This window comes from Tachyglossus aculeatus, chromosome X1 (genome assembly GCF_015852505.1).
Source record: "Tachyglossus aculeatus isolate mTacAcu1 chromosome X1, mTacAcu1.pri, whole genome shotgun sequence".
In the NCBI taxonomy this organism is placed as follows: Eukaryota; Metazoa; Chordata; class Mammalia; order Monotremata; family Tachyglossidae; genus Tachyglossus; species Tachyglossus aculeatus.
This window is the reverse complement of record NC_052101.1, coordinates 117,641,046-117,748,022: the sequence shown is the minus strand read 5'-3', so window position 1 is coordinate 117,748,022 and position 106,977 is coordinate 117,641,046. Positions and strand designations below refer to the sequence as shown.

Genomic DNA, 106,977 nt, shown 5'->3' with positions numbered 1-106,977 from the left:
GCATTTATTAAGCGCTTACTATGTGCAAAGCACTGTTCTAAGCACTGAGGAGGTTACAAGGTGATGAGGTTGTCCCACAGGGGGCTCACGGTCTTCATCTCTATTTTACAGATGAGGGAACTGAGGCCCAGAGAAGTTAACTAACTTGCCTAAAGTCATACAGCTGACAAGTGGTGGAGCCAGAATTTGAACCCATGACTTCTGACTCCAAAGCCCGGGCTCTTTCCACTGAGCCATGCTGAAAAAGAGATGGGGGTTGAGGGGGCAGAACGGGGGAAAGCCAAAAAATGGAGAGGGACAGAGGGGGTGAAAGAGAGAGATGGGGGGAAGAGAAGAATGGGGAGAAGAGAGGGGAAGAAAACGGAAAGGATTCTCATGCTTCACTGTGGCAGTACAAATTAGGGTAGGGGACTTAAGATGAGACTACTGCCCTCCACCTCTGCCTCCAGGGTTGAAGCATTAGACAAAAAAAGGGGGGGGGGAGGCAATTTGTTAAGCTCTCACTGTGTGCTAAGCCCTGTGATAGGTACAGATAACCAAGTCAGCCACAATTCCCAACTCATATGGGGCTCACAGTTTAAGTAGGAGGAAGAAGAGGTATTGAATCCCCATTTTCCAGATGAGGAAACTGAGGCACAGGCAGTTGAATGACTTGCCCAAGGTTATACAGCAAGCAAGTGGCAGAGCTGGGATTAGAACTCAGGTCCTCTGAGCCCTGGGGACAGGGTCCTTCTACTAGGCCACAGCAAAAATGGCCTCAGGACCAGCCGGAGTATGCCACATGGGTAAACTTTAGGGTGGAGGTTTGTGAGGACATGATGTCCAGGGACATGAAGGATAGCTATTCAACCAGTTTTCATCTGGTCTATACCCCATCCAATTCATTTCTTCAATTGTATTTACTGAGCACTTACTGTGTGCAGAACATTGCACTAAGCACTTAGTATGAATATGACACCGTATGCCTTTTTATCTGATATTCTTATTGACAACCCCCACCCTTCCTGTTTCAGCTCCAGGTGCCGAGTACTCAGCCTAGGAGTGGTGCCCATGTTTAGTGGGAACTGGGAGAGGAACACAAAGACTCTGGAGCAGAGAGGGGAATCGGGGTGTCCCCCTCAGTGACACATTCTAGATTAACATGAACTTGCTGTCCTTGGGCAAAATGGCACTAATGATGTCAATCAATCAATCAATCAATCATATTTATTGAGCGCTTACTATGTGCAGAGCACTGTACTAAGCACTTGGGAAGTACAAATTGGCAACACATAGAGACAGTTCCTACCCAACAGTGGGCTCACAGTCTAAAAGGGGGAGACAGAGAACAGAACCAAACATACCAACAAAATAAAATAAATAGGATAGAAATGTACAAGTAAAATAAATAGAGTAATAAATATGTACAACCATATATACATATATACAGGTGCTGTGGGGAAGGGAAGGAGGTAAGATGGGGGGATGGAGAGGGGGACGAGGGGGAGAGGAAGGAAGGGGCTCAGTCTGGGAAGGCCTCCTGGAGGAGGTGAGCTCTCAGCAGGGCCTTGAAGGGAGGAAGAGAGCTAGCTTGGCGGATGGGCAGAGGGAGGGCATTCCAGGCCCGGGGGATGACGTGGGCCGGGGGTCGATGGCGGGACAGGCGAGAACGAGGTACGGTGAGGAGATTAGTGGTGGAGGAGCGGAGGTTGCGGGCTGGGCAGTAGAAGGAGAGAAGGGAGGTGAGGTAGGAGGGGGGCGAGGTGATGGAGAGCCTTGAAGCCCAGGGTGAGGAGTTTCTGCCTGATGCGCAGATTGATTGGTAGCCATTGGAGGTTTTTGAGGAGGGGAGTAATATGCCCAGAGCGTTTCTGGACAAAGATAATCCGGGCAGCAGCATTACGTTGCCCTGCATGCCTGCATGTCATTACGTTGCCCTGCATGCCTGCCATAACACGCTTAACATCATGTGCATCTGAGTGTCCGGTATCCGCTTGCTCTGTTACTGGCCATCCTAGGGCATGGATCCTGGGGGATGGAACTTCCCTGGGCAAAAGCCCCTGCTCCTGGCCTCCAGTGGGGGCCCAAAAATGTCCCAGACAACGCCATTCCCAGTTAGGGTGCAAAGAGTCTCCACCTGGGCCCTAGAGCCCACCAGAAGCAAGAAGCCTCCCCCCTACGCTGTCCAGAACAGCCTAAAATGGGTTTTACCTTAGCAAATTTGGGGACCCCAAATTTTGTGACTGCCCCACTCCTTTCAGAATATCTGGTCCCTTTATTCCTCTCAGCTTGCCTCAGCCTAATTCAGTCCCTTGGCAGAAGGCCCTTGGGCATCTAAGCCCTCCCCCCTCTACGTTGCTAAAGTCAGGTTTGACAGCTAGAATCAGGATTCTCAGGGTTCCAGGCAGGCCACACTCCCAGACTGGGGACCCTTTGGTCAGCAGGTTGGATGAGACTCAGGGTGTCAGCCAGCCCCACAGAGGCACATTGACAAACTTGTCTCTGCTCCCTACCAGCCCCTTTCCTGTTCATGCCCATCTGTCAATCCCTCAGAATATGTGTCATCTGTGGGGCCAGACATCCACTACCTGCTCCCATCGAGTTGCCTCTCCTCACCACGGCAGGGAAATGTGATGAAGAGAGTGGGAATTATGACTCTTCCAGCTCCCCCTCTAATCCTCCTCACCCCCTACAGTCACCAAGGCTCCCAATAAAGAATGCCTTAAAAGACAAGGCTGAAGATCAGTACTTATTTTATTAATTTATTTGTATTATTTGTATTTGTTAAGCATTTACTATGTGTCAAGCACTGTTCTAAGTGCTGGAGTAGATACAAGTTAATTGGGTGGGACACAGTCCCTGTCCCACATGGGGCTCGCAATTTAAAAAGGAGGGAGACCAGATATTGAATCCCCATTAACGCATTATAGCATTATTGCTCCATCTCTTTCCTACCATTCCTTTCCAAATTTCTTGAGTGAGTTGTCTACACCCGCTGTCTCCAGGTCCTCTCCTCCAATTCTCTCCTTGCTCCCCTCCAATCTGGCTTCCATACCCTTCACTCCACAAAAACCGCCCTCTCAAAGGTCACAAATGATCTCCTTCTTGCCAAAACCAACGGCCTCTACTCTATCCTAATCCTCCTTAATCTCTCAGCTGCCTTCAACACTGTCAACCAGCCGCTTCCCCTGGAAACATTATCCAACCTCTGCTTCACTGACATTGTCCTCTCCTGGTTCTCTTCCTATCTCTTTTTTTGCTCATTCTCAGTCTCTTTCATAGGCTCCTCCTCTGCCTTCCATCCTCTAACTGTGGGAGTCCCTCAAGGCTCAGTTCTGGGTCCCCTTCTATTCTCCATCTATAACCATTCCCTTGGAGAACTCATTCACTCCTATGGCTTCAACTACCACCTCTATGCAGATGATTCTGAAATCTACATTTTCAGCCCTGCTCTCTCTCCCTCTCTGCAGTCTTACATTTCCTCCTGCCTTCAGGACGTATCTACTTGGATGTCCTACAGACACCTCAAACTTAACAAGTCCAAAACAGAACACCTTATCTTCCCATGCAAACCCTGTCCTCCCCATGATATCCCCATCACTGTAGACAGCACCACAATCCTTCCTGTCTCAAAAGCCCGTAACCTTGGTGTTATCCTTGACTCGTCTCTCTCATTCAACTCACATATTCAATCTATCACTAAGTCCTGTCAGTTCAACCTTCACAGCATTGCTAAAATTTGCCCTTTCCTCTCCATCCAAACTGCTACCACGCTAATCCAAGCACTTAGCCTATCCCACCCTGATTAGCCTCCTTGCTGACCTCCCCACCTCCTGTCTCCCCACTCCAGTCCATACTTCACTCTGCTGCCTGGCTCATTTTTCTACGAAAATGTTCAGTCTCTGTTTCCCCACTCCTCAAGAACATCCAGTGGCTGCCCATCCACCTCTGCATCAAACATAAACTCCTTACCATCAGCTTTAAAGCACTCAATCATCTTGATCCCTTCTACCTCACCTCACTGCACTCCTATTACAACCAGCCTGCACACTTAGCTTCTTGAACGTCAACCTACTCACTGTACCTTGATCTTGTCTACCTCGCCATCGACCTCTCACCCACGTCCTGCCTCTGGCCTGGAACGCCCTCCCTCTTCATATCCGAGAGACAATTACTCTCTCCACCTTTAAAGCCTTATTGAAGACACATCTCCTCCAAGAGGCCTTCCCTGTCTAAGCCCTTATTTCCTCTTTTCCCACTCTCTTCTGCGTCACCCTGATTTGCTCCCTTTATTCACCCCTCCCTCAGCACCACACTTCAAGTGAATATCCATAATTTATTTATATTAATGTCTGTCTCCCCCTATAGACTGTAAGCTCATTACAACTCTCATATTGTACTCTCCCAAGTGCTTAGTACAGTGCTCTATTCAGGGTAAGTGCTCAATAAATATATTTGATTGATACGGAATCCATGGTGGAATGGTCTTCCTTAGTCATAGCCCACTTTTGTCCCCACACCCAATCAATCATTCTTTCATTCAGTGGTATTTACTGAGTGCCTACGATGTGCAGAGTGCTGAACTAGTCGCTGGGAGAGCACAACCCTTATCCTCAAGGACAGGCCAGTACTTGCCACACATTGTTTCAAAATGCTTTCAATGGGGGTTTAGACTCCTACTCCTACTCCCAGCAAGTAACCACCTCTTGGTTTCTCTAGCCTTTGGCAACGATCGCACTTGCCACACCCGCCACACAGCTCGATAGAGAGTCCCCAGCGTCCGGCTGCCATTATGATACAGCTATATGAAGCGCTGCAGTATGGCTTTCCGGGACCCCCTTGAAAGTCTCTCATGACCCCTGGCAGGGATCCCAACCCAACCCAGTTGGAAATTGAATCCATAAGAACACCCCAAGAGGCCTCTACTTACAGAATGCCGAAGAAGCCAATGACATAGGAGCTGGTACTCGGGCCCCTTCAGGAGGAGGAACTAGGAGACGGGAAGGAGGCAGGGCTATTTTAATGCTTGGGTGGAAGAGGCCACTATGTGTGGCTCTCTGCCTGCAGGGAGGCCCTCACCTGCTCTTCAGAGAGCCTGCTCTTCCCTCTATGGCAGGCAGCACTCTGGGCTAAAAATAGCCCTGGCAGCAGCACAGAGGTGGGAAATACGCACCCGTGAGATAGGAGCTGCTTTGGTGCCAGGTAAAATCTGGTCCTGATGGGACGGGGAATTATATAAACCCACCCTGAACCTAAGTTTGGCCAATCCAGTTTCTGACCCCCCAGCCTGCCCTCACACACACACTCTTTAGTTAGGACCATCCCCATGTCACCTCAGCCCTCCTTCTGAACCGTCTGGGGAAGGCTGCTGGCTGTCTGTCTGCCCCTTGCTGAAACAGACAATGACGGCAGGAATGACGGGCTCCTTTGTTTGGGGCCTCTCCAGCAGGCTCTCACTACTGATGTTGTCATTGCCACTGTGGCTCCACAACATTTCCAGAATCTGCCTCTTCCTCTCCAGCCAAATGACCAACATGCCGGTCCGGGCACTTGTCATATCCTGGCTTGACTATTGGATCAGCCTCCTCCCTGGTCTCCCTGCCTCCAGTTTCTCCCCATTCCAGTCCTGGCTTCACTCTGCTGAACAGATGATTTTTCTGCATACATCTCCCCACTCCTCCAAAGCCTCCAAAGGTTACTCATTCCTCTTCGTATCAAACAGAAACTCCCGACCATTGGTTTTAAGGCCCTCAATTAGCCTTCTCATTCCTAATTAAATAATTAAGGTATTTGTTAAGCATTAACTATGTGTCAAGCACCATTCTAAGCACTGTGGTAGATACAAGCTAATTAGGTCGGACCCAGCCCCTATCCCACAGGGGGCTTCAAGTCTAAGTAGGAGGGAGAACAGGTATCGAATCCCCATTTAACAGATGAGGAAACTGAAGCACAGTGACTTGCCCAAGGTTGAACAGCAGACAAGTTGCAGAGCTGGGATTAGAACCTAGGTCTTCTGAATCCTAGACCTGCGCTCCGTCCACGAGGCCACACCGCTCCTACTTATCTACTCTCCTCTCCCACTGTAACCCAGCTCGTATTCTTTGATCCTCTCAAGCTAATCTACTCCCTGTGCCTTGTTCTCATCTTTCTGCCACTGACCACTTGCTCACACCCTTCCCCCTGCCTGGAACTCCCTTCCCCCTCATCTCCAGCAGATCACTACTCTCCCCATCTTCAAAGCCCTTCTGAAATCACATCTTCTCCAGAAGGCCTTCCCTGAATGATCCCTCATCTCCCCACCTTACATCCTCCCAACTGCCACTTCAGCTAAGCTCTTAAGTACCTACAACCCCTCCAAAGCACATGTGCCTTCTCTCCAACACACCCCTTCTCCCGAATCTGTCCTGGTCCCCCACAGAGACCTCCGATCTTTTGACCCCATCCAATTTTCTAAAGTCATCATGCCCCGTTGAGTCCCCATACCCAAACTACCTTCACTTGATGCACAAACTGTCACCCTCAACACCACCCTCTCCACATGTCCAAAACAGAACTCTTCATCTTCCCTCCCAGACCCTGTCCCATCCACCTCCACATTAAACAGAAACTCCTTACCATCGACTTTAAAGCATTCTATCACCTTGCCCCTTCCTATGTTACCTCACTAATTTCCTACTACATCCCAGCATACTGACTTTGCTCCTCTAATGCCAACCTACTCACTGTACCTCGATCTCGTCTATCTCTCCACTGACCTCTCACCTACGCCCTACCTCTGGCCTGGAACAACCTACCCCTTTCTTAATAATAATCACTGTGGTATTTATTAAGCACCTACTGTGTGCCAGGCACTGTGCTAAGCCCTGGGGTGGATACAAGAAAATCAGGTTGGACAGAGTCCCTGTCCCACGTGGGGCTCCCAGTCTCAATCCCCATTTGACAGATGAGGTAACTGAGGCACAGAGAAGCAAAGTGACTTGCCCAAGGTCACAGCAGACAAGTGGCCCAACTGGGATTAGAACCCATGACATTTGGACTCCCAGGCCCTGCTCTATCCACTATGCCAGGCTGCTTCTTATCTGACAGACCACTCTCCCCACCTTCAAAGCCCTATTAAAATCACATTTCCTCCAAAAGGCCTTCCCCAGCTAAGCCCTCATTTCCCTTACTCCCTCTCCCTTCTGTCTTGCCCTTGCACTTGGATTTGTATACTTTATTCACCCCACGGTTACTACTACTAATAATAATAATATGTACCAAGTACTGTTCTGAGCGCTGGGATAGCTACAAGGTAATCACGTTGTCCCACTCAGGGCTCGCAGTCTTAAACCCCATTTTACAGATGAGGTAACTGAGGCATAGAGAAGTTAAGTGAGATCACACAAGATCACACAGCAGACAAGTGACGGAGCTGGGATTAGAACCCATGTCCTCTGACTCCCACGCCTGTGCTCTTGCCACTAGGCCACTTGGATTTGTATACTTTTTTCGCTCCCATGGTTACTACTACTAATAATAATGATAATATGTGCCAAGTACTGTTCTAAGCACTGGGGTAGATACAAGGTAATCAGGTTGTCCCACTCAGGGCTCACAGTCTTAATCCCCATTTTACAGATGAGGTAACTGAGGCTGTGAGCCCACTATTGGGTAGGGACTGTCTCTATATGTTGCCAACTTGTACTTCCCAAGCGCTTAGTACAGTGCTCTGCAATCAATCAATCAATCAATCAATCAATCGTATTTATTGAGCGCTTACTATGTGCAGAGCACTGTACTAAGCGCTTGGGAAGTACACACAGTAAGCGCTCAATAAATACGATTGATGATGATGATGATGAGGCATACAGAAGTTAAGTGAGATCACACAAGATCACACAGCAGACGAGTGGCGGAGCTGGGATTAGAACCCATGTCCTCTGACTCTCACGCCCGTGCTCCTGCCACTAGGCCATACTGCTTCTCTTAGCCCCATAACACTTATGTACATATCCACAATTTATTTTAATGTCTGTCTCCTGCTCTAGACCATAAGCTCCTTATGGTTAGGGAACATGTCTACCAATTCTGCTGTATTGTACTCTCTCAAGCACTTAGTATGGTGTTCTGCACACAGAAAGGAGTTCAATAAATGACTGATTGACTGACTGATTGATCATCATCATCATCATCATCATCAATCATATTTATTGAGCGCTTACTATGTGCAGAGCACTGTACTAAGTGCTTGGGAAGTACAAATTGGCAACATATAGAGACAGTCCCTACCCAACAGTGGGCTCACAGTCTAAAAGGGGGAGACAGAGAACAAAACCAAACATACTAACAAAATAAAATAAATAGAATAGATATGTACAAGTAAGATAAATAAATAAATAAATAAATAGAGTAATACATATGTACAAACATATATACATATATACAGGTGCTGTGGGGAAGGGAAGGAGGTAAGATGGGGGGGTGGAGAGGGGGACGAGGGGGAGAGGAAGGTAGGGGCTCAGTCTGGGAAGGCCTCCTGGAGGAGGTGAGCTCTCAGTAGGGCCTTGAAGGGAGGAAGAGAGCTAGCTTGGCGGATGGGCAGAGGGAGGGCATTCCAGGCCCGGGAGGATGACGTGGACCGGGGGTCGACGGCGGGACAGGCGAGAACGAGGTACGGTGAGGAGATTAGCGGCGGAGGAGCGGAGGGTGCGGGCTGGGCTGTAGAAGGAGAGAAGGGAGGTGAGGTAGGAGGGGGCGAGGTGATGGAGATCCTTGAAGCCCAGGGTGAGGAGTTTCTGCCTGATGCACAGATTGATTGGTAGCCACTGGAGATTTTTGAGGAGGGGAGTAATATGCCCAGAGCGTTTCTGGACAAAGATAATCTGGGCAGCAGCATGAAGTATGGATTGAAGTGGAGAGAGACACAAGGATGAGAGATCAGAGAGGAGGCTGACACAGTGGTCCAGAAGGGATAGGATGAGAGCTTGAATGAGCAGGGTAGTGGTATGGATGGGGAGGAAAGGGCGGATCTTGGCAATGTTGCGGAGCTGAGACCGGCAGGTTTTGGTGACGGCTTGGATGTGAGGGGTGAACGAGAGAGCGGAGTCAAGGACGACACCAAGGTTGCGGGCTTGTGAGAAGGGAAGGATGGTAGTGCTGTCAACAGAGATGGGAAAGTCAGGGAGAGGGCAAGGTTTGGGAGGGAAGACAAGGAGTTCAGTCTTCGACGTGTTGAGTTTTAGGTGGCGGGCAGACATCCAGATGGAGATGTCTTGAAGGCAGGAGGAGATGCGAGCCTGGAGGGAGGGGGAGAGAGCAGGGGCAGAGATGTAGATCTGATTTCTATCACATTTACATAATTACTGTTCTGTAATTTACTTCAGTGTGTCTCTCTTCTACTAGCTCTTAAGCTCCTTGAGGGCAGGGGTCATATTATTATGATGAGATACACTAATCCTATTGTACTCTCTCAAGAGCTTAATATAGTGCTTTGCGTTCAGCAGACAGTTCATAAATATTACAGATTGACTGATGAGGCAGTGTGGTCTAGTAGAAAGAGCATGGGAATGGGAGTCAGGAAAACAGGGCTCCACCACTTAGCTGCTGTGTGACCTGGTCACTTAATTTCTCTGGGCCTCAGTTTCCTCATCTTCCCTCTTAGAATGTGAGCCCCATGTGGGACAGGGACTGCATCTGATCTGATTATTTATATCTTCCCCTGTGCTTAGCACATAGTAACTGCTTAACAACTACCATTCGTATTGACTGATGAGATGCTTCCGCTGGCATCAGTGCCATGCCCACCCTCCAGGGAACAGAAAATCATATATTTCTGGTCACTTTATGTGAGATGGGAATGGGGCCTCAAAAAGTGGGTCAGAATGAGGGCACGGAGAGAGAGGGAGAGAAGGAAAGACAGAAAGAGAGGGAAAAGGGAAAGAGAATCATTCAATCATATTTGTTGAGTGCTTACTGTGTGCAGAGCACTGTACTAAGCACTTGGGAGAGTATGATATAACAATAAACAGTCACATTCCCTGCCCATATTGAGCTCAGTCTAGAGGGGGAGACAGACAGTAATGTAAATAAATTACAGATAGGGACTTAAGTGTCGTGGGGCTGGGAGGGGGAATGAATAAAGGGAGGAAATCAAGGCAACACAGAAGGGAGTGGGAGAAGAGGAAAGGGGGGGCTTAGGGAAGACTTCTTGGAGGAGATTTGCTTTCAGTAAGGCTTTGAAGGCGGGAAGAGTAATCGGGATCTACTTAGATGGCCCACTGACACCTCAAGCTTAATAAATCCTCATCTTCCCACCCAAAACCTTTCCTCCTCCTGACTTTCCTATCACTGTAGACAGCACTACCATTCTCCCTGTCTCACAAGCCCGTAAACCCTGGCATTATCCTCAACTCATCTCTCTCATTCAACCCACACATTCAATCTGTCACAAAATTCTGTCGGTTCTACATTCACATCTCTTGAATCCACCCTTTCCTCTCCACTCAGACTGCTTCCACCCTGATCCAAGCATTCATCATTTCCCACCTTGACTACTGCATCAGCCACCTCACTGACCTCCCTGCCTCCTGTCTCTCCCCTCTCCAGTCCATACTTCACTCTGCTGTCTGGATCATTTTTCTGAAAAAAAGTTCAGTCCATATCTCCCCACTCCTCAAAAACCCCCAACAGTCACCCATCCACCTCCGCATTCAACAGAAACTCCTCACCGTCAGCTTTAAGGCACTCAATCAGCTCTCTCCCTCCTACCTTACCTCGCTGATCTCCCACTACAGCTCAGCCCATACACTGCGCTCGTCTAACGCCAACCTACTCTCGGCACCTCAATCTCATCTATCCCACCATCTTCCCCTTGCCCAGAACTCCCTCCCTTTTCAGATTCAATGGTACACCACTCTCTCTACTTTCAAAATCCCCCTAAAATCCCCTTTTCCAAGATGCCCTCGTTTCCTCTATCCACCCTCCCCTCTGCATCCCATGTATCCCGCAAGCACTTTGATTCTCACCCCACCCCCACAGTTCTTATGTAAATATTTTTATACTTTACTCTTTTCCCTATGTTAATCTTCCCCTTCTCTAGGCTATAAGCTCAGTGTGGGCAGGGAATGTGTCTCTTTATTGTTATATTGTATTCTCCCAAGTTCATTCATTCATTCAATCGTATTTATTGAGCACTTACTGTGTGCAGAGCACTGTACTAAGCACTTGGGAAGTACAAGTTGGCAACATATAGAGATGGCCCCTACCCAACAACGGGCTCACAGTCTAGAAACAGACTCACAGTCTAGAAGTGCTCAGTACAGTGCTCTGCACACATTAAGTGCCCAACACAATGGACTATTGATTAATCTATTTTAATGTCTGTCTCCCCCTGTAGACTGTAAGCTCCTTTTGGGCAGAGATCTTATGTACCAACTATATTATATTGTACTCTCCCATTGTACTCTCTCATTACAGAACTCTACACTCGATAAGTACTCAATAAATACCATTGACTGATTGAATGCTAGACTTCCTGGGCTCATTTTACAAAGACTCCAGCTTGCCTTCATTTCTGTTTTCCTCCTTATTTCCTTAGCCTTGCTTTAGTCCCACTCCCGCCGGCTGCCCGTTTTGTCCCTCTATGTCCTTTTCCCTACAAACCCGCCTACTCCTCCCGACCACCAAGCTGTCCCTTTCTCCCCTCACCAGACCTATTCCAAAGTAATTGCCCAGAGCTGAGTCCGAAACCATGCCAAGAGTGTGGCAGAGTTGGTCATTATAAGAGCTAAAGGGACAGGGGGGGAGTAAATCCTGCCCCACTGTGTGTGTTGGGGGGGAAGGGGGGGAAGAATAGGAGAATGGGAAGGATGGAAGATTTCCACCCACGTGAAAGTAGCTGATGTCCTCAAACCCCCTACCAGAACTAAGTGCTAGCCAGGTGGGATTAGTTTGATGATTTTTTTTGTCCGTTTCATTGGTGGGGGAGTGAGGAAAAAAAGGAGAGATGGGAAAAATAATCTAACCCTGCTGGGGGCCCAGGCCTGGTCCCATCAAAGACACCGTGAAGCCCCTAGGCACCCTGGACTTTATACAAATCCTTCCTTCATGCTGGCCTTCCGTAAGTCCCTCATCCCATGCCATTGAGACCTCCCATAGGTACCTGCTCCAGACTAGGAAAGGCAGAGAGACACCAGAGGCAGCATAAGGCCTTCTTAACTTTCGAGAGAAGGTTGCGATTCTTGTGACTGCTGTGCCAATTGGACTCTGAGCTGTGAGGAGCCGGCCGCTCTGCGGGTCTAGGCACAGTACCTTATTGCTCTTTCTGTGTTTTTGTAATTGTCCTTTCCTTTCATGTTGTTTCGGTCATTTTATTGTTATCTTTCTTTACGTGTCTGTCGCTAACCCCCCTCCCCCCATAAGGTTTTGAGCCTCTTGGCCCCTCTGGGGGGTTGCACCTAGAGAGTTTCCAGTATTCTACCAGTCTCGGCTATGGGAGGGAGAGTCGAGCAGAGGCCTGCCCATTCCATTCCTAGCTTGGGTAGTGGCTAACGAGCGGAAAGCAATCTGCTACAAGTCAAAACTCACCGGTGCTGGGCAGCAGCAGCATGGGAAGAGACCCGAGGGTGGAGACTCAAGTTTACTGCGAGGAAGAAGGCAATGGTAAACCACCTTCGTATTTTTACCAGGAAAACTCTATGGATACACTACCGCAGCGATTGCAGGTGGAGGTGGGGCGCTCTGGGAGCGACGTGTCCGCGGAGTCGCTGTGGGTCGGAAAGGACTCGACGGCATAAGACAAGACGAGAGCCTCTTGGAGGCCAGGGATCACATCTAATTCTTAGAACAGTGCTAGGCACACAGGTGTTTAATGCATACTTTTACTACTACTAACCCAGGAATAAATATGATCCTATCCCAACCATAATTAAAAAGTCCTGGAGAAATACCAAATAACTTTCACAATCCCAGAGCTACAACCAGAAATATGAACCCACTTTAGCTATCGGGTACAGAAGATTAATTCTTTTACAACTGAAGAGGTTTTGCTCTTGGTTCTTCTTGATTAGGAGGCAGTGGAGTAAATTAAGTTCTTTAGCTTTCCCATTTGTAAGAGGGAGGACCTGCATAAGAATGGGGGGGTAGCGAGGAAGAAACCAGAGGGGCAGCGGTCTTCTACTGAAGTCACTAGGGAGTAGTCTGAGAGTGTTGCTGGTGGTGAAGAACTTGGCAGGGTGGGGTGTTGTTATGAGAAGCAGCAGAAATGCTCAACTAACGGGATTGTGGTAGTGTTGCTACCTCAATATTTTGACGCCCTTCTGCCCGGGTCGACGATCTTGTTGTAGTGAATAAACTAGTATTTCCTCTAAAATTCCAAGCATCTTTCAGGTGTATCTAGCTGGGTAGCCTGGATTAGTTTCCCGATAACATTGGACTTCTTCCCAAATTGCCTTAGGGGATGAAGATCTTAGAGGAGGAGAGTGAGGCCCCAGAGGGTGGGGAGGAGAACGGTTCGACAACCCCATGGGAGAGAAGGGAGAAGAAAGGCAAGGTTGGGGGAGCTCCAAGAGCTCCCTTCCAGCCCTTTGAAGAAGGGGAGGGGAGCCGCCCCACCAATCAATCAATCAATCGTATTTATTGAGCACTTACTGTGTGCAGAGCACTGTACTAAGCAGCGTGGCTCAGTGGAAAGAGCCTGGGCTTTGGAGTCAGAGGTCATGGGTTTGAATCCCGGCTCCACCACAAGTCTGCTGTGTGACCTTGGGCAAGTCACTTAACTTCTCTGAGCCTCAGTTACCTCATCTGTAAAAATGGGGATTAAGACTGTGAGCCCCACGTGGGACAACTTGATCACACTGTATCCCCCCCTCAGTGCTTAGAACAGTGCTTTGCACATAGTAAGCGCTTAACAAATGCCATAATTATTATTATTATTACTACTAAGTGCTTGGGAAGTACAAGTTGGCAACATATAGAGACAGTCCCTACCCAACAGTGGGCTCACAGTCTAAAAGGGGGAGACGGAGAACAAAACCAAACATACTAACAAAATAAAATAAATAGAATAGACATGTACAAGTAAAATAAATAAATAGCTCAGAGTAGTAAAGAAGCAGGTGCTTCATACGTCCTGAGGACCCAGGCCCGATGGGAAATAATAATAATAATAATAACAAGGATGGCATTTGTTAAGCGCTTACTGTGTGCCAAGCACTGTTCTAAGAGCTGGGGAGGGTCCAGGGTGATCAGGTTGTCCCACGTGGGGCTCACAGTCTTCATCCCCATTTTCCAGATGAGGGAATGGCCACCAATGGCTACCAATCAATCTGCGCATCAGGCAGAAACTCCTCACCCTGGGCTTCAAGGCTGTCCATCACCTCGCCCCCTCCTACCTCACCTCCCTTCTCTCCTTCTACAGCCCAGCCCGCACCCTCCGCTCCTCCGCCGCTAATCTCCTCACCGTACCTCGTTCTCGCCTGTCCCGCCATCGACCCCCGGCCCACGTCATCCCCCGGGCCTGAAATGCCCTCCCTCTGCCCATCCGCCAAGCTAGCTCTCTTCCTCCCTTCAAGGCCCTGCTGAGAGCTCACCTCCTCCAGGAGGCCTTCCCAGACTGAGCCCCTTCCTTCCTGTCCCCCTCGTCCCCCTCTCCATCCCCCCATCTTACCTCCTTCCCTTCCCCACAGCACCTGTATATATGTTTGTACATATTTATTACTCTATTTATTTATTTTACTTGTACATATCTATTCTATTTATTTTATTTTGTTAGTATGTTTGGTCCTGTTCTCTGTCTCCCCCGTTTTAGACTGTGAGCCCACTGTTGGGTAGGGACCGTCTCTATATGTTGCCAACTTGTACTTCCCAGGCGCTTAGTACAGTGCTCTGCACACAGTAAGCGCTCAATAAATACGATTGATTGATTGATTGGACCCGAGGCCTGGAGTAGTGAAGTGACTTGCCCAAAGTCACCCAGCTGACAGGCGGCGGGGTCGGGATTTGAACCTGTGACCTCTGCCTCCCAAGCCCGCACTCGGGCCACTAAGCCACGGCAAGGGTGGGCGGCTGGCCGGCGGGGCCGCTCCTGGCCGCCCCCTAGAGGCGGGGGAGGGAAATCCCCGGACCTGCCCAACATGGCTGCGCGGCGGGGCTGTCGCGCTGAGGTCACCGTGGCGCGCCGGGGGGCGGGGCGGCCGGGCCGCGGGGGGGGCCGGGGGGGGGCCGGGGGAGAGATTTAAAGGGACAATGTCCCCGGCGCGGCGGCGGCGGCGGCTGCGGAGGCCGCGGGACCGGGACAGGCGGCGACGGCGGCGACGCTGAGCGGAGCTCCGCGCTCAGCCGCCCGGCCGGCGGCACCGCCCCGCGGTGAGTGCGGGGCCCGGGACCCCGCCCGACCCGGGGGAGCCCCCGGCGCTGCGGGCGGGGCGGAGCCGGCGGGGGGAGGAGGAGGAGGCCCGGGCCGGGCTGGGACCCGGCTGGGACCCCCCCCCCCCCCGGAGGGGGGGGGGAGGGGGTTGGGGCGCGGGCTCCGGGGGGGGCGGGGTCTGGGGCGAGGGGCGGGGAGGGGGCGTGGCCCGGGGCAGGTGGGACCGGGTGGGGGGGGGAGGCTTCAGGGGGCAGAAAGGGCGCCGGGCTGGGTGTGAGGGTGGAGGCTGAGATGATGGGCTGGGGGAAGCTGGGCAGGTGCCCCTAGGTCGGGGGAGGCTCTCGTGGCAAGCAGGCTTGCCCTAGGGTGGGTCTGGCTGGGGGTGGCCCCGGGCTCTGGGTGGGGGAGGGCCGGGCCGGGGGGTGCTGGGACCATCCTCCGTTGGAGCGATGCTGACCTCAGGGGCAGGAAGTAACGGAGATGCTGGCAACTGCCATGGGATGGGGGGGGCGGTGGCCGGGGAGGGGCCAACGTGCAGCCAGCTGAAGAGTCGCTTGGGTCGAGTCAGGGCATCGGGTCTATCGAGGCCACCGACGGGAGGGGGATTTGCCGAAGAGGGGGCCGTGGCTGATGTTGGCACTGCTTGAGGGAGGGGAGGCAGGTGCCAGGCTGGCAGTGCCCCTGGCGCAGGCATGATGCTGGCATGGCCTGAGTTGCCTACTGCACCTGGCCAAGGCGGGCAGGGTTTGGCGAGGACCACGGAGGTTGGACGGTGGAGGCTGCCAAGCCCCCTCCCCAGTAGTTGCGAGGCCTGTCCCAGCAGAGTCCCCGCCGGAGCCGCCTCTCGGCTTTCAGTTAGGACCTCAGCAAAGGAGCCGAGGTCTCCTAAGGTCCTGGCTTTCCCCCTTCCCCGGTGTTTGTCCCGAGTCTAATGACCACTGGGCCAGATGATGTTAACTGGGGGTTTGGGGGAGAGAGAGGAAAAGTCACCTGGGTTAGGGGGCATGTGCCCTTCTGTCCAATTCAATTACCGCTCCCAGGATGGAAAACCTGGACTGCTGCTTTGTCTCAGCCGGAAGGATGGTCCCAACTCCCTGGGGTCTTTTGCTCCTCACCTGCTCACGACGGTCCAGGGAACATATCTGTTCATCGTTGTATCATACTCTCCGAAGTGCTCGGTACAGTGCTCTGCACACCGTAAGCGCTCAATGAATACGAATGGCTGACTGACCTGGCACCCTCTTGGACTCTCTCCTCCTCTGTCCACCACCCCATCCCCCTAGGCCCAAGGCTGAGAGGACAAGCTCTCCGCCTGTGGGAAGCTGGGTCTGAGATCTTCCTAAGGTTCAGTCAGAACTCTGGGGGCAGGAATTCTCCAACCAGGGCAAGCCTCCTATTTTTTTATCATATTATTATTGCTACTACAAAAATGTATGAAGCACGTACAGTGTGCAAAGCACAGTGCTTAAGGGGATAAAAATCAATTAAGACGATTAAAAAGATCAATGTAAAAATTTTTCTTGGAGGGGGTTGTCTAGGTTGTCTCGCTGTTCTGGGCAAGCAGGGCTGGGTGAGAAACAGCTACAAGTTTTCTAACGTTTCAAGTGTTGTGCAGTGGCTTTTGCCCTCTCTGTGCTCCTGGAAGGAGTTGAGCTCATCCGCTATCGTGTCGGGGGAAGGGAGGGAGAAATACTTCAGCCCCCTGCAGACCCCAGTTGTTGGAGGGCCCGTGGCCCTTCTACCTCTTCCACTCCAATTAGACCTGGAGAGAGGAACCTGCTACAGTCGGCCCACTGTTGGCTTCTAGAATTAAGTCAATCAATCAGTCCATCAGTCCATTGTATTTATTGAGTGTCTACTGTGTGCGGAACCCTATCCTAAATGCTTAGGAGAGTACATTAGAGTTGGTAGGCGTGCTCCCTGCCCTCTAGGAGCTTACAGTCTCGGGCAGGGTGCGTTCTATAAAATGTTCCCTGGGTCTGAGTCTCGAACTGGCCCTGGGTCAGAGAAGATGGGGTCCCGGTCTCTCCCGCTGCTGCCAGATGACGATCTGAATCTTTTTTTGGATGGTCCCCAAGTGCAGGGTTTTCACTAAATACTCCTGGTCCTGACCGGGCAATGCCGTTGTGCCCAGACACACTGCCAGGGCATGGCTTGTCTGCTGTTTTTCACACCAGCTGGCTTTAGTTGTGGATCAGGCAGGTATTTGGGAAGAATGGGAGTTGGCACCTTCCACATCCTTGGCTGGGATCTGAGGTGTGGTGGGCCCCGAGCACGTGTGGCTTAGCTGGAAGGAATTGGGCCTGGGTAAGCCGACAGAGCTGGGCAGCCAAACCAGCCGAACCGAACCGTGGCTGGGCCTGTCGCTCCCTGTGCAGTGCACAGGGAGGACCAGAGAGGTTGCAGGGATCGTCCGCCGGCACTGCTCCCTCGAGACTGTAAGCTCGTCGTGAGTAGGGAATGTGTCCGTTTATTGTTGTATCGTACTCTCCCAAGCGCTTAGTACAGTGCTCTGCACACAGTAAGCGCTCAATAAATACAATTGAATGAATGAACGAGTGAATGGCGGTCCCAGTACTGGTCCATCCTGGGCCTCCCCACATCCTTCCATCCCAGCCCTCTGACACCGCCTGTCCCTGGTACCCTAGCTGGGCAGCTGTCACCTCTCTTTCACTTTTAACCTTTGTTCCCCCCAATCCCCCTCCCCCCCAATCCCGTTCTGAGGGTCCTGGCCATTCCGTCCCCTGTTCCTGGAGTTGTGAGCTGAGTTGGTGGCCATCTCTTTCCCTCACCAAGTGCCATGCTCCTAGTTCTGTCTCCTGAGAAGGCGCCTCATTCCCGTCCTTCAGTTCTGCCGTTACCTTGAAGGTATTTTTAGGCAGCAAGTATGTCCTCCTCCCTCCCCCCGGGGATCTCCTGGTTTCTGGACCATCCATGCCTCCTATTCCCTGTGCCTGTCTTGGGAGCCTTGCTGACACCGTGAGAATCCGAGGCCTTTTTAGGCACGACCTCATTTGTCCTCACATCTGGGTCAGGTGGAGGGAAACTGAGGCCGGGAGGGAAAGGGGAGAACAGTCCCTGTTTGTCCTGTACTGAGTATGGGACCCAAGTGTCCTCTTAATAATGCTCTGTGCCAAGCACTGTACTAAGTGCTGGGGTAGGCAAGAAAATCAGGTCAGATCCAGCGCTTAGTGCTTGGCACTTAGTAAGAGCCTAACAAATGCCACCATTATTATTATAGAGTCCCTGCGCCATCTGGGACGCTTAGTCTAAGGGGAGGGGGAACAGGTGTTTAAACCTCATTTTTACAAATGAGGAAACTGAGTCCCAGAGCAGTGAAGTAACTTGCCCCAGGTCACACAACAGACAAGTGGAAGAGCCAACATTAAAAGCCAGGTCCTCTGACGCCGAGGCCCCTGCTCTGTCCGCTAGGCCAAGTTGCTCCCCTTGGGCCACCCACTGGCCCCTGCCGTCTTCCTGGGTGTGGAGAGAGAGAGAGAGAAGTTATCCCTGAGACCTCAGAAAGGTGACGTTGGAAGAGGGGGCAGGACTTGAACATGCAAGAGAAGCAGTGATATCTAGTGGATAGAGCATGGGCCTGGAAATCAGAAGGACCTGTGTTCCAACCCTGGCTCCATCACTTGTCTGCTGTGTCCTTGGGCAAGCCACTTAGCTTCTCGTGCCTCAGTTACCTCAGCTGTAAAATGGGGATTAAGACTGTGAGCTCCATGTGGAACATGGACTGTGACCAACTTGATTAGCTTGGATCTATAGTGCCTGGTACATAGTAAGTGCTTAACAAATACCATTTAAAAGAAAAAACAAGGCCAGCGGTTTACTGCCTGAGGGTAGGAATTCCACATGGGTGGGGTGTTGGGTTTCTTTAGTGCTCCCTTGTTGGAAGTGGTGCAGGAGACAGAGAAGACCCTTTCAACCCCAGGGCTCAGGCACGGAGCCCTCAACACTCTCCAGAGGCTTGATGCTGCCCGGCTTCTGGACCCACTTGGAGACCCCTCCTGTCCCCCACCCTCGACACCCACTTTTTCATCTCAGTTTTCTTCTTTCCTCTTTCTCCCCCCAACCCCACTCCTCCTCCAGATATCTGGTGAGCGGTGTCTAGGCCACGATGAATCGCTGAGAGCCCACTGGCGAGCCAAAGGATGGAGAAGTGTGGCCGGTCTCCTGCCTCCGAGTGGCCCAGGGAGCGTCAGGGAGAAGGGACACCGGGGCCTGCCCCCCTTGAATGTTCCCGGGGCCTCGAAAGAATCTCCAGTTTGGCCCAAGCCACTGGGACCCTGGTGGAGAGCGAGGATGGGACAGAAGCCGGGGAAGGAGAGGGAGACAGCCGGCACGGAGCTGCCTTCTACCCAGCCGGAAGCCCAGGCGCCCTGAGCATGGAGGAGCCCCTGGAAACAGGAGAACCCTGTATTGGAAGCAGTTTCTCGTTGGATTCCAGCTTGGATGCGGGTAAAGGCGGGCATTTGTGGTTGGGGGAGGGGGGCGGGTGGGATGCACCTCTTCCAGGCCTGAGACCGAGGGCGGCTGGCAGTTCAGGGATGGAGTGGAGAGGGGGGTGTCAAAGGTCAGAGGCCAGCGCTCTTGTTCGGCTCAACTTGTAGGAGCCAGAAGTGGGGCGAGGAACCAAGCATTCTGGCTCTAAGCTTCCTGGGCCCCTGCTATGCTGGCTTTCGGTCCTTTGCCCCGGCATCATTAGTTCCTGGATCTTGGTTGGTGGCGACATGGGGCGCTGAGTCGGGGGGAAGGGAGGGTGAAGAAGAGGTGAGCGGTCTTTCCATGGCTTAGTGGCTAGAGCACGGGCGTAGGAGTCAGGCAGGGGACTCCTCAAGGCAGCTAGCTTTGTGTCTTTGGGCAGCCCCATCCAGAGAAAGTGGTGGCCAGGTCAGCATGCTCTGGAGGTTGTCTCCCCCCTCCCTGAAGATCTCCCTGAAGGACTTTGAAGTAATGGGAGGAAGAGGGGCTGGGGACATCCTCCCTCAGTTACAGCGAGGGGAAAACCGAGACTCCCAGGGCCACAAAGGGGTAAGCCAGGTGACTTTCTGGTTGCCGGCTGTGTGTTCTGCCTCCTCTCCCTGGAAGGAAGCCTTAGGTCTGTCGCCTACCTCTTCACCTCCCACAGAAAGTCATCCCTTGGGCTCAACCCTGGCAGACAGAAGGAGAACCCAGGGAGTCGGAGGCTGGAGGAGCATGCCCAGCTTGGACGCCTGCCCCCTCAGCCTCAGTCTTCCGCTTGGTCAGAGAGGCAGCAACTCCCTTCGGGCTTCCCCTAGTGCAAAGTTCAGCCCCTCTGGAAGCTGCATTTGCTCTCGGACTTCTGTGGTCTAAGGATGCCGAAGTTGAATGGACTCAGTTAATCTCCTGTGGCCAAGAAGTTATCGCAGCTTCCAAACTGGCCGCGTGAATGCTGAGGGAAGAGCTGAGGTCTAGGAGGTTTCGGGGAGGTTCTTGGAGCGACAGCATAGCCTAGTGGAAAGAGCCTGGGAGTCAAAGGATCTGGATTCTAATCTCAGTTCTGCCACTTGTCTGCTGTGTGAACTTGGACAAGTCTTAGTCAAGCACTTAGTACAGTGCCGAGCACTTAGTACAGTGCTGTGCACACAGTAAGCACTCAATAAATATGAATGAATGAAGTCACTTCACTTCTCTAGGTCTCAGTTTCCACATTGCAAAATAGGGATTCGATACCTGTTCTCCCTCCTACTTAGACTGAGAGCCTCATGTGGAATCTGATCAATCAATCAATCATATTTATTGAGCACCTACCATGTGCGGAGCACTGTACTAGGCGCTTGGAGGAGTGCAATACAACAGTAAAACAGATCCATTCCCTGCCCACAATGATCTTACAGCCTGTTGTATCTAACACAGTGCTTGATGCATAGTAAGGACTTAACAAATATCTCAATTATAATTTTATTATTATATTATATACTAATATTATTATTATCAAGTATTGGAGCTGGTGGGCTGATTTCTTTATTGACTTGGAAAGACCCTGGATTGGAACAGCTCAGAGACTTTACAAAGGCTTTTTCATCTGCCCTCACAGGAGCCTTGTGAAGGACAGACAGCTTCTGCCGGTGGAACCTCTTTTTTCTAGGTGATGAGTGGCATTTAGCGAAGGCAGAGGCACTGTACTAGGCGTTCAAGCACATACTGCAGAAGTTCAATCTGGTCCCAGCCCTTGAGGATTTTTACCTCCTAATGGGAGACCAACCTTTCTAGATGAGAAGCAGCATGGCTTAGTGGATAGAGCATGGGCCTAGGACTCAGAAAGTCATGGGTTCTAATTCCGGCTCCACCACTTGTCTGCTGAGTGACCTTGGGCAAGTCACTTCACTTTTCTGGGCCTCAGTTACCTCATCTGTAAAATGGGGATTAAGCCTGCGAGCCCCACAGGGTAGAGGGACTGTGTCCAACCTGATTTGCTTGTATCCACCCAGTACTTAGTACCATGTCTGGCACAGAGTAAGCGCTTAACAAATATAATAATTATTTTTATATTAATTATAATTATATATATTATTATAATAGTCTTATTATTATTGTTGTGTGGTGCCAGTGGGATGTCCGTGGAGGAGCCAGAACTGCAATCCAGTTTCCCTAACCCTAGAGGCCATGACATTCTCCTCTAGATCCCAGAGACTGTCTGCTTGGCATTGCCAGCCTTGTAGAGTGTGGTGCCTTGATCCGCCCTGCTCTCTTCCTTGGGGATGGGTCCCTGTTCATCTTCCAACCTATCTCTTCCTCTTTGCTTTGGATGGGAGTTGCTACAGTTCCCCCTCAGGACCTGAAGACGGGGAACCTGAGGCCCAGCTAGGGCAGAAGTGAGCCCGGAATCCAGCCATTCTGGCATTCCAGTCCAGTCAGCTCCCTGCTTTTGGAGCCTTTTGGAGGGAGAGGGTGACACCAGCCCCCTTTGTTCTCTGGGCCTCCACTTGCCCTGAGCTGGAGCATTTACTCAGTTTGCCACCCAGGCCGGGGGAAGGGAGAGATGCTGAACAAGCCTCTAGCTGTCTCCCAGGTTGCTCCAAAATGTCACGTGTCTTTGGGGCTGGAGTGCTCCCGTCCATTTTTTTATTCATAATAATAGGAACAATAATGATAACAGTAATAATAATTGGGGTATTTAAGGGCTTAGTATGTACCAAGTCCTGGGGTAGATACAAAGATCAGAGGGTCCCACCTGGGGCTCACAGTCTAAGTGGGACGGAGAACAGGTTTGAATCCCCATTTTGCAGATGAGGGAACTGAGGCCCAGAGAAGTGAAGTAACTTGCCCAAGGTCACACAACAGGTAAGTAGCGGAGCTGGGTGTAGAACCTAGGCCCAAGCATTTTCCACTTGGCCACGCTGCTTCTCCTAATTCAAGGAACCTGGGAGAGGGGTTCTGGAAGCCAGTGAAATTCCTGAACCTCCTCCGCAACCCCCGCCAGCCTCTCTTCTGCCATCCATGCCCCTAGTTTCCGCCTGTTTCTCCCCACCTTGGCCCCTGCCACCTGGGAGTCCCATCCACTTCTTGACACTAACACCCAGAGCTGGCAGCGTTGTGGGATGGTCTGAGATTCATTCATTCAATCATATTTATTGAGCGCTTACTGTGTGCAGAGCACTGTACTAAGCGCTTGGGAAGTACAAGTTGGCAACATATAGAGATGGTCCCTACCCAACAGCGGGCTCACAGTCTAGAAGGGGGGAGACAGACAACAAAACAAAACATATTAACAAAATAAAATAAATAGAATAAATATGTACAAGTAAAATAAATAGAGTAATAAATATGTACAAACATATATAGATATATACAGGTGCTGTGGGGAGGGGAAGGAGGTAAGGCAGGGTGGATGGGGAGGGGGAGATGGACTTGTTGGACCTAATTCTGGCCCCACTCTTAGAGGGAGGAGTCCAGACCACCCCCTTTCCCCATCTGGGTCTCTGTTTATCCACCAGAGAAAAGGAGGAAACCCTTAATTGTCACTGCTCCCCACTCCCCGTAGGCCCACTGCCTGTCACTCCCTAGAATTGAAGACCTCCTGCTTATAACAATAATTAATAATGATGGTATTTGTTAAGCGCTTACTATGTGCCAAGCACTGTTCTAAGTGCTGGGGTAGATACAGGGTAATCAGGTTGTCCCACATGGGGCTCACACTTTTAGTCCCCATTTTACAGATGAGGTAATTGAGGCACAGGAGAAATTAAGTAACTTGCCCAAGATCACACAGCAGACAAGTGGTAGAGGCGGGATGGGAGATTGCCCTCCAAACAAGACAGGGAACATGCACCCAAGTGAAGGGGAGGATGGGGGCTGGAGGGGTCCTGTTCATTTACCCTGCTTTGCCCTACTTAAAGATTAGGAATCTTTCTCTTCCCACCCAGGTCTGTTCCAAGAACAAACCTGATCCCAGCTAGCATGCTCTCTCTCTCTCTCTCTCTCTCTCTCTCTCTCTCTCTCTCTCTCTCTCTCTCTCTCTCTCTCTCTCTCTCTCTCTCTCTCTCTCTCTCTCTCTCTCTCTCTCTCTCTCTCTCTCTCTCTCTCTCTCTCTCTCTCTCTCTCTCTCTCCTCTCTCTCTCTCTCTCTCTCTCTCTCTCTCTCTCTCTCTCTCTCTCTCTCTCTCTCTCTCTCTCTCTCTCTCTCTCTCTCTCTCTCTCTCTCTCTCTCTCTCTCTCTCTCTCTCTCTCTCTCTCTCTCTCTCTCTCTCTCTCTTCCCCCCCCCCCCCCCCCCCCCCCCCCCCCCCAGGGGAGTAGTAGATCCTTGTGACCTTTGACCTGAGCTGAGGTGAAGGCTTCTTGGCTCAGCTGTCTACCAAGGAGCCTTCTCTGAAGATCTCAAAGCATTTTCACAGTGTTCATTTCCAGCATTCTTCCCTTTTTAAAGGGCGGGGAAGGTCAAAGGACTTGATCTGCCCCCAGTTTTACTTTTTATAGGAGGTAAAACTGAGGCTGAGGTGAGGGAAAGGTCATTCAGTGAATTTGCCTGGGCAGTTGGGGAGGAAAGAAGACAGGAATTGAGGGGGAAAGACACAGAAATCCAAACCCCCAGTCCAGCCTCTGATTCAGGCACTGACAGTTTCTAGATTACAGGGTCAGATAATAATGATTGCAGTGTTCGTTAAATGCTTACTGTGTGCCAAGCACTGTGCTAAGTGCAGGGGTAGATACAAGAGAATCAGGTTGGACCCAATCCCTGTCCCACATGATGGCTTACAGTCTAAGTGGGAGAGAGAATGGATATTGAATCCCCATTTTACAGATGAGAAAACGGAGGTACAGGGAAGTTGTGAGTTGCCCAAGGTCACACAGTGGCAAGCAGCGGAGCCGGGTTTGGAATCCAGGTCTCCATACTCTGTCCTGTGCCCTTTCCACTAGGCCATACCGCTCTGATCAAATCTCCAGCTGCCTTCCCCCACTTTGTCTTCCACTTCTCAGGCTCTTCTTGCCACCATCTTGGAGCTGGCTAGACTAAGCCTCCAGGGGAAGACACTGGGTAAGGTGGCCACGGGTGATTCTCATGCATTCTGGCCAAGGAGACACAGGAGCAGTCACACGCGTTACGCGGGACTTGCAGTGTAACGGGCTGGCATCGCAGGGGTCATTTTGCAGAAGTCAGTGCGATTTGGCCCATCCTAGAGGGTTTCTTTGATAGGACCGTGATCCGCGGCCCCTCTCTCCACTCACCCCAGAGCCCCTCCTGAGTCCCCGGGAACGTGAGCACCAATTCTGAGCCCCAGAGCTCGGCGGCAGGAGCCACAGCAGAGGGAGGCTCGGGTGATTAATATGATAACTACCAGACGTGAGAACATCAGGTTCCATATTGGTACCTGACGGGACAGACCAGCCCAAAATGGGACAAATGATCCCTCTGGCTCTGGGGCTGGGGAAACTGAGGTAGCGAGCGGTTGAGGGCTGAAACCCCAGGTAGGGAGCCCTGAGGGTAGTCAAGCCAGAAACAGAAAGCACACATCCTGCCTTTGTGGAAGGCCGCCCCCATGTCACCAACGAGTGGCGGGCTGGGGGAAGTCGGGGGACAGTCGGCGGTGGAGGGGCTTTATTTGGGGAGCTTGCTCCCTCTGGTGGCTGTCGGGAAAGAATGCAGGGCACGTCATGTGGCCAGGAAGTGGATTTGAATGCTGTCACTCTTCACTCTGCCACCTGCCTCCTCTTCTGTGCCCGCTGCCCAAGCCCCTGGGAGTTCCCCATCAACTCACTGCCTGGCACTGAGAAACATAGCATGAGAGCACTAGTACTCCTCGGTTCTTTTAATGTTGCTGTGTGGCCTTGGGAAAATTGCTGAACCTCTCTGTGCCTCAAAATGGGTTTATTCCCGCCCCCCCCCCCCCCACCTGTTTCATTGAACAGGGGCTGGTGATATGGCAAGAATTTTCTCCTGAGGCCCTCAGCACACCCTGAACACATTCCAGTCACACACACTCCCTAGGAAAGTTTGGATCGGAGGCTTCACTCTCCAGGTTACAGAGGCGGCTGTTCAGGGTCAGGGAGCCAAGACTTGGGAACAAAATCCAGCTTTGCTAGATTTGAGGTGATGCTGCATAGCGGTGGGGTACTTCATAATGCCCCATCCCCACTTCCAGATAGCGTTGCTGAACTCTCGGGGTGCTGCCCATTCACCACCTCAGTTTCTCCAAGTGTAGGTACAGTCTCGTGACCAGCACGAGTTGTGGGGTCAGGACTTTTGAGGTTTCATGCTGCCACCTGAAAGGTCTAGGGCGGGGCCCATTAGGGTCTGGCTCTCGATGGATGAGGGGTGTTATGTTTGCCCCCCACCAAGCACATACTAAGAGCTGGGATAGAGACAAGAGAATCAGGTCAGACACCATCCCTGTCCCACACGAGGCCCCCAGTCTAAGTAGGAGGGAGAACAGTTATTGAATCCCCGTTTTACAGATGAGGAAACTGAGGCCCAGAGAAGTGAAGTGACTTTCAAGGGCACCCAGCAGGCAAGTGGTGGAGCCGGGATTAGAACTCAGGTCCTTGCCCTTTCCACTGTGCCACATTGCTTGATGCTATCATTCAGTTGTATTTATTGAGCACCTACTGAGTGTAGAGCACTATACTAAGCGCTTGGGAGAGTACATTACAGCCGTGAACAGCTGCTTCTCGAAACGTCCACTCTCTGCTCTTTCCAATGTGGCCATTCCATCTGGACTCCAGTCCTCTAGACTGTAAGCTCGTTGTGGGCAGGGAATGTGTCAGTTTGTTGTTGTACTCTCCCAAGTTCTTAGTACAGTGCTCTACACACAGTAAGTGCTCAATAAATACTTATTAACTGACTGAGTGGTGGCAACCTTGGTAGCAGACAACCCAGTTCAGCCAGGAATGGTTGCTGCCACCCAGATGCAAGTGGCAGGGGTAGCCTTAGCTAAACTGGTTAATATTCATTCATTCATTCATTCATTCAGTCGTATTTATTGAGCACTTACTGTGTGCAGAGCACTGTACTAAGGGCTTGGGAAGTGCAAGTCAGCAACATATAGAGACGGTCCCTACCCAACAATGGGTTCACAGTCTAGAAGGGGGAGACAGGCAACAAAACAAGTAGACCAGTGTCAATAATAATAATAATTATTATTATAATGATGGTATTTGTTAAGCACTTACTATGTGCAAAGCACTGTTCTAAGCACTGGGTACTATTAGAATAAACAGAATTATAGCTATATACACATCATTAATAAAATAAATATGTACAAGTAAAATAAATAGAGTAATAAATATGTAGAAATATATACAAGTGCTGTGAAGAGGGAAAGGGGGTAGGGCGGGGGGGTGATGGGGAGGGGAGGAAAAAGTGGGGGCTCAGTCTGGGAAGGCCTTCTGGAGGAGGTGAGCTCTCAGTAGGGCTTTGAAGGGAGGGAGAGAGCTAGTTTGGCAGATGTGCAGTGGGAGGGCATTCCAGGCCAGAGGGAGGGCATTCCAGGCCAGAGGAAGGATGTGGACCAGGGTTTGACAGCGGAACAGGTGAGAATGAGGCACAGTGAGGAGGTTAGCGGCAGAGGAGTGGAGTGTGCGGGCTGGGCTGTAGAATGAGAGAAGGGAGGTGAGGTAGGAGGGGGCGAGGTGATGCAGAATTATAATCATAATTGTGGTATCTGTTAAGTACTTACTGTGTGCCAAGCACTGTACTAAGCACTGGGGTAGATACAAGGTAATCAAATCCCACACTGGGCTCCCAGTCTAGGAGGGAGAACAGGTATTGCAGATGAGGGAACTGAGGCAGAGAAGTGAAGTGACTTGCCCAAGTTCACACAGCAGGGAAGTGATAGAGCTGGGATTCAAATTCAGGTCCTCCAATTCCCGGGTCCATGCTCTTTTCACTGGGCCACACTGCTTCCCGACATGTCCATAATGGTTGGCCACTGATTGCCCCAGGTTGGGACACCGGGGCCACTGCAACTTCTTTCTGGGTGGTGTCGACAAGTCTCCCCTTTCTCTCCTTTCTCCTCTTCCCTTCTCTGGTCCCCACTCTGCCTAGGTGACCAAAAATAGAAGTGTATGCAGTGAGCAAGACCACTGTTCCTTCTCGGACTTCTTTTGACCTTCTTTCAATTTCACGATCCCATTCCTCCTCAATCCCTGGACTGCTTGCGGGGGGTTATTAATAACAGTAATAAGAATTCCATTCTCAGGCAAGGGTGAGCAACAGGTTAGCCCAGGGTATTAAACCTCAAATAATGATAACATAACTGTGGGGGTTTGGTTAAAGCGCTTACTATGTGCCGAGGTCTGTATTAAGCACTGGAGTAGATAGCTATGAGATAGAGAGGACACTGCCCCTGTTCCGCATGGGTCTCACAGTCTAACCAGGAGAGAGAAGGCATATTGAATCCCCGTTTTACAGATGGGGAAACTGAGGCAGAGAGCAGTGAAGTGACCTGCCCAATGTCAGGCTGCAGGCAAGTGGCGGAGCTGGGATTAGAACTCAGCTCCCTGACTCCCAGGGCCATGCTCTTTCCACCAGGCCGTGCTGCTTCTCCAAGTGTCTGCAATGGTGGAAAGAACCTCAAGGCCTGAAGAGAGGGGGAGGCCTTGCCCCCCGAGCCCAGCCTGGAAGTGGAACAAAGACCTTCCAATCCCTCCGCTGTCACTCATTCATTCATCCCATCGTATTTATTAAGCGCTTACTGCTTCTCTCCCTTGTCTTAGGCCAGCCTCTGAAAACGGTGGTCCTCTGCCCCAGTTTAGAACCTTCACTTCCACCTAGAGAGACCAGTCGTTTAGTTGGGTACCAGACTATCCAGTTTTCAGCTGGCCCGTTCCCGTTCCAGTATGAATCCAGCACCAGATGCCTTTATTGTAGTTAGTATGTTTATTTTTAAATGCCCAGGCTCCCCCCTCTTTGGCTTCTGCAACCGAGTTCCACAGCAATGCCTGTGTTCAGAGCGACCTGGCAGGGGAACACAGCGGCCCTGGAGCAACTGGGAGTGGACTGAGGAGAGGGGGGCAGGACAGCCGGAGAAACGCTCTAGGTTCGGGCACGATCGGGTGGATTCCGGCACATGTGGAGTCCACGTGATGTCGTCCGGTTCCGCTGCACGCAGGCCTAGTGCTTGTGATGTCACATGTTCGTTCAGTCATATTTATCGAGTACTTACTGTGTGCAGAGCACTGTACTAAGCGCGTGGAAAGTACAATTTGGCAACATATAGAGACAGTCCCTACCTAACGATGGGCTCACAGTCTGGAAGGGGGAGACAGACAGCAAAACAAAACAAATAGACAGGTGTCAATGCCATCAAAATAAATAGAATTATAGATATATACCCGTCATTAATAAAATTAATAGAGTAATAGATATGTACAAATATATACAAATGCTGTGGGGAGGGGAAGGGGATAGGGCAGAGGGAGGGAGTGGGGGTGATGGGGAAGTGAGGAGGAGCAGAGGATAAGGGAGGGCTCAGTCTGGGAATGCCTCCTGGAAGAGGTGAGCTCTAAGTAGGGCTTTGGCTTGGTTTGTTTTCTGGGTGCCTTGACTGGTCACCCATTTTCTACCTTGGACTTCAAAGCATGAAGTGGTGGAGATGGTGTGGCTGGGAGAGTCTATGAGGAGAGAAGAGAGGACTCTCAGCCGGGTTCTTATGCGGAGAAGCAGCATGGCCTAGTGGAAAGAACATGGGCTTGGGAGTTCGAGGACCTGGGTTAATAATAATAATTGTGGTATTTGTTAAGCGCTTAAGTGTTCTAAGCACTGGGGGAGTGGGTATCAGCAAATCGGGTTGGTTACAGTCCCCGTCCCACATAGGGCTCACCGTCTTAATCCTCATTTTACAGTTGAGGTAACTGAGGCCCAGAGAAGTGAAGGGACTTGCCCAAGGTCACGTGGCAGAGTGACAGATCTGGGATTAGAACTCAGGTCCTTCTGACTCCCAAGCCCATGCTCTCTCCACTAGGCCACGCTGCTTCTCTACTGTGAGCCCATTGTTGGGTAGGGGCCGTCTCTATATGGTGCCAACTTGTACTTCCCAAGCGCTTAGTACGGTGCTCTGCACACAGTAAGCGCTCCATAAATATGATTGATTGAATGAATGAATAATCCTGGGTCTAATCGTGGCTCTGCCAAATGCTTGCTGTGTGACCTTGGGTAAGTACTTCACTTCTCTATACCTCAGTTCTTTTGTTGTCCCTCCTACTCAGACTGCGTGCCCCATGCGGGCGGGGGTCTGTGTCCAACCTAACTATCTACCCCAGCACTTAGAAGAGCATTTGACACATGGTAAGCATTTAACAAATGCCATTTTTTAAAAAAAAGAAGTCTTCCCAGCAGGCCGGATGTATTCTGCTGGGAACTTGTCGGGGTCGTGTATGAATGAGGACACTGGAGGTAGAACAGGGTTAGGGCTTGGCAGCTGGGCAGCCCTGCACCCTCTCCCAGTAATAATAAGAAGAATCATGGGGTGCTATCTGTTAAGCACTCATAGGCCACATTCAGTGCTAAGCCCTGGAGTAGATGGTCTTGTCTTGTCTTACGCTGTCAAGTCGCCTCCGACGCATAACGAAGCCATGGACGCATCTCTCCCAGAATGCCCCACCTCCATCTTCAATCGTTCTGGTAGTGTATCCAGAGAGTTTTCTTGGTAAAAATATGGAAGTGGTTTACCATTGCCTCCTTCCGTGCTGTAAACTTGAGTCTCCACCCTCAACTCTCTCCCATGCCACTGCTGCCCAGCACGGGTGAGTTTTGACTTGTAGCAGATTGTCTTCCACTTGCTAGCTGCTGCCCAAGCTAGGAATGGAATGGATATGCCTCTGCTTGACTCTCCCTCCTGTAGTTGAGACTGATAGAAGTACAGGTGTGACCCTGAGGTTGGGGGGTAGATGGTAGGTACAAGATAACCAAGTCGGACCCAGTCCCTAATACGGATAATAACGATTGTGGTATTCAGCGCTTACTATGTGCTAAACACTGTAATCATAATAATAATTGTGGTATTTTTTAAGCACTTTACTATATGCCAGACAGTGTACTAATCTCTGGGGTAGATGCAAACAAATTGGGTTGGACACAGTCCCTATCCCACATGGGGCTCACAGTCTTAATCCCTATTTTACAGATGAGGTATCTGAGGTACAGAGAAGTGAAGTGACTTGCCCAAGGCCACATGGCAGACAAGTGGCAGAGCCAGGATCAGAACCCAGATCCTTCTGATGCCCAGGCTGTATCCACTAGGCCATGTTGTTTTTCACTGTACTGAGCACAGGGGTAGTTACAGAGAATTAAGGAGGATAAGCACTCAGTAAATGCAACTGAATGAATATAGTCCCCGCCCCATATGGGCTCACAGTCTAAGTAGGAGGGAGAACAGGCGTTGAAACCCCATTTTACAGATGAGCAAAGCGAGGCACAGAAAGGTAAGGTGACTTTTCATTCATTCAATCGTATTTATTGAGCGCTTACTGTGTACAGAGCACTGTACTAAGCGCTTGGGAAGTACAAGTTGGCAACATATAGAGATGGTCCCTACCCAACAGTGGGCTCACAGTCTAGAAGGGGGAGACAGACAACAAAACAAAACATATTAACAAAATAAAATAAATAGAATAAATATGTACAAGTAACATAAATAAATAGAGTAATAAGTATGCACAAACATATATATATATATACATATATATATATATATATATATATATATATATATATATATACAGGTGCTGTGGGGAGGGAAAGGAGGTAAGGAGGAGGGGGAGAGGAAGGAGGGGGCTCAGTCTGGGAAGGCTTCTTGGAGGAGGTGAGCTCTCAGTAGGGCTTTGAAGGGAGGAAGAGAGCTAGCTTGGCAGATGTGCGGACTTGCCCAAAGTCACCCAGCAGGCAAGTGACTCTCAGTCTAAGGGGGAAGGGAGAACAGATGAGGCACAGAGAGGTTACAGCAGGACAGTGGCGGAGCCGGGATGAGAACCCAGGCCTTCTGACTCCCAGGTCTGGGTTCTTTTCACCCGAGTTAACCGGAGAAACATTCAGTACCTCAGAAATGCCCATGTGCCCTCAGCGGGGTAGCCCCCCAGACTTCAGGTAGAAGAAATTGCTCTCTGTCTTGTCTTGAACCAGTCACCTAGATTCCCACACAGGCAGCCACAGTGGCAACTAAAGAGGACATGGGTTGGGTAGAATCTCCAAGGATCTCAGATGAGGTGAAGGGAGAAGAGACAGGGCCGAGACTTCATTTGGTCTGAAGAGTCGGTCATCAGTCAATCATATTTATTAAGCGCTTACTCTGTGCAGAGCACTGTACTAAGCGCTTGGGAAAGTGCAACACAACATTATGACACATTCCCTTCCCACAACGAGAAGATAAGCGTCGGGATCCAGTGGAAGCGGTGACAGCAAAGCCCTTGGCCCTGGCCTTGCTCCCATTGCGGTAACCCTCCCCAAATGCCCACTGCAGTCCTCTGCGAGTGCACGCACTAGGCCTTGATGATGGGGGCTCGGGAGGCAGAAAGCTGAAACGTCTGCCCTCGGGGGATCTGGCATAAAGATTATGCGGTGACAATCTCCCACCTGCTCCTAGTCGGTCAAACATACAGTCTTCAGTTCCCAGTAAGGCCAGCACATTGGACAGACCAGAGTGCATGCATGGGGTACATAGCTGGACCTGTGCCCGAGGGGGATCAAGAAGCAGGAGACTTGGCATGAGAGTGATGGTGAATTCCCCTTCCCGGCTTGAGCTGCCTCTCCTCCTGGGGGCTGGCTGAGGCCTGCAGCCCACCCCCCCCATCCCCAGGCCCATAGGGGGCTTCACCTTCTCCCCCAGCACCTCTGAGCCAAACCCAGACTGAAGCCCCTTGGCACCAGAATGCTCTGCTGGGCGTTTTAAGTGGCAGGCTCCCCACACGGGGCAGGGGTCTGAGCCTGGGCCCCGTTCTTGAACTGGAAGTTCTTGATGTAGGTCTCCACGACCCAACTTCCTGACTTGGTGCTCTTCTTCTGGCGGGCAGTGACTAACCAGGCGCCCTCCTGCCCCCTTACAGGTCCTCCCTCTTTCCTCTTGGTTCTCTATTTCCTGTCTCAGAAAGCTGAGGCCTGCCACATGGTCTTGGATTTCTTCTGCCTTATCCAGGTCCAGGGGGAGCCCATCAGCTCTGACTCCCCCCTGAGGGAGCTAGGCCTCTGGGAGAGAGTTTTCTCTTCCCAGGATGGAGAAGGGTGGGTTTGGGATCAGCTCCCTCCTTCCCTCAGACCAGAACAAAGTTTCTGAGCCTGGTGGCAACTCCCCTTCTTGCTTCACCTAGCTCAAGGCTCATTCCCTGGTCTCACTGACCACTCCAGCAAGTCCTTTTTGAGTGAGCTTCCCTCCTTCTGGAGGAAACTGGGGATTTGGGCCTCTCCAGGGATACCCAGGGCCTCTCGGAGAGCAGGGAGCAGCATAGCAGTGTTTACCTTTCTTGGCTGGTGCTGAGTAGTGATTGAGTCAAATGCGCGATCGGCATCTGCTCAGTGTCAGAGAGCTGGAAAAGCGAGGTGTCCTGTCTTGGAGGTAAGAGAGGATGCCCCCAGTTGCTGCACCCCCCAACTCCTGGGTTCCTGTCAGGTGCCTCTCCCCATCACTTGCTTCCTCTGTGCTGATTTCCTCAATTGTGGCCTGTTTCCAACTCCCCATCACCCCAGGTCTCCCCCTAGGAGCGTTGGCTCCTAAGTTGGCCCAGGCCGGGCCCAAGTCTCTGCCTGTGCCCAGGGGAAGCATTGACGCTCATTGCTACCGGGGAAGGGGTAAGTGAGTGGGTAAAAACAATTTTTTTTAAACCATTGTGGGGTTTTGGTCCCAAGCAGGCAGTATGTGTTCTGTCCCCTGCCCCTTTGCCCTGCACCCCCAGCCTTCCTCAGGAGGAGCAGTGTGGCCTCATAGAATGAGCACGGGCCTAGGAGTCAGAAAATGTGGGTTCTAATCCCGCTCTGCCATGTGCCTGCTGTGCGACCTTGGGCAAGTCACTTAACTTCTCTAGGCCTCAGTTACCTCATCCGTAAAATGGGGATTAAGAATGTGAGCCCCATGTAGCACAGGTACTGTGTCCAACCTGATTAACTTGGATCTACCTCAGTGCTTAGAACAGTGCTTGGCACATAGTAAGCACTTAACAAGTACCATGATTGTTATTATATTATTATTACTTCTCTGTGCCTCAGTTGCCTCATCTGTAAACTGGGGATTCAATACCAGTTCACCCTCCTACTTAGATTGTGAGCCCTGTGTGGATCAAGGACTGTGTCTGACCTAATTATCTTAGACCTTAAAACAGTGCTTGACACATAATGATCACTTAACAGATACCATTATTATTATTATTGTTGTTATTATTGTTAATACTATTATTCCTAGGTGTGGGAGGGGAAATCTGCGGCCTGGAAAGGGACTTGTTCTGGTCCCACAAGTCCCATAGTAAGGTGGTAGTAGAGCCAGGAATGAGATCTTTTAGACTGTGAGCCCACTGTTGGGTAGGGACTGTCTCTATATGTTGCCAACTTGTACTTCCCAAGTGGTTAGTACAGTGCTCTGCACACAGTAAGCGCTCAATAAATATGATTGATTGATTGATTGATTGATTTGGTGGTGGGGCGTGACCTCCCAGCATGGTGTGCTGGGCCCGGTGAAAAACTGTGATGATTTGGTTTCCACTTCCAAACAGCTAAATGTCTCACCACCACTTCAATAGGTGGGAAAGTTAGTTTTACATGTTCAGAGAAAGGTATGTAGGGATGGTGGAGACAAGTGATGGAGCCTGGAAAGAAAGACAGTTGTAGGATGAGGTATCATCAAAAGGAATAAATAAATATATATATATGGAACTAAAATGGCTACCACCTTCCTGCTGGCAGCCATGTCGGGTGTGTCATGGGTCCCTCCGTACCTTCGAAGCAGCCATTTCTCTATTCACCAATCTTTTTTTTTCAAATGATTTACTATTATTCTTGCCGTCATTACATTTGTTAAATGTTTACTTTGGGCCAAGCAGTATACTTTGTCTTGGGGAAAGGTACAAGAGAAGCAGCAGCACCTAGTGGAAAGAGCATAGGGCTGGAAGTTATGAGACTTCGGTTCTGATCCCAGCTCAGCCACTTGCCTCCTGTGTGACTTTGGGCCAGTTACTTGACCTCTCTGTGCCTCCATTTCCTCATCTGTAAAATGGAGATAAAATATCTGTTCTCCCTCCCTATTCGGCTGAGAGCCCCATGTGGAGCGGGACTAGTGTCCGCCCTGTTGATCATGTATTTACCACAGTGCTTGGCACATAGTAATTGCTTAATTATTATTATTATTATTATTCAGACACAGACTTGGCATTCCACCCTTTCCATTCTTCTTCTTTCCTGACCAGACTGGATGGTTACAATACTCTGAACATTCCCATACCAATCAGTGACTCGGTGATCTATTGATCACTTATTTGAATGCTGCACCTTCTAGCTTATCTCAAAGCCCTTTCAAAACCATACCACCTAATTCCTGCTTCGATTGATTCTCCCTAGGAAGGCGACTCAAGAGTAGGATTTCATGCACTCTTTTAGACTGTTTTAGACTCTTTTAGACTCTTTTAGTCTTTTAGACTGTGAGCCCACTGTTGGGTAGGGACTGTATATGTTGCCAACTTGTACTTCCCAAGCACTTAGTACAGTGCTCTGCACACAGTAAGCCTCAATAAATATGATTGATGATGATGATGATGCACTCATTTTACAGATAGGGTGAACAGAGTCACAGAAGAAAAGGCACCTGCCAGCAATAACCATTGACTTGACACCTGTGCACATGTTTTGTTTTGTTGTTTGTCTCCCCCCTTTAGACTGTGAGCCCGTTGTTGGGTAGGGACCGTCTCTATATGTTGCCAACTTGTACTTCCCAAGCGCTTAGTACAGTGCTCTGCACACAGTAAGCGCTCAATAAATATGATTGAATGAATGAATGAACCACCAAACTGAGAGCAGAAGTGGGAATAAACTCCTTGTGTGAGAGCAGCCATTGGTCTTCCTAGTTGGTGTCTTTCTCTGAAATGCCCCAAACACCTTCAAGATGTTGATCTTCACCTCCCCGCATTTGCCAGGGATGGGATTTGTGGTGATGATGATAATAACAATAATCGTGGTATTTAAGCACTTATGGTCTGCTAAGCCCCATGCTAAACGCTGGGGTTGATCCAATCCAGTCACCTCGGACATTGCCTCTGCCCCACATGGGGCTCACAGCCTAAATTGGGGGAGAATGGGTATTTCATCCCCATTTTACAGAGGGGGAAACAAGGCCCAGAGAGATTAAGCGACTTGCCCGAGGTCATACAGCAGGCACGTGGTGGAGCCGGGATTAGAAGCCAGGTTGCTGGACTGCCGGTCCAGTGCTCCTTCCACTGGGCTGTGCTGCTTCTCCCCAAGGAAGAGAGCTCCAGAGTGGGGACGTGGCCTACTTGGGATTTCCCCACGAGGCTGTGATGGAGAACCCAGGAGTCTGGCTCCTGGCCCATTTGGTCTCCCTGCCAGGCCCTGCTGCCTCGAGTGTGATTGACACCCACTGGGAGGGCACTGTTGGACCCTGCCGGTCACTGTGGCAGCCCAGCCCGTCTCCCAGGGTGACCGAAGGCTGAGGGGTGTTTGTTTTGGATCGGGGTTGAGGCGGAAGGCCGGGGCCCTGCGAGTTGGGATGAAACGCGCTCAGGGAGCCTCGCCACTGTGTGTCTCTGGCAGAGCAATTTGGAACAGCTCCGGCGTGAGGGCCCCGTGTCAAAAGCCGGGCCTGGAAAGGGTGGAGCATCTTTCCATAGCCGCTTCCCAAAGGTTTCTCCTTTCCTGTTGATTTTCCACGTCTCTGTCCGGGCGGGGAGAGGACAGCCAGGCCCTGGCTCCTCTCGGTGATTGTCTTCGCTCAGTAAACACCTGCCCTGCCAGTCTTGTGATCACTATAAATAGGCCCGGGGCGCCCTGCAGAAAGTCAGCCTGGCTGTTCCCCCCGCAACCCCCCACCCCATCATTTAGTGCTGCCAGCCTCACTTTCTAAATAAGCCCTGGGAGAAGGTCCAGGCCAGAGGACTCCTGTTCCCTCAGCGGGACACGAGCCAACCCACGACTGGACAGGGAATCCGGCCTACCGGGGCAGAGCTCGGTGGGGCCCAGCAGGGAGCACCCTGCAGAGCTGCATTCTGGGAAGACACCCCTTTCCCCCATGGACCACCTCCATCCAAGGAGGCCTTTCCACTTGCCCCTTGAGCAGAAGCACCCTTTCCTCCTTTTCAACTTCACTGATGCTTTCTCTATCCACTCCCCCTCCACCCTCAATCAATCAGTGGCATTGTTGAGTGCTTACTGTATGCAGAGTGCCATACTAAGTGCTTGGGAAAGTACACTCCAACTAAGATGGTAGACCCGCTCCCTACCCACAGTGAGCTGACAGTTGAAAGAAGCTAAAGCGGCTTCTCGGATAGGCTCCCCTCCCTCACCCCCACAAAACAAACATCCTTTTGCAATCTGCAGCAGGAATTACTGAACAGCACTAAATAGGGAACCACTCCCGAGTATCCTGGGGTTCTTAGGAAAGGTTCAGCAGCTGTGGGAACTCGAGATGCTTCAATCAATCAACTGCCCCAGGAAACGAGATTTGGAAAGTGGGTGGTGCAGAGGTCTCCCCTCTCCCACCCACACCTCCCTTCTCACTGTGTAATCTCACTGTGGGCAGGGAATGTGTCTACCAACGCTGTTATATTGTACTCTCCCAAGCACTTAGCACACAGTGAGCACTCAACAAATATGATTGATTGATTGATTGGCCATTCTCCCACCGCTGTTTTTAATAAACTGGCATAGTGGTGGTTTTCATTTCCTCTTGGGAAGGGGTCTAGGGAGCCCAGTGCAAGGCCATGTATGGTGGTCTTGGACTGGCAGCTCCGTTTCCTGCCTGGTTCCCTGGTCTGAGGCCTTGCCCTGTGTGTGAGAGATGGCAAGAGCTTATGGTGTGTTTGAGGGGTGACTGTTTTCAGGTGGCCCCCTGGCATGGCAAGTGGGTCAGTTGGCCCCCACCCCCGGGTATCACCAGCACACATAGATTGAGCCATTCCTGTGGGTGTGGCTCCCCCCTAGGTCCTAGAGGGCAGCCTGTTGGCCAGCCCTCAGTCAGTCAGTCATATTTACTGAGTGCCTACTGTGTGCAGAACACTGTACTAAGTGTTTGGGAGAGTACAATAAAACAAACTCATTCTCTGCCCTCCAAAATCTTCTCATTACTTTGAGGCTTCCAACTGGGTATTGCCAGCTTGGGCCCGGCCTCTAGATTTGGGGCTGGTGAAAAGAACTCGGCTCTGCTAGCATTGAGGACACTTTAAAAAAAATAGTATTTGTTAAATGCTATGTGCCGGGCACTGTACTAAGCGCTGGAGTAGATGCAAGCTAATCAGTTTGGACACGGGCCCTGTCCCACATGGGGCTTTGACAGTGCTGGCTGCAGTGCTCTTAGCAGTCAGAAAGCAGGTGCATCTCTGACCAAAGGGAGGAAAAGAAGACCTGCCTGATAAAAGCTCCTTCTCTCCCCGATCGAATGCAGTCTAACCACCTGGCCGCTGGGAACAGTTTTAACCCTCTGTCCTCTACCCATCTCCCGTCTTTTTTATCTTCCCTGCCTTCCCCTGTTTGACCTGGGGCTTTGACAATGCTGGCTGCAGTGCTCTTAGAAGTCAGGAAGCAGGAATTAACCGTTGGACCCTTTGAAGAGCATTGGTTCCACTGCTTACCTGCTGTGTGACCTAGGGCAAGTCACTTCACTTCTCTGTGCCTCAGTTCCCTCATCTGCAGAATGGGGATTCAATACCTATTTTCCCTCCTACTTAGACTGGGAGCCTCATGGGGGCCCTGATGATCTTATGTCTACCCCAGTGCCTACTACAGTGCTTGAGTTCGTTCTCTAGACTGTAAGCTCGTTGTGGGCAGGGAATAAGTCTGCTTATTGTTATATTGTACTCTCCCAAGCACTTACTTAGTACAGTGTTCTGCACACAGTAAGCACTCAATCAATACAATTGAATGAATGAATAACATGTAGTAAGCACTTAACAAATATCACAGTTATTACTGATGGGAAATGAGCAGAGCAGCTGGAGTTGGAATCAACCATGGTTTGGTTTGGTTTTTTTGAATAACCTTTAATCGAAGCCCTCCTCAATATCCCCTCTTCCCTGGAGCTGCCCCCTCCACTCAATCAATCAATTACTTTGTCTTATGCTGTTGAGTCATCTCCAACCCATAGTCAATCAGTGGTATTTATTGAGCGCTCACTGTTCTGAATTAGTACAAATGGCCTACTTTGGGTTGAAATTGGGTGTTAGATTGGGGAGGGGAGGGCAGGTGGGTGAGCAGGTGGCAAAGGGTTCCATGGTTTCTGGGGAGTGGTGGGTACCCGGTTTTTCATGTCCACCTGAATGGCTAGTAGCGGCATTGACCACAACAATACCAAACCCCCTCCCTCCCCTTTCTTTTTCAAATGGTATTTAAGGGCTTACTTTGTGCCAGGCAGTGTACTAAGCACTGGGGTAAATGCAAGATAATCAGGTTGGACACAGTCCATGTCCCACATGGGGCTCCCTGTCTTAATCCCCATTTTACAGCTGAGGGAACTGAGGCTCAGAGAAGCAAAGTGACATGTCCAAGTTCACATAGCAGACAAGTGGCGGAGCCAGGATTAGAACCAAGGTCCTTCTGACACCCAGGCTCATGCTCTATCCATTAAGCCACATTGCTTCCCTCCTGGAAGTCCAGGCCTATGTCCATCCCTGAATCCCTGGGATGATGTCTCCCTCTTTGTAATATGCTCTGAAACCCTCTGAGAAAGGATTGCCGGAGGAAGGTGTTTTTCTCCTCATCAGGATGATCTGGAGGTAAAGCGTATCCTTCCCCCTTCATATCCGATATCCAGCATCTGTCTCCCCATCTTCAAATCCCTGCTAAAATCACAGTTCCTCCAAGAGGCCTTCCCCAACTAAGCCCTCATTTCCCCTATTCCCTCTCCCTATGCCCTTGATACTCACCCCACCTCCAGCCCCACAGCACCTAGAGCTGTAATCCTCATACTCTACCGTTGCCCCTGTCTAGAATTTATTTTAAAGCCCGTCCCCATCACTAGAGTGTAAGCTCCTTGAGGGCAGGGATCTGGTCTTCGAACTTCCCAAACGCTTAGCACAGCACCCTGCACACAGTAGGGGTTCAACAAATACCATTGATTGAGTGATATCCAGCACACAGATTAGGGACTTCATATTTAGGATAGAAAGTCTGGAGAAACTGTCCAGCAGCAATCACTGCCCCCTTTGTCCTTCGGAAGCCAGCCGAGTGAGAAGATTTTTGTCTACTGGGGTTTCTGACGGAGGAGAGAGCAAGGACTTGGGGCTGGCTTGGTGGGGAGGCAGAGGCAGTGTGTCCGTCCCGTTTCCCCCACCACCACCACCACCACAGCCCCTCCCCCCGGGGGTCGTCTCTCCCCACAACTCTCCCTTGGGATCGTCTCTGGATTGCAGAGTATTCAAGCACGTTTCCTGCCACTGACCCTGGCTCCTGCCCATCACAGTCTCCCCCTCCCCAGACTCAACCCGCTCTCTGGGGAAAAGGATTGGGCTTGGGCAGGTCTCCATCCTTCAACTGCCCTCTCAAGCGGGCTCCCCCTGCCCGCCGTTGCCCGTCCCTGTTGCCGCCCCGGGGGCGTTGGCCAAGGGCCCGCGTCTGCAACGTGCCTCTTAAATCAGCCTTTTGTTTCACCTGCCAACATACACAGCCCAGTCTAGGGAGCTTGTAGCCAGCCAGCCAGGGATCCAGCCTCCAGCTTCAATTGGAGGTGGGGGCCCAGGAGGAGGGAGAGGCAGGCCATTTTGGCTCCCAGCCATGTGTTACTGGAGAGAAGTTCTGGACAGGTGGAAAGGGTGGCGGGGGAGTCTAGAGCATAATCTGGCTTAGCCAGAATTTGGGACAGAGAGTCCCTGCACTGGGGCCCTCTGCTTAAAAACTCCTCCCTCCGGCTCTATCTGAGTACTTGCCCAGAATGGACAGCTCATCATCATCATCATCATCTTCATCCTCATCATCCAATGCGTTTCTATTTCTGTGTCACCTTTCTTTCCAAAGCACGGTCACAGATATTAGTTAATTTTATTCTGAAGGTTTTTGGGTTTTTTTTTTTCTTAGAAAAATGTTTCTGGGACAGCATCCGAATGCGTGTGCACATGCAATTCTTCAGAACACTTAAGCTACGTACAAATTCCATTGCACTCTTCCTGCATTACTCATCTGTGCACATTTCCATTTCAATCATTTATTGCCCCTCCTCTCTCCTAAACCTCGACTTTCCAACCTGCCATGACCAGGATGATCTGTGAACCTCGGTTTTCTTAGGCCTTTTCCGCTTCTTATGTTTTTCCGGCTCATGATTGGCTTCCTTGTCCCCTGGAGATGGGTTGATCTTTTCTCTCCTCTCCCCCCACCCACCCTTCCTAGTACAGATTCCATGTTTTTCCTCTATTGGCAATTTTTTTTATGCCAGTTTTGCACCTAATGTATTTCCTGCCATGAGAGGCACCTGGTCCTCAAGTCTCACCCAAAACCCCTCCTGTTCAGTCCTGCCCGATTCTGTTTCCTTATTTTCAGAGTCCCGTGTTCTCTCCAAAACCCCTTGTCATTGATGATCCTACAACTGGGGCTTCTTGTATTTCGTCTTCCTTCTCCAGAGTCTTTTTTTATTCCCCCGAGACTTCCTCCCTCCCCCTCCCCCTGCCAAACCAGGAGTTTCCCTGGCGCTCTTGGATTCTTAAAATCTCTCAGCATCTTTCACTTCCTTTTCCTGTAGTCTTCAAGCTCGCCTTGGTTCGTACACTTTCCCTCCAGGATATCTGCATAGAGCCTTTTATAGGCTGGGGCCCTCAACTCCCCCTCTCGCTTTCCTCTGTAATCTCTTTTTCATATCCTGTCCCTTTCCAAGTTCTCTTCTTGAAGGGGAATGTGCTTCCCTGCAGGAGTCCAAATAGGGAGGATGAAATTTCAACTGTTTCCCGTCACTCTCCTTCTCTTCTCCTCCTCCCCCCTCCCCACTTTTTATTACAACAGTCACATCAAAACGCTGCTCGGATGGGCGAGCTCTCCTTTCCGGGGAGGTCAAACGTTAGCTGCCTTTTAATCCTATTGGCCCCAACAGATACCACAGAGCCAACTGGCAGTATTGCTAGAGATAACTCATGTAGAAAAAGAGCAGAGTTCAAAAACTGTTGGAAGAGGCAAACTCTGTCCTCCAGGGCTAATCACCCTCCCTATTTATTGAGCTCCTACTGTGTGCAGAGCACTGTAGTAGGTGCTTGGAAATCCCCAGTTGAAGTGAAAGGCCCGATCCCTTCCCTCAAGGATCTTGCCATCTAATGATGGGCACAAGCTGTAAGCATTCATTCAATCGTATTTTTTGAGCACTTACTGTGTCCAGAGCACTGTACTAAGCACTTGACTATGATAGGTTAAGGGGAAGAGTCTAGATACAAGTGATAAAACCAAAAGGAGGCAATTAAATGAGCAAATAGATGTGCATATTAGTGTTATGCAAATAGGCAAATGTGCATAGAGAAGCAATGTGGTCTAGTGGGAAGAACACGGGCCTGGGAGTCAGGGAACCTGGATTTTAATCCAAGCTCTCCCACTTACCTGCTGTGTGACCTTGGTCAAGTCACTTCACTTCTCTGTGCCTCAGTTACCTCATCTGTAAAATTGGGATTAAGACTGTGAGCCTTATGAGGGACAGGGACTGTGTCCAACTCAATTATCTTGTAATAATAATTATGGTATTTGTTAAGTGCTTACTACGTGCCAGGCACGGTACAAAGCACTGGGATGGATACAGGCAAATTGTGCTCTTTCCACTAGGTCATCATCATCATCATCAACCGTATTTACTGAGCGCTTACTGTGTGCAGAGCACTGTACTAAGCGCTTGGGAAGTACAAGATGGCAACATATAGAGACAGTCCCTACCCAACAGTGGGCTCACAGTCTAAAAGGGGGAGACAGAGAACAAAACCAAACATACTAACAAAATAAAATAAATAGAATAGATATGTACAAGTAAAATAAATAAATAAATAGAGTAATAAATATGTACAAACATATATACTTATATACAGGTGCTGTGGGGAAGGGAAGGTCACATTGCTTCTCAAAAATTCAGTGGCCCTACGGAGATTGAACCCATGACCTTGGCATTATTAGCACCATGCTCTAACCAATGAACTAACTGGCCCTCAATAAGCCTCCCTGACCACCATCTTTAACTGTTCACGCTCCAGTGGCTTCTTCACCGCTGCACTTTCAAACATGCTCATGTCTCCCTGATCTTAAAAAAACCCTTCCCTTTATCCCATGGATCCCATGGCTCCCTCCAGTTATCACCCCATCTCCCTCCTACCATTCCTCTCCAAACTCCTTGAGTGAGTCGTCTATACCTACCGTCTCAAGTTTCTCTCCTCTGGTTCTCTCCTTTGACATCTTCTAATCTGGCTTCCATCCCCTTCCCTCCACAGAAACCACCCTCTCCAAGGTCACAAATGATCTCCTTCTTGCCAGACCCAGTGGCCTCTATTCCATCCTAATCCTTCTCGCCTCTCAGACACCTTTGTCACAGTTGACCACCCCCTTTGTCAGGGTCGACCACCAGAAGACTGACACTGTCCTCTTCTGGTTCTCCTCCTATCTTGCTGACCACACATTCCCAGTCTCGTTCATGGGCTTCTCCTCTGCCTCCCATTCCTTAACTGGAAGTTCCTCAAATCACAGTTCTGGGTCCCCTTTTATTTTCCATCTACACCCACTCCCTTGGAGAACTCATTCGCTCCCATGGCTTCAACTACCATCTCTGTGTGGATGATTCCCAAATCTACATTTCCAGCCCTGATCTCTCATTCTCTGAAGCCTCATATTTCCTCCTGCCTTCAAGACATCTCTACGTGGATGTCCCTCTGACACCACAAATGTAACATGTCCAAAACAGAACTCCTCATCTTTCCATCCAAACTCTATCCTCCCCGTGACTTTCCTGTCACTGTAGACAGCACCACCATCCTCCCTGTCTCACAAGCCCATAACCTTGGCATTATCCTTGACTCATCTCTCATTCAAGTCAGATTTTCAACCTGTCACCAAATTCTGTCAGTTTGACCTTTACAACATTGCTAAAATCCACTCTTTCCTCTTCATCCAAACTGGCACCATGTTGATCCAGGCATTTATCCAATCCCTCCTTGATTACTGCATGAGCCTCCTTGCTGACCTCCCAGCCTCCTGTCTCTCCCCACTCTAGTCCATACTTCACTTTATTACCTGGATCATTTTTCTACAAAAACTTTCAGTCCATATTTCCTCATTCCTCAACAATGACCAGTGGTTGCCTATCCATCTCCACGTCAAACAGAAGCTCCTTACCATTGGCTTTAAAGCACTCCATGACCTTGCCCACTCCTATTTTTACCTTGCTGATTTCCTAGTACAACCCAGCCCACACACTTTGCTCCTCGAATGCCAACCTATTCACTGTACCTCATCTTGGCTAAATCACTGCCGACCTCTCAACCACATCCTGCCTCTGGCCTGTAACATCCTCCCTCTTCATATCCAACAGACAATCACTCTCCCCACATTCAAAGCCTTATTAAAAGCACATCTCCTCCTTGAGGTCCTTCCTGATTAAGCCCTTATTTCCTCTTCTCCCACTCCCTTCTGCATTGTTCTTGCACTTGGATTTGCACCCTTTATTCACCCCTCCCTCAGCCCAACAGCACTTATTTACATATCCATAATATATTTATATTAATACCTGTCTCCCCCTCTAGACTGTAAGCTTTTAGTGAGTGTATCTACCCACTCTGTTATATGCAGTCTTCCAAGCACTTAGTGCAGTGCTCTGCTCACAGTAAGAGCTCAATAAAAAAGATTGATTGGTAGGAGATCAGTGAGATAAGGTGGCTGTGGGAGCTGATTGAGGGCTTTAAAGCTGATGGCAAGGAATTTCTGTTTGACGTGGAGGTAGATGGAAGCTCGTTGTGGGCAGGGAATGAGTCTATTTTTTTAAAGGCATTTATTAAGCACCTACGATGTGCAAAGCACTGTTCTAAGCGCTGGGGAGGTTACAAGGTGATCAGGTTGTCCCACGGGAGGCTCACAGTCTTAATCCCCATTTTACAGATGAGGTAACTGAGGCACAGAGAAGTTAAGTGACTTGCCCAAAGTCACACAGCTGACAATTGGCGGAGCTGGGATTTGAGCCCATGACCTCTGACTCCAAAGCCCATGCTCTTTCCACTGAGCCACACTGCTTTCTCACACTGCTGTTATTCTATTGTACTCTCCCAAGTGCTTAGTAGATTTCTTGGCACACAGTAAGCGCTCAATAAATATGATTGAATTAATGAATTAGAGGGGTTTGAGGAGTGGAGAGATATGGGTTGAACTTTTTTTAGAAAAATGATCTGGGCAGTAGAGTGAAGTGTGGGCCAGAGAGAGGAGAAACAGGAGGCAGGGAAGTCAGCAAGGAGGCTGATGCAGTAGTTAAGGTGGACTATAATAAGTGCTTGGATCAGGGTGGTAACAGTTTGGATGAAGAGGAAAGAGCAGCATCTAGAGATGCTGTAAAGGTAGAACCAACAGGACTTCATGAATTGAATGTGTGGGTTGAATGAGAGAGCTGAGTCGAAGATAACACCAAAGTTAAGGGTTTATGAGTCAGGGAGAAAGATAATGCTGCTTACAGTGATAGGAAAAGTCAAGGGGAGGACAGGGTTTAGTTGGGAAGATGAAGAGTCTGTTTTGGACATGTTAAGTTTTAGGTGTGAGTGAGTCATCCGAGTAGAGATATCCTGGGGGCAGGAGGAAATACCAGACTGCAGGGGAGGAGAGAGGTCAGGGCTGGAGATGTAGATTTGGGAATCATCCGCATAGAGGTGGTAGTTGAAGCTATGGAAGTCAATGAGTTCTTCAAAGGAGAGGTTGTAGAAGGAGACTAGAAGGGGACCCAGAACTGAGCCCTGAGGGACTCCCACAGTTAGAGGTCCTATCTTGTCTTATGCTGTCGAGTCATCTCCGACCCATAGCGACACCATGGACACATCTCTCCCATAACGCCCCACCTCCAGTTGCAAAATTGTTCTGGTAGTGTATCCTTAAATAGGATTGAATGAATGAAGAGAGTTTTCTTGGTAAAAATATGGAAGTGGTTTACCATTGTCTCCTTCCGCACAGTAAACTCGAATCTCTGCCCCTGACTCTCTCCCATGCCGCTGCTGCCCAGCACAGGTGAGTTTTGACTTGTAACAGATTGCCTTCCACTCGCCAGCCCTTGGCCAAGCTAGGAATGGAATGGATATGCTTCTGCTTGACTCTCCCTCTCGTAGTCGAGACTGGTAGAGTACTGGAAACTCTCCAGGTGCAAACCTGAGAGGGTACAGTTTAGAGGGCAGAAAATTTAATCAGTGATGGCCTCCTGGAAGAGATATGATTTCAGAAGGATCTCGAGGATGGGCAGAGCAGCGTTCTGCTGGACGTAAAGGGGAAGGGAGTTCCAGGCAGAAGAGAGAGGATGTGAGCAAGAGGTTGGTGTTGGGAGAAATAAGAACAATGCCCGGTGAGTAGATTGGCTTGACGGGAGCAAAACTTGTGAGCCAGGATGAACCAAGAGATTGCCGATTGAGCTCCTTAAAACCTTAAAATCAGTGGTCAGGAGTTTCCGCTCGATCAGAGAGGAATGGTTAGTCTTTGGGCAGCACCTATCATTCCACACATCCACCAGTGATTACAAGCAGTCAATCGATAGTATTGTGTGCCCATTGGGTGCAGAGCATGGAATGTGTGTTGGGGCGATACTTTGGTAGATAAGATCTCTGCCCATCATGAGCTTACAATCTAGCTGGGGAGATGGACGTAAAAAATTTACAAATAGACGGAAGAAATGCTCAAATACCAGAGGATGTATAGCAGCGTGTACAAAAGTGCAACGAGAAGTAGTGAGAGTATAAATGCTGAGGTGATACTGAGGAGGAGGCGACCTGGAGAGAAAATAATTTTGGTGGGGAAGTGGGATTTCGGAAGAGTATTGAAGATGGGAATAGTTGTGTTCTGGGGAATTTGAAGGGGGAGGGAGTTCCAGGCAGGAGGAAGGGAATGAGCCAAGTATCGCAGGCAGGAGAGTTGAAAACAAGGCACAGTGAAAAGGTGAGTTTGGGAGGAGCTGAGAGTGCGAACTGGGATGCAGGAGGAGAAGAGGGTGTGTAGGTAAAAAGGAGAAAGCCGATGGAATGCCTTAAAGCCAATGGTCAGGAGTTTCTTTGTGATGTGAAGATGAATAGGTGACCTTGGGAGTTTTTTGAGGAGTGGAGAGATGTGGGCAGGATGATGTTTCCCAAACATGATCTGAGCAGCAGAGTGAAGTATGGACTGGAGAGGGAAGAGGCTGATACAGCAGTCTAGCTGGGGTATGACGACGGCCTGGAAGGGTGGTGGCCGTTCGGATGGAGAGGAAAGGGTGGATCCGGGAAGTGCTGTGGAGGAAAACCGACAGGATTTAGCAACAGACTGGATGTGAGAGTTGAAAAAGAGCGATGAATCAAGGATAATACCAAGGTTGCAGTAACGGTGCCAACTTTTCGTTTTGTGTGTGGGAACGAAATGGGGGCAGGGATCTTCCTGAAGGGGGTGAGATTTGGGAGGGGACAATCTTCAAAAAACTAATCAGTGAGCCACAATTTGGGGTCAGTCAGTCAGTCATATTTATCGAGTGTGTACCGGGTGCTGAGCACCGGGGAGAATACAATGTACTTTTCAGCCCTGATTGGAAACTCTGAGGTCTTTGTCAGAGACCTGTGGTGAGCAACTCTGGGAATTCAGTTCAGAAACTCTTGGGGGTCATCACCCCCCATTCCCACTTTGGAGAAGGCACCTAGGGGTTATAGGCATAGGCAACAAAGGAGGATGGTGTTGATGCCAAATGTAATGGGAAAGCAAGATGGAGCAGAGGGCTCAGGAGGGAAGATGAAGAGTTCAGTTCTTGACGTATTGAGCATGAGCAGGAGGTCCATATGGAGATGTTTTGCAGGGAAGATGAAGTGCAAGATTGCAGGCATGGGGAGAGGCTGGACTTAGCAAGATTCAGCAGCGTGGCCTAGTGGAAAGAGCCCAGGCTGGGAGTCAGAGGGACCTGGGTTCTAATCCCAGCCCTGCCACTTGTCTGCTGCGTGACCTTGGGCAAGTCACTTCACTTCTCTGGGCCTCAGTTCCCTCATCTGTAAAATGGGGATTGAAACTGTGGACCCGATGTGGGATATGGCCTGTGTCCAACCTGATTAGCTTGGATCTATCAAAGCAATTAGTACAGGACCTGACACAGAGTAAGCATAAAAAAAAAAAACGGGGAGTCATCCACATAAAGGTGGTAACGGAAACGGAGGTAATAGGTTTGAAGTGAGAAGAGTAAGGGACCTGGAACAGAACGTTGAGGGACACCCACAGTTCAGGAAGGGAGTGAGAAGTGGAAAAGGCACCCATGAAAAAGAGTGAGGAAAAAATAGCCAGAGAGGAAAACCAGGAGAGAAGTATGTCCACGAAGCCAAGATTAGACAGCATTACCAGGAGGAAATGTTTCTAGACCCTATCAATCAATCGATTATATTTATTGAGCACTTACTGTGTGCAGAGCAATGTACTAAGTGCTTGAGAGAGCTCAATATAACAGACTTGGTAGACATGTTCCCTGCCCATGACAAGCTTACAGTCTAGAGGGGGAGATGGACATTAATATAAATAAATAAATTGCAGATATGTACATAAGCACTGTGGGCCTGGGAGGGTGGGGATGGAAGTGAATAAAGGGAGCAGATCAGGGCGACACAAAAGGGAGTGGGAGAAGAGGAAATAGGGGCTTAGTCGAGGAAGACCTCTAGGAGGAGATGTGCCTTCAATAAGGCTTTGAAGGCAGGGAGAGTAATTGCTCGGGGCGGGGAGAGCGGGGTTGCGTAACAGTTCTCTGCACCCAATAAGTGCTCAATAAATACTAACAATTGATTGATTTCACCCATGCCATAGGTGGTGGAGAGGTCAAGGAGGTTTAGAATAGAGCAGAGTCTGTTAGACTCTGGCCAGGAGGAGGTCATTGATGACCCTGGAGAGCGTGATCTCAGTGGAGTGAAAGAGGCAGAAACTGAGTTGTAGCGGGTCAAGATGGGAATGGGAAGAGAGGGAGTAGAGGTAGAGGGTGAAGTCGACCCAAGCCAGAAGTTTGGAAAGCAGTCATCCGTTTCCTCCTCTATCACCGCTGTTGTTGTAGCACGAGTTCTAGCTTTGGGCTGTATGTTCACATTTCCCTTGCCTTATTTGCCTGTACCCTGGACTGATTGGCCTTCATTCTGCTACAAAACTGCCCGTCGGGGTTTATAATAGTAATAATTGCATTTGTTAAGTGCTTACTAGGTGCCAAGCACTTTACTGAACACTAGAGTAGATGCAAGACAATCAAGTAGGACATAGTTCCTGACCCATATGGAGCTCACGGAGTAAAGGGGAGGGAGAACAGGTATTGAATCCCCATTTGACAAATGAGGAAACTGAAGTACAGTTACAAAACAGGCAAGTGGCAGAGCCGGAATGAGAACTCGGGTCCACCTGACACCCAGGCTCAGACTGCTTCCATTGGCCATGCTGCTTATGGCCCAGACCCATGGCAGAAGCCTGAATATTTGTTCATTTATTCATTCAATCGTATTTATTGAGCGCTTAGTAAGTGCAGAGCACTGTACTTAGCACTTGGGAGAGTACAATATAAGAATAAACAGACACATTCCCTGCCCACAGTGAGCTTACATCTAGAGACCTCCTCTTTTCCACCTCTTTTGGTGATCTTTATGTAATTTCCGATCCACCCATTCACCTATGGAATGCCCGTCACATTGGTTCACAAGTATCTCCCAAATGTTATTATTATTAATAACAATAATAATAATGGTATTTGTTAAGCTCTTATTATGTGTCAAGCACTGTACTAAGCACTGTGGTAGATACAAGTTAATCAGGTCCCACATGGAGCTCCCAGTCTAAATAGGAAGGAGAACAGGTGTGGAATCCCCATTTTGCAGTTGAGGGAACTGAGGCACAAAAAAGAGAAGTGACTTGCCCAAGGTCACCCAGCAGACAAGTGGCGGAGCCAGTATTAGAGCGCAAGTCCTTCTGACTCCTGGGCCCTTGCTCTTTCCACTAGGCCAAACTGCTTCTCTTGTCTGGCAACCCCAACCCCTGCATTCTTTTCCGTTCAAAATGCTGCCTGGTCCTGTCAAATGGCTTCTCCCTCAGTAATCCAGCTCTTTCTCTTCAGGTGACTCAGCAGTCTGAGAGTTTCCTCTTGTGGTATGGGGCCCCGGGCATCATTCTGCCAGCTCTCTCCCTGGTCTTGGCAATAAAATTTCCACAGATACTTTAATAGCGTGGAGGGCCTCCTGCTTCCACTGCATCTCTCCTTTCCCAAAGAAGCCAGTAGCCTGTGGGTCAGGAACTTTTCTCCAAAAGTATTCATTCAATTCGGTTCATTCAGTCGGATTTATTGAGTGCTCACTGTGAGCAGAACACAATACGAAGCGCTTGGGAGAGTACAACCTAACAATAAACAGACACATTCCCTGCCCACAGTGAGCTTACAGTCTAGAGGGGGAGACAGACATTAATATAAATAATATAATATAAAGAATTGCTCGGGCCCCTCCCACTTTCGCCACCAAAGGCAGTTGAAGTGATTTTTCTGGGACCACTCCTTTACCTCTCAGGTGTCATTCTGCTTTCTACCTCTTGGATGGTGACTTTGGCCTCTCAATCAATCAATCAATTGTATTTATTGAGTGTTTACTATATGCAGAGCACTGTACTAAGCCCATGGGGGAGTACGACACAACAGTACAACAGACACATTCTCACAATATTCATTTTCTCCTCATGTGACTAGAATTTAAGGAGGAACCCCAAATTCTTCCCATTTTATTCTCTAATAATATTAATAATAATTGTGGTATTTGTTAAGAGTTTACTATGTGCCAAGGACTGTTCTAAGCTCTGGGGTAGATACAAGATAATCAGGTCCCATATGGGGCTCACAGACTAAGTAGGAGGGAGAAGAGGTATTGAATCCCCATTTTATAGATGAGGAAACTGTGGCACAGAGAAGTTAAGTCAATCAATCAATCATATTTATTGAGCGCTTACTGTGTGCAGAGCACTCTACTAAGCACTTGGGAAGTACAAGTTGGCAACATATAGTGACAGTCCCTACCCAACAGTGGGCTCACAGTCTAGAAGGGGGAGAAAGAGAACAAAACCAAACATATTAACAAAATAAAATAAATAGAATAGATATGTACAAGTAAAATAAATAAATAAATAGAGTAATAAATATGTACAAACATATATACATATATACAGGTGACTTGCCCAAGGTCATACCATAGACAAGCCATGGAGCTGGGATTCGAACCCAGATCCTCTGACTCCCGGGCCCATTCTCTTTCCACTAGGCCATACTGCTTCTCTGCTACTTTAAGGTAAGGCGCAAACAGGGCTTTGCACAAAGCGTACAGTGCCTGGCACATAGTAATAATAATAATAATAATGATGGCATTTATTAAGCGCTTACTATGTGCAAAGCACGGTTCTAAGCGCTGGGGAGGTTACAAGGTGATCGGGTTGTCCCACGGGGGGTTCACAGTCTTAATCCCCATTTTACAGATGAGGTAACTGAGGCCCAGAGAAGTGAAGTGACTTGCCCAAAGTCACCCAGCTGACAAGTGGTGGAGTCGGGATTTGAACCCATGACCTCTGACTCCAAAGCCCAGGCTCTTTCCACTGAGCCACGCTGCTTCTCGTGCTAGTATACTATTAAGCATAGTAAATGCTTAATACCGTAAAAAAATTAAAATAAAACTTCCCTATCACTGCTGACAACACCGTTATTCTCCCTGTCCCAGAAGCTTGAAAAGAAACCCAAACACTTAAGCAGCATGGCCTAGTGGAAAGAGCATGGGCCTGAGAGTCAGAGGACCTGGGTTCTAATCCCTGCTCTGCCAATAATTTGCTGTGAGACCTTGACCAAATCGGTTAACTTCTTTGTGCCTCAGTTTCCTCAACTGTAAAAAATGAGGATTCAATACCTGTTCTCCCTTCTATATAGACTGCAAGCCCCCTGTGGGACAGGGACTGTGTCTGACTTGATTGATTTGTATCTACTCCAGCACTTAGAACAGCGCTTGTCACATAGTAAGCCCTTAACAGATATCATTAAAAAAATAAGACTCACAGGCATTCTGTCATGATTTCTAACTGTTTTTTTAGGTTGGGTTTTGTCTTCTAGCACCATGATGACTGACTTCCTTTGCTCTATCTCTAGGTGGGTTCCAATATCTTATCATTATTATTATTATTATCATCATGGTATTTGTTAAGTGCTTACTATTTGCCAAGCTCTATTCTAAACTCTGGGGTAGATAGAAATGAGGTTGGACAGTCCCTATCCCACATGGGGCTCTCAATCTAATACCGTGACCAAGCACTTAGCACAGTGCTCTATACACAGCAGACATTCAGTAAATACAGTGATTGTGCAGAGCACTTTCGTTACTCCAAAGCACTGGCACATCAATTATTTCATTTTATCTTCACAACATCTCTGTGAGGTTGTGAGAGGCAGGTGTTGTTTTCCCCATTTTACAGATGAGGATAATGAGGCACAGCAAGGTTAAGTGACTTGCCCAAGGTCACACAACAGGCCAGTAGCAAATGTGGAACTAGGACTCAGATGTCTCAAGAAAGTTGAGGTAGAATGGCCTAGGGAAAGAGCAGGATACTTGGAGTTAGGAGACCCGGCTGTGGGGAAGGTTTTATTTTGGGTCTGCTTTTATTATGGTATTTGTTAAGCACTGGAGTAGATGGCAGTTAATCAGATTGGATGCAGTCCCTATCCCACATGGGGCTCACAACTCATTGTGGGCAGAGAGTGTGTCTGTTTAGTGTTACATTGTACTCTGCTAAGCACTTAATACAGTGCTCTGCATACAGTAAGTGCTCAGTAAATACTATGGACTAAGGAGGGAGAACAGGCATTGAATCCCCATTTTACAGATGAGGAAACTGAGGCTCAGAGAAATGAAGTGACTTGCCCCGGGTCACACAACAGGCAGTGGGCAGAACTGGGATTAGAACTCGGGTCCCCTGGCTCTCAGGCCCGTGCTTTTTCCTTATGGCCACGCTGTTCTTTCTCTCTTCGTATCACCTCGGCTTTCTGTTAATAAGCTTCTCCTCCTGTTCTTTAATCTCCATTACTTGTGTAACCTTTCCTCCCCTCCCACCTCCTTTTTTCCATCGATTAATTTCCTGGAGGTGTGTCTCTTCAGTTTCGTGTGCTGATCCTGTTCCCTAAATTGCCTTGCAGTGATTCCTACTCCTCATTTTCTCCTTTTGTTCAGCATCTCCCACCCATCCCAGATATCCAGAAAGGGAGCAATGTGCCTCATACCTTCTACTCCCTTGTCTCAATCTCTCCAACTCTCTATTATCCCTTTCTGTCTCAATTATCTCTCGCTATCATCTCCTCTGTGGACCTGTGGCCTTTGTCTCTTCCTGTTCTAAGCCAGATTTACTCAAGCTCTTTCCCTCCTTCCCATTTCCCTGCCTTCCAAAGTGAATTGCCATTTTTAATATCCCATAATCCAAAGTGCACACCTCCCTTACTTTCATTCCACCATCCCCAAGGGTCCTTTGTGTCTAGATTGGTAATCTATTCAGCCAGTTCTCTCTGGGAACTCAATAGCATTAGCGGGTGCTGGGAGGTAGGAATGCTTCAACCCTCCTATCTTACCTTGAATTTTTTTGACCTTTTCCTGCCCCCATCAGCTTTCTGTGAAGAGTTATTAAAATCTCTGAACCCTCGGAAAGGACTGGTCTCTATCAACTACTTTACGTTTCTGCTTTCTATTATAATGCCTAGATGTTAACTAACGTTGTCTTCTCTGCCCTCCCCATTTACTGTCTAGTCTTCTTCTTGCCCATCTAAGATCTAGCCACCTCTGGGGTCTGTGGCTGAATGGCCACGCCTGAATGACTCCTTTCTCTAGGGAACCCGAAAGAGGCCTCCCCCTCCCCCAGTTCATCAGGTTCGATCCTTCTAGCACTTTTTTTTTATGGTATTTGTTAAGCACTCACTGTGTGCCAGGCACCATTCTAAGCACTGCGCTAGATACAAGCTAATCAGGTTGGACACAGTCCACATCCCACGTGGGGCTCACCATCTTAATCCCCACTTCACAAATGAGGTAACCCAACAGACAAGTGGCGAAGCCAGGATTAGAACCTAGGTCCCTCTAACGCCCAGGCCATGCTCTACTCACCATTCATTTGTTCATTCATTCATTCATTCAATCAATCCAGACCATGCTGCCTCTCTAGAATTCAGTGATCTAATTGGGGGAGGGAAGCAAACAGGGGACAGCTGACCTGGGCCCAGTGAGAACCTGTGAAGAAGAAGTGGGCACCTATCGGAGGGTTTTGGGGGGAGTACCTGAACCATTAGGGGGCCCAGATCTTACAGTCGTCCTCATCCCCCTGCCCTGCCCTCCAAATTGTTACTGCCTCTCACCTGTGAGGTGGATGGGACCACAGGTGTCCCATTTGGACAAAGCTGGGACAGACATGGTTTCTGAAATTTGCCCAGATTTCCAAGGTATTCAGTTACATCTCTACTGAAATTGAATTCTTCTCTCTGTGTCCCTCCAGAGAGAGATAGCCAGCCTTTCTTCATTCCAAACCCCAATAGCTCTGGTGCTAGCATCTGGCTCTTCATTACATTACTGTAAAGCACTCAATCATCTTGCCCACTCCTACGTCACCTTGCTACTCTCCTACTACATCCCAGCCTGCACACTTCGCTCCTCTAATGCTAACCTTCTCACTGTACCTCTATCTCATCTATCTTGCCACCGACCTCTTGTCCAAATCCAGCCTCTGGCGTTGGAATGCCCTCCCTTCTCATATCTGACATACTATTACTCTCCCCCACTTCAAAGCCTTATTTAAGGCACATTTTGTCCAAGAGGCCTTCCCAGACTAAACTCTCCTTTCCTCTTCACTCATTCCCTTCTGCGTCGCCCTGACTTGTTCCCTTTATCATCCCCCATCCCAGCCCCAAAGCACTTATATCAGTAATTTATTTATGTTAATGTCTGTCTTCCCCTTTAGACTGTAAGCTCATTGTGGTCAGGGAATGTTTCTGCTTATTGTTACATTGTACTCTCCCAAGCACTTAGTACAGTGCTTTGCACATATTAAGCACTCAATAAATACAAATGAATGAATGAATTACTTTTGATCATCTCTTCCTTTAATGATGCTCTGCCATTGTTGCCCTGTGCTCTAGTCCATGCCCAGCAATGGTGTTGATAATTGTGGTGCTTGTTAAGCACTTTACTATGTCCTAAGCACTGTACTAAGCACTGGAGTAGATACAGGATAATCAGGCTGGACACAGTCCTTCTCCCACACAGGGCTCTCTCAGTCTAAGGAGTAGGAAGAACTGGTCTCTTCTTATCTGAGGAAACTGAGGCACAGAGAAGTTAAATGACTTGTCCAAGGTCACACAGCAGGCCAGCGGCAGAGTCAAGATTAGAACCTCTGACTCCCAGGCCTGAAATGGATGATGCCACTTTCCATCTTCTTCCAACTCTGTTATTTCCCTTGTTCTGTTAAGGCTCAAAGACCTTCTTTTTGAGTGTCACATCAATCCCATCAATCATATGTATTGAGTGATTACTGTGGGCTATCAAGTGCATGGGAAAGGACAATATAACAGAGTTAGTAGACATGTTCCCTGCCCACAAGGAGCTTACAGGTCTAGAGGGGGAAGCAGACAATATAAATAAATTACAGGTATGTACAGAAATGCTGTGGAACTGAGGGTGGGGTGAATAAAGGGTACAAATCCAAGTGCAAGGACACAGAAGGGAGAGGGGGTAGAGAAATGAGGGTTTAGTCAGGGAAGGCCTCTTGGGGGAGATGGCTTTTAATAAGGCTTTGAAGGTGGGGAGAGTGATGGTCTGTAGGATGCGAAGACGGAGAGAGTTCCAGGCCAGAGGCAGGGTATGGGTGAGGGGTCGGTGGTGAGATAGATGAGATCGAGTTACAGTGGATAATAGGTTGACAGAGGAGAGAAGTGGGTGTGCTGGATTGTAATAGGAAATCAACAAAGTAAGATAGGAAGGGGCAAGTCAATTGAGTGATTTAAAGTCAGAGGTAAGGAGTTTCTGTTTGATGCAATCAGTCAATCATATTTATTGAGTGCTTACTGTGTGCAGAGCACTTTACTAAGCACGGGGCAGAGTACAATATAAGAGAAGTACAATCACTATTAATAATTCATTCATTCATTCAATCGTATTTATTGAGCACTCACTGTGTGCAGAGCACTGTACTAAGTGCTTGGGAAGTACAAGTTGGCAACATATAGAGAAGGTCCCTACCCAACAGTGGGCTCACAGTCTAGAAGGGGGAGACAGAGAACAAAACAAAACATATTAACAAAATAGAATAAATAGAATAAATATATACAAATAAAATAAATACATAAATAGAGTAATAAATACATACAAACATATATACATATATGCAGGTGCTGTGGGGAGGGGAAGGAGGTAAGGTGTAGGGGAGGATGGAGAGGGGAAGGAGGGGGAGAGGAAGGAGGGGGCTCAGTCTGGGGGAGAGGAAAGAGGGGGCTCAGTCTGGGAAGGCCTCCTGGAGGAGGTGAGCTCTCAGTAGGGCCTTGAAGGGAGGAAGAGAGCTAGCTTGGCGGATGTGCGGAGGGAGGGCATTCCAGGCCAGGGGGATGATGTGGGCCGGGAGTCGTCGGTGGGACAGGCGAGAACGAGGCACGGTGAGGAGATTAGCGGCAGAGGAGCGGAGGGTGCGGGCTGGGCTGTAGAAGGAGAGAAGGGAGGTGAGGTAGGAGGGGGCGAGGTGATGGAGAGCCTTGAAGCTGAGGGTGAGGAGTTTCTGCCTGATATAATAATAATAATATGTAATATGTAATAATAATATTACAATTTTTATTAGGCAGCAGGGATAACTCTAATGGACTCAATCCAGAGTCTTGCAGAGGGCATAGAGGCTAAGGGGTCAGAATCAAGGAGGAAAGGGTTCGTAAACTAAAGTCAGAGAGAGCAGGGGGTGGAAATGGAGGATGGGGGAGGGGGTAAATTTAAACCTGGATAGGGCCAAAAGGAGAAAGATGGGAGGGAGAGAGACATAGTGGCCAGAGATGAAGTAGAAGGAGAAGTATTGAAGTACTGAAATACTTTCATTCATTCATTCATTCATTCGTATTTATTGAGTGCTTACTGTGTGCAGAGCACTGTACTAAGCGCTTCGGAAGTCCAAGTTGGCAACATATAGAGACAGTCCCTACCCAACAGTGGGCTCACAGTCTAGAAGGGGGAGACAGAGAACAAAACCAAACATATTAACAAAATAAAATAAATAGAATAAATATGTACAAATAAAATAAATAAATAAATAAATAAATAAATAAATAGAGTAATAAATACATACAAACATACATACATATATACAGGTGCTGTGGGGAGGGGAAGGAGGTAAGGCGGGGAGATGGAGAGGGGGAGGAGGGGGAGAGGAAGTAGGGGGCTCAGTCTGGGCTCAGTTGTACTTCAGTATTGAAGTACAATATAAGAGAAGCAGCTTGGCTTAGTGGAAAGAGCCTGGGCTTGGGAGTCAGAGGTCATGGGTTCTAATCCCGGCTCCACCACTTGTCAGCTGTGTGACTTTGGGCCAGCCACTTCACTTCTCTGTGCCTCGGTTACCTCATCTGTAAAATGGGGATTAAGACTGTGAGCCCTATGTGGGACAATCTGATTGCCTTGTATATATCCCAGCACTTAGAACAGTGCTTGGCACATAGTAAGCGCTTAACAACAAATACCATACAATATAGCAATATTGTACAATATTGCATAAGACAGAGAATGAGTGGCCAGAGAGATAGGACCAGTTAATCAGTGGTATTTATTGAGCACTTACTGTGTGCAGAGCAATGTCTTAAGTGCTTGGGAGAGTCCAGTGTAACAGAGTTGGTAGATCCATTCCCCACCCACAGGATCTTACAGTCTAGAGGGGGAGACAGACATTGATATAAATGAATGAATTAAGGATATGTACATAAATGCTGTGGGACTAAGGGAGGGGTGAATAAAGAGTGCAAATCCAAGTGCAAGAGGGGCACATGAGGGAATAGGAGAAGAGGAAATGAGGATCAAGTTGGGAAAGGCCTCTTAGAGGAGATGTGCCTTCAATAAGGCTTTGAAGGTGGAAGAGTGATCATCTGTTGAAGAGGGAGAGTGTTCCAGGCCAGAGGCAGGACATGGGTGAGGGGTCAGCAGTGAGGTAGACCAGATCGAGGTACAATGAGTAGATTGGCATTTGAGGAGCAAGGTTTGTGGGCTGAGTCATTGTAGGAAATCAGTGAGGTAAGGGGAGAGGGGGCAAGGTGCTTCAGAGCCACTGGTGAGGGGTTTCTGTTTGAGGAGATAGATGGGCAACCACTGGAGGTCCTTGAAGAGTGAGGAAACATGGATTGAACATTTTTGTAGGAAAAATGATCCAGGCAGCAGAGTGAAGTATGGGCTGGAGTGGAGAGAGACAGGCGTCAGGGAGGAGGCTGATTCAGCAATCAAAGCGGGATAGGATAAATGCTTGGATTAACTTGGTAGCAGTTTGGATGGAGAGGGAAGTGTGGTTTTAAGGGATGTTGCGAAGAGTTGAACCAACAGGATTTGGTGATAAGTTGAATATGTGGGTTGAATGAGAGAGATGAGTCAAGGATAATGCCAAAGTTACAGGCTTGTGAAACAGGGAGGATGGTGGTGCCATCTACCGTGATGGGAAGGATAGGGTTTACGTGGGAATATGAGGAGTTACGTTTTGGACATGTTATTTTTGAGGTGATGGTGGGCTATCCCAGAAGAGATATCCTAGGAGAATCAGGAGAAGACGGTGTCAGTGAAGCCAAGGTTGGATAAAGTTTCCAGGAGAAGGGGATGATCGACAATGTCAAAGACAGCTGAGAGGTCGAGGAGGATTAGCAAAGAGTAGAGGATGTTGGATTTGGCAAGAAGGAGATCATTGGTGACTTTAGAGAGTGCAGTTCCAGTGGAGTGAAAGGTGTGGAAGCCAAATTGGAGGGGGTCGTGGAGAGGAAGTTGAGACAGCGTGCGTGTACAACTCACTCAAGGAGTTTGGAGAGGAATGGAAGGAGGGAGGTGGAGTGATAACTGCAGGGAGCTATGGGGTCAAGGGAGTGTCTTGCTTTTCCCTTTTCTCCAGACCTGTGGTGGAGAGGGAATTTGAGCCAAGTCCCTTCGTACCTGAAGGGATTCCCCACCCACCCCCCAGCCTCCACCACAGCCCCATCTCCAAGACTCACAGTACCTCATCTTGAACCTTCCTTGGGTGGAGGGTGAGATGTGCTGATTTTAATTTGTGTTCTTTCCTTCTACTTCCTCTCCTGCCACTATGTCTCTCTCCCTCCCATCTTTCTCCTTTTGGCCCTATCCAGGTTTAAATTTACCCCTTCCCCCATCCTCCATTTCCACCCCCTGCTCTCTCCGACTTTAGTTTACAAACTCTTTCCTCCTTGAATCTGACCCCTTAGCCTCTATGCCCTCCTCAAGACCCTAGGTTGAGTCCATTAGAGTTATCCCCGCTGCCTAATAAAAATTGTAATATTATTATTAATAGTAATTGTGATGTTGGATAAATGGTTATTATATACTAAGTGCCAGGGTGGGTACAATCAATCAATCAATCAATCTTATTTATTGAGCGCTTACTGTGTGCAGAGCACTGTACTAAGCACTTGGGAAGTACAAGTTGGCAACATATAGAGACAGTCACTACCCAACAGTGGGCTCATAGTCTAAAAGGGGGAGACAGAGAACAAAACCAAACATACTAACAAAATAAAATAAATAGAATAGATATGTAAAAGTAAAATAAATAAATAGAGTAATAAATATGTGCAAACATATATACATATATACAGGTGCTGTGGGGAAGGGAAGGAGGTAAGATGAGGGGGGTGGAGAGGGGGACGAGGGAGAGAGGAAGGAAGGGGCTCAGTCTGGGAAGGCCTCCTGGAGGAGGTGAGCTCTCAGTAGGGCCTTGAAGGCAGGAAGAGAGCTAGCTTGGCGGATGAGCAGAGGGAGGGCATTCCAGGCCCGGGGGATGACGTGGGCCGGGGGTCGATGGCGGGACGGGCGAGAACGAGGCACGGTGAGGAGATTAGCGGCAGAGGAGCGGAGGGTGTGGACTGGGCTGGCCATCAGCCGACCAGGCCAGAGAAGTGCACTGGGGTGGCTCTGCCTTGCTGCTGGTGCTGATCACTTCCTGCTTCAGCTCATCCATGATGATCTTGCCCTCCAGGTCCCAGATCTTGATGCTGGGCCCGGTGGCGGCGCACAGCCAGTAGCGGTTGGGACTGAAGCAGAGGGCATTGATGATGTCCCCGCCATCCAGGGTGTACAGCTGCTTGCCCTCGTTCAGGTCCCACAGCATGGCCTGCCCATACTTGCCCCCAAAGGCACAAAGGGAGCCATCGGGGGAGATGGTCACGGTGTTCAGGTAGCCTGTGTGGCCAATGTGGTTGGTCTTCAGCTTGCAGTTGGCCAGGTTCCAGACCTTGACCAACTTGTCCCAGCCACGGGACACGATGATGGGGTTGCTGCTGTTAGGTGAGAAGCGCACACAGGACACCCATTCTGAGTGGCTCTCGTCCTGCACGGTGTACTTGCAGACACCGAGGGTGTTCCACAGCTTGATGGTCTTGTCCCGGGAGCCAGAGATGATCTGCTGGTTGTCGGAAGAGAAGGCCACGCTCAGCACATCCTTCATGTGGCCCACAAAGCGCCGCGTGGTGGTGCCGGTTGTGAGATCCCAGAGGCTCAGAGTCCCGTCCCAGGAGCCGGACAGGGCGAACTGTCCATCCGAGGAGATGACCACGTCGCTGATGAAGTGGGAGTGGCCTAGCAGGGCCCGCTGGGGGATGCCGTGATTGGTCTCGTCCCAGGTCAGCTTCCACATGATGATGGTCTTGTCTCGCGAGGTGGACAGGATCATGTCCGGGAATTGAGGGGTGGTGGCGATCTGGGTCACCCAGCCATTGTGGCCCTTAAGGGTGCCACGGAGGGTCATCTGCTCGGTCATGGTTGCGGAGGTTCTGCGGGCCACTCCTGGGGGGTGGATGGAGCCGGATTGGAGGAGCGCTCAGGAGAGACCCGAAGCTACGACTGCTTGGCGCTGAGGCTCAGCAAGGAAAGATAATCAAGTTGAACATAGACTTCATCCCCCATGGGGCTCACCGTCTAAGTGGGAGGAAGAACTACAATAAGCGCTAAATAAATATAATCAAATGAATGAATGAACTGGTATTGAATCCCCACTTGACAGCTAGGGAAACTGAGGCACAGAGAGGTTAAATAGCTGGCCAAAAGTCACATGGCAGGCAAGTGGTGGGACCGGGACTAGAACCCAGGTCTCCTGACTCCCAGCCCCTTGCCCTTTCCACTAGGTCATACTGCTTCTCCTCCTTCTCCCATTGGGTTCTGATTCTAGTCTTCCTTGCTACTTAGTTATTTCCTCGGTATCGTGTCCCTATTCTCCAGCCTTTAAGTGTTTAAGCGTGAGACATCCCACACTTAAGGTCTCCTTTGGTCCACATGTATCTTATTTATTTCCCTTGTGCCTTCACCGTCCCACTTTGAACCAGAGCAACTGAGGTCCACAAAGGTTCAGCGGCTTGGCCAGCAAATGCATCGCATCAAACAGAAACTCCTTATCCTCGGCTCTAAAGCACTCGATCACCCTGCCCCCTCCTACCTTACCTCTCTGATTTCCTGCTACAGCCCAGCCCACGCACTGCTCTCCTCTAATCCCAACCTCCTCGCTACCTTGATCTCGTCTTTCCCACCCCTGACCTCTTGCTTGCGTCCTGCCTCTGGCATGCAATGCCCTCCCTCTTCATATCTGATAGACGATCACTCTCCCTACCTTCAAAGCCTTACTGAAGGCACATTCATTCATTCAATCGTATTTATTGAGCACTTACTGTATGCAGAGCACTGTACTAAGCACTTGGGAAGTACAAGTTGGCAACATATAGAGACGGTCCCTACCCAACAGTGGGCTCACAGTCTAGAAGGGGGAGACAGAGAACAAAACAAAACATATTAACAAAATAAAATAGATTATGTACAAATAAAATAAATAGAGTAATAAATACGTACAAACATATATACATATATACAGGCATGGGAAAGAGTCAAAGGCAGATGATCAAGGGATCAAAATATTGATCCAAGACAATGGCAGAGACTCAAGCTTTTACTGTGCAGAAGAAGGCAATGGTAAGCCATTTCCATATCTTTACCAAGAAAACTCTGTGGATACACATACCAGAGCGACTTCATAATAGAAGATGGGTCATTCTGAAGAGAGTGTGTCCATGGAGCCGCTGTGGGTCAGAAACAACTTGAAGGCATTTTCAGAAGACTGGGCCAAGCACCGTACTAAGCTCTGGGGTAGACACACGTCAATCAGGTCCCACATGGAGCTCACATTCTAAGTAGGAGGGAGCGCAGATACTGAATTCCCATTTTGCAGATGAGGGAACTGAAGCACAGAGAAGTAAAGTGACTTGCCCAAGGCCACACAGCAGGCAAGCGGCAGAGCCAGGACTAGAACCCAAGTCCTCTAACTCCAGGGCCAATGCTCCCTCCACTAGACCAACTGACTCTCTACGACGTCCTACGGCAACAGCGTCTGCAACGTTGGCAGACATTTTCCCCTTCCATCTACCCCGTGGATCCTGCAGGTGGGCTTTAAATGTCCTCCAAGAGGGCTTCCCCAACTAAACCCTGATTTCTTCTTCTCCCACTCCCTTCTGCCTTGCCCTCGTGCTTGGATTTGCACCCTTTATTCACCACTCCTTCTGCCTCACAGGACTTAGGTACATACCCATAATTTCTTTATATTAAAGTCTGTCTGCCCCTCTAGACTGTAAGCTTATTGTGGGCAGGGAATGTCTTTACCAACTCTGTTTTATTGTATTCTCCCAGTCGCGTAGTAAAGTGCTCTGCACACAGTAAGGGCTCAATAAATATGATTGATTGATTGATTGATTGTGTCACATGGGCAAGCGAGAAGTAGAACCCCGGGCCCTTGCCAACAGACCATGCTGCGAAAGGCTAAAGGATCTGGGAGTTCAAGGGCCCGTTTTGTCTCTGGGTCTCATTCCAACAGGGGCCTTCAAGATTCGGGGCAGAACCCAAACTCAAACCCCATTCCCAAACTCCATTCACGAGAAGCAGCATGACTCAATGGAAAGAGCACAGGCTTGGGAGGCAGAGGTCATGGGTTCAAATCCCGGCTCCGCCAACTGTCAGCTGTGTGACCTTGGGCAAGTCACTTAGCTTCTCTGTGCCTCTGTTACCTCATCTGTAAAATGGGGATGAAGACTGTGAGCCCCACACGGGACAACCTGATCACCTTGTATCCTCCCCAGTGCTTAGAACAGTGCTTTGCACATAGTAAGTGCTTAACAAATGCCATCATTATTATTATTATTATTCCCTCTTCACAGCAAAAACCAAGGACTGAGGTCAGAGCTCTTCTATGCCCCATCACGCAATCATATTTAGTGAATGCTTATTGTGTGCAGACCACTGTACTAAGCACCTGGGAGAGTGTAGTATAACATTGGTAGGTACGTCCCCTGCCCACTGTGAACTTACAGTCTAGAGGGGGAGACAGACATTGATATAAATAAATTATGGATACGTATGTAAGGGCTGTGGGGCTGAGGAAGGGGTGATTAAAGGGTACAAATCCAAGTGCAAGGGTGACACAGACGGGAGTGGGAGGAAAAATAAGGGCTTAGTCGAGTAAGGCCTCTAGGAGGAGATGTGCTTTTAATAAGGCTTTGAGATAGGGAGAGTGATTGTTGGATATGAAAGGGGAGTTCCAGGCCAGAGGCGAGACGTGAGTGAGGGGTCTGTGGCTAGATAGTCAAGATCGAGGTACAGTGAGTGGGTTGGCATTAGAAGGGCAAAGTCAGGGTGCTGGGTTATAGTAGGAGTTCGGCAAGGTGATGGAGTGCTTTAAAGCCTGAGGAGAGGAGTTTCTGTTTGTGGAGATGGATGGGCAACAATTGGAAGCTCTTGAGGAGTGGGGAAATGTAGACTGAACAGTTTTGTAGAAAAATAATCTCTGGCTTGCCCTGACTGGGCTCAGTAATTATAGTAGTGGTTGGAATAACATTTATTAAGCACCGACTGGGTGCAAAGCACTGTAATAAGTGCTGTGAGAGAATACACAGGAGGGAATTAAAGCCGGTCCCTATCCCTCAGGGGGTTCCTAATCTAGGAGTTCAGAATGGAGGAGTTGGCTCAGAGAATACTTGGATACCCTGGGAGCCAGTGACCCGGCCCAGGTCCATTGTCTTCTCTGAGAGAGTCTCATGGGCCCTGAGCACTCACTCACCCGGAACCGAGGACTGCAGACCACCGGCAAGTGCCCTCTGCCTGGTGCCCTCCCTTGGTCTTTGTGCTGAGACCTCCTGTCCCCCAATTCCCCTGCAAGGGGGGGGCAGGGAGGGGGTGTAGAATTGGCAAAAGCATCTGGACTGAGGGGTGCTCAGTGAGGCAAGGACTCCTGCAGCTGCTGGCTGCTTCCAGCTCGCTTTGCAGAGAGGATAAAGGATAATCGTCTGCCTGGATGCAAATCCTGCACAGATTAGTGGGGACGGGGGAGGTGGCAGCTGGGATTCTCCAGTGCTACAAGCCATCGAGCAGGGTCAGGGCTCGTTAGTCATTCAGAGACAGAAGGCCCCAATCTTCCACCTTCTCTGAAAGATATTCACTCCGGAACCCTTTTACGTTAGGCTGGTACCCTAGAGGGAGTCAAGAATAATAATAATAATAATTTGTGGTATTTGTTAAGTGCTCACATCTCTCCCAATAGGCCTTCCAATCAAGTGATCGATCTTATTTACTGAGCGCTTACTATGTGTAGAGCACTTTACTAAGCATTTGGAAGAATATAATACTACAGAATTGGCAGACATGTTCCCTGCACGTAACGAGCTTACAGCCTAGGAGGGGGAGACAGACATTAATATGACTTAATAGGTAATTTATATAGGTAATTTAAAGATATATACGCAAGTGCTTTGGGTCCCCAGCTAGGCCCTTATTTCCTCTTCTCCCACTCCCTTCTGCATCACCCTTGTACTTGGGTCTGCACCCTTTATTCACCTCTCCCTGAGCCCCACAGCACTTATGTACTTATTTATATTAACTTATATATTAGTATTTATTATTATATTAACTTATGTTGCCAACTTGTACTTCCCAAGCGCTTAGTACAGTGCTCTGCACACAGTAAGTGCTCAATAAATACGATTGAATGAAGTTATTTATATTAATTTATTTATATTAACGGCTGTCTCCCCCTCTAGACTGTAAGTTTGTTGTGGGCAGGGAACGTGTCTACCAACTTTGTTAGATTATACCATCTCAAGTGCTTAGTACAGTGCTCTGCTCACAGTAAGTGCTCAATAAATATAATTGATTGATTACTACGTGCCAAGCACCGTAGTAAGTGGTGGGGTAGATACAAGATCATCAGGTCCCAAGTGGGACTCACAGTTAAAGTAGGAGGGAGAACGTGCAGTGAATGTGCCTGTTATATTGTTCTGTTGTACTCCCCCAGGACAGTACTCTGCACACAGTGAGCCCTCAAGAAATATGATTGACTGATAAATGGGTTTTGAATCCATATCTTGCAGTTGAGGGAACTGAGGCCCAGAGAAGTGAAGTGAATTGCCCAAGGTCACACAGCAGCTACATGGTAGATCCGGGATTAGAACCCAGGTCTTCTGACACCCAGGCCCTTACTCTTTCCCCTAGGACATACTGCTTTTCATAAGACGAGGGTTGGTGGGAAGAAAATGGAGATACAGCAGATGAACACAGCCCAATCCCTTCAGAGAGCTTGGACAAAAATGGCACGTAGAGCTAGAGGGTGGGGTGGGGTCGATGGATGATGGTTGCAGCTCCATGGTTGATGCAGGGCTCCCCTAAGGTTATTTTAGGGGGCTGTTGGCACTTAAGCAGTGGTATTTGTCTTATAATTGTGCCACGCACCATGCTGAGCGTTGGGGTGCATACAAGACAATCAGCTCAAACACTGGCCGTGTCCATCCCTGGCTCACAGTCAGAGGGGTGTTGGGGGAAACAGGGATTTAATCCTCATTTACTGCTGAGACCCAAAGAAGGCAAGTGGCAGGGAATGTATCTGCTGATTCTGTTAAATTGTACTTTCTCAAGTGCTTAGCGCAGTACTCTGTACATAGTAAGCGCTCAATAAATATGATTGATTGATTGACTGGTCTAACATCACACAGTGGGCAAGTGGCAGAGCTGGGATTGGAACCCAGGGCTTGTGACTCCATGCCCTGTGCTCTTTTCTCTAGGCTTCTTGTCTTCTTGGAGTAGTGTCTTCCCAGACATGAGGTAGGGACTCATACTCCCAACAGGCCAGATTTGCTCTTTCACTGTAGTCTCAGAGCTTGGCTCAGGTTGGGTTATATTTATTGAGTGCCTACTGACTGTGAAGCATTGTACTAAGCTCCTGGGAGGAGGAGAAGTGGTAGTAGTGGAGAAGCAGCGTGGCTCAGTGGAAAGAGCCTGGGCTTTGGAGTCAGAGGTCATGGGTTCAAATCTTGGCTCTGCCAATTGTCAGCTGTGTGACTTTGGGCAAGTCGCTTAACTTCTCTGTGCCTCAGTTACCTCATCTGTAGAATGGGGGATTAAGACTGTGAGCCCCCCGTGGGGCAACTTGATCACCTTGTAACATCCCCAGCGCTTAGAACAGTGCTTTGCACATAGTAAGTGCTTAATAAATGCCATTATTATTAGTAGTAGTAGTACTAGTGGTAATGGTATTTGAGTGTCCCCTGGGAAGATTCAGCAGAAGCAAGAAGCACATTCCCTGCCTATAGTGAGTTTTTACACAATGAAACAGACCTGAAAGTATTTACAAAGAATCATGAGAATGAATAATTGGACTATACAGTTGATTTTACCTCTCTGCAAGTTCATGGGAAGGAACAAAAGTAAATACTAAGTGCTAGATGTGGCTGATAGGGTTTATACAAGTTGGGGTGCTGGAAGGCATCGGGGAGGGCCTGTTGGAGGAGGTGAGACTTAAGGAGGCTTTGAATGCAGGGAGAGTTGAGGTCTGTTGGATTTGGGGAGGGAGGATGTTCCAAGCTGGGGAAACAGCATGGGCATGGTGGAGGGACATGGTTTCTTCCTCTGTGTCTTCAAGCACTTGTGTAGTCCTTTAATTTTGGTAATGTGGGAGTCAGAGGTGGAATTGGGGGGAGGGAAAGGGAGTGGATTTTTCCCCCCAGGAACTGGCTGAGTTTATTCTCAGCCAGCTCCTGGGACCTTCCTAAGCCTCTTCCTGACACCTTCAATATGCCAGGAAACGGCAGAGCTTTCCCAGCTGGCATATTCCCTGTGGGTTAATGATTAAGGTGGACAGGGAACGGTTCACTCCAAGCAGTCAATAGAAGCCAGCGGATTACTCTTCAAGAGGGCAGTGGGGACACCCTGGGGAGTCCCCGTCTGGGTTTGAGGCCTGCAAGGGCTATTAGGCCCGGGTGGCCTTCGTGATTGGGTTCTGGTGCTGAATGCTGCTCTAAAGGGGCCCAGTTGGTTCCCCTGGGGCAAAGCGGGGACTCTCTGCTCCCCTGGGGCCCTGCCCACTGTGGTCCCAGTGATCCCTGCTGGGGATCTGGGCAGTGAGAGAACACAGTCCCTGGGCTCCTGGCAAACCCGCCTCTGGGGATTTCCAGCAGGGGAAAAGTGAGTTGTGCAGCACTGTTGTCTCTCGCCAATTGTTTCCAAGGAGCAGAGCCTTTCCAGGGAGCGCGATTCCATGCTCATCGGGAGCAAGATAAATCACTGCCTGTTTCCTTGGAAGGAGACAGCATCTAAAAATAGGAGCAACGCTGGAACTACCCAGAACAAAGGAACGCCTGGGAGCCACCTCAGTCATTGTCCTTCTCCTCTCTGAGCCCAGCTCCCTGCCACTCCCTCCCTCCCTCCCTGCCACCGCTGGCCTGGCCAACACACTGCTCCACACACCCCATCTTCTGTTCCTGAGGCCATTTGAATTGGGGTTTCAGCAGCAGGGGCCTGAGCGAACGAACAAACTCAGCCTCCCGCATCTCTCCTCTCCCCCCCGCCTCCCCCCACCACAACCCCCCAGTGCGCGCCATGCCGACGTGGTGTCAGACATGACTGCTGTTAGACTGAGTGCCCTTGAGCTCTGCTTGTTCCTCTCGTGGCTGGGGCGTCAGGACGGTTTTTCTCTTTTAACTGCAGCTTGAAATGTCAAAGTCAGACGGGCCCTTCTCCAGAGAGGACAGGGCTGGCTGAGGGGGTGAAGCAGCAGCTTGGGAGCTGGGACTCCAGGGTTCTGTGCCAAGGGTGTGCCCTTTATTCCCTGCCTGGCGGCTACCTGGAAGGAATAGTGATTGCCTCTGCCTTCCCCGGAGATGCCGAGAAAATGAGGGAGATCTGGTTTGAGAAGCCCCAGCCACTGCTTGGTTTAAGAAGAACGACAGACATTCATGATGCTCTCCTGTATGCTCGGTTTATTTATTTCGACCACTCTAGTTATAAATATGATTTTTGTCTCCCCTGTTATAGAGGAAGCTCCTTGCGGGCAGGGAATCTGTCAGTTCTTTGTTCTGTACTTCAGTAGTTCAGTACATCACATCATGTGGGTATTCAATAGATGCCACTGCTACCCTCTGGCTTGGCCCACCCACTTCTGCTGAGAGGACAGTCACCCTGTGACACCCTGAAGTTGCCCTTAGTGGGGAGGAATTAGACAGCCACCTCGATGGCTGTATATTGTTGGAAAAGATCAACCCATCAAGAAATGCTTGGGAAGCAGCGAAGCCTAGTGGAAAGAGCCCGGGCCGGGGAGTCAGAGGACCTGGGTTCTAATCCTGGGCTCTGCCCCTCACCTGCTGTGTGACCACAGGCAAATCACTATGCTTCTCTGTGCGTCATTTCCCTCATCTGCAAAATGGGGATTCAGTACCTGTTCGGAAAGAGCATGGGCTTTGGAGTCAGAGGTCATGGGTTCAAATCCCAGCTCCCCACTTTCATTCATCCATTCAGTCGTACTCATTGAGCACTTACTGTGTGCAGAGCACTGTACTAAGCGTTTTATCAGCTGTGTGACTTTGGGCAAGTCACTTAACTTCTCTGGGCCTCAATTCCCTCATCTGTACAATGGGGATTAAGACTGTGAGCCCCCCGTGGGACAACCTGATCACTTTGTAACCTCCCCAGCGCTTAGAACAGTGCTTTGCATGTAGTAAGCGCTCAATAAATGCCATTATTATCATTATTTTCTGGCCATTATGTGAATGGCAGAGGAGAGTCTCAGAAACTGTCCCTCCTTCCCCCGCCCCACCCCCACCCCCCCCAACCCCACCCCTGCAACTTTTTGGAGTGAACAGTAGCTCAGAGGCCTGGTGGTGCTGGAAGGAGAGGAGGGAAACAAGAGCTACACAGGGTCAAGGTAGCTCACATCCTGAGAAAGAAAGAAAGCACAGACAAGGACAGTTAGGAAGAATCTTCCTGAGTGAAGATTCACCTCAGGAAGGGACCCTGGACTTTGGGTCAGGACGGGAGAAGGACAAAAGAGCAGACGGGAGAAGCAACCAACATAGGAGGGGCAAGACTGGGGCCGAAACGGTCCGTGGCAGTTGAATGTGGCTGTTGAATGTGACAGTTGGAAAGATGAAGTGAGGGCCCCAAAGATTTCAGGGCACTTGGACTAGCAATCTGAAGAGAAAATGACCCAGCTCTGCAGATGTTGTCTGTTTTGGGAGACTTTCTGCCTGGGTATGGAGCCAGGGCACATAGAAGACTGTGATTTTTTGATGGACATCAATCAATGGCATTTGAGTGCAAAGTAGGAAAGGAGACACAGTCTCTGCTCTCTAGTTGTCATATCTATTGGGGGAGACAGGCACAAATTAGTAACTAATAGTAACTTCTAGACTGTGAGCCCACTGTTGGGTAGGGACCGTCTCTATATGTTGCCAACTTGTACTTCCCAAGCGCTTAGTACAGTGCTCTGCACACAGTAAGCACTCAATAAATACGATTGATTGATTGATAGTGGGAGAAAGAGGAAGAAAAGGGATATTATAGTACTAATAATACCTTATGTTTTGTATATTGCTTTTATTGTTTCCCCTAACATTTTCACATTAATGGTCTCACTTTAGCCTTACAACATTCCTGTGAGGTAGGTATTATTATTCCCATTTTAAGAAGGAGCAAACTGAGTCCCAGAGAGGCTGTGACATGTCCAAGGTCACGCAGCAGGTCAGGGACAGAACTGAGACTAGAACCTGGGTTTCCTGACTCCCATGCTCATTGTTCTAGGCCACAGATAGTTATGAATATAGCCGTATAGCTAAATAATTGAGTGTACAATAAAGTAGACGCAGATGCCGAAGTGTTAAGGATAAATGTAAGTACAAAGTGCTAAGCGTAGCAGTGGGGTTGGAGGGAATTAATTGGGGCAAGGTTCCTGGAAGAGGAGGGATTTTAGGAGGGATTTGAAGTTCGAGAGAGTGGGGGCCTGTTGTGTTTGAAGGAGGAGGTTGTTCTAGGTAGGGGGAGCCATGGGAGAGAAGGGTTGGAGGTGAGAGAGAGTGGAGAGCGAGTGAGGTTGGGAGAGCAAAGAGTGAGAGCTGAGGAGGAATAGTAGGTTAAGAGACTAGACTGTAAGTTCCTTGTGGGCAGAGATCGCATCTGCCATCTCTCTTGTATTGTCCTCTCCCGAGTGTTGTCTACAGTGCTCTTCACACAGTAAGTGCTTAATCAATACCGTTGATTGAAGAGAGCCGATATGTAAGATGGACAAAGCTGATGATGACTAGTCTTTTGAGGAGTGCAGATCTGTGTGCAAAATGGCATTTGAGAAAGATGCTCTGGGCAGTGGAGAGAAGTCTGAACTGTGGAGGACGGCGAGAAGACCAATCTGATAGAGAATTCAAACTCAGGCCATGGCAAAAGTTTGAAGTGCGTGGTGGGTTGAATCTGACAGATGTTGTGGAGAAACGCAGGCAGGTTTTGGCAGTTGATTGTGAGCTGACAGCGAGGCGTCGAGGAGGACACCCGGGTTGTTGACTTCTGGCACCAAATGACCAAGAGAAGGAGCAGGAAGTCGGCGGGAGAAGTTTAAAAAAGAAGCCCAGCAGCCACTGAAGGACCAGGTTTTGCAATTGAAAAAGCAGCCTGGGTAGTGCTCGGGGTGGCCCGCCCTCGTCCAGCTTGGGGAATGCCAGTTCAATATTTGACTTGACTCTGAAACCCAAAGAACTTGTATCTACTGGCTTGGGTCCAGTTGAGAACATTCTCCGTTCAGGAATCTCAGGGGTGGAAATGAGAAAGGTGATGATGCCAAGATGGGGGTGGAGGTTGGGCGGGGGGGAGTCAGGGAAACAAATGTGGCGAGCACCAAGGAAACCCATGCCTGCAAAAGGTTGCCCATGCCTTGGCTCCCAAAAAGGAGCCATTGACCACACGATGTAGGAAACAGAATGCGGTTGGGGATCAGGAGACCTGGGTTCTAGCTCCAGCTCTGCTACTGATCTTCTGGGTGACCTCGGACAAGTCATTAACCTCTCTGTGCCTAAGCTTCCTCATCGGTAAAATAGGGGTGGTAATACCTGTCCCTTCCTGTCTCACAGGGATGTTCTGAGGACAAATGATATCATTGAATTGAAAGTGCTTTGGAAAATGAAAGTGCTCTACAAATTCAAGGTATTATTAAGGAGAGGATGGCTCAGGAGGTTGGTTGGGAGCCATGAGGCCAGATCCAGGTGAAAAAAGAGGGAAATCACATTGTGGTTGAGGGGAGATGGTTTAGACTTTCCACTGCTGTGGTCCATCAATCAACCAATCTATGGTATTTATAGAATGCTTACTATGTGCAGAGCACTGTACTAAGCCCTTGGGAGAGTACGATAAACCAGACATGATTCTCAACCTTCTTCCCAAGTCCCCATTCCCCCTCACACCCATTCCCCTCGGCTGCTCGTAGGAAGGAGAGAATGCTGGTGGTGGTGGTGGGGCATCCAGAGTCAGCAGGAACGAGTGCACCGGGGAGGAACTAGAAGTTGCTTTTGATCGAGGGAGCACTAAGGAAGAGGAGAGCCATGTGATGAGGACTGATGCCTCAAGATTTCCATCTCTCTGTTGCAGAGGGGCCACCCCATCCTGTCCCGGGAGGCGCACTCCCCGTCACCACTCACCGGAACAGCAACTGGTAAGTGCCAAAGCTGCTGGGTTCACCCTGTCTGGCTCCACAGCCCATCCCCATGAGTCTTTGAGGGAGGTGGTGTCACCCCACAGGGTGGAGCTGGAGGGATTTCCCAGAATTAATTGCCATTTCTAGCACCTCAAGACTAGGACACACTTCTGGGACCAGTCAGAGAGGCTCCTTTTAGGGACTACCAGAGGATCCTGATCCCTGTGCACTGGGTCACCGGAGCCGGCCGATCCCTGGGTCCTTGTCCTCCAGACATCTCTCAGTGCTCCATTTGGGATCCCTCCCCACTACCAATTTGCGGCAGCCCTTCCCCAACCTCACAAGCTTGACTCTGAAATCCTACTTTGGACTTTGTGGGATACCTTATAATAATAATGGCATTTATTAAGTGCTTACTATGTGCAAAGCACTGTTCTAAGCTCTGGGAAGGATACAAGGTGATCAGGTTGTCCCACAGGGGGCTCACAGTCTTAATCCCCATTTTACAGTTGAGGAAACTGAGGCCCAGAGGAGTGAAGTGACTTGCCCAAAGTCACACAGCTGGCAAATGGTGGAGCCGGGATTTGAACCCATGACCTCTGACTCCAAAGCCCGGGCTCTTTCCACTGAGCCACGCTGCTTCTCTAAGTTGCTTCTCCTGCTACTTCCATAGTGGCACTTCAGATAAACTCTTCTCGTTGGTCAGACTCTTGGGAGCCAGGCCCCACCTCAAGATTCCTTTCTCCTAGTCTCTTCCAGGAGTGTTCTGGCCTCCAGTGTATTTTCCTCGGGCCAGAGTTGGCCTGTATAGATGTTGGACATGCGTGTGCTTAGCATTCCTAGATGGGTCCGTTTCTCTCTCCCAGTTAGGGGATTCCTCAGAGCCCCAAGAGTCAGTTCCATCCCAACCCAAAGGAAGCAAGATAGGTGCCTCCTCCCTACCCTTCCACAGGGAAATCGCTACTGGCCTCCAGAGGCACAAGAATCTAGTCCCAGACCGGGCCTAGAGAAAAGCCAGGAGTTGGAAACCCTATGTATCGGCTCCATCTAGAGTCGGAAGACATGGATGGCCATGTCCCCCTTCTTGAATTGTACCACCTCCAGCTGGCATCCGAAAAGGACAGAGCTGGGACTCGTACCAACTCCCAGGGCATGCTGACCTGCTCTTCAGCCTCGGGGACTGTCTCAGTCCCTGCAGAAAGCCAGGTAGCTGGTGCTTCTTCAGGGTCTTTCTAGTTGTTGCCAACCCCACCCCCTGCCTAGCCACATTTCCAGTGAGGCCCTCTGCTCCAGCAGCTTACACAGAGCAGCCTTGTTGCCTTTATCTCCCTGGTCCAGTGAAGATGAAGGAGGGTCCTTGGGGCGGATAGTATCAGATTTCGAGCTTCGCAGGGAGAAGACAGTGTCTCTATTCTATCTTTCCTTGGCAGGGGTGAGGAGGGTGGGGAAGCCTGGAACCTGGGGACTGCATAGCTGCCACTCCAAAAAGGAAACTAGAGCAATGGAAGGAAAAAAGTCCTGAAAAGCTGAGGTCTAAGGGAGGATATTGTAACTGAGGTCCGACTGCAAACTGGGCTGAGACGATAACTTGCCGGAAGCCTGAATGTCAATTTCTTCTGACCCTCGTGTTGAGCACAGACCTTTAGTCTGAAGAGGCTATAGCTCTCAGGACACAGTGGGGTCAAGCCAGATGCAACATTGCATGATGGAAGCTGCAGTGCAGGGGCCACATAGTCCCCATCCTTAGAAAAGTTGTGCAGAAGGCCAGAGCTCACATTTGGGGCCCTTTGGCTGCTCGTCTGAGGCTTGGGGTGCCAGTCAGGGAGTAAGAGCCACCTGCTTCCTTAGCAGTTCCTTGGACCACCCGAGATTAGGTAACAGTTGGCAAAAATCTCCCACGGAAATGCCATGCTCGGTACTAATGGCTGCTCAGCAACAAAGCTTTATTCAAACAAATAACTCTGCCCTGGGTTCTTCAACTCTGCGAAAGACTCTCAACTCTTCCCACGTGTGCGCGCCCCCTCCCCCCAACTCCTCTGAGCCACAGATCCCGCCACGTGGTTCAGTGCAAAACCCTGAGGGCGCCTTGGGCAACAGACAGGGAAAAGGTCTTCCAGGAACCAGTGCTGCCGGACAGGGAGCTGTGGAGAGGCGGACTATGTGGAAGAGGAGGTCAAGGGCGGGGCCAGAGACACGGTGGAGAGGCCGATTCGAAGTGGGAGAGCGGAGAGTGTTTAAGCCATCGAGTCAAGTAGACTTTCAGGCGCTAACCCTAAGAGCTAGGGAAATCCAGGCTGAGCGGTGGGGGTGGGGGAAGACCTTTTTTTTTTTTCCTCTTTCTTCCAAATGTCAAGAACCCAGGTTCCCCTCTACCCCATCCCCCCCCGCCTCTCCCCCACTGCCCCACCACCAGACCCAGTAGTCCTGCCCAGGCTCAGGCTTCCCCCTCCCACACTGTGGCCTCCAAAAGTTCTTTCCCATGTTCCCGTCAGATTTTAATTGCAAAGGGAAAGCAAGGCCTATTGGATTGTCCTTGTATTTTTGCCTCTGGCTTTGGAACTAAACTATTGGCCCTTCTTTGCAGCTCCCAGGAAGGAGGCAGTGCGGAATTCCAGAAAGGCTCACTGCTGCTGCAAAGCCGGTTCCCGGGCTTGGCAGATGGGAGGAGTAGCCGGGTCTCCAGCGGCAGCCTGTCATGGGAGTGCTCCCTGCGTGATATGAGAGGGGACACCACCAGGGAAGAAAGCACTTTAGAGAGACTGCCTGGTTCCAGGGAGCCCTTGAGCTTGAAGGAAGCACAGCTGGGGGCTCCCTTCTGTTCTAAGGAGGCCTCCTTCATGGGGGAATCCCCGACTGTGAATACTGTGAAAATGAACCCCGAGCTGGAGGGTGAATCAGAATTGTTGGGCCCTCGGGAGGCTCCAGCAGAGACTTGTAGTGTCTTGGGAAGCCGGGAGGATAGACATGCCCACACTGAACCAAAGCAACATGACGCCTTCCACAAAGAGCACTTAGAGAAGAGCAAGAAGGGTATCCAGAGGTTCGACTGGATTTCAGATCCAGGCGAGGGGCCCCACTACAAGGAGAAGAGCAAAGCTGTGGAGGCTGGGGGGGGAGAATCGATCCGAGCCCAGGCCCTGATAGAAATGCCCCCGCAGTTAGCACTCCCGGTTTTCAGGAAAACAGTAACCCCTAGCGGGAGCAAGACCCAAACAATGGAGGTCGTGCCGGCTCCTCAAAGGAAAGGGCCGTCGGTGGTGGACTCGGAGCTGACCGAGTTAGGCCCGCTCGGAGCCCCCGAGTGGACCCTGCAGAAGGCGGGCCTGCAGCCTGGGGCTGAGCTGGCCATAGGCAAGCAGTCTTGGATGGTCAATGCTGAGGATTCGGTGGAGCGGGTCCAGCCTGGGTCTCTGGAGGCCACGTCCTGCGGTGCCTACGACTTGGAGCTGAGGCCCTACGTGTGCGATGTCTTGCTGGAGGACCCGGCAAAGGAAGACCTGGCCCAAGAGGAAGATCCCACCGTGTACACCTGTATCGAGTGCAGCATCTACTTTAAGAAGAAGGAGCACCTCTTGGAACACATGATGCAGCATTCCCGGGGGCCTGGGCAGGATCCTGAGGGCGAGTCCCTAGTGGGGCAGTGTCCATTTTCTTGCAGCGAGTGCGGCTGGGCGTTCGGGGACCCCGGCTCCCTGGAGCAGCACCGGCGGCTCCACCAGGAATCTCGGGAGAAGATCATCGAGGAAATCCAGAAGCTGAACGAATTTCCCGACGAGGGGCGGGAGGCCCGGCTGCAATGCCCCAAGTGCGTGTTTGGCACCAATTCCTCCAAGATCTTCGTCCAGCATGCCAAGATGCATGTCAAGGAGAGGAAAGATCAAGGAGCCAAGCCCCTGAGCCTGTTTGGCTCGGCTAGTGAGGTGCGGGAGAGCCCCGGATCGCCGGTGTACAGGCACTTCAAGCCCAGCGAACTCGGGCCTGCTCTGGTGCAGCCTCCTGGCAGCGGTCGAGGCCTCGGCGCCTGCATCCTCTGTGGGTTCCCCGCTCCCAGTGAGAGCATTTTGAAGGAACACATGAAGTATGCTCACTCTCACCCCTCCTGGGATGCCGAAGCATTCGAGGAGGACCCTGATCGGCCCGGGACGAGCCGGGACGCCTACAGCTCTGCCCGACTGGTCAGGTTTCCGGAAGCGGACTATTTCGGCAAGGCGGACCGGCTCTTTGCTCCGGCTCGCCGAGATACCAGCTCGGCCCCTTATGATCCTGCCCGTGGCTTCGGTCCGGGCCACCAGAGACAGGAGAAAAGCAGCGGAGGGAAGAAGGACTACCCGGCAGCAGGGTTCCAAGCCAAGAAGATGGCACCGTTCAGCTCCGCCCACCGGAACTCGGGAATGTCGGCCTGTTCCTCAGCCAAAATGTACACCCGCTACTCCTTGCCTCAGGGTAAAAAAACCAGCACGGTTCTCCTGAAAGAGGTGGAGGGCGACGGCTTCCGGACCCCCGCAGGTGGGTTGGAGGAGTTAAGATCGCCTTGGGCTACCACCCATGACTTTGGGAACATGGAAGAGGAAATTTCCTTAACCACGGAGATTGACTTAACGGAGAACCGAAGCTTTAAGCCCTTCGTCATCCCCCAGTCAGCACTGGACCTCAAGAGGACTTTCCGTGACATCTTGAAGGCCACGGAGTCCTCCGAAGCATTGGGAGCACAGAAGCAGCAGCTCCGGAAGATGCTGCCCATTGTCCTCCTGGAGGAGATTAACTTGCGGCCCAAGAAGTCGAAACCTAGGCCCAAGAGCCAGATCTTCAAGAAGAGAGGAGCTTTGCCAACCAAGGAGTTTGTGGTGGACGAAGCCCTCCCCTTGGACATTCTCCTGCTCGAACCCCCGCTGGAGGGCCCTCTGGGCATCGACGACCTCTTTGACGTGGATTCCCCCATGCTGAAGAATGAAGAGAGGAAGTGCCCTTATTGCCCGGACAGGTTTCACAATGGGATTGGTCTTGCCAATCACGTACGGGGTCACCTGAACAGGGTTGGGGTGAGCTACAATGTGCGGCATTTCATCTCCGCCGAAGAAGTGAAAGCTATTGAGCAAAAATTTTCCTTCCAAAAGAAGAAGAAAAAAGGTAGTATGTAATCAATTTAAGAGTTTTCTACTTTTTGTCTTAACGGTTTAAGTTGCATCTTCCCTTCCCTGACAATGGGTATGTATCCCTGCCTACTGGGAATGTAGACACCTGGGTCTCTTCAAGGGACATCCTGGGGTTGGGGTGGAGGAGAGAATCGGGAGTGGGGACAGCTTTGGCTCTGGATGAAATGCCACATTTGGGGAAGGCCACCCATCTCTTACCTTGTTTCACCCAGGGTGGGTGTTCAAAAATGGGGGTCTCATGAAACACTTACCATGTCCATCAGTTTACTAGGTGCTTTACCTAACACTGGTACAGATCTGAGCCCTGCCCAGGAGGCAACTCATCTAAAATGATAGGGCATTATCGGAGGGCGGGGGGCTGTCGGGGTGGGGGGGGAGGGCAGGACAGTGAGGCACTCAAGGGAGAGGTAAGGAAACTTCAGGTAGGGGAAAGAAGCCAGTGAAGATCTTAGTCTGCTTAGTTACCTCTGAGGCTGCAGCGCTGTTTCAGACAGAAATCATGGTCAGAGAGAGATTCGAAATTTACAAGGGAAGCCGACTGTTGATGGACCAGTGGAAAATGATTCCAGAGTCCTAGGACAGGAGATCTGAAGCAGCCAGGGTCGAGCAGATGGAGGAAAGAGGAGATGAGGGTGGTCGGGGGGTGAGGGTTGGGCACCTTGTTTTAGTCCCCCCCCTCCCCTCCCCCCATCGCCCCCCCCCCCCCCCGCAACCCCGACCCATTCCCTCTGGGCAATGGGCCCTGGACCTCCTGATGTGACCGTCTTGTCCTTCTCTCCACAGTTGCCAACTTTGACCCTAGCACATTCAGCCTGATGAGGTGTGAATTCTGTGGGGCTGGCTTTGACACTCGGGCTGGCCTCTCCAGCCACGCCCGGGCCCACCTACGGGACTTCGGCATCACCAACTGGGAGCTCACCATCTCACCCATCAACATCCTTAAGGAACTCCTGGCCAACTCAGCCGAGCGCCCAGCCCTGCCGCCCGTGGCCGAGGGGGAGCCCGCATCTCCCAGCCAGGAGCGGGAGGCCCTTGGCTTTGACCCCAAGAGCCTGACGCCCATGTCCGAGGGCAGTATGCCCCGTTCGCCGCTGTCCCCGTACCCGCCGGCCTGGGGCGATGAGTCGGTGCAGTCCTACCGAGACGGTAAGGGATACTGAAAGCCACGGCTGCTGGGACACTGAGCTCTTTGCGGGTAGGAGGAGAACAGGGGAGGAGAGCTAGTCCCAGCAGGTGGGGAGCTTGGGCCAGAAACTGTTGCTCTCTTTAAGAGGTTCTAGTCTAGTAAATCTTCTCCTTTCTCGTATCACAAGAGAAGGTACTTGGTCAACTGTAGTAGTCACGGTATTTACTGAGTGCCAAGCGCTTGGGAAAGTACGACAGACATGAAAGGGAAGTTCCTACCTACAAGGAGCATACAGTCTCATGGGGAAGAAATCAAAATAGACACACAAAATGGGATCTGTTGACAAGCAGCATGGTGTAGTGGGTAGAACACGGGCCTGGGAGTCAGAAAGTCATGGGTTCTAATCCCGGCTCCGCCACTTGTCTGCTGCGTGACCTTGAGCAAGTCACTTGAATTCTCTGTGCCTCAGTTACTTCATCTGTAAAATGGGGATCAAGACTGTGAGCCCCATGTGGGACAGGGACTGTGTCCAACCCGATTTGCTCATATCCATCCCACTGCTTAGTACAGTGCCTGGCACATAGTAAGTGCTTAAATAATACCGTCATTATTACTACTCTGCCAAGCCCTTCTCTTCATTTGAAGTCCAGATCATCTACCTCTTCCCAGTCATTACAATTACGAGTTGCTGTCAACTACCACACCCTGGCCCCACCTCTAACTTTCTGAATGATTTTTGACACCTTCCTCATCTTCCCTTTCTCCTTTTCCTCCTCTTCCTTTTCTTCCTCTTCCTCTTCTACCCTGATCCTCACGGATGTCACCATCCATCTAAATATTCCTGATGGCCACCTGCTTCCTTCCACTCCCTGTTTCTACCAACCCCCTGCCCCTCTCCACCTCCGCTACTCCCCAACTTGGACGCATGGTGGATTTTTTTCTTTTATGGTATTTGTTAAATGCTCCCTATGTTCCAGCCACTGTACCACGCACTGGGGTAGATACAAGCTAATCATGTTGGGCACGGCCCCGTGTCCCACATGGGGCTCACAGTCGTAATCCCCATTTTACAGATGCGATAACTGCGGCACAAAGAAGTTAAGTGACTTGCCCAAGGTCATACAGCAGACAAGTGGTGGAGTCAGGATTAGAACCCCGGTCTTTCCGACTCCCAGGCCCGTGCTCACTCCCCTAGGCCACACTGCTTCTCATCATCACCAGTCATTGTACCATATCTGACCACACCACCTTTGAATCCTATTCTTCAACCACAACCTCCTCACCCACTTCTCACCCATCGTACCCCATTCGTATTCCCTACCCAGCCTCCTCTCTCAAAGCACAAATCCACACCCTCAACTCCGCCTTCTTCTTCAAATTTAACCCGCCTTCCCTGCACCCAAATCTCTTTGTCCCCTCTTACCCCACCAGTCTTCAACCTTGGATCACTTCCACAGTTCGCTTCCTCCCCTCCTCTGCTCCTGCCGCGAAGTACTCTTAGCAGAAATCAAGGCACCGGTCAGATTTTGGCCACTTCAAACTCATCCTTACCTGATACAGATATAACTCTGTCCTCTCTTCATTGACTCTCATGCCCATTACCCCTTCCCCCACAACAACTGTTCCAGACCTTTAAATCCCTCCTGAGACATCCCTCCCCCCAACCAATGTCCCCACCTCCTCCATCTCTTGCCCCTGTTGGCCTTGCCAACTATTTTGTTGGCATAATAACCTTCAGGAATGAGCTCCCCAAAATTTCCTCACCTCCCTCCCACCCCCAACATCCACTTTCTCATCCTTCTCATTCATCTCTTGAGAAGGTCTTCCCACCTGTTTCAAATTCTATCCCTTCCACCTGTGCCTTTGACCCCATCACATTTTCTAAAAATATTTGCACCCACTCTTCTTCCCTCCCTGACTGCCATCTTCAACCGCTCACTCTCTGATGGCTTCTTTCCCTCCTCCTTCAAACATGTCCACATTTCCCCTCTCTCTAGATGCCACTGCACCATCCAGCTGCTGCCCCATTTCCTTCTTCCCATTCCTGTCCAAACTCTTCAAATGGGGTGTGTACACCCGCAATCTTCACATCCTGTCCTCCAATTCCCTCCATGACCCTCTATGGTCAGGTTTTCAACCCCTTCACACAAAGATTGCCCCCTTGCCAAATCAGATCAATCAGTGGTACTTGAGTGCCTACTGTGTGCAGAGCACTGTACTGAGTGCTTGGGAGAGTACGATATAACCAAGTTGGTAGGCACGTTCCCTGCACACAACAAGCTGAACTCGATCTATTCATCCTAACCTTCCTTGTCCTCTTAGAGGCCTTTGACGCTTTATCCCCCCGAGTCCTTTTCCTGGAAACCCTATCTAACCTTGGTTTTTCTGATACAGTGCTATCCTGGTTCTCCTTGTGCCTCTCTGATGGGCCCTTCCCCATCTCTTTGGCCAGCTCTACATCTGCCTCCCATTACCTCTGTGAGTGTCAATCAATCATTGATATTTATTGAGTGCTTACTGTGTGCAGAGTACTGTACTAAGCACTTGGGAGAGCACAAAACAACAGAGTTGGTAGACTTTAATTAGTACATAGACTGTGAGCCCCATGTGGGACAGGGACTTTGCCTGACCTGATTATATTTTATCTACCCCAGTGCTTAGTACAGTCTTGGCTTATAGTATGCACTTAGCAAATACCATCATTAGTATTAGACATGATCCCTGCCCACAAAAGTCTTTGTCTTTAAAAGTCTTTAAAGCCTAGAGGGGGAAACAGAACAGAGTAACAAGGTTCTCTTCTGGGTTCCCTTCTCTTTTAAATTTGCCCTTACTTCCTTGGGGAGCTCATCTGCTCCCACAACTTCAACTACCATCTCTATGCAGAAATAGATTTGAATCACAAATCTACCTTGCTAGCCTTGACCTTTTCTCCTTCTCTACAGTCTCACATTTCCTCCTGCCTCGAGGACATCGTAACATGGATGTCCTGCCGCCAACTCAATATGTGCCAAACTGAACTTGTCATCTTCCATCTCTTCCCTTAACTTTCCCAGTACTGTTGACACCATCACCATCTTCCTTGTCTCCTAGGCCGGCAACCTTGGCATTATTCTGGAATCTCCTCTGGCTTTCACCATATGTTCAGTCTGTCATGACTATTGGCTCTGTTCTCCTCCACCAAAGCGGTTCTTCCTCCACCACATTGCCAGAATCTGCCCCTTCCTCGGAGAAGCAGCGTGGCTTAGTGGAAAGAGCCCGGGCTTGGGAGTCAGAGGTCATGGGTTCTAATCCTGGCTCCACCACTTGTCAGCTGTGTAACTTTGGGCAAGTCACTTCACTTCTCTGAGCCTCAGTTACCTCATCTGTAAAATAGGGATGAAGCCTGTGAACCCTAGATGGGACACCCTGATTACCTTGTATCTACCCCAGCGCTTAGAACAGGGCTTTGCACATAGTAAGCGCTTAACAAATGCCATTATTATTATTATCTAAATGGCCTCCACATTTGTCCAAGGACTTGTCATAGCTTGGCCTGACTACCCGTTCAACTTCCCCGCTGATGTCCCTGCCTCTAGCCTTTACCCTCTGTAGACCATGCTTCGCTCTCCTGTCCGGATTATTTTTCTAAAATGGTGTTCTGTACCTGTCTCTCCACACCTCAGAGACCTCTAATGATTCCCCATTCCACTTCACATCAAGCAGAGCCTCCTAAACATTAGCTTTGAAACACTCCATAAGCTCTTCCTTCATACCTATGCACTCTTTCCTCCCACTGAGCCTCAGTTCATATACTTCACCCTTCTCAAGTCTTACGCCAACACACACTGTGCCTCATTCTTGCCATTGATCTCTGGCTCACACCCTCCCTCCCCTTTCACATCTGTCAGACAACCACTCTCCCCATAGTCAAGACCTTTCTGAAAGGCTATCTGCCCCAGGTGACCTTCCCTGATTAATTTCTAATCTGCTCCCCACCCCCTCCAACTACCACTTTGGCACATCCGCACTAACTGAACCCTTACACACTCACAACCTCTGTAGCACTTTTTTAATATATGGCATTCGTTAATCACTTACTGTCTACTGGGCACTGTGCTAAGTGCTGGGGTAGATACAAGCTAATCGGGTTGGACACAGTCCACGTCCCACGTGGGGCTGATAGTCTTGATCCCCATTTTACAGATGAGGTAACTGAAGCACAGAGAAGTGAAGTGACTTGCCCAAGGTCACCCAGCAGACAAGTGGTGGAGCTGAGATTAGAACCCAGGTCCTCCTAATGCCCAGGCCTGTGCTTCTCCTATGTTCATATGTTTATACTCTCGTTCTTCCTCTTGTCTATAATTTACTTGTGCTGGATTGTAAGCACCTTGAGTGCAGGGATAACACATATTGAACTCTCACAAGCATTCTTTTAGACTGTGAGCCCACTGTTGGGTAGGGACTGTCTCTATATGTTGCCAACTTGTACTTCCCAAGCGCTTAGTACAGTGCTCTGCACACAGTAAGCGCTCAATAAATACGATTGATGATTTAGGACAGGGCCCTGCACACAGTAGGTGCTGAATAAACACTAAGACTCAGAAGAGGTGCCTGGATAAAATGTCAGAAAAAATAATGGGCTGTACTGTTGAAAACACATGCATCGGTCCTCAGGGAGGCTATAAATATATGTGCTATTGGTGGCTGCAGGTTGATCTGACTCGAGGTGTTGGAGAATTAATCAGCGAAGGCTTCCTGGGAAAGGTGGTTTTCTTTTTGTTGTTGTTGTTGTTTAATGAGGGCTTTGATGGTGGGGAGAACTAAGGGCTGGCAGATTTCATTCATTCATTCAATCGTATTTATTGAGTGCTTACTGTATGCAAAGCACTGTACTAAGTGTTTGGGAGAGTACAATGTAACAACAAACAGAGGCGTTCCTGCCCACAACGAGCTCACAGTCTTGGGAGGGGAGAGGAGAGGAGTTCCAGGCCAGGGGAATGGGGTAAACAGGTGCTCGGAGGCAGGTGAAACAAGAGCAGGGTATGGCTAGAAGTGAGCTTGGGTTGGAGCAAAGAGGGCGAGCTGGGGAGTTGCGGGTGAAGAGAGCCGTAGGTCAAATGGAACAAACAAGTGGAAAGCCTTGAGGCCAATGGTAAAGGTTTTCTTTGAAGAGAAGGGAGATGAGCGCTTAGTACAGTGCTCTGCACACAGTAAGCGCTCAATAAATACGATTGATGATGAGCGGCAGCTAGTGGAGAGATGTGTGCTGGGCGATGTTGGTTTCATGAAAATGTTTCAGGCAGCGGTGTGGAATGTGGATCCAAGTTGGGAGGGGCTGGACGCAACTTGGAGGAACAACATGGCCTAGTGGAAAGAGCATGAGACTGGAAGTCAGAGGCCCTCGGTTCTAACGCCAGTTCTGCCAATTACCTGCTGTGTGAACTTGGGCAGGTCACTTCACTGCTCTGGGTCTCAGTTTCCTCATTTGTAAAAGTGAGATTTACATACTTCAATCAATCAATCGTATTTATTGAGCGCTTACTATGTGCAGAGCACTGTACTAAGCGCTTGGGAAGTACAAATTGGCAACACATAGAGACAGTCCCTACCCAACAGTGGGCTCACAGCCTAAAAGGGGGAGACAGAGAACAGAACCAAACATACCAACAAAATAAAATAAATAGGATAGAAATGTACAAGTAAAATAAATAAATAAATAAATAAACAGGGTAATAAATATGTACAACCATATATACATATATACAGGTGCTGTGGGGAAGGGAAGGAGGTAAGATGGGGGGATGGAGAGGGGGACGAGGGGGAGAGGAGGGAAGGGGCTCAGTCTGGGAAGGCCTCCTGGAGGAGGTGAGCTCTCAGCAGGGCCTTGAAGGGAGGAAGAGAGCTAGCTTGGCGGATGGGCAGAGGGAGGGCATTCCAGGCCCGGGGGATGACGTGGGCCGGGGGTCGACGGCGGGACAGGCGAGAACGAGGTACAGTGAGGAGATTAGCGGTGGAGGAGCGGAGGGTGCGGGCTGGGCAGTAGATGGAGAGAAGGGAGGTGAGGTAGGAGGGGGCGAGGTGATGGAGAGCCTTGAAGCCGAGGGTGAGGAGTTTCTGCCTGATGCGTAGGTTGATCGGTAGCCACTGGAGATTTTTGAGGAGGGGAGTAATATGCCCAGAGCGTTTCTGGACAAAGATAATCCGGGCAGCAGCATGAAGTATGGATTGAAGTGGAGAGAGACACGAGGATGGGAGATCAGAGAGAAGGCTGGTGCAGTAGTCCAGACGGGATAGGATGAGAGCTTGAATTAGCAGGGTAGCGGTTTGGATGGAGAGGAAAGGGCGGATCTTGGCAATGTTGCGGAGCTGAGACCGGCAGGTTTTGGTGACGGCTTGGATGTGAGGGGTGAATGAGAGAGCGGAGTCGAGGATGACACCAAGGTTGCGGGCTTGTGAGACGGGAAGGATGGTAGTGCCGTCAACAGAGATGGGAAAGTCAGGGGGAGAACATACTTGTTCTCCCTCCTACTTAGACTGTGAGCCCCCTGTGGAACAGGGACTTGTATCTACCCCAGTGCTTAGGGCTTGACACATAGGAAGTGCTTAACAAATAGAACACTGCTCAGCACTTAGAACAGTGCTTGGCACATAGTAGCGCTTAACAAATACCATCATTATTATTAAATAACATTTTTTTAAAAGGGCAGTGAGGAGGCTGATAGCACAACCCAGTTTGCTTGCATATACCCCAATGCTTAGTACTTAGTAAGCACATAACAAATACCATAATTATTATCCATTATTATAATCTAATCATTATTTGATAAGAGCTTGGACTAGGGTGGTGGCTTGCGGGAGGGGAAAGGGCAGTTCTGAGGTGTTTTGGAGAAAGAATTGGGAGGTTTCAGCAGTTGATTGAATGTGAAAGCTGAAAGACAGGAGATGAGGGGGCTATGGTTGCGGGCTTGTGAGCCCACTGTTGGGTAGGGACCGTCTCTATATGTTGCCAACTTGTACTTCCCAAGCACTTAGTACAGTGCTCTGCACACAGTAAGTGCTCAATAAATATGATCGATTGATTGATTGAGAGACAGGGACAATGGTGGTGCTTTTGACTAAGCTGGAAAAGTTAGGAAGAGGGGAGTACCCAGGCAGGAAGATGAGAAGGGAAGCAGCATGGTGTAGTGGATAGGGCACAGGCCTGAGAGTCAGAAAGTCATGGGTTGTAATCCCGGTTCCACCGCATGTCTGCTGTGTGACCTTGGGCAAGTCATTTAACTTCTCTGTGCCTTAGTTACCTCGTCTGTAAAATGGGGATTGAGAATGTGAGCCCCACATGGGACAGGGACTGTGTCCAACTGTGCTTAGTACTGTGCCTGGCACATAGCGCTTAGCAAATTCCACAATTATTAATTATTATTATTAAGTTCAGTTTGGGGCATGTTGCATTTGAAGTGCCAGCGAGACAGCCAAGTGGAGATGCCTTCTAGGCAAGAGGAAATGCAAGATGGGATAATGGGGGAAAAGTTGGTAAAGAGAGGTAGATTTGGGAGTTTCTCTGCATTTCAGCCATAGCAATAATAGTATTTATTGGGTAGTTACCGAGTGCGGTACACCGTACAAACGCTTGGGAGATGCAGCAGAAGTACAAGACGTTCCTTGCCCATAAGGATCTTACAGTCCTGGGGAGAGAGAGACCTAGAAATAACAATAATAATAGTAATAAGAGTAATAATTATTGTTATTTCTTGTTATTGTTGATCATTATTGTTATAATAAGCATTATAAAGTATATAATTATATACTTTATAATGATTGTTATTATAATAATAATGGTACTATTATTGTTATTTCTTGTTATAATAATTATTATAAATTATATAATTATATAATAATAATTATTATTATAACAATAATAATGGTAACAATAGTAATAATTATTGTTATTTCTAGGTCTCTCTCCCCAGGACTGTAAGATCCTTATGGGCAAGGAACATGCCTTGTACTTCTGCTGCATCTCCCAAGTGTTTGTACAGTGTACCGCAATGTGACCTAGTGGATAGAGCCTGGGCTTGGGAGTCAGAAGGAGCTGCGTTCTAATCCCAGCCCCGCTACTTGTCTGCTGTGTCACTTCACTTCAATTCTCCGTGCCTCAGTTCCCTCATCAGTAAAATGGGGATTAAGACTGTGAATCCCAAGTGGGTCATGGACTGTGTTTGTTGAGCAAGTCACTTCACTTCTCTGTGCCTCCGTTACGTCATCTGTAAAATGGGGATTAAGACTGTGAGCCCCATGTGGGACAACCTGATCACCTTGCATCCCCCCCAGTGCTTAGAACAGTGCTTGGCACATAGTAAGGGCTTAACAAATGCCATCATTATTATTATTATGTGGAGGAGCCAGGAGCTGGGATTAGAACCTCGGTCTTTCTGACTCCAGGGCCCGTGTTCTATCCACTAAGACATGCTGTTTCTATTGAACGTGTGTGAGTGCGCACGCACACACACACACACACGCACACACACCCTTTTTCTCTCTCTCTGGGAATGCACCAAGTGTATAGGTTGGTTGAGAAGCAGCGTGGCTCAGTGGGAAGAGCACAGGCTTTGGAGTCAGAGGTCATGGGTTCAAATCCCAGCTCTGCCAATTGTCAGCTGTGTGACTTTGGGCAAGTCACTTAACTTCTCTGTGCCTCAGTTCCCTCATCTGTAAAAAAAATGGGGATTAAGACTGTGAGCCCCCCGTGGGACAGCCTGATCACCTCGTAACCTCCCCAGCGCTTAGAACAGTGCTTTGCATATAGTAAGCGCTTAATAAGTGCCATCATTATTATTATTATAGGTTGATAAGAACTGGTGTTCTGATTAGTTAAGGAAGGCCTGTTGGAGGAGGAGAAGGAGGTGGGATTTTAGGAGGGCTTTGAAGATAGGGAGAACTGAGATCTGGTGGGGAGGGAGTTCCAGGCCCTGGGACAACATGAGTAAGGGGTCAGAGGTGAGCAAGAGGAGAGTGCGGTACAGCCTGAAGGTGGGTTCGGGAAGAGTGAAGTGTACGAGTAGGAGAGCAGTGGGTTAAGAGAGTCAATGGTAAAGAAGTGGTAAACCGCTAAAATCCACCCTTTCCTCTCCATCCAAACTGCTACCATGTTAAACCAAGCACTTATCCTATCCCGCTTTGATTACTGTTATCAGCCTCCTTGGCTCATCTCTCCCCACTCCAGTCCAAACTTCACTCTGCTGCCCCGATCATTTTTCTACAAAACCGTTCATGTTTCCCCACACCTCAAAAACCTCCAGTAGTTGCCCATCCACCTCCTTATCAAACAGAAACTCCTTACCATCGACTTTAAAACACTCGATCACCTGGCCCCCTCCTACCTCACCTCGCTACTCTCCTACTACAACCCAGTCCACACACTTTGCTCCTCTAATTGCTAACCTACTCACTGTACCTCTATCTCATCCATCTCGCTGCCAATCTCTCACTTATGTTCTGCCCTGGCCTGGGACACCCTCCTTCTTCTTTCCGACAGACAATTACTCTCTCCGCTTTAAAAAGCTTTATTGAAGGTACATCTCCTCCAAGAGGCCTTACCTAACTAAAGCCCACATTGCCTCTTCTCCCACTCCCTTCTGCATCACCTTGATTTTCTCCCTTTATTTATCTCTCCCTCAGCCCCACAGCACTAATGTACATATCTGTAATTTATTTCTTTATATTAATGTCTGTCTCCCCCTCTAGACTGAGTTTGTTGTGGGCAGGGAATATGTCTACCAACTCCATTATATTATACTCTCCCAAGTGCCTAGTACTGTCCTCTGTATACAGTAAGCGCTCAATAAATATGGTTGATTGATTGATGGGTAGCTGATGCAGAGGAGTTCCCCAAGAGAGTGTGTAGGATGAAAAGAGTAAGGGACCCAGAACAGAGACTTGTGGGCCACCCACAATAAGGGATGAAACATGGAAGAGGAGCCAGCAAATGAAATAGAGAAGGAGCAGTTGGAGAGGTAGGAAGAGAACCAGTAGTAATAGTGGTAGTATTTATTAGGAGTCTTCTATGTGCGAAGCACTGTTCATTCATTCAATCATATTTATTAAGCACTTACTGTGTGCAGAGCACTGTACTAAGCACTTGGGAAAGTATAGTACAACAATACAGTGACATTCCCTGCCCACAACGAGCTCATAGTCTAGAGGTGGGGAGACAGACATCAATACGAATAAATAAAATCACAGATATATACATAAGCCCCGTGGGGCTGGTGGGGATGGGACGGGCCCGGGGCGGGGGGGGAGCAAAAGGAGCAAGTCAGGGATATGCAGAAGGGAGTGGGAGATGAGGAAAAGTGGGGCTTAGTCTGGGAAGGCCTCTTGGAGGAGATGTGCCTTCAATAAGACTTTAAAGAGGGGGAGAGTAAAGAGGTGGATTTAAGGAGTGGGGGGGGGGGGGTGTTCCAGTCCAGAGGATGTGGGCCAGGGGTCGGCGGCAGACAGGTGAAATCGAGGCACAGCGAAGAAGGTTAGCACTAGAGGAGCGAAGTGTGCGGGCTGGGTTGTAGAAGGAGAGAAGTGAGGTGTGGTAGGAGGGGACAAGGTGATGGAGTGCTTTAAAGCCAATGGTGAGGAGTTTTTGTTTGAAACGGAGGTGCACAGGCAACCACTGGAGATTTTTTGAGGAGGGGGGTGACATGTCCTCAACGTTTCTGTAGAAAGATGATCCAGGCATCGGAATGAAGTATAGACTGGAATGGGGAGAGACAGGAGGTTGGGAGGTCAGCAAGGAGGCTGATGCAGTAATCTAGGCAGGATAGGATGAGTGATTATATTAACATGGTAGGAGTTTGGGTGTTCTATGCACTGGACACAGTCCCTGGCCCTCCAGGGCCTGGCAGTCTAAGAATAAAGTGGGGAGGGTTTGACCTGTTGGATTTGCTAGAAGGAAGTCATTGGTGACCTTGGAGAGTGCAGTCTTAGTCTTGCTTTGATACCCCAGCCCTACAGCACTTTTATGTTTATATCCTTATACTCTACTATTTCCTGTATCAATAATTTATTTTATTGTATTATTTTACTGTCTGTTTCCCCCTGTAAACCGTAAGCTTTTTGTGAGCGTTCATTCATTCATTCAGTCATATTTATTGAGTGCTTACTGTGTGCAGAGCACTGTACTAAGCACTTGGAAAGTACAATTCAGCAACAGAGACAATCCCTACCCAACAGTCCAGAAGCGGAGCGACAGACAACAAAACAAAACAAGTAGACAGGCATCAATAGCATCAAAAGAGATAAATAGAATTATAGATATATACGCATCATTAACAAAATAAAGAGAATAATAAACATGTACAAATATACACAAGTGCATCATTCATTCACTCAATTGTATTTGTTGAGCACTTTGTGCAGAACACTGTACTAAGCACTTGGGAAGTACAATTCTGCAACTAATAGAGTCAATCCCTGTCCACAACGGGCAGGGATCATGTCTACCAACTCTATTGTATTGTACTTTCACCCACACATAGTACAGTGCTCTGCAGTCAATCAATCGGTCGTATTTATTGAGTGCTTACTGTGTACAGAGCACTGTACTAAGCGTGTATAACAGAGTTGGAAGACACATTCCCTGCCCACAACGAGCTTACAGTCTACAGGGGGGCTGTCCAAACCTGAACCCATCTGCCCTCACAAGAGAAATAGTAAGTGCTCTAAGTAAGTGCTCAATGAATACCATTGACTGATTGGAGTGAAGGGGGTGAAAACCTATTTAATGGATCAAGAAGATGATTAGGCAAGAGTACGTCATTCATTCAGTCGAATTTATTGAGCACTTACTGTGTGCAGAGCACTGTACTAAGCGCTTGGGAGAATACAGCAATATACAGACACATTCCCTGCCCAAAACGAGCTTACAGTCTAAAGGGACGAGCTTACAATCTTGAAGGCAGTGGTGTGTATGCAACCTATTCTAGGAGTTCGAACAGGAATTGGAACAGTGAGTTGGGGCGTTAGCTGGAGGGGGCCATGGGATCAAGAGAAGGCTTTTATAGAATGGCGGGGGGTGAGAGGCTGGGGGGCAGGTCAAGCATGTGTGAAGATGGAAGAGAAGGAGCCCAGAGAGTGGGAGATTGACGGTGGCAAAGGAGGAGAGGGAACTGGAAGCGACTGTCTTTAAGAGAGAAGCAGTTTGGTGAGAGCTCACCTCCTCCAGGAGGCCTTCCCAGACTGAGCCCTCTTTTTCCTCTCCTCCTCCCCATCCCCCCCACCCTACCTCCTTGCCCTCCCCACAGCACTTGTATATATTTGTACAGATTTATTACTCTATTTTACTTGTACATATTTACTATTCTATTTATTTTGTTAATGATGTGCATATAGCTATAATTCTATTTGTTCTGATGATTTTGACACCTGTCTACATGTTTTGTTTTGTTGTCTTGTCTCCCCCTTCTAGACTGTGAGCCCATTGTTGGGTAGGGACCGTCTCTATATGTTGCCGACTTGTACTTCCCAAGCGCTTAGTACAGTGCTCTGCACACAGTAAGTGCTCAATAAATACGATTGAATGAATGAATGAATGAATGAATGTAGTGGAAAGATCCCAGACATGGGAGCCAGAGGGCCTGGGTTCCAATCCCAGCTTCACCGCAGAGTCTGCTGGGTGATCTTGGGCGAGTTACTTTACTTCTCTGTGCTTCGGTTATGTCAACTCTAAAATGGGGATTAAGACTATGAGCCCCATGTGGGACCTGGACTGTGTCCAACCTGATTATCTTCTATCTACCCCAGCGCTTAGTACTGGCACATAGTAAGCACCTAACAAATATCATTTAAAAAAAAAATCAGAGGGGATGGGGACAGAGATGTGGGTAGATGCAGAGAGCTGGTAGGAGAGCTCCTGAGAGACCACTGGGAAGGAGGAGGCATAGTAGAGTGGTAAGAATGTAAAGGTGGGACTTGGGAAAGTTCACACCTGAAGTATAATTAATTATACAGCTGAGAAGAGAACGCAGGAGTCCTAATTTCAATTCAGTGTGCCATCCCACTAAACCATACAAGCAATCAGTGGAATGTATTGAACATTTACTGGTATTTAAGTGCTTACTATGTGCCAGGCACTGTACTAAGCACTGGGGTAGTTACACAATAATCAGGTTGGACATAGTCCGTGTCCCACATGGGGCTCACAGTCTTAATCCCCATTTTACAGATGAAGTAATTGAGTCAGCTCAGAGAACTTAAGTGACTTGCCCAAGGTCACTCAGCAGCCAAGTGACGGAGCTACAATGAGAACCCCTGTCCTTCTGACTCCCAGGCTGGTACTCTATCCACTAGGCCACACTGCTTATCTTATTGTGTGCAGAGCACTGTACTAAATGCTTGGGAGAGTATAATGCAACAGAGTTGGTAGGTACATTCCCAGCCCACAACGATCTTATGGTCTAGAGGATCTCCCTTTTCCAGATTGTGCCCACTCATGGATTGGCACAATCCATTTGCCCACTAAGACCCACACTGGAGAAGGAGACTTGCCTAAAGTCATCCAAGTGGTGGAGTTGGCAAGTGAATCTTAGGGTTCTTGGTTCTTCTTTTCATTCATTCAGTCTTATTTATTAAGTGCTTACTGTGTGCAGAGCACTGTACTAAGCACTTGGGAACAATAAACAGTGACATTCCCTGCCCATAATGAGCTCACAGTCTTGGGGGGGGCGGGTGGTAGTCCATAGCCCATCTAGTAATAATGATGATATTTGTTAAGTGCTTACTATTCACTCATTCATTCATGCAATCAATCATATTTATTGAGTGCTTACTGTATGCAAAGCACTGTACTAAGCACTTGGGAGACTACAGTACAACAACAGACACATTCCTGCTCACAACGAGCTCACAGTCTAGAGGGGGAGACAGACATTAATATAAATAAATAAATTACAGATATATACAGATGTGCTATGACAGGATGACAAAGGTCATAGGAGAAGCAGCACGGCTTAGCGGAAAGAGTGTGGGCCTGAGAATCAGAGGACCTGGATTCCAATCCTGTCTCCATCATGCACCTGATGTGTACATGGAGACTTCTCTGTGCCTCAGTTCCCTCATCTGCAAAATGGGGATTCCATACCTGTACTCCCTCCTACTTAGACTGTGAGCCCCATGTGGGACCTGATGATCTTGAATCTATCCTAGTGCTTAGCACAGTGCCTGGCACAAAGTAAGTGCCTAACCAATGTCATTATCATTATAGATGGGGAAGTGGGTGGGGGTCTGAAGCTTTGGTATTGTGGTCCTGGAATGCCTGTCCCTCAGGACTGCAGCCTGAGTAATAAATCCCTAGTAATAAATGCAGTCTGAGGGGGACCTTCTAGACTGTAAGTTTGTTATGGACAGGGAATGTGTCTGTTATTTTGTTCTACTGTACTCTCCCAAGTGCTTAGTATAGTGCTGTGCAAACAGTAAGCGCTCAATAAATACGATCGACTGACCCCGTGGGGCAGTAAAACCCTGCTCACCCAAATCCTGGCTCCCTTGACGGTTTCAGGAGAGGGTTTGTTGGGGGATTTGGCCTAATGTGAAAGCCCGGTGTGGAGGGCCACTGAGGAGGTAGTAGGGGGCAATGAGAAGCAAACTCCAGGAGTCCATGAAGAGAAGGCCTGCCAGATGAAGGCCCTGAGACCCCAATGTATAAAGCACCTTTCTTAGCGCTGGGGTAGACATAATAATAATAATAATGATGATGGTATTTGTCAAGAGCTTACTTTGTGCCAAACACTGTTCTAAGTGCTGGGGTAGATACAAGATAATCGAATTGTCCCACGAAGGGCTCACAGTCTTAATCCCCATTTTGCAGATGAGGTAATTGAGGCCCAGAGAAGTGAAGTGACTTGCCCAAGGTCACACAGCAGACAAGTGGCAGAGCCGAGATTAGAACCCACGTGCTCTTACACCCAAGCCCATGCTCTTGCCACTAAGCCACACTACAGGACACTAGAGGGGGGTGGCCCAACCCTGAACTCATCTATCCTCCCAATAGAAATAGTAAGTGCTATAAGTGCTCAGTAAATACTATTGCAAGATTGATGGGATTGAAGGGGGTTAATAATAACAGTGATGGTATTTGTTAAGTGCTTACTGTGGGCCAGGCACTGTTCTAAACGCTGGGGTAGATACAAGATAGTTGGGTGGGACATAGTCCCTGTCCCACATAGGGTTCACAGCCTTAATCCCCATTTTACAGATGAGGGAGCTAAGAAGTTAAGTGACTTGCCCAAGGTCACACAACAGACAAGAGGCGGAGGTGGGATTAGAACCCATGACCCTCTGACTCCCAGCTCATTGTGGACAGGGAATGCGTCTGTTTATTGTTATGTTGTACCCTCCCAAGTGCTTAATACAGTGCTGTGCACATAGTAAGCACTCAGTAAATATGATTGAATGAATCCCAGGCCCGTGCTCTATCCACTAGGCCACAACACGGGATCTCTCTGCCTTCACATGCCCTATCGTCCATCCAGTCCCCTTCCCAGCAGAATTCAGATTTGAGGGGCTGGTAATGACTCCTGTTGAGCCATCCCCTCTTTGTCCTCCTTGAACCCCAGAGGTCCGTAAATGGACGACTGGGTGAAGACCCTTGGGGCACATTTCTCCCCGGGGAACTTGGCCAGGCCTTGTTGAGAGAGCCCCTCCTGGGAAGCTGTCCCCCGTACCCCAAACCAAAAGCAAATATCAGTAAATCCAGTTTATATCAAAAAGGCCCAAGCTTGCTGCTCTTCTTATCAGTAGCTGTAGGTCCTTTCCCAACCCTCAGATTACAGAGGGAGCTGATGTCAGCAAGGTAAAGTGGCTGGTTTTAGGTTCAGGGGGCTATTTGGCCTAAAGAAGAGAAGCTTAAATGGCCACTAATGACTGTCCTGAAATACAGGGAGAGTCTCTATGAGGAGGTGTGATTAAACACTAGGATGGGCTACTGAGGGAGGTTGTGGAGTGCCTTAAGAAGACAGTAAACATCAGAGCTAGAAGATTTAGCCATTCATCTGCCTAGGGGCAGAGGGCCAGACCAGATGACCTGGGATTCTTTGGTTTTTCGGTAGGAAATTAGAATGGTATTTTATCAAGCGCTATGTGGCGAGCTAATCAGAACAGACGCTGCCTTACCCGTTCGCACGCAGGACTGGGAATCTAACTAGGGGAGAGCTGAACAATGAGAATAATGAGTAACAATTACTAGCTGCAATAAATTACAAGGGAAACAGACCGAGAGAACAGTGTTACAATGGGTGGCAAAGAAGTCATTGAAGAAGAGTGTAATCAGTTTGGAGGCAACAGTTTCAAATTTTTGCAGCCTCAGCAATCTTCTTAAATGTATCTGGTTTTTAGGAGAAGCTGGGGGGCTACCCCTGGCACCAGACAGAATCAAAAATGAGCACTTATTCATTCATTCATTCAATCATATTTATTGAGCACTTACTATGTGCAGAGCTCTGTACTAAATGCTTGGGAGAATACAATATAACAATAAACAGACACATTCCCTGCCCACAGTAGGCTTTCAGTCTAGAGGGGGAGACAGACATTAATATCAATAAATAAATTACAGCTATGTACATAGGTGCTGTGGGGCTGGGAGGAGGGATGAATAAAGGGAACAAGTCAGGGCAACACAACAGGGAGTGGGAGAAGAAGAAAAAGAAGAAGAAAAGGGGGCTTAGCTAGGGAAGGCCTCTTGAAGGAGATGCGCCTTCAGTAAGGCTTTGAAGTAGGGGGAGAGTAATTGTCTGTGGGATTTGAGGAGGTAGGGTGTTCCAGGCCAGAGGGAGGATGTGGGTGAGGGGTTGGCGGCGAGATAGACGAGATCGAGGTAGTGAGAAGGTTAGCATTAGAGCAGCGAAGTGAGCAGCGGCGAGATAGACGAGATCGAGGTAGTGAGAAGGTTAGCATTAGAGCAGCAAAGTGAGCCGGCTGGGTTGTAGTAGGAGAGTAACGAGGTGAGGTAGGAGGGGGCAAGGTGATGGAGTGCTTTAAAGCCAATGGTGAGGAGTTTTTCATTCATTCATTCAATCGTATTGATTGAGCACTTACTGTGTACAGAGCACTGTACTAAGCACTTGGAAAGTACAATTTGGCACCAGATAGAGACAATCCCTACTCAGCAGTGAGCTCACAGTCTAGAAGCGGGGAGACAGATAAGAAAATAAAGCCAAACAAGCAGACAGGCATCGATAGCATCAATATAAATAAATAGAATTATAGATATTCATTCATTCAATCGTATTTATTGAGCGCTTATTGTGTGCAGAGCATTAATAATAATAATAATGGTATTTGTTAAGCGCTTACTACGTGCAAAGCACTGTTCTAAGCGCTGGGGAGGTTACAAGGTGATCAGGGTGTCCCACAGGGGGCTCACAGTTTTAATCCCCATTTTACAGATGAGGTAACTGAGGCACAGAGAAGTTAAGTGACTTGCCCAAAGTCACACAGCTGACAGTTGCCAGAGCCGGGATTTGAACCCATGACCTCTGACTCCAAAGCCTGTGCTCTTTCCACTGAGCCACGGAGCATTGTGCTAAGCATTTGGGAAGTACAAGTCGGCAACATATAGAGACAGTCCCTACCCAACAACGGGCTCACAGTCTAGAAGGGGGAGACAGGCAACAAAACAAAACATGTAGACAGATGTCAAAACCGTCAGAATAAATAGAATTATAGCTATATGCACATCATTAACAAAATAAATAGAGTAGTAAATATGTACACGTAAGATAAATAGAGTCATAAATCTATACAAATATATACAAGTGCTGTGGGGAGGGGAAGGAGGTAGGGCAGGGTCGGGGGATAGGGAGGAGGAGAGGAAAAAGGGGGCTCAGTCTGGGAAGGCCTCCTGGAGGCTTTCCGCCCTCCCCCCCCCCCCCCCCCCCCCCCCCCCCCCCCCCCCGCCAGTGCCACCACCTCCCGCGGAGCAGGGAGAGAGGGGTGGATATACACATCATTAATAAAATGAATAGAATAATAAATATGTATATATATACACAAGTGCTGTGGGGCGGGGAAGAGGGTAGAGCAGAGGGAGGGCGTCAGAGCGATGGAGAGGGGAGAAGGAGCCGAGGAAAAGGGGAGCTCAGTCTGGGAAGGCCTCCGGGAGGAGGTGAGCTTTCAGGAGGGCTTTAAAGGGGGGAAGTGTGCTAGTTTGGCAGATGTGAAGTTTTTGCTTGAAGTGGAGGTGGATGGGCTACCACTAGAGTTTCTTGAGGAGTGGGGAAACATGTCGTGAATGTTTCTGTAGAAAAATGGTCCGAGCAGCAGAGTGAAGTATTGCCTGGAGTGGAGAGAGACAGGAGGCTGTGAGGTTAGCAAGGAGGCTGATACAGTAATCGAGGCGGGATAGAATAAGTGCTTGTATTAACGTGGTAGCAGTTTAGATGGGGAGGAAAGGGCGGATTTTAGCGATGTTGTGAAGGTTGAACCAACAAGATTTAGTGATGGATTGAATATGTGGGCTGAATGAGAGAGAGGATATAGCATTGGCCTGGGAATCAGAAGGACCTGGGTTCTAATCCTGTCTCTGCCACATGTCTGCTGTGTAACCTTGAGCAAGTCACTTAACTTCTCTGGGCCTCAGTTACCTCATCTGTAAAATGGGGATTAAGAGTGTGAGCCCCAAGTGGGACAGGGACTTGGTCCAACCTGATTAACTTGTATCTACCCCAGTGCTTGGCACATAGTAATCACTTCACAAGCACCATAATTAGTATTATTATTAAGGATTTCATTCGGTTGTATTTATTGAGTGCTTACTGTGTGCAGAGTACTAAAGATAACACCAAGGTTACGGGCTGGTGAGACAGGAAGGATGGTGGTGCCATACAGTGATGGGGAAGTCAGGGGAAGGATAAGGTTTGGGTGGGAAGATAAGGAGTTCTGTTTTAGTCATGTAAAGTTTGAGGCAATGGCGGGACATCCAAGTAGAGATGTCTTGAAGGCAGGAGGAAATGCGAGACTGCAGAGTGGGAGAGAGATCAGAGCTGGAGATGTAGATTTGGGTATCATCCTCATAGAGGTGGTAGTTGAAGCCGTGGGAGTGAATGAGTTCTCCTATGGAGTGGGTGTACATGGGGAATAGAAGGGGACTCAGAACTGAACCTTGAGGGACACCCACACTTAGGGCATGGGAGACAGAAGAGGAGCCAGCAAAAGAGACTGGAGAATGAGTGACCAGAGAAATAGGAGAACCAGGAGAGGACGGTGTCAGTGAAGCCGAAGTTGGATAACGTTGCCAGGAGAAGGGGATGGTCAACAGTGTCGAAGGCAGCTGAGAGGTCGAGGAGGATTAGGATGGAATAGAGGCTGTTGAATTTGGCAAGAAGGAATTCATTTGTGACCTTTGAGAGGGTGGTTTCCGTGGAGTGAAAGGGACGGAAGCAGATTTGAGGGGGTCAAAGAGAGGAACTTGAGACAGCGGGTCTAGACAACTCGCTCAAGAAGTTTGGGGAGGAATGGTAGGAGGGAGATGGGGTGATGACTGGAGGGAGCCGTGGGGTCAAGGGAGGGTTTTTTTAGGATAGAGGAAACATGGACATGTTTGAAACAGTGGGGAAGAATCCTTTGGGGAGCGAACAGTTGAGGATGGTGATTAGGGAGGGAAGAAGGTAGGGACCAAATGTTTTGATAAGGTGTGAAGAGATGGGGTCAGATGCAAAGGTGAGGGGGTGAATTTTGAGAGATGGCAGATCTCCTCTTAAATGCTGCTGGGAAAGATGGGAGAGTTGAAGAAGGGGCAGGGGAGATTTTAGCGAGATCATGCCTGATAGTTTCAATTTTCTCGATAAAGTAAGTGGCCAGATCATTAAGGGCAAGGGTTGGGGGATGGGGGAGATGGCGGGACAGGGGGTTTGAGGAGGGAGTTAAACGTCTGGAACAGCTGATGAGGGCAATGGGTGTGAGTGTCAATAAAGATGGAGAAATAATTTTTCTGAGCAGAGGAGAAGGCAGACTTAAAGCACACAAGGATAAACTTGAAGTGGCCAAGATCGGCCTGATATCTAGATTTCCACCAGCAGTGCTCTGCGGCTCATGCACAAGAGCGAAGGAGGTGGACTATGCAGGTGATCCAGGGCTGTGGGTTAGTGGTATGAGATCGACGAAGGGATAGGGGAGCAAGTGAGTTGAGTTTAGTAGAGAGGGTGGTGTTGAGGGCGTCAGTTTGGTCATCAAGGGAAAGTAGTTTGAGTTTGGAGGCTAAATGGAGCCTGATGAGTTGAGAAAATTGGATGGGGTCAAAAGATTGGCAGTCTCTGTGTGGAAACAGCACAGATTTGTGGGGAGGAGATGTGTGGGAGAGAAGGGAAGTGAGGAAGTTGTGGTCATATAGAGGGATTTCAGAGTTAGTGAGGGTAGCCATTGTGCAGTGGCTAGAGATGATGAGATGGAGTGTGTGTCCAAGTTGGTGAGCGGGCGAGCTGGGTTGGAGCAGGAAGTCAGTAGAGTTGAGGAGTGATAGGAAGCAGGCAGTGGAAGGGTCATGAGGTGGATATTGAAGTCACTAAGGTAGGGATGGAGAAAGAGAAGGAGTGTGAGAAAGGGATCAAAAAGTATAAAGAAGTTGGTGGTGGGGCCTGGGGGCCAGTTAGATGACTATTACTAGAATTTGGAGTGGGTGGTAAAGGCGGGTGATATGGGCTTCAGAGAAAGGGAAAGAAAGGGATGGGAGAGGTGGAATGGCCTAAAAGCGACACTGGGGCACGAGAAGGAAGCCTACACCTCCCCCTTTCCCATTGAGTCTGGGAGAGCAAGTGAAGATGAGACGCCCCCCCCGGTAGAGAGAGCAGAAGGGGAATCCATAATAATAATAATAATAATGAGGGCATTTATTAAGCACTTACTATGTACCAAGTGTTCTAAGTGCTGGAGAGGTTACAAGGTGCTCAGGTTGTCCCACAGGGGGCTCACATTAAGCCCCATTTTACAGATGAGGGAACTGAGGCCCAGAGAAGTTAAGTGACTTGCCCAAAGTCACACAGCTGGCAATTGGCGGAGCCGGGATTTGAACCCATGACCTCTGACTCCAAAGCCCGGGCTCTTTCCACTGAGCCACGCTGCTTCTCTATGTCATCTGGGGAGAGCCAGGTTGCAGTGATGGCGAGGAGGACCAGTGATTGGGTCAGGAACAGGTCCAGGATGAAGGGAAGCTTCCCCATGATGGAGCAGGGGTTCCACAGGCTGCACTTGGCAGAGGCTGTGGAGGGGGGTTCTGGGGGAGGGGACGGCACGAGGGGCGGGGATGGGATGGGAGTGAGCTCACAGGGGCCAGTGCAGAGGGAGGGGGATGAGGGGCTGAGGAAGTGGCCACATTGGGATATGACAAGTGGTTGGACCAGTGTGGTAGCAGTTTGGGTGGAGAGGAAGAGGCTAGCGATGTTGTGAAGATAGAACCAACAGGATTTGGTGATTGGCTGAATATGCAGATTGAAGAAGAAAGATGAGTCAATCAAGCAACCATATTTATTTAGCGCTTACTGTGTGTAGAGCACTGTGCAAAGCACTTGAGAGAGTGCAATATAACAGAATCGATGGACATGTTCCCTGCCCTCAGTGAGCTCACAGTGTAGAGGGGGAGGCAGATATTAATATAAATAAATAAATTACAGAAATGTGCATAAGTGCTGAGGGTTTGAGGGAGGGGTGTACAAATCCAAGTGCAAGGGCATCACAGAAAGAAGTGGGAGAAGAGGAAATGGGGATTTACTCCGGGAAGGCCTCTTGGAGGAGATATGCTTTTAATAAGGCTTTGAAGGTGGGGAGAGTGGTTGTCAGATACGAAGAGGGAGGGCATTCCAGGCCAGAGGCAGGACTTGACCAACAGGTTGGTGGCAAGATAGATGAGATTGAGGTGCAGTGAGTAGGTTAGTATTAGAGAATTGAAGTGTGTGGGCTGGGTTGTAGCAGGAAAAAAAGCGAGGTAAGGTAGAAGGGAGCAAGGTGATTGAGTGCTTAAAGGCCAATGGTAAGGAGTTTCTGTTTGATGTGGAGGTGGATGGGCAACCACTCGAGGTTCTTGAGGAGTGGGAAAACATGGACTGAATGTTTTTTGTAGAAAAATGATCTGTGCAGCAGAGTGAAGTATTGCCTGGAGCGGGGAGAGACAAGAACCAGGGAGGTCAGCAAGGAGGCTGATACAGTAATCAAGGCGGGATACCGTTGTTGAGTAGGGACCGTCTCTATATGTTGCCGACTTGTAATAATAATGATAGTATTTGTTAAACGCTTACTATGTGCCAAGCACTGTTCTAAGTGCTGAGGGAGATACAAGGTTATCAGGTTGTCCCACGTGGGGCTCACAGTCTTAATCCCCATTTTACAGATGAGGTAACTGAGGCACAAAGAAGTTAAGTGACTTGCCCAAAGTCATACAGCTGACAAGTGGCAGAGCCAGGATTAGAACCCATGACTCCCAAGCCCGTGCTCTTTCCACTGAGCCACGCTGCTTCTCTTACTTCCCAAGTGCTTAGTACAGTGCTCTGCACACAGTAAGTGCTCAATAAATACAAGTGAATGAATGAATGAATGAGTGCTTGGATTAACCGAGGTAGCAGTCTGGATAGAGGAAAGAGTAGATTTTAGCAATGTTGTGAAGATTAAACTGCCAGGATTTGGTGACGGATTGAATACGTGTGTTGAATGTGAGAGATGAGTCGAGGATAACGCCAAGGTTATGGACTTGTGAGTCAGGGAGGATGGTGGTGCTGTCTACAGTGGTGGGAAAGTCAAGGAGAGGACAGGGTTTGGGTGGGAAGAAAAGGGGTTCTGTTTTGATACCAAATCTGTTATAATGTACTTTCCCAAGCTCTTAGTACAGCACTCGATACATATGAGTGATGGATTGACATGTTTAGTTTGAGGTGTTGGCAGGACATCCAAGTAGAGATGTCCTGAAGGCAGGAGGAAATTTGAGACTGCAGAGGAGAGAGATCAGGGCTGGAGATGCAGATTTGGGAATCATCTGCATAGAGATGGTTGTTGAAGCCATGGGAGGAAATGAATTCTCCAAGGAAGGGAGTGTAAGTGGAGAATAGAATGGGACCCAGAACTGAGCCCAAATTTAAGGGGTGGGAGGCAGAGGAGGAACCCATGAAAGAGACTCAGAATGATGGCCAGAGAGGAGGAGAACCAGGAGAGGACAGTGCTAGTGAACCAAGGTTGTATAATGTTTCCAGGAGAAGGGGGTGGTCAGCAGTGTCTAAGGCAGCTGAGAGGTCAAGGACGATTAGCATGGAGAGAGGCCATTGAATTTGGCAAGGAGGAGTTATTAGTAATCTTTGAGAAAGCAGTTTCTGTAAAGGGAGCGTAGCCAGATTCGAACAGAAACTCCTTTCTGTTAGTTTTAAAGCACTCAATCACCTTGCCCCCTCCTACCTTACCTCCCTCATTTCCTAGTACAACCCAGCCCTCACACGTAGCTCCTCTAATGCCAACCTACTCACTGTACCTTTATCTCGTCTATTTTGCTGCCAACCTCTTGCCCACGTCCCACTTCTTGCCTGGAACTCTGTCCCTCTTCATATCCGACAGATAATCACTCTCCCCACCTTCAAAACCATGTCTAAGGTACATCTCCTCCAAGAAGCCTTCTCTGACTAGGCCCTCATTTCCTCATCTACTCCCTTCTGTGTCACCCTTGTGCTTGGATTTGCACCCTTTATTCGTCCCTCCCTCAGCCCCACAGCACTTAAGTACATTTCTGTAATTTATTTATATTAACATCTGTCTCCCCCTGTAGATTGTAAGCTTGTTGTGGGCAGGGAACATGTCTGTCAAATCTGTCATATTGTACTCTCCCAAGTGCTTAGTGCAGTGTTCTGCACAGAATAAGTGCTTAATAAATCTGATTGATTGGAGGAGGTCAAGAAGAGAATTGGAAGAGAAGAAGTGGAGACAGCAGGTGTAGGCAACTCCCTCAAGGAGTTTGGAGAGAACTGGTAGGAGGGAGTTGGGATGATAACTGGAGGGAGCCGTGGGGTCAAGGGACTTTTTTTTAGGATGGGAAGACATGAGGATGTTTGAAAGCAGTGAGGAAGAAGCCATCAGAGAGCGAACAATTGAAGATGACCTTTGGGAGGGAAGAAAGGAGGGGGCAAGTGTTTTGATAAGATGCAATGGAATGGGTTGGGAGGTGCAGGTAGAGGGGATGGATTTTGAGAGGAGGCGGAAGATCGCCTCTTGAGATACTTCTGGGAAAGTTGGGAGAGTTGAAGAAGGGGCAGGAGAAAGTAGGGACAGGAGAGGAGCAGGGGCAATTTTTGGAAGATCATGCCTGATGGTTTCTATTTTCTCAATAAAGTATGTAGCCAGGTGATTAGTGGTAAGAGATGGGGGGTTAGAGGGGAGGCAGGGGATCAAGGATAACCCAAGGTTGAGGGCTTGAGACAGAGAGGATTGTGGTGTTGTCTACAGTGCTGGGAAAGTCAGGGAAAGGAAAGGGTTTGGAAGAGAAGATGAGTTCAGTTTTGGACATCCTGAGTTCCGAGGTGACAGCAGAATATTCGTGGACCCTGGAGTCCCAGTGGCAAGGGGACTCATGCTATTACCCGCATTTCATGACAACTGGGGGGGGTCAAGGCTTTATATTGTACTCTCCCAAGTGCTCTGCACACAGCAAGTGTTCACTAAATACTATTGATTGATTGAGGCTTCTGGTACCTCATGGACAGACTTTATCCCCTGCCCCGACCCAGTTGGGAGAGCCCTGCTAAAATCGTATCTCCTCCAAACCTTCCCCAACTAATCTATCATTTCCTTACCCTATTTGCCCTCCCTTCTGTGTCATCTATGCACTTGAGTCTGTACCCTCTAAGCACTTTGATATTCATCCTACCCTCAGCACTAATGTGCATTTTCTTATACTCTCCCATTTCCCCTATCTGTCATTTATTTGAATGTCTTGTCTCCCAAGTCTCCCAACTCTATGGTATTGCACTATATAGTATCATACTCCCAAGTGCTTAGTACAGTGCTCTTTACACGGTAAGCGCTCAGTAAATACCACTGATTGACTTCTGGGTTGGCCACCCTTTTGGCTTGATCACCAATGGATCAGGGAGAGTTTGCCTTTCTTTCTTTTCTTTCTTGTATGGTATTTGTTAAGTGCTTACTTTCATTCATTTATTCATTGTCGTATTTATTGAGTGCTTAGTGTATGCAGAACATTGTACTAAGCGCTTCGGAGAGTACAATGCAACAATAAACGGACACATTCCCTGCCCACAACGAGCTTACAGTCTAGATGGGGAGAGCAGGGCACATGCTTACTATGTGACAGGCACTGTAATAAGCGCTGGAATAGATAGCAGCAAAAAAGATTGTGGTCTAGTGGATAGAGCACAGGCCTGGGACTCAGAAGGACCTGGGTTCTAATAACAATAACAATAATAATAATAATTATGGTATTTGTTAAGCACTTACTATGTGTCAGGCATAGTACTAAGCCCTGGGGTGGGTACGAGTGAATTGGGTTGGGCACAGTCCCTGTCCCACATGGGGCTCACAGTCTCAATCCCCGTTTTACAGGTGAGGGAACTGAGGCACAGAGAAGTGAAGTGACTTGCCCAAGGCCACACAGCAGGCAAGTGTCACAGGCAGGATTAAAACCCATGACCTTCCGACTCCGAGGCCCACGCTCTGCCCACTATGCCATGTTCCACTCTGCCACTTGTCTGCTGCGTGACCTTGGCTGAGTCACTTAAGTTCTCTCTGCCTCAGTTACCTTATCTGTAAAATGGGGATTAAAGCTGTGAGCTCCACGTAGGACAGGGACTGCGTCCAATCTGATTGGCTTGTGTCTACCCCAGTGCTAAGTACAGTGCCTGACACATAGTAAACAATTAAATATCATAAAAAGGGGAAAAAAAGCCAAAAATAACTTTGCTGTTTGTTGAGGGCTTACTACGTGCTGGGCACTGTACTCTGGGTGGGGAATACAAGCAAATTGGGTTGGACACACTCCATGTCCCACATGGGGCTCACAGTCTTAATCTCCATTTTACAGATGAGGGAACTGAGACACAGAGAATCAATCACTCAATCAATCAATCGTATTTATTGAGCGCTTACTGTGTGCAGAGCACTGTACTAAGCGCTTGGGAAGTACAAGTTGGCAACACACAGAGACAGTCCCTACCCAAAGGGAGAAGCGAAGAAGAGAAGCAAAGTGACTTGCCCGAGGTCATACAGTGTGGTCATACAGCGAGAAGCAGCGTGGCTCAGTGGAAAGAGCACGGGCTTTGGAGTCAGAGGGCATGGGTTCAAATCCCGGCTCCACCAATTGTCAGCTGTGTGACTTTGGGCAAGTCACTTCACTTCTCTGGGCCTCAGTTCCCTCATCTGTAAAATGGGGATGAAGACTGTGAGCCCCCCGTGGGACAGCCTCATCACCTTGTAACCTCCCGATCATCATCATCATCAATCGTGTTTATTGAGCGCTTACTGTGTGCAGAGCACTGTACTAAACGCTTGGGAAGTACAAGTTGGCAACATATAGAGACAGTCCCTACCCAGCAGTGGGCTCACAGTCTAAAAGGGGGAGACAGAGAACAAAACCAAACGTACTAACAAAATAAAATAAATAGAATAGATATGTACAAGTAAAATAAATAAATAGAGTAATAAATATGTATAAAACATATATACAGGTTATATAGCTTAGAACAGTGCTTTGCACATAGCAAGAGCTTAATAAATGCCATTATTATCATTATTATACAGCAGACAAGTGGCGGAGGTGGGATTAGAACCCAGGTCCTCCTGACTTCCAGGCCTGTGCTCTTTCCACTAGGCCACGCTTCTTCAATTCAATTCAGTTCATTTCAATCGTACTTATTGAGCGCTTACTGTGTGGAGAGCACGGTGCCAAGCGCTTGGGAAGTACAAGTTGGCGACATATAGAGACGGTCCCTACCCAACAGCGGGCTCACGGGGAGACTTTGCCTTTAAAGTGTCCCTGCCATCCTCTGGCCAAAAGGTGATGGACAGGGAAACAATTGTACTTGGTCCACTTCCAGGGGCTTGGCATGTAGACTGCCACCGCTCCTGGCAGCTAATTGCCCTGGGGGCCAAGTTCGAAGACTGCCCGCTGCCGGAGGAAATAGCCGTGTTCCCTCTTTTCTTGGCTGGTCGGTGCCATCTGCTGAGTTAGCAGCATAAGTGCACTTCTGCCCCCGGCCCCTGTTTTTGAACCAAAAAGTCAGTCTAACGATGGTATTTATTGAACTCTTCCTCTCCTGAGCTCTTCGGAGAGGCCAATAGAGTAAGTGGGCACAATCCCTGCCCTTAAAGAGCTTACGGTCTAACGGGGGATAGCTGTGTGATTAGGTAATCAAAGACCCTGTCCCCTGACCTCCCCGCCCCACTCCATCTCTTTGCCCTAATGATCCAGCCACATACTTCATTGATAAAACCGAAAGTATTAGGCATGGCCTGCCTAAAATCTCCCTTGCTTCGTTCCTGTCCCTTCCTCCTCCAGTCCCCTCTCTGACTCTCCCATCCTTCCCAGGAGTATCATCATCATTATCATCAATCGTATTTATTGAGCGCTTACTGTGTGCAGAGCACTGTACTAAGCGCTTGGGAAGTACAAGTTGGCAACATATAGAGACATATAGAGACAGTCCCTACCCAACAGTGGGCTCACAGTCTAAAAGTATCTCAAGAGGAGCTCTTCTGCCCCTCTTAAATTCTACCGCCCCCCACCCATCCTTCTGACCTCATCTCTTCTCACCTTATTAAAGCAATTGACCATTATCTTTAATCGCTCACTTTCCTAAGACTCCTTCCCCCCGGCCCCACCCCCTTTCAAACATCCCATGTATCTCCTATCCTAAAGAAAACCCTCCCTTGACCCCTTCGCACCCTCCCATCTCCCTCCTACCATTCCTCTCCAAACTTCCCAAATGATCTGTCTACATTCATTGCCCCCACTTCCCCTGCTCCAGCTCTTTCCTCAATCCCCTACAGTCTGGCTTCCACTCCCTTCACTCCATGGAAACGGCCCTCTCTAGGGTCACCAATGAACCGGTGGATCTGGTCTTGCCAAATCCAATGACCTCTGCTCCATCCTAATCCTCCTGGACCTCTCAGCTGCCTTTGACGCTGTCGACCACCCCCTTCTGCTGGAAACATCCAACCTTTGCTTCGCCGACTGTCATCTCCTCGCTTCCTTACCTATCTCTCCAGCCATACCTTCTCGGTCTCTTTCGCAGACCCCCCTTCTGCCTCCCACCTTCTAACTGTGGGGGTGCCTCAAGGCTCAGTTCTGGGTCCCTTTGTATCGTCCATTTACACCCACTCCCTTGGAGAACTCATTCGCTACCATGTCTTCAACTACCATCTCTCTGTGGAT

At 49.2% G+C, this 106,977-nt stretch overlaps 2 protein-coding genes and 1 non-coding gene across 4 annotated transcripts; 1 reads left to right on the top strand and 2 right to left on the bottom strand.

Annotated features, from left to right (window-relative positions):
- Positions 1-15,262: 15,262 nt before the first annotated feature.
- LOC119950355 (protein Wiz-like) lies at positions 15,263-78,639 on the top strand. Of its 2 annotated transcripts, none has more exons than XM_038772672.1 (5): positions 15,263-15,321; positions 19,421-19,789; positions 72,281-72,344; positions 74,911-77,456; positions 78,263-78,639. In XM_038772672.1, the coding sequence occupies exons 2-5, from the start codon at positions 19,483-19,485 to the stop codon at positions 78,637-78,639; spliced, it is 3,294 nt and encodes a 1,097-aa protein (XP_038628600.1). In that variant the 5' UTR covers positions 15,263-15,321; positions 19,421-19,482. The 2 variants fall into 2 exon arrangements, with proteins under 2 accessions (XP_038628600.1, XP_038628602.1); XM_038772674.1 differs by lacking the exon at positions 15,263-15,321 and adding an exon at positions 18,136-18,190.
- Positions 32,670-61,145, bottom strand: LOC119950426 (receptor of activated protein C kinase 1-like). Its single transcript, XM_038772804.1, has 3 exons — positions 60,236-61,145; positions 54,351-54,388; positions 32,670-32,783 (listed from the first exon to the last, which is right to left on the bottom strand). The coding sequence occupies exons 1-3, from the start codon at positions 61,116-61,118 to the stop codon at positions 32,670-32,672; spliced, it is 1,035 nt and encodes a 344-aa protein (XP_038628732.1). The 5' UTR covers positions 61,119-61,145.
- LOC119920244 lies at positions 46,141-46,278 on the bottom strand. Its single transcript, XR_005448002.1, has one exon. It is a non-coding gene; the product is annotated as a small nucleolar RNA SNORA7 (small nucleolar RNA).
- Positions 78,640-106,977: the final 28,338 nt, after the last annotated feature.

Bases quoted from the DNA above. Each gene is read 5' to 3' on its own strand.
- LOC119950355 (XM_038772672.1), top strand. From the start codon at position 19,483: ATGGAGAAGTGTGGCCGGTCTCCTGCCTCCGAGTGGCCCAGGGAGCGT. The intron at 19,790-72,280 runs GTAAAGGCGGGC...TCTCTGTTGCAG, and splicing joins GGATTCCAGCTTGGATGCGG to AGGGGCCACCCCATCCTGTC. The intron at 77,457-78,262 runs GTATGTAATCAA...TTCTCTCCACAG, and splicing joins AAAGAAGAAGAAAAAAGGTA to TTGCCAACTTTGACCCTAGC.
- LOC119950426 (XM_038772804.1), bottom strand. From the start codon at position 61,118: ATGACCGAGCAGATGACCCTCCGTGGCACCCTTAAGGGCCACAATGGC. The intron at 54,389-60,235 runs GCCAGCCCAGTC...ACCCTCCGATAG, and splicing joins TCTGGCCTGGTCGGCTGATG to GTGCCCACTTCTTCTTCACA. The intron at 32,784-54,350 runs GTCAGCTGTCCC...ACTGCCCGCCAG, and splicing joins CAGGTTCTCACTGGGCCCAG to AAGAAGAGCACCAAGTCAGG.